Source organism: Metopolophium dirhodum, chromosome 1 (assembly GCF_019925205.1).
Source record: "Metopolophium dirhodum isolate CAU chromosome 1, ASM1992520v1, whole genome shotgun sequence".
NCBI classification, from domain to species: domain Eukaryota; kingdom Metazoa; phylum Arthropoda; class Insecta; order Hemiptera; family Aphididae; genus Metopolophium; species Metopolophium dirhodum.
The window spans coordinates 22,803,867-22,948,045 of record NC_083560.1 but is presented as its reverse complement, the minus strand read 5'-3'; the positions used below and the strand labels follow the sequence as shown (position 1 = coordinate 22,948,045).

The 144,179-nt window shown below is 28.6% G+C and overlaps 7 protein-coding genes and 2 pseudogenes across 9 annotated transcripts; 4 read left to right on the top strand and 5 right to left on the bottom strand.

The window, feature by feature from the left end:
- Positions 1-24,131: 24,131 nt before the first annotated feature.
- On the bottom strand, positions 24,132-26,200 carry LOC132934366 (uncharacterized). The gene is made up of 5 exons (XM_061000674.1): positions 26,076-26,200; positions 25,926-26,015; positions 25,628-25,725; positions 25,321-25,559; positions 24,132-24,187 (listed from the first exon to the last, which is right to left on the bottom strand). Exons 1-5 carry the CDS (start codon positions 26,127-26,129, stop codon positions 24,132-24,134), a joined length of 537 nt encoding a protein of 178 aa, XP_060856657.1. The 5' UTR covers positions 26,130-26,200.
- A 20,953-nt stretch (positions 26,201-47,153) lies between these two features.
- Positions 47,154-48,286, top strand: LOC132937282 (uncharacterized). Its single transcript, XM_061004121.1, has 4 exons — positions 47,154-47,865; positions 47,922-48,014; positions 48,075-48,131; positions 48,194-48,286. The coding sequence occupies exons 1-4, from the start codon at positions 47,179-47,181 to the stop codon at positions 48,284-48,286; spliced, it is 930 nt and encodes a 309-aa protein (XP_060860104.1). The 5' UTR covers positions 47,154-47,178.
- A 255-nt stretch (positions 48,287-48,541) lies between these two features.
- LOC132934449 (uncharacterized) lies at positions 48,542-49,291 on the top strand. Its single transcript, XM_061000747.1, has 2 exons — positions 48,542-49,147; positions 49,205-49,291. The coding sequence occupies exons 1-2, from the start codon at positions 48,542-48,544 to the stop codon at positions 49,289-49,291; spliced, it is 693 nt and encodes a 230-aa protein (XP_060856730.1).
- Positions 49,292-50,034: 743 nt separating this feature from the next.
- LOC132934354 (uncharacterized) lies at positions 50,035-50,730 on the bottom strand. Its single transcript, XM_061000665.1, has one exon. The coding sequence runs from the start codon at positions 50,728-50,730 to the stop codon at positions 50,035-50,037; it is 696 nt and encodes a 231-aa protein (XP_060856648.1).
- A 1,192-nt stretch (positions 50,731-51,922) lies between these two features.
- Positions 51,923-52,728, bottom strand: LOC132934343 (uncharacterized). The gene is made up of 3 exons (XM_061000655.1): positions 52,638-52,728; positions 52,264-52,584; positions 51,923-52,167 (listed from the first exon to the last, which is right to left on the bottom strand). The coding sequence occupies exons 1-3, from the start codon at positions 52,726-52,728 to the stop codon at positions 51,923-51,925; spliced, it is 657 nt and encodes a 218-aa protein (XP_060856638.1).
- Positions 52,729-72,908: 20,180 nt separating this feature from the next.
- LOC132936993 (ras guanine nucleotide exchange factor P-like) lies at positions 72,909-79,579 on the bottom strand (annotated as a pseudogene).
- Positions 79,580-80,050: 471 nt separating this feature from the next.
- Positions 80,051-87,248, top strand: LOC132934331 (lysine-specific demethylase 4A-like; annotated as a pseudogene).
- Positions 87,249-103,538: 16,290 nt separating this feature from the next.
- Positions 103,539-115,517, top strand: LOC132934803 (regulator of nonsense transcripts 1-like). Its single transcript, XM_061001164.1, has 17 exons — positions 103,539-103,917; positions 110,251-110,561; positions 110,662-110,778; positions 111,182-111,504; positions 111,574-112,161; positions 112,243-112,402; positions 112,479-112,673; positions 112,728-112,816; positions 112,884-113,142; positions 113,206-113,419; positions 113,484-113,710; positions 113,792-114,025; positions 114,082-114,340; positions 114,466-114,636; positions 114,750-114,907; positions 114,976-115,161; positions 115,255-115,517. The coding sequence occupies exons 2-16, from the start codon at positions 110,349-110,351 to the stop codon at positions 115,132-115,134; spliced, it is 3,366 nt and encodes a 1,121-aa protein (XP_060857147.1). The 5' UTR covers positions 103,539-103,917; positions 110,251-110,348; the 3' UTR covers positions 115,135-115,161; positions 115,255-115,517.
- A 16,728-nt stretch (positions 115,518-132,245) lies between these two features.
- On the bottom strand, positions 132,246-140,369 carry LOC132935857 (uncharacterized). 3 transcript variants are annotated; one of them, XM_061002496.1, is made up of 18 exons: positions 140,120-140,369; positions 137,045-137,238; positions 136,760-136,960; positions 136,569-136,694; positions 136,403-136,486; positions 135,977-136,075; positions 135,820-135,903; positions 135,394-135,492; positions 135,237-135,320; positions 134,811-134,909; positions 134,654-134,737; positions 134,228-134,326; positions 134,071-134,166; positions 133,917-133,976; positions 133,743-133,814; positions 133,423-133,673; positions 132,467-132,644; positions 132,246-132,391 (listed from the first exon to the last, which is right to left on the bottom strand). In XM_061002496.1, the coding sequence occupies exons 1-18, from the start codon at positions 140,131-140,133 to the stop codon at positions 132,261-132,263; spliced, it is 2,055 nt and encodes a 684-aa protein (XP_060858479.1). In that variant the 5' UTR covers positions 140,134-140,369; the 3' UTR covers positions 132,246-132,260. The 3 variants fall into 3 exon arrangements, with proteins under 3 accessions (XP_060858479.1, XP_060858477.1, XP_060858478.1); XM_061002494.1 differs by lacking the exon at positions 140,120-140,369 and adding an exon at positions 137,332-137,884; XM_061002495.1 differs by lacking the exon at positions 140,120-140,369 and adding an exon at positions 137,332-137,884 and having other exon boundaries at positions 134,071-134,154.
- Between the last annotated feature and the right edge of the window lie 3,810 nt (positions 140,370-144,179).

Below are 144,179 nucleotides of genomic sequence, written 5' to 3'. Positions count from 1 at the left end.
TAATTTCACTTGTTCCGTGTACCTAGTGGCTAGTTTACTACATACGTTTTACTTTTAACATGTTTATTGTTATTATTACATAAATGTTAGGACAATTTTTGAGAGTAGGTACCTATGTCCTATAATATAGGACCTATATTATATATTATATAATATAATAATTATACATAAATTACATTTTCATTAGCTTACCAAAATATTTGAAATAACGATTAAATTCTAATAATTTAATAGATGCCTAATATATTTTGTATTAACAAACATTATGTTCTCTATATTAAATGTATAAAATATATTAATTAATTATATTATAATAATAATATTATCATTTTCCCCATTATAATTCCTATAATATTTGTTTGATTGTAAAATACATAAATTAAATACTTTAAATACCAGTGTCCCCGGCTAGACATACAACAACAATAATATTATGATTTCCACGAGTTTGTAATAAACGTAATCAGTTTATCATAATAAGTACCTACCATAGTATTCACTTAATTTTATCACCAGGAAATCCTTATCAAAATGTAACTCAAATAACGTGTGAGATATTAAAAATTAGTTCAGATACTTTATAAATTGTATATTATTTATATATTATTTATATATTGTTTAAATAGTTTAAATGTTTTTTTTATTATTTGTTAAACTTATACCTGAAATTTAAAATCTCACATTAGGTACAATATCTACTAGTAAAAAATATATATCGTAAAATCCATAAGTTGGCATTAATTAGTTAAAAAGTTATATTTTTTTTTTAAAACTTTTAAGTCAACTAGTCTGCAGTAACTTATGAATATAACTAGTTTAATTGACAGTTTAAATAACTTAATTTTTCTAAGTTTATTTAAAAATAACCCATCAAGTTAAACAATTTTGAAATTTTGAATTTTGATGGTTTTATACGTAAATATTAATAAAAATAAAAATAAAAATAATCCAATACTATAATAATACAAACATTTCTGTTATTTTCTTGATAAAATAATTTTGTAAATATATATATTTTAGTAGATTTATTAGATAGACATAATATTATATGACCTTAAATTGTTATTTGATATAGAAAAATTAATATATGTTTAATTATTAATTGTGATGTGTTGGTATAGTTTAAATATTTAATAACCATATAAAGTAAAATAGATACATAGGTACACTGTACATTACGTTGAAAGTTTAATAAAATTGTTTATTATAGTAAAATTTAAGAAATTAGAAAGAACGCAGCCACTCTTTATGATGTGATCTGCATATTAATTAAAAAAAGTAGATTGATAAATAAACAAGTCTATACGCTAATAAACAACGCCAATCGTTCATTAGAAAAATAAATAATATTAAATAAATTAACATTATTATGTAAATAAATATAATAAATATTTTCGAGAACAATATTCATCATAACAATTTTTAATAGTTCAGTAAATTTATATTTTTAATGTAAAAATTATTATTTATTAGATATTTGGCTACTGGAGACTCCCTAAAAACTATTTCGTTCAGTTATCGTCTGGGTCATTCAACTGTTTACACGATTGTTATTGATACATGTAGAGCCATTATAAAAAAGTTGATATCTGAAGTTATGCCAGTGCCCACAGAAAACAAGTGGAGGGAAATTGCTGAAGATTTCTGGGCATATTGAAATTTTCCGAACTGTATTGGAGCCTTGGATGGCAAACACATAGTTATACAAGCCCCACCCAACAGTGGATCATTATATTTTAACTATAAGAAAACATTTTCCGTTGTGCTCTTGGCTCTCGTTGATGTCCACTAAAATATCTATTGCTATAATACATGTAGGTGCGTATGGAAAAAATAGCGATGGTGGAATACTTATAAATTCAAAATTAGGTAAAATGCTTGAAACAAACAATATGACTATACCATCCAGTTCTACACTTCCAGGAAAATCGTATACTGCACCATTTGTAATATTATAGGCGATGAAGCATTTCCTCATAAAAGCTGCTTACTCCGACCCTATCCCGGAAAACAATTGGATAGTGAAAAAAAGAGGATTTATAATTATCAACATTGCCGCACGAGAAGAGTTGTTAAAAATGCCTTTGGGATTTTAACTCAAAAATTTCGAATATTTAACACAAGCTAACCCAGAAAACACCGATCTTATTGTGCTAGCATCATGTGTTTTACATAACTTTATAAAAATATACGATGGTAAATCTTCGTATAGTCGGAACGCTACTGAAGATACACCGTTAAATGAAACTACGCTAAATACTATACAATTTCAAGGTGGAAATGCGAGTCAAGAAGCATTTCATGTGAGGGAGCTTTTTACAGATTTTTTCAATTCACCTAGTGGAACAGTTTCGTGGCAAAATGAGTTTATTTAATTTTAATTTTAATCTTAAATATAAATAAAGACGAGTAGTTATTATTATTATATATACAATATTTAATATAGGTAACTATAACTAGGTAGATACCTCATAAGTATATATTATTATATTATAAATTAAAAATCTATAGACTTAGAACTACAGTTTTTAATAATTTGTTTTAAAATTTAAAAATGTAATTTTGTAATATAATATACGTTATTTAAGCACATTATTGGTATTAAGTTATATGAAATAAATAGGTACTTAATTATTACTATATGACATAGGTACATATTATGTATACATTATAACTAGGGCCCGAATTTAAATGCACCTAAAATCATACAAATATGCTCTAAAAAATAGCCAAAAATGCCCTTAAAAAATACATTTTACCACAAAAATTACCTTGAAAATGCCATATGTTTTTTTAAACAAATTTTAATTTATAAATGAGATATAATTATTACTTATTAATTTATTATTTTATAAAAAAAAAATGAAAATTTGAAATATTGACTGCTATGATGTAACACAAACTGACTGATTATTTGTTATTTGACCGAATACGGGTGACGCTCCACAGTAATCATAATAAATTGACAATGTGTATGGAAAAACCCGATAAGCCTTCTTAAATATCAAGAAAATAATTTATTTTTAGATAATATTTTTAATAGGCTAAATTTCATATCTATATTGAACAAATATGCATTAAAAACCAACAAAATAACCCAATAATGCTTAAAATGCTCCAGAAATGAAAAAAAGTAAAAAAATGCGAAAAAAATGCTAAATAAAATTCGTAGCATTCAAACCCTCGTTACATAAAACGAATTATGTACTTAGAAAGCATTGTGTATGATCAACCAAAAAAATATGCACTTTGCATTGCAATCCGGGCCCTAATTATAACTATATATTATTTTTTTTTAAATATACTTGGTTGGTTTAATTCTTCTCCTATAATTTTCCGAGTACGATCTTTCCAAGTGCTATCGCTATATTTTCGTCACTGAGATCGTACAGCCCAGACTGTACTCGCACACATTCAATTAGTTTTTCCGCGTCCATTTTAAATTTTAAACTAGAGTGACAACTGATAGTAGGTAATACTGAAGTCTAAGTACTATACTCAGTAACTGAACTAATAATTATAGAAAAATGCGAAAACAAAATGTGATTCTATCCATATCTGGCCCGGCCGCTCATTCCCACTACAACGATACCCGTGAAAGAATGGTCGCGAAGAATATTTTTAGCGCCCGTCCACGGCCCGTAATCCCGTTCCGTCGTCGTTCCGGACTTATATGAACGTTTATATTTAAAAATACAGGAACAATATTTTTTCCAGGCACGGACGGGTTCCGGACGGATTCCAGTCCGTCTCCGTTCCGTTGTAGTGTGAATGGACTTTAACACCGACGACCAGACAGTCTCTGTCGTGGTTCAGAACCAGTAGTCCCGCTCTACCGATTGCAATACGACTAATAATTGGGGTGAATGTAAGTTCCCACACGAGATATAGCAGGTAAAAATTACCCCTGGATATCCAAACGAAAAAAATTACACTTGTACGTAAGTTCCCACACGAAAAAAAATTATACCAAACACCAAGGCTGAGCAAAGAAAAGAAACTTAATTTAAAGTTAAAATTTTCTTATTTTCAAAATAAAAAATTTCAGACACATAATAATGTTTATATAAATTGCTTATAATTTTAACTTTTAATTCGTTAATGCTCAGCCTTGCCAAACACAAACTTCCTTCCCACTTTATTCAGACTTAGGACTGACAACTTAAACGTAGTTGGTGTGGTTAAAATTTGTTTTGTTTTTGTATTCCATAAAAAAAAGTCCAATTCAATTTTGAATTGAATCTAGTCTGTATAATATATAATAAAAATGATTAATATAATGTGTATAATATTTGTATATGTATAAAATAAAAATAATAATAGAAAAAATCAAATTTTATTAGGTTTATTGCGATAGCTCAAACACTTCACATAGTCATACTGTGTATTTTTTTGTAAGTTATAATCTGAAATTGTATTATTTATATAGTTTTGTTTTTCTTCTCTTTTTTACTTTTTTTTTGAGGTCTATTTAATTCTGATGTCCTTATCTTTATATATGTATTTGTTTGAAACATTTTTAAAACTTCTATTATTTTGAATATATTAGGATGATGATGATAAAAATTTGAATTGAATTCAGAATGGAAACTTTCGCAAGCGTTTGTAGTAAGGCTTGTATCAGAACTAGCTCTAGCCTAAAAACTAGGGGGGAACGTACTGGTATCTTCGATGTAATGAGTTACTAAATAATCACAAAATTCATTTATTTTATTATTTTCTGGTTTTTCAGCCATGAAACTATCTACAAAACAATCTCCAACTTATATTGGCTTAAGAAATGGTAAACCAAATAAATGTCCCTCCGATCCCAAAGACTACCATAAAGCTTGAGAAAAGGCTGACGACCATCGCACTCTGGCAGGCCAAGTGGGCGTCATCTACCAAAGCAGACTGGACACGCACAGCCCTACCCAACGTCGCCAGGTGGCTAGGAAGGACGGTCCCGAAGGTTCCCCTGACATACCACATGACGCAGGAACTAACGGGGCACGGATGCTTCCAAAAGTACCTGTGCAAGATGGGCAGAGTCCCCAGTGCAAGATGCCATCACTGTGACTCCAACTCCGACTCCCACGGTCACACACTTTTTGACTCCGAGTACTGGAGCGGATACAGGTGAACTGTTAACTCACCTCGGCCTCCACACAGGTCCCGGGGATCTCCAGGAAATACTCTGCGGGCCGGCCTTCGAGTCCCTCCCGACCAAGCAGAAAAGGCTTCTATGCTGTGGGAAGTCGAAGAAACTTTCTCCCAGTACTGGATAGTAGAGAACATCTTGACCAACAAGGAACTTGAGGAAAGACTTCAGCAAGCTGCGGAGAGAGGTGATGGATGAACGTGATGCGGGCCAACCAGCCGGGCCGAGAGGTCACCAGGTTTAGGTAAATGACTGTCAAGCCGCGCAAGTAGAACGGGATCCAGGACTGGTGGGCTTCAAGCCGGGTTGTTAAGAGGATGCCATGCTGAAGACGTCTTTTATGCACCATTGCACAAACACACTCATACGTATATTTTGTTGTACTTTGTACATTTTTTGTTCATTTTTGTATATTCCTGTATATTTACTTTTTTGTTGTTATTGTTTGTAAGCCCTCCGAGCTTGGATAGTCTGCCAGATCACGAGGGCGTAATCAACGTTGACCATTGTTGTTAGTACCTACTACATGTAGTTATTACAATAATAACGATGGTGGCCGGAGGGGACGTAATGCTAACGTAGTCCCCCTCTGGTTCTCAATATCATGAAAAAAAAAAAAACACTAGTATTTATAATCAATGAACACACTAGGTGTAAAAACGGATAAGTAAAAAAAAAATCTTTAAGCACTTAAGTCTATAAAGATGTGATATCATTAATAAATGCTAAGTAAATTGATTTAAAGTACACTTATTTTGATTCAATAATTTATTTACTAGGCGAGATGTCCATTTTTGGAGATTTCTCGCCAAGTAAATAAATTATTGAAACAAAGTAAGTGTACCTTAAATATAAACTACTTTAAATAAACTTACTTAGCATATATTTATGATATTACATCTTTATAGACTATAGAGTTAATATTTGTTTTTAGAATCTGAGCCAAGCGATGAATGTATTAATTTTACAATGAAGTGTGTTTTAATTTTTTTAATTTTAGATTTTGAATGAAACGATGATTGTATTGAGTTTACAATGTTGTGTAATTTTTTTTTTGTTCCTACACGATAAGTAGTCAAAATAATTTTTCTGATTTTCAACTTCAGTATCTTGTTCGATGGGAAAGTTAATATTGTTGGTGCATTGGGAGGTCAAAATTTAAAATTCCCAATAAGTTTCAAAAGCCTCGGGAAAAAACAACATAAAAATTAAAAAAAAACGTTAATTTTTATGATTTTGGTTTTTGGTGTAACTCTGAAACAAATTAACGTATATACATGACATTTTCACTGGTCGTTTATATTATCATTATCTATACACCATACAATTCTGAATATAATTTGACTCTTTTTGAGCTTTTTACGGACCATTTAAAATTAAAATTTTTTTTTCTATGAATATCAATAAAATTTTATTTGTTGGGTAAAAAAGTTTGAAAATGTAATACAAGGCTCCTACTATAATGTTACAATGACATTTGAATAATATTAAAAATACATAGGCAACATTTTTTTTTATAAGCATTTAAAGTTTGAATTTTAAGAAAATTTAATAATTATTTTGTAGTTAAAAATTTATAAAATGTTCAACTTTTATAGTTAAGGATTTAAAATTTAAAAACAGGTATCACGTAAATAGGTTATATATAAATAACTTTATTCACAATAATATTATCATCAAATATATTAGTAATACCATAGGCTGACGGACCGTTTTTGCTCAGAATCGTTTTTCTTATACAATGGTATTATATCATTGAATTATAATTTAACACCATCCAGTAAAGTCCACTTCTAACCTACTGTACAGCAGAGCGACATCCACTTACCCACCTTTTTGTATTTGACACAACTAAGTATTAACATCGAAAATATAATAACGATAAAATTACCTACTGATATTCATTTAATTTAAAAATATATAGGTAGATTTTATGTGCATTCTTATTTCTCATTGAAATTCACAGCAATAACAATTAAATAATAAATAAAATGATTTGTTTAGCTATAGTTTTATATACTATAAATGAATTGATGGATATTTTGTTTTTAATTACCTATTTTATATGAGAATTATAACATAATACAATGATATTATATCATTGAATTCAAATTTAACACCATATATTGCAGTGACCCACTTGTAACTTACTGTACAGCAGAGTGACATCCTCTTACCCGCCTTTTTAATTTTTGTGTCTGTGTACACGATTAGTAGTCGAAATAATTCTTCGGTTTTCAACTTCAGTATCTTGTTCAACGGGAAAGTGAATTTAGTTGGTACTTTTGAGAGGTCAAAAATTAAGAAAAAAGGTTATTTTTACGCAAAATAAGTTTTTGACAAAATCGGTTTTGGGTTTTGGTGTTACTCTAAAAGAAATGATCTTAAATATATGAAATTTTCACTGAATGTTTAATTAGCCTTTTCTATAGATGAAAAATTTTCAAAATATTTTCATTTGTTTATTCTTGAAATAACACGGATTGGATCCGTATACGAACGGATCACCTGATATATTTCCATATACGAACAAAAAATCGTATTCTTTAATCGTTTTCATTCGTATACGGATTCGCGTTCCCCAAATTGTTCGTATGGGAATACTATCCTAATGGTACACAGCGGCAACGTCGCAAAGTATGTCGTTCGTCATGGAAAATAAAATAAATTCTATTAACATATCGTGAACGCTTATTCATCTTACCATAAGATATTATTATTTTCTATTCGTTTTCATAATATACCTTTGCCATTTTCTACTCGTTTTCTTTCACAAAATATGTCTGGCGAAAAAAGAAAAAAAAGTCATTCCATTACGAATGACCAAAAATCGACAATGGTTGACTTTTTAAACAGCCTTTCAGATTTACTAAAAGGAAAACATTCAACCACTTTTACGCAAAATTTTGACGCAAAACAATGGCAAGAATTAACAGATTTGTTGAACTCAATCCCAGAGCCAATAAAAGACTGGAAAGCCTGGAGTAGAGTACGTACAGTCAAATTAAAATTCATCTTAAAATTTATTTTTATGATCGATTATAAGATAGAAGGTGATATATATATATATTTAAGGACTTCAATATAGGTAATAAAAAGTAAATGGGTGCAAAATTTGCGATGTGCACTACGAGTAGTAAACCTTTAAATTTCATATTATGTGAATAATAACACAGTTTAAAATTGAAATACGATGTAATGAGATTAATTTTTTTGAACCATTTAAAACTCAGTTAACTATTAGTAGAATTAAGCACTAATAATATATATATATCATAATATTATTATATAATTAAAATATAATATTTATGTTAATATTAAAAATAACAAATTTCCATCCTAATATTTTGTAGAGATGTGTTTATTGACATAAAATATAAACAATATTAAGCATTTGAGATATTATATTTAATTAATACTACAGTATAATGACAAAATAAATATTAAATAATAATAATATGATATAATTAAATGTGTTTAAAATATAGGGACAATAGTTGGTTTATTTTAAAATGTTTTATTCAAAATCATTATAGTTACAAATAATATATCAATGTTATTAACATAATATGTATAAACCCAAAATATTTGAGAGGCCTAAGATGAACACAATATAATATATAACATAACAGATTATTATGGTTATAATAAAATATATATTATCTTGCAGAGATACTAATAAATAAGACTACTGTAAAACCAAATAGGCCTAATGGCCAATATACGGCTCACAGTCACACTGACATGATCAAGATTATTTAAAATTACGCACCTATTAAGTTTTAAATAATAATGATGAAATTATAATAAAATATGTGATTAAAATAAATATAAATCGAAGAATCAAAAGCCAATTAAAATTATACAATAAGTTTATAGGTAGTTAATATCGATGACTATGATACACTATAATTAATTATCGATGATATAAAGTTAATGTTTAAACAAAAGTGTACTTATTCATTTCATACATAAATATTGTTATAAAAGGTTATCTACACGCCATGCTCGTTTTATGAAATATACGTTTCATGTATTTTTGAATTATCATAAGAAGTGTTTATTTTGCATTTCTTGACAATTTTCAATTTAAGGTAATTTTTTTAAAAAAAATTGGAGTGCTTAAATATTTAAAATTCAGTTTTTAATTTAACTAAAAGATTTCAAATTATTTTTTGTTCAAAGCTTGTTCAAAAAAAAGTAATTGCATTTTTAACCGCATTAATTTGAATTTTAAAGCATAAAAGTAGTTTTTAGGGAATTTTTGAGTATTTTAAGGAAATGACATACCCATCCATAATTTATTATTATTAAAGGGTGTTACTTATCTAGTTACGTATGTTACATAGGTAAGTAGGTAACTCAATAACATATTATAATTATAATATTATAATAATTTTATAATATAGTATAGGTATACTCATTACTCAACAAATGAATTTAATAAACGTTCATGATGAAACATTGTGATAATTTGTTTATTCGTATACGGAAAAACGTTTCCGAATGCCACAACCCCACTCGAATGAATCGTACGGTTAGGTTATGACTAGGGCTCGGATTTATATATAAATACATATTTTCTCTGAGACATGATAAACTAATTTCGGCAAGTGATAAATTCGTTTTACAAGATTTTTGATAAAATGAGCTATATTTGATTTTATATATTTTTACATATTTTGCCATAAGTACATGTTTTTACATATTTCTCAATAATTCCATTTTTCCTACATATTTTGACAATTTTTTCATTTACGATTTATTATTTATTAATACAGACTTGCCCATGTTTCCAAAAGTACAAAATAGTAACAAAATAATACCAATTCTTAAACTTAATCTAATCTACTTTCGATATATGTTTGATATTTTTATGACCTCATAAAGATAACGATTTATTAAAACGTGTTGGCGTTTGAAGTTCTGACAGTTGACAGTGTACCTACAGTAACGAACGGGCCGTGTTTTAATTTCATGGGTTTAATCTGTGTATTAAACAACGTCTTAATTTACGTGTAACCAATAATGCCGAAAGTACGATCATCTAAGACTTGCAAAGCAACAAAATATGTTGCTGAATTTCCGGATGAACATTTACAAAGTGACGGTCAAATTTTGTATTGTGCTGCATGTGAAACTATAAGATTAAAATTTACAAAAGTTGACGAGTTAATATCTTCAGTCAAAAAGATATTTCTAAAAGCTCCTAGCCGTGTCGAAATATTTAAAAATATGTACCCAGATGGCCAGATCTAAGCCTTCCTCCACAACCAATTGTAACTAGATGGGGCACTTGGTTAAATTCCGCTAATTATTATTGCCAAAACTTCCAAGAAATCAAAAATGTTGTTGCCGAACTCGATGCGACTACTTCAATGTATATTGAAAAAGCAGAAATTCTTTTAGAAAATAATGATTTAAAAAATGAATTAATAAACATTTCTGTTAATTATTATTTTTTGGTTGATGTCATTACGAAATTAGAAACTCGAGACTTAACTTTAGTAGAAAGTTTAAGTGTAGTAGAGGAAGCGGTAAAAAGAATTGAAAAAGTTCAAGGACCAATTGGCGATATTGTAAACGCTAAAGTTAAAAATGTACTACAAAAAAATTCCGGTCTAGCAGAAATGAAAGCTATTAAAAGTATTCTGACTGGTATTTCGTCTGAAGCTTCATTGGATGTTGAACTTTCTCCTTCAGACATAGTCAACATGCAATATTGTCCTATAACATCAGTCGAAGTTGAGAGATCTTTCAGTCGATATAAATCAATTTTACGACATAATCGGCGATCTTTCGAATTCGAAAATTTAAAAATGCATGTCATTATTAATTGTAACCAAAATAATTAGATAGTTAGATAAATATTTTTTTTTATTAGTTTATTAAATTTCATTCTATTATTAATTATTATTATTATTATTTTTTTTTTGATAATACATATTATACATTTTTTAGCACATATTTATGTACATATTTTTGTTGTATAAATACATATTTTGGTTAAATAAATACATATAAATCCGAGCCCTAGTTATGACATTTATTATTATCTTATTTAAATGTCACGTCTTTGATAAATGTTCGTTTTCTTAAATGTAAATACTATATAATGATGAAATAAAATCCATATCTATATTATTATTTTATTTATTAAAATTATACTATTATACTAATGTCGGGTGGCAGTAACAATCACATTCATTGAATCAATAATGAGCTAATTGTTAATTTGTCCCTTAAACATGGTTTAGTGGCAAAATAAATTTAAATGAACCAATCAATTAATTAATTTTCATGTAACTCGGAATTATTATCTATAGTTATAATTATAATTGGTATTTAGTTTAATGAAGCAATGAATCACCAAGCAATTAATCATCGATAAGATGCATTATAAAAACCCATAACGAAAATGAAAAAGCGTTTAGTTTAAACTCAGTTCATAGTTGTTCAACATAAAAATTATTTTTGTGTTTTGTATTATTATTTTGTGTGCTCTCTTGTAAGTATAGTCTTCTGTATCGATTTAATGACAAGAATTGATTTTCACATCATTTTTAAAGCCGTAAGAAATATCGATTTTATTTAGGTAAGTTGACATTTTGATCTGTGTTTTCACTTAGAATATATTATGGTTGTTTTGTAAAAAAAAATAATTTTATTTAGAATTTCTTTTAATTATTTTCTTGATATCACAATAGTTTCTATGTGTTTATTTATAGGTACCTATATAATATAATAATATATATAGGTATTTTATACATCATGTTTGAATCACTGATTGATTAGTTTGAAACAATAAAATGTAATCTTACATCTACCATAAAAGTATAGTATGTTATACGTGTTTTTTTTAACTTTACAGTATCCGTGAAACTGAACATGTTGAAAATTATAGACGGATCGTATGAATACATTTGAAACCATCTCTGAATAAGATCATAAGGAAGTTGTAGTTGAGGACATACAAAACGTGTTAAATGAATATAATGTTTCAAATAAATAATAAAAAAAAAAAATTATCAATAGATGATGTACGGATTGAAGAGGCCTTACAAATATTTAAAAAAACAGCAGAAGAGCCAATAAAAGAAATGAACGAGACCGATTTATATTGTAATTACCTTTCTAGAAAATTTAAAAAATACACACAAAGAACAAGTATGCTTCTCAAAAATGATATAAATAAATTATTACATGATGCTGATCTTGGAAAATATGAAATAGATACTACTCAAAATTCACATTATATTAGCTCATATCATCCTTCATTCACTCGTGTTCCTTTATCAGCCGTACCTGGTCTGGTGATTCCTGCAAATTCTTCTCAAAATAACAACTTACATACTCGGTATACTTTTCCTCAGACTTCACCACCAGAACCGACATGTACATCTTTTTCAACTTTATCCTATCCCCAAGTTCAACATTTTTCAGACAATTTTAACCCTTCATATACTTTTCCACAAACAGCCACACCAGAATATACATCTGCAACTACATCTTTATTAACTACACCTGAATTGAACTATCAAAGCACTTCTGATATGTAGTTTATTAATCTATATACTTTTGCATACTATAGCATTAAAATAAGTAAGTTTTTGTACATTTTTTGATTGAATAACATATATTACTTAAGTTACAAGGATAGTAACAAGATATTTTTTTTTTTAACTATAAAGGTTTCTTTTTTTTATATATATTTTACTTACACATATTATATAAATTAAAATTTATTTTAAAGTGTGTACAATTAATTATCATGCACATTTAATGTTACAAAAATTAGAATATAATATATTAATATTATATGTACCTACCTAAATTGTCTTTGTTATTTTTTTTTTTTTTTTTTTTTATTGAACTTAAGCCCGGCGACTGGCCATTAGCTGTTGTAGGGGTTATGAACTATGGTAGGGGTAAGGTTGGTACGGAAGGTTGGATTTACGATTGTTTTTTTTTAACGGTTGTTACGGTAGGTAGCAAACACGTGTATGTGTGGCAAGGTTTTTAACTACTATGAACCCGGGTGGTCACCCATCCGGGAGCTAGTAGCTGTGGCCGTTACTTACTCCCAGTCGCATTCCGCGACTGGTAGCAGCCAACGCGCCCCGCCAAGCCTGTCTTTGTTATATACCCCTGTAAATGAAATCATATAGGTATATACATATTATATTAAATACCTAATATGTTTATACTACATTTTATACAATAAAAAACTAAAAATGTCTTACTTTTTAAATATTTTTTATTTTTTATTGACTGTAATTAATTTTAATTTTCTATACATGATAAAATTTCCTTTTTAAGTTAATTATTGACATTAGAATTTTTTCAGTTTTATTTTATAAATGTGAATACAATTTTATCGGTTGGTCATAAAGCTTGAAATTTTAATACAAGGTTCCTCATAAGTTTTTATAATAGCAGTTGATAAACATTAAAGATCCATATTCATCTAGGTCGCTAGTGTGTGGTCGAGGGCGCGGAACGCCCCCTCCATCACACACGAAGGCATGGTGTTGGGTGGTAAACATACGCGGGCGGTCATGTGAACTGTACGCGACACTTTGCAGCTCAAACGAAACGACGCCTAGAGCCGCTCACTCTGCTTCTTCCCACTTCTTGATAGATGGCGACTTCACGAGGTTCGCCGACTGGCGCTTTGTCCATCGCGCTAGGATGAACCTCGTACCGTTGAATGACTCCTCGTCTTGGCGAGCCGGTGACCGTAGGTGTAGACGATGTGGGTACATAAATGAAAGCCTATCCCACGTCGTCAACCACTGCATGCGGTACACTGTGCTCTACATGGCGAGGCATAATGCCATAGTCGCCAGAATCAAGAAAGCAGCGTCCACGATGTTTGAGGTCCTCTCCGAGGGTCAATTTCTGGGTAACCGGACTTGAGACCGGATTTTGTTCTGAAGAAGGGCCCAAACATCTTCATCGTGGACCTCACCGTGCCGTTTGGCAACCACTTATCCGCATTCGAGGCGGCAGCAACCGAGAAGAAGACGAAGTATGAGGAGCTCAGGTCGTAGCTGGCGGCGCAGCATAGGTGCCGTTCATAGTGGGTGCCCTTGGATCGTTCATTAGGTGTTTGTGCAGCCGTTCTTATGCTGCCCTCATGTGGAAGCTGTGTGTGAGCAACACTATTGTGGCATCCCGTGACATTTATATTGAGCACCTGTCCAGGGTGCAACAGGTTAGGGCCTAGGCCGAATCGCTGTGATACTTACTGTTTTTTTATATGTATATTTATGTCGTAGCTATTTTTTAGATTGATTTATGAAATACTTTATTATGTTTCCCTCCTCCTGTCTTGATTTTCTCTTTTTATTATGTGGGTTCCTTATTTTTGTGATATTTAAACATTGATATCTAATAAAATCTGTTCTTATCAGCTTAATGTATACAACAAGTCTTAAATCTTAAAAACGAAAATGAAAATTTGAATTTTGCATAAGTATTCATAGATGTAACTTAAGTATAAATTAAAAATTTCTTAGGCCGCAATAAATTTACATAATATAATTCAGGGCTTGCATTTGAAAAAAAAATATTGTTTTACGTTATTTACAATCAAAACGTTATACAAATTTTGAGTTTATCGTTATTCAAAATTTAAACGTTATTCAACTTTTGTGTTTATCGTTATTCAGAATTAAAACGTTATACAATTTTTGCATTTAACGTTATTCATAATTAAAACGTTATACAATTTTTGCGTTTATCGTTATTTAATATTTAAAAGTATTTAGATACCTGTTTTAAAAGTACACAGGCCGCAATTTAAAAGTATATGACTATGACCTTTTTTGGGGACATAATTTCCCTATTCTGAGTTTTAAGTAGGTATTGTGTAATTTTATTTATTTAATTAAATGGGTTAGATAACCCAATTACATATTATTTACAAAATATAGAGTACAGTGATACAGATTAAATTACAATATACATAGTTCGTAAAGAAATGGAAACAAAATAAATGATAAAACAGTATGATGATAATTAATCTTAAGTTATAAGTGATAATGTATTATTGAATTTAATAAATTGCCTAGGCTTTAAGGACTTTATTATAAAATAATAAATATTAAAAAAAAAAATCATGATCATTATTTTGAAATTTTGAACGTATTATTAGGTTTTTAAATGTTAAAATTATATAGTAAGTTTTACAATATTGTGCTTGAGAATATCATTTAAGCAGGAATCTATGTTTCAAACATATTTTACTCTGATTGTTTTGACATACTTTGTCAACATTTATTTTATACCTTCCTACAATTGACAAAATAATCAGAATCTATAATTTATGTTGTTAAAAGTTAAATAATATGTATTGGCAATATAAAAGTGTGTACATAGCTAATATACTATAGAGTGTAGACAACATAGTATAATTTATACTATCTAAATTATACTTATTACCATATTACCATTATTAAATAGAACATTCACAAATAACAAAATAAATACCAATGATCACCGAACACAATAGTTGAATAACTTGAATGGTATAAATTCCGACCGTAGTACAGATAGTACAGTACAATATTATCAGAGTATCACTATTATTAGCTATTGGTAATTAAATTATTCTATTAATACCTTCTTATTAAATTTTAAAATAAATCTAATACGGGATCTCCCGGATAGGCCGGATACGGGATAAAATTAATTCTTGGATCGAATAAATAATTGAATAATACTAAGTATTATTAAATAATTGGAAATTAATTATTTTGTTTAATGGAATACAATATATACCGTTTTGAGTTATGTTTTGTTTAATGATATAACATATATTTTGTTAAACGTTACGTTTTGTTTTGTGTTATTTATTTATTTATGTTTATCGTTTTTCGTTATAATTACGTTTACAAATTTCAATCGTTTTTTATCAAACATAACGTTATAATCATAACGTTATTATAACGTTTGCAAGCCCTGTAATATATACATTATTATACACCCGAACCGCCATTTATATAAAAAAATAAAAAAATTTAATATTGGACGCAACATTTACAGTAATAGATTTTACGATTGCATATATTATAATGAATAATTATGGATTATTAACAAATTTAAGCGTTTAAACCAAGCCTGGGCATAAACGAGTTAAAAAGTTAAAGTTAATTTTAACTTTTTAACTTAACTTTTTAAAAGTTAATTTTAATTAACTTAATTTTTAACTTAACTTATTTTAATTGATATAAACTTAATAAAAAACTAGTTACTTTTAATCAAATTCATATTCAGTTAATTTATAAATAATTAAATGATAAATATAATAAATTTAAATTATTATTGATGTTGCATATTACATAACCATTTACTAGAATAGGAAATTAGAAATATAGTTGAATTAATCTCTTGTTCCATTAACCAGAATTTTTCAAGAAAAGTAACTTCACTAAATAGTAAATACTTATTATAGCAACAGCCATTTAGGTATATATTATATTATAATACATGGGTGTATTGTATATATAAACATTAAATATATACTATACCATACTGCGGCATACGGGCATATTGTAATAATAATAATTAATAAATATTAAATAATAATACCTAACTAATAAGTAATATAATATTATCTTATTATATTGATATAGATACAAATCACAAATGTACAATTCTCAAGAACATAATATTATAAAATATTTTCGCTATAAATAAGTTATTTATTTATTTATTAATCAAAAGTTGTATTCATTTCGACATTTCCAATTTTGTATGCTTTTGGTACCTACTACATAATTCTATTTATTCAGTACCTAATAATTTTAATGTATAGAAAAGCTATTGGCTGTTTCCTATGCTCAATAATATTTATGATTTTTATTATTTTAAACCATATTAATGGGTATTTATATAGATATTAAAAAAAAAAATAATAACTTAACTTAAGTTAATAAGTTAATTGAAAATGTTCATATAAGTTTTAACTAAATTAAATTTTTTAAAAGTAAGGATTAAATACAATTAATTTTAGACAAGAGGGTTTCATTTTTAAGAAATGGTTAGTTTTTCGATAAAGGGTTAAAATTGTTGATATACATATCTGCTAGCTGATATGCCATATCACAATATCCGCGTAGTCGGAATGCTTACCGGGGTGGCTGAATTGCACTTACTGCTGAGAGTTATATCCAAAAGGATTTGAAGGATTCTGAGCAAAAATGGTCCGTCAGCCTATGGTATTACTAATATATTTGATGATAATATTATTGTGAATGAAGTAATTTATATATAACCTATTTACGTGGTACCTTGTTTTAAATTTTAAACCCTTAACTATAAAAGTTGAACATTTTATAAATTTTTAACTACAAAATAATTATTAAATTTTGTCAAAATTCGAACTTTAAATGCTTATAAAAAAAATTGTGCCTATGTATTTTTAATATTTTTCAACTTCTATTGTAACAATATATCAGGAGCCTTTCATTAAATTTTCACGGTTTTTTACCCAACAAATAAAATTTTATTGAATTAAAAGAAAAAAAAACTAAAAAATTGAAAACTGACAATGTCTGGTAAACAGCTCAAAAAGAATCAACATATTTTCAAAATTTTATCGTGTATAGAAAATGCTAATAAAAACATTCAGTGAAATTTTCAAGTATCTACAGTTATACGTTTTTTAATTAAAACAAAATAAGAAAATCGTTACATGAGAAATAACAATTTAATTTGAGTTTCTTGTAGACATTTTTTTTTTTTTTGATAAAGGTAGACAAACTTATAAGGAATCTTGTATTAAGTTTTCAAGCTTTTTTACCCAACAAAAAAAGTTTTATTGACATTCATAGAAAAAAGACTGATAAAATTAAAAACCAGAAAATATTTCTAAACAGTTCAAAACAAATAAAAATATTTTGAAAATTTTATCGTATATATAAAATGCAAATATTAACAACCAGTGAAAAATGCATGTATAAATGTTCATTTGTTATAAAGTTACACCAAAAACTCAAATTCGATTTTGTCAAAAACCGATTTTGCGTATAAATGTCGGTTTTTCATGGCGCTTTTGAAAACTATTGAAAATTTGAAAATTTGACCTCCTGAATGCACCAACTATATTCACTTTCTCATCGAACAAGATACTGTTGAAGAAAATCTGAGCAGTTTTACTGCCCCAATCCGTGATGACAGACATAAAAATAAAAAAAAATAAAAAAACATACATCATTGTAAAATCAACACATTCATCGCTCCGCTCAGAATCTAAAATACAGAACCTATAATTTAAAATAAAACTATTTTTTCAATATATTATATGCTTTGCTTATTAGTTGTAATTAGGCCCGGGTTTAAATGCCCTTAAAGCCATACAAATATTCTGTAAAAATTAGCCATAAATGCCCTTTAAAATATGAATTTTACAGAAAAATGACCTTAAAAATGCTATAATAAATTTTAATGATTTTATTTGGGCATTTTTTAACTCAATATTTAATTCTCTTAAAATTATACTAACATAAAATAAAAAAAGCAGGTAAATGGATGTCACTCTGCTGTTCAGTAGATTACAAGTGGGTCACTGTATAATGGATAGTATTAATTTTGAATTCAATAATATCATATAATTGTATACGAAAAACGATTCTGAGACGGTTTTTCAGTCTGGATATTATAAACTGTTATTATATTTTATTATAGCCTGCAAGTAAAATTAATATTACCTATAATATTATTATTTTTTATTCGTTTCTATAGTGATAGACAAAACGTTAGAAATTAAAATCCCATTTTTAGCGGTTTTTTGTAATTGGTCGGTGGTTTTTCGTGGCGTTAAATAAATATTGAGAAAATCAAAAAACGACCTTTCTAAAGGTCTTTCCCATCTTGATCCAATTTTATAAAAGAAAATATACAATATGTTGAAATCAAAGCACTCCTTCTTGTAGAAATATTGTATACAGGATAAAAAAAAAATAAACACTATTGTAAATTCCTTAAATCTTTTCCTCCGCTCAAAATCCAACACGAAATTCGACCGCAATCCAACACGAACAAACTAATTAATCCACAGTTAAAAATCAATATAAGAGTAAAATTGAGTCAAAATAAATCGAATGATTGGCAATATGTATGGAAGAACCCAATAAACCTATAAAAAGGAAAACAACTTGAATATCAAGAAAACAATTCGTCTTTAGATAATATTTTGAATAGGCTACATTAGTATAATATAATATTGAACAAATATGCATTTAAAACCAACAAAATAATTAAATAATGCTAAAACTACTCTAAAAATTAAAAAATGTCGAAATATGCAAAAAAATGCAAAATAAAATTTTTAGCTTTGAAGCACGTTATTTGAAATGAATTATGTACTTGGAAAGCATTGTCTGAGATCAAACAAAAAATATGTATTCTGCATTGAATTCCGGACCCTAGTTATAATAAACTAATTAACTACAAAATAATTTGCACATTTCCGAAATTTTGATGAATTTTGCCAAAACCGTAACTTTAAATGCTTATAAAAAAAAAAATTGTGCATAAGCATCTTTAATAATATTTTTCAACCACCATTATAATAACTTGTCTGGAACCTTGTATTAAATTTGATATACAATGATAAAATAAACATATTTTGATGAAAATGTCAAGTATATAATATTATTATAGTTATTCATTTTTGAATTACAAAAAAAAAATAAAAAAATTATTCGATCAGAGTTTGTTTACTAGCTGACCCGGCAATGCTCGCTATTGCAAGATTTCTCAGATATTAATTTCCTATTATATTATTTTCTGGATGTTAAATAATTATTTTTATTTTAGACCACCTTTAGTCACGTCTCCATGGTAATGTAACATATAATTTAGCGTCACCACCGCGGATTCTTCATAATGTTGAAAATAAATTATATCGCTTGTGTCAATAGAAAAATTGATGCTTATTGCAATTTTTTTTTATTTAATAGATTTAATGTAATGCTAAAATTATAGTTCGTGTATGTAAATTTTGTAGGTATAACTATGGATGGAAAAAAAGCTCTAGCTGTTCTAACCATGTACTTTAGAACCAAGTCAGTCCTTTTTATCTCTGGTGGTATTCACCAGCTATGTTATATATGCTTAAAATTGGGCTACTGCGGAATGTGGCTATAGCTAGTCTTAATCCGCTGTTGTTGATAACATCTATTGCTTTTAGGGTAGAGTATGAAGCAGATTTGAACATGGTAGATCTGTAGGTTAGTCTGGACTGTATAGTATATCTGTGGATCTTGATTAGTGTTTGGAAATCACCTCCCCAAGCTGTGTGGGATAATATTTTGAGTATGTTTAGTGCGTTGTTGATTGAAGTCTTTAGGTAATGTATGTGGGTTGCCCATGTGAGTTGGTAATCAAAAAAAAACCAAGGATTTTAACAGATTTTTTGTTGAGAGTTGGCATGCCGTCGAAAGTAATTTGAAGTTTGCCTATCATTCTTTTTTTTTGTGAATACTATACAGTTTGATTTTTTGGAGAGAAGTTAAAACCTGTCTTTCCTGCCCATTCCTCTAGATCAGGGGTCGGCAACCTTTTTACCTACACAGGCCATAATTTGTTTCAGTTTTTTATGGAGGGCCGCATACAAAATTAAAATATTAAAAAATATAATTTTAACATATAATACTAATATATTTACAGACAGCAACAAACATATTATGAGTTTAACATTGCGGTTGTCCTTATTAACTATTTTTTAATTAAATACATTAGTAGAGAAAATTTAAAAGTTTAAAAATAATTATTAATTAATTCTTGAATGCATTTTAGTATACAAATATTAAGTTACTAGTGTGATTTTTGAGGTTGAATTTTTCCCGCCAATGCGTTTATATTCGCTTTTATATTGAATGTTGATATCCTTAAAACAGCATTAAAGTGTTCATCGCTTAATCTTGAACAATATGTATTTTTTCGAAATTTAAGTATTGAGAAATTTAAACTTTACGTTGGAATGTTTCGAAACGAACTGCACTAAGGCCATAACCAGATACGTATTTGTCTTAATCGACGTTATATACATTATATACGATTAGATTACGTTCTCGATCATATAGCTTATCTCGCATTGTTATACAATAGTCATGATTAAATATTATTTATATATTTTATAACAATTTAAGGTACAAAATTAAAATTTTAAACACCATGAATTATATTTGGAGGGCCGCAACAAAAAGTTCAGAGGGCCGCATACGAAAACAGCGAACCATTTATAAACCAATGTTTTCTCATTAGTTAAACCAGAATGAATATTTTTTTTTGTTTCTACACAATCGTCAATCAGCATTTGGTTAAAATAAGTTGAAAATAGATATTCAACAAATTATTTACCAAAGGTTTGTTTTCGTATATTTAATTGGTAAATCCATGCTCTCATTTATGAGTAGAAACCAATAATAATATGTTGTTTTTAGATTTAATGAATTTTTTTATTACGAATAATATTGTAAATTTTTTTTTATATAATTTACGGGCTGAGCACCCGGCAATTTGTAATCTTGTTTTGTTTAACCATCTATGGTTTTTTTATTTAAAAATATTCTTAGTATATGTTTTGATTTTGTTGTAAAATGTTATATTCATGTCTTTAATGCCTCCCCAAACCACAGACCAGAAGACCACATTAGAAAATTGATTGATAAAAAAGCAAAATAAGAAGGTATACCTATTACGTAAAATTTGAATTGATTATAAGTCTCTTAGTTTAATGAATTTATATATTATTATTGTATTTATCTTACAAACTAAATTATTAGTATGTAGGTAGGTCCCATCTTAAATTATTATCAACAATTAGGCACCTATAACTAAATAGTGGATTTGGGATATTTCTTCTATTTGTTTGCAAGTTTATAGATTACATTTCGTATACCTAATTATTATTACAATAGTGTATAAATAACGGAGAATCGTAGTTATTATATTTATTTATTGAAAATTTCATATATACCTATTACCTACCAATATAGTTTTATCATAATTCATTGATAAGGGAAGCTGAATTAGATATAACCATATTGTTGATATTGTTCAAAATAATTTGAAAAATACAGCATGCACAACTACGTGAAATTTCCAATTAGTTGATTGTATGTTCAAATTGCATTATTTAACTATGAATTTGTTATGATTTCTCAAAAAAATTGTTTTCATGAGTCGTAATTTATTATACCCTGCAAGTTATCGCTTACCTATTGTATTGCCTATGTGTGCATTTGAAGGCGCTCTTTTTTTTATAATTTACAAGTATTATACGAGTCTTTGGATTATACACAATATTAAATGATTTAAATAATTAAGGGGATCGGTGGTGGAAAGTTTTTAAGGAGTTCCAAATAGGCAATTTTCAAATATGTGATTCGCTACAATAGCCTAACAAAATGTTTGTTATTAATTAAAAAAATCTTTCACGCACTAGTTGTAAAATAAATAAAAAACTATATTTTTATTAAATTGTAATGGACTTAGTACGATACATCTTCACTCCATATATTTTAAAAATATGCCTATTTAATTTTACAGACAAAAGAATTGAAATAATTTTTGTTGGCCTAAAGTTATAAAATAAAACAGTATGTATATTGTTATAAGTGTTATAAGTTATAACTCATGGATTTTGCCAAAATATAATACTAACAATTTAAACATGTTATTGTAAAATAATAATTAAAATTCTAATCAAAATTTCAATCATAAAACCAATTAATATAAACACCAACAATTATGTTAAAAGTTGTTTATCATAATATAAATCAAATATTTATAATTGGTTGTATGCAAATCTGAGACCTTACAATGGGATAAGCTTACTATTTGGTACACTGAATAACCAAATAGTACCTATGCCTGTCACATTGTAATTTATGGTTTAGTAATCCGTACATGTGAAAAACAATAAAAAGTCCTTTTTTTAAAATTATTTTAACAGTAGTATATTATGTATTTATGTATATGTAAACACACTCCACAGATGACTATAATATGTCTAATAAGCCTTATTTCTTACACCTTATTGTAAATAACCATAGGCATGCGCAGAACTCAATTTCGGTGGTGTCTACAATATTGTTGGGCCCTCTCTTAACAAGACATGTACATATAAATCAGTGGTAAATAATTACTATTACAAAGTTATATAATATTATATTCCCTTGGATCTAAAATATATTTCTATGATAATTGCAATTTTTATTTATTATATGTACTTCTGTAGTCAATAAAATGTATACATGTTATAATCATAATCAGTTATTCCACGTAAATTTAAAACATTTTACGTTTTTATATATTTTATATTACAAAACAAGATTTACTTTTTACTACATGTTTTAGAAAAAACGATATTCTATTCTAGCAACATCAGTTGGAATACAGGCTCCCTATGCTGTGGGACATATACATGCTGTGGGCCTTAATTACAAAATATCGAGGGAGCCCAGTGCGTATGCCTTTGTAAATAATATTTATGTTTATGCATTATAGTGTCACACATCTGTGATCTGTTACATACAAATTAGTAATTACATAATAATAATAATAATAATAATAATAATAATAATAATAATAATAATAATAATAATAATAATAATAATAATAATAATAATAATAATAATATTTATTCAAATATAAAAAACATAAGCAATACTAATTCTTAATATTTAATATAACAGTTTTTAATATTTAAATGATTTGAAGCTTGGATACAAATTTATATAAACTGTATTGATAACTTGGTTGCCACATTATATTTTGTTTCATACTTACTATATTATATATATATATATATATATATATTAGTGGATTGTTAAATTAAAAATTAAAACACCATTTTATTGGATGAATTCCCAAATATTTAGCTGTAACTTCCTACCTCCATTCAAAAATATTCAGAAATCTTTGCAAATACAATGAGAATTAAAATATTTTTTTTATTTTAAAAATGGGTTTAGGACTAGGTACTTCCCAAGTAATGTACACCATATCCATTTAGTATCATTGATAATTGATCTGTAATTAAACATCAGTGAATTATATTTTATTTATTTAACTTGCATATCTATATTATATGGTACATGTTTTAAGTTGAAAGTAATAACAATTATTTGGGTTGCCTATAATTACTTATATTTACTTTGAGACCTTTCCTAAGATTTGAGGAATAAAAATTAACCACCTAGAGGAATGGGAAAACTATGGGGACCGTGATAAAATAAAGTTAAAAAAAATGGACAAGTGGGTTCCACTCTGCTGTACAGTTGTTGTCAAACATGTCGTTGTAATGAATGTGTTATATTTGAATTCAATGACAAATCATTGTATACAAAAAATGATTCTAAGCGGATACGTTGTGTCATACTTGTATAAATAATCAAATTTAATAGTTAAACATTTTTTTATAAACATTTAAAATATCTCAAGACTATAAATAGTGTGACTTTCCAATAAATTTTTCTTTTTGATTGAAATACACAAACTTGTTGGGAACTTTCTATTAAAATTTTAAATATTAGCTATGAAAGGATAAGCTTTTATGTATTTCTAACAGAAAAATAGTTTGAAAATATTTGACATTTTGATTAATTTTAACAAAACTTGAACTTTAAATGTACTTTTGTATATTTTTATATTGACATTGGGAGAATTGGACGATTGGGAACACAAGTAACACGTTTAGGTACAGATTTTTCAGACACCAAAAATTAATTCATTTAGTTCAGTTAGGAAAAACGAATCAAACAGAGATACTGAGTATGAGTGATTGAATGAATAAAGAAATCTGTAGTCATATATATTATATTATTGATACAGGTGTAATAAAGCTAATATATTGTCTAATATTGTGTATGTATTATGTTTCCCCAAAACGTTCTCTGATTAGACTGATTTACCAGGTAAAATTATAAAATACTTTTTATTCTTTGTGTTTAAACGGTGTGTCTATTTGTACCAAAGGTGTTGGCTTTTAGGTCTGTGTGCGATGTGCCTAAACATTCATCACTCAAAATAATATGACCCATTGCCCCTCCCCTTGGCTATGCCACTGACCTAACCTAACTTAACCTTATGTAATTGTATGATTTTTTACTCATATAAAAGAAGGGTTTTCCGATCCTATTACGTTTATATATTTTACCACTTACCAGGATGTGCCATTTCTGATTTGATTTCATCCTCATAATTTTTAATAACTTTCATCAAACTTTCTTCCAAAGTACTTATATAGATACTATTAATAGTCCAGGATGTATTATAATCTTGGCCAACCATAAATAGAGATGAATTACGATAAAAATATTTTTGACAGTTATTTTGCATACAACTTAATGTTTCATAAATGGTTTTAATATATTTTCTTTTACAATAATAGGGAAACCAATATCTAAAAATAATACATGTATATTAAAATGTATAAGTATCAAAACAAAATTATTGAATAAAATAAAATACCTGATTTTACGTTCTATATCATAACAAGTTACATTCTCTGTAGCAGAATTTTTTATAGTTAAATATATTAAATGAATCAATTTTAATTGTGGACACACCTAAAATGTAATAACTATTTTTAATTAAAATTATTTACGAAATAGGTATACAATAATAAATAATAATTATATAATAAACAATTGTGCAATTCTATAATACAATAAATAAAATTGTTTAAAACCTATATTAATACATTGGGATGGTTTAAAATTGCTATAAGCCCTAGAATTTTATTTGACAAGTCATGTTTATGCATTACCTTAAAATTATGTTCTATCCATAATAATTGTTTATGTATTTGGTCCGTATCAAGTTGTAACAAATTATCTTTGCAGTTCTTATTTTTATGCTGCAAGTTAAATATAAGAATTAGTGGGATACATTAAAACATTATTAAATATAATCTTACCTTATGTAGTAAGTCTTTTTCAAGTTCTAATTTTAACATTTTAGAAAGAGACATATCTTTAGTATAATTTTCTTCATCACCTGAAATGTCGACCACACACCAATTTGGTATAGTGCCATATTCATTGTAATCATTTATTAATATTTCCGAATGATTCAAATATTTTTTTCCATTAGGCCGTTGACATTTTTGTTTATTTTTAAGATGGTAATTGTGGTCATGCACGACATAATTGTTCCTTGTATTTAACATAGTATTTTTGGTTTGCAGTATTTGTCTCATAAACTGTTCATTTAGGTTTTCTTGAAAAGGTTTTGTCATACTGTCTGTTATCTCTAAATAATTTATATTCCACATTAGTTTTTAATTTTTAATGTTAAATAACTATTTATTTATCATCAGATATTGCCAATATTGGCAAATTACAAAAATAACTAAATAAAAATATTTATTTTTATTTATGAATTATGATCTAGGTATGTCTGTTGATCAAACTTAGATAATTTTGAAAAATGTTTGAACAACTTGGACAACAATGATATACGTATGTATTTTTATAGGGAAAAAAATGCGCCATTTGTTACTTGTAAAAAAAATTACAACTAATGGAATTCTATTTCATATTAAAAAAATTGTTAGGTTTAAAGTTAAAAATAATGGTGGACAAATGGGAAATACTCTGATGAACTAATGGTGTAGAGTGGGTCACTATAACGGATGTGTTAAATTAAAATTCAATGATTTATCATTGTATGAAAAAAAAAACAAGTTTTAGCAGAGATAGTCTGTCAGCCTATATCATGGTAGATTATGGAGATGTAGGCATTACCATATATTCATAATGCGAACAACTGTGGATGTGTTTGGTTTAAGAGGTAACTGGTAGATTACGCTGCAGTCTAGAGGCTGTGTAAGTACAATAAACAAACAAAATATAGCATTAAAAATATAATTGTGAATAAATAAATAAGACGTGTAAATAGTTAAGGCTAAAATGTAGTAAGTTCGGCCCCTATCAACATTTACAAAACCTGCTGCCTATGAGTTTAGGCCTTTGTAATGAAATTTAAAATAAAAATCAAAGGACTCATTTCATTTATATCTCATAAATTCATAGACAAATACATTTGTTTTGATAAGTGGAACTACAAGAACTGATTTTAATAGTATTAAAAATTAATAATTACTAATAAATAAAAACTAATTCTGTTAATAAATTTGGATATTAAGAACATGTACAGAGATTTTTGATTCTCCAGCTACAGATGTCCAAACTCCAATCAAAGTACCTAATCTTTTTTTTAAAGTAATTTGAACATATCTAAGAATTTAACCTAAGTTCAATTTCTATTTTGGGAATAGCATTTCTTTAATCTTCAAATAAATTGCTTCATGGACTATTGCTTCATTGATATCTAAGACATACATACAATTTATTGTATGTATTGCAAAATCTAATACAAAATATCTTACATTTTCTTTATAAGAAAGGAAACTCAGATTTACTAAACACTACAAAAATTTGACCACGACTTAAAATGTAATATTTATAGTAAAACTATGACAGTTTAAACTGATTCTTCTAATTATATGGGTAGTCATCATTTATAAATTTTAAATTTTGAACTGTTAATACAATATTTAATATGTGTTGTATAATATTGTATTAATAATTAATGTATGTACCATGTTTCACATAAGGGGCCACTAGATTACAGCATGCTCTAGTGGCCAAACATTCCTAATATCACGTTTATGGAAACTGCATTTTGATAGCCCTGCGTATACCTCTATATAATATATCATGGCCTATACCAAGTATATTTCATGATTTGTTTTTGATATTGTTATTTTAGTAGGGAATTTATTTTTCTATTAGTATTAATGTAGGTCAATTTAATTTTTGCCAACAGCATTGCATTTATTAAATTAATTACCTAATATTTATTTACAATAATAGTGTGAATTACTATATCATATTATATTATTGTTATTATACTTTTGAGTCAATAGCACTTAACTGTTGACAATTAAAAATATGAATAGGTCTATGGCAGAGATTCCCAACCAGGGTGCCGCGAAATTTTTTTAGGGTGCCGGCGAAATTATTTGAAATATTTTTTTAGAAAAAACAATTTCATTAAAAATATAGCATTGTGAGTAATAAAACGGACTATAATAATATAAAACCTATCGTGTTTCATATATTTTGTAGAAATATTACGATGTTCGATCTATTTTAATGTTCATATACCAGTTTCATTGCTATCGCTTCGATGTCTTGTGCTTTTATCTTATCTTAATTTTTGTAAAACATGTATCGACAATAGTAATTTAATCATATAGGTATACTAACAATTTCAGTACAATGGGATTTACTTGGTATGGAAATGAAAATTGTCCTCAACCAGAATGCATTGTATGTGGAGTGAAATTATCCAATGCAGCTATGGTTCCAAGTAAATTGAAGCGTCATTTATTAAAAACGTCATCATTTAGCTAATAAAAATATTGACTACTTCAAACAACTATTAAGTTCACAAAATAAGGAATCAGTAATTTTTGAGAAAAAGGTTACTATTCCTAATAAAGCACTTGAAGCTAGTTATAAAGTGGCAGAATTAATAGTTGAAAATAAAAAACACATACAATAGGTGAATCTTTAATTCTTCCAGCCTGTTCAGAAATAGTGCGTATTATGTTTGGTAGTGAGGCTGAAGCCGAAATAAAAAAAATACCAAATGGTTTTTGTCTTCAAATTGACGAATCCACTGACACAAGTGGTAAATGTTATTTAATTGGGTTTATTCGTTTTATTAATAATGATAATATTATAGAACAATATTTTTGTTGCAAAGAAATGAAAGAAACGACAACTGGTCTTGATGCGTTTAATATTATTGATTCTTATCTTAAAATATTAAATTTATCTTGGGATTATTGTTATGGTATTTGCATTGATGGCGCTCCTAGTATGATTGGTTCTATAAAAGGTTTTGTTACATTGGCAAAAAAGTGTAATAAAACTATACTTGCAACTCACTGTTTCCTTCATAGAGAAGCTTTAGTAGCAAAGTAGTCCTTAGTAGTCCTCAGTTAAAAAATCTTCTTGAAGAAGTGATAAAAATGGTAAATTTTATTAAAATGAGACCGTTAAAAACACGACTTTTTTCTTTATTATGTGAAGCAATGGAATCACAATTTACTAAACTTATTTTACATACAGAAGTACGATGGCTATCGCGTGGTAAAGTTTTGTCCAGAGTACATGAGTTAAAAAATGAACTTATCGTGTTTTTTACTCTTGAAAATGTACCAGAATTTTGTGAAATATTAACAAACGAAAAATGGTTGGAAAAACTATCATACTTGGCAGATATATTTTCACACTTAAATCAAATAAATTCAAGTATGCAAGGACCAAATGAAAATATATTAATATCGTGTAGTAAGTTATTTACTCTTAAAGATAAATTAAAAATCTGGAAAAAACGTTTCCTTTATTATCTGTAACAGAAGAAAGTTCCGAAGTTATGACATTTATAATGGAGCATTTGACTGCCTTAGAAGAAAGTATAGAGAAGTATTTTCCACGAGTCAAAAAAGGTTGGGAACCTCTGGTCTATGGTATAAATAAGTAATAAATTAAAATTAATCTAAACATTTTGAAAATGTTACTATGCGTAAAGTAAAATTTAAGATATACGTAAAAGTTTTTAAGTCCCACATAATAATGATATTAATTAGAGCAAAAGAACTAATCGTTATTCTTTGTTTAAATATTTATAATTTCATCAACATTTGAACTTAAAATGCTAAAAAGTTGTATATTTAAATAGATATTATAACATCTTAGGAATCTTGTTTTATTTTCAAACTTTGTAACCAAGCAAAAATTTGGTATGGTTATTTATAGAAAAAAAACTAAAAATAAAATTACACATAAACAATAATTGTATAATACATGAGTCAGAAAAAAATTAAATATAAATAGCACTTAAAGACCAAAATATTTTGAAAATAGATGTATAAATGCTTATATTATATATATATATATATATATATATATATATATATATATTTATATATAATGTGAAATTAAGATGTTTAGTTAACACAAAAATTAATTATTAGTACACAGAATGTACCCACATATATAAGTAGAGGAATGTAATCACACAATTTAAAAATTAATATTTACATTAAAACATTGACATTGATATACTTTTTAAAAATTAAAAAAATATTTAAACATAAAATATTATTTCCTAAATGAATACAAATATCAACTTACACCAGCGTTGAATTAGTTTTCCCAAAGGTGGTATTACATTTATATTTTACTGTAAAATTAATATTATTTTGTCTTGTAGTCATATATAATATATAATGGATATGCCATCCCTATACTAATACCCATGGGGTAGCGTTCTCAAAGTTTTAGTACCATAGTATTCTACCATAATATTAATACTATTGTTACTAGTAGTAAACAATAGGTAAAAATTCTGACTTATCACTATGTACTAATAATTGTTATCAAATAAATATTATTTGCTGTTTTAATTTTGAATCATTCAATTATTTGAAATTTTTAAGTTTTAACAGAAGTATACTGATGTGCTGTTTCCGATTATAAAAGTACAATAATTATTAACTTTAAATAATTTATAATTTTTTTAAATTATAAAATAAAAAATGACTTGTTTATGGCATAAAAAATATATTACCCCATATCTTATCATTTAGGTTTCTAAACCTAGGGAAGTTTGATGGCCTATCCATTACCTATGTAGTATCAATAGCTGTAGTATAACTATTAATACAGTATCTAATTAAGTATATTATTTAAGCAGATAAAGTAGTACACATTTTTTATACATTCTGTTTAAACTTAAATTTTAAGGATATAATACATGTTAATTATGAGTGTAACTAATATGAGTATTGTAAGTACAATGCCAGAATTTAATAGCAAACATTAAAATAGATTGTACAAATTATATATAAATAATAAGTTAGGAGATTACAACATATATCTAAAACATTCTTTAAAATGTAAAAAAATTAATATTGTCTTGTAAGATAACTGGTAATATTCTAATTATTCAGCTTATTATCATATTATAAGCCAAGATATTTCATATGATTTACGTTTTCTATAAAACAATAAAAATGACAATTACTGATGCTGCAAAGTGGTGAATGTATATTATACAATATAATATATTTTATTTTGAATATTACTAAATGAATACTTTGTACTATAAAATACATAATATACTTGGTCATATTTAAATTTAATTCTATCAAATTATTGTCAAACAAGAATTTAACACTTTTTTCAACTAAATGGGTTTAATTTATTCGTTGTATGATTTACTTTAAATCAATAACAAAGTATCAGCTGCTAAAAATATAACTTTTAAATTTATTTCTAAATAATTAAGCAAACCAATTATGAATAAAATATAAAACAAATGCCCTAACCTTTTGGTACCTATGTCATGGTTTAAATGATTGCTGTAATTATTATTAATTCTAATACTTTGCATTCTATTTGATTAATAGGAGTGAATTAGTTTGTTAGCAGAACATACAAATGTAATTCAATCAAATTATGGCATAACATAACAATTATACAGATATTTAAATTAACAAAAATAGTTATTTATTAAAAGTTCCAAGCAAATTAAATCTAACAAAACCATCTATATTGAAGTTAAAATCCGTCAGAAACCAAGTTTCTATTATAATAATAATATCAAAAAACTCTTTATTAGGACCTAATTAAAGAAATTACTGATTCATCCAAATGCTTGTTAATATTACTTACGTTTAAAGAAAAAATAGATATATGTTTATTTTAAAACTTAAAATCAGTAATTATTAATTTATTTTGTAATGACAGAATTCTGCAAATTTGTCATCATATGTGAATAATGACAACCCACTAACAGAGGTTGAATTTGAATTAATTCAATGTTATAATGAATTAGTTCAAGATGTAAAGATGCCAAGATGTGTCAATTGATTAATGACTTCATCCTTGATAAATTGAGAGGTAAAATTATATGAATGTATACTTACCTATATATTTATTAACAAACATGAATAGGTAATTGCTTCTTGCAGTTTTAAGACGACAAATATTGAGCTTCAACACTATTCTCTATTAAACCAGTGATTTGTACTTTGAAGCACGACTATAACCACTGTTATCATTATTTATTACAATATTGTGACGTAACAATCACTCTTTAAGTTAACTATCTAGAATAGTGGTTGACTTGAATAGTCAAAACTCAAAATTGACTATTGGAAACTTTGATCACAACATGACAAAATATTTGAGCAGTAGCAACCTATGAACTAAGATAATAGGTTATCTTATAGCGTTTTCCATCTGACTGCACTCAGGGTGATGTAACTCTATGCGGTAGATCTGGTAATAAGTTCGAGACACGAGGCATACCAACATAACTAAACATCTAATATTCCTTTTACTCAGCGACACCTTATTACACGTAACCATAATCTAATAATTTTGTGTTTTTTTAATATGCGCGTTTGTCTGTCTTGTCATGTGGATAACACTGACTGAGCAATACGCATTTTTTTTTACTTTTTTCTGCTCCGTTCAATCATATACTCATATCGTTTCGCCTATTTATCTGTGTTACATTGATTAGGGTTGGGGGCAGTTGTCCGAAAAATGATAAGGCAGTTTATACCACAATACCATACCAGTATATACCAGCATATTACAGTGACACCAATTTGAAAAAACATCGTACAGTGATGCCATGCTAGCGGCACTCGTCGCTACGCTCCTCGGCGCCGTCGCTCCGCTCCGCAAATCGAAAATATCCCCCGACTTGCTGTGCAACACCACCTCAAGTTGGTCACAGGGTAACCACAGGTTAACCACCGTACAACCACTCTTATCGGTCTTTATCATTATTCGGACAACTGCCAGCCACCGCATTGATTAGTTAGTAAGTTAGTAAGTTCAGTCACACCTGTTTTCAAATCTGGGGACAAGTCTAATGTCCCCAACTATCGACCCATCTCCAAAATTTGTCATAATATTGCTAAGCTTTTCGAATCCCTTGTGCTGAAATTGATTCCAAGGTCTGTGAATATCATTCTTGTAGATGAACAGCATGGTTTCCGTCCTGGCCGCTATACTACAACATGAAAAACTATCTTAGATCAGCCATGTACTCGATGCCTTCAGCAACCGCTCTCAGGTTGACGTTATTTACACTGACTTCGCCAAGGCTTTTGATCATATAAATCATAAATCTATATTGCAAGTCCTCCGAGCAACCGGTTTTGGTAAACCGTTACTCACATAGCTTGAGTCTTATGTAACAGATAGGAAGCAATTCGTAAATTCCAATGGTGTGTGTTTGGGTAGGTATAGTTGATATTACGTTTGGCATGCCATAAGGTGGTTATCTATCTCCAGTACGGTTTGCCCTTTTCATTAATGGCATCAGTTCCGTATTAAAGAATTGCCAATTTCTCGTATTTGCTGATGATATACAATTATTCCTTAGCCTCCTGATTCCTCTCGTGACTGTGAACTGTGACAGAGCGAACTTAATGCCCCGGATCTTGGTCAAGACAGCTGGGCTTGGAGCTCTATTTCTAAGTTTCATTATATTTCATTCACGCGTTCCATAGTCTTATTTGGCATGATTATTTAGTTGATGGTATCAGATTAAGTTTTTCTGGTAGCAATGTTGTAAAACTAGGTGTCACATTTGATCGCACTCTAAGTTTTAATATCTATGTTGAAAAAATCACGTGCAAGGCTTTGAATTTGCTTTGTTTCATCAAAATAATTTTCTGAATTCAGTATGTGTAGTTCTATAAACGCGTAATCAGCGTACATTTTTTAAATATGCATCTTTTACTCTGTATATTGACTGCCTGCCGCACGATTATCTAGTGAAACCACAGCCTAGCTGTGAGGCCTCTGGCCTGTGAGTTTTGCTGGGAGTCGTGGAGTTGACAGACTGCGGCCCACGTCACCGACAAATGGATACTGGCTAAAAAGCTTGCTAACACCGTGCCAATGTCCTCCATACGCTTGCCCCTCGTCGCACGATCAATTGTAATCTAGTAACTGTCCGAATCACATGTAATTGGTTTTCGGCACTTCCATTTGTATATTTTAATATTTTGCTTTTGCGTAGTTGAGTTGGACCAAAAACATTTTTAAAATGCAAGAGGAAGGTACGTACGCTATTTGTAACAACAATTTATTGACTTACTGCTTTAACGAATTATATTAATGAAGTCTAATATGGGTGTTACTTTTAACCAAAAATTATAAGATAATAGTGTTTATGTTTATAAGTAGGAAATCGTCAAGTTATATCGTCCACTCACATCCACTATTTTGATTCTGAGGATATCAACAAAAAAAATTATAATCTTACTAATATTGTCAATTTTTTATATAAATTTCTGTAAACCACTCTTAATGTCAAAAATAGATTCTAGGTCCTGACAAATACTATTTTAATAACAAATAACGATAATCATTTTGTCAAAAACTAGATAAGTTAAGTTGGATATCTGTTAGCGTCCTAAATAGGTGATGCCCGAAAACAATTTCTTAATTTGATTATGGACAATGTCTCCACTAACGCCGACTATTGCACTGGGTAGGCAACCATATATGCCCTCACCTGATATTGTGACGGGTAGGCAATTCTACGCATGACGACAACAACGATGAGGAATGAGAATGGTGCAAGCTAGTTATGGGGAGGATGTCTCTGTGGTCGATTCGGTTTGGTGCAATGACCACAGAGCTTACAAAATCAGGGATAATATTTAAAACCTAATTTAATATTACTGAAGTCTTGAGATGACGATGGATTGAAGCAATAGGCAGACGTAGATCTAGATGACCTGGGCGGCCTCTCACACAACGTACGTTGCTGGTGGACTTACGCGGGGATTAATGATGGCACCGACGTTGACAATAACCAGCTGCCCAGTTTTACGGCGATAATAATAATAATAATAATAAAGACTTACGATTGAGCTGGGGAGATCGTATTTTTATTGAACATATCTCAGGTTTCATAGCAATACACAATATAATAATAAGAATAATAGTAACAGTCAGCAAACATGTGTACCATAAAATAATATAAATAATTTTTGTGCTCGCTTTATTAGCAGATCACACATATAAATAATACAGGGCGCTATATTAGCGGATCACTAAATATATAAAAGTATGGTCACTTTAATAGCGGAACAAAAAGAGAAACATAATAATAATAAAAATAAAAACTAATAGTAAATTAATAGGGCGTTGGCTGCAGAAAAAAAGCAATACAAGTTTTTAGAAAGATAATATACAATACTATCTGAGGCAACTGGCCGACCAAATAATAATAATAATTCATATGACAACAACACAAAGAGAATGAATAAATATAACAATTATAATAATTTACAATTAACAGAGTGAAAGGTGTTTGGATGAAAAGGGAGCTGATAGGGAAAGGTCGTCGTCGCCGCACAGAATTGCATAACGCGATGTGCTAATAGCTTGGCGCGAACAATATCTTCAAAACAAAAAACATACTCCCTAAGAGATTCAAAAAATAAAAACTTATATTGATTCAAAAAAGTGACAAACGTAGTATATAGTTTTATACATAAGAGAAACTATAATATAAACTAAATATTGCTGACACCCAAATTAATGTTTGCCTAGAGTTAAACAACGTAATATCTGGTTCCCCGTAAGAATTGCGTAAAGGCTGCTCCACCCTAACGGCACTAAACCAGCTCAAACAAATAATACATTTTGTGAGCTCACGCTCCATAAATCAGAAGCCTGGTTATAGTGGGAAGTGGAATTAAAAACACAACGAACATTAAGATAAGAGGAATGACTATCAAGTCCAGTATTAGTATATTAAGGTATCTAGGGATACAATTAAATATCAATGATTGTGCACAAATAGTATTAGACAAGGCTAGCCAAGTCGTGCAGATATTAGACATAATTATGCCAAATATCAGTGGCCCAAAACAAAACAAGAGACTCCTTATATGAAGCGTTGTAAACTTAGAGTTGGCACTCCCAGAAATTCCTGGGATCATTCCCAGGAAGGCATAGGTATTCCCGTTCCCAAGAATTCCGGACAAAAAATTACAATTTTTACGAGTAATTATTATTTGTGTTTCTTAAATTAAACAACTGGTTAATTATCTTAATTTTCAACTAATAAAGATAGTTCAGATAATGATACTATTATAGAAGGTGTAGACGGCAGAAATTCAAATCATTCAGATAATGTAAATTATGTACGTATAACAGAAAATTATATCAACATGGAAGAGTAGATTGATGGTATGACAATAAAATTGATACTAATTAATTTGTCTTAGTTAATTTCTTTGGGAATACTTATTTGTATAAAAAAAAGTTTTGAAATATGTGTGTTTAGATAAAAAGATTCTGAAAACAGTATTTAAAATTTAGGTTTTAAAAACTGTTGGTAGATCTAAAAAATATTTAAAAGTTATTGATTGAAATGAATCAATTGTAAAAATGCCAGGTATTATTTCCAAATTGGATTTTCCAAAGAAAATATATAATCACAAAAATAAATGTATAATGTGTATATTAAATATACACATTATACATTTATAATATACTATATTTTCTATAAATATTGATATGATATAAGCGAACAGTGAGCATTTAAAATAGTTTTTATGTATTTAACCTAATTGAACTACTAAAACTAAGATTTGATTTAATAATTATTACTTGGTAAATTGGTTTTTGATATGCTTAAATAATGTTGTTTAATCATTTTGTTTTAAGTATTATAATATAATATTACTACACATACTACATATTATGTAAAAAGGCTGTTTATAAATTGTATTAAATTGTTATTTCTTATTTCTTACAAGGATAAGTATGGTTAAATGCTTATTTAAACTAAAATTTACGAAAAATCATGATAATGTAAATATAATACATCATAATTTAGGCATATGGTTATTACACTTTCCCTAAGGGTTCGTTCCCTAAATTTATTAATAGTTCCTGTGAATTCTCACGTGTTCCTGGGAATTCCTGGCAATTTGTTTCCAGGAATTTCAGTCGAATACCGTTCCCAGGGATCCCTAGGCAAACTCCATCATATTCACAAAAAAAGACGAGAAACAGTTTTGAAAGACGCATTGAAGATACCGAATCTAACACAAATGAAATCATCACTTACGGTGACAATTGCCTACCAAACATCTTCAACGTGTGAGACCCAAGTTCTAGCAGGATTACCATCGATAGAGCTAATAGCTGAAGAACGGACTCGAATTTTCGTTTATTCCATATGTTTGTAAGTCCTTTGTAAAGGATTGTAAAGATATATTTTCGTTTGTAAAGAATTCCTTTTCCTATAAAGAACAAAAAATACCTTTGAGGGGGCTGGGGAAATGCCCCGAATTTTCAAAATTTCTGAAATTCCATTCATACCATTTAGATTTTTTCAATAGTTTTTTATATTGAAATACAAATTATGAAAAATCTTAATTTTATAAAAAATTGATACCTTTTCAATAAAAAAACCAAAAAATGTCTAATTCAAAAATTCAAAAAAACTACCTATTTAATACAATTTTCTATCAAGATTCGTATGATTTTTTTAATTCATCAATATTTTTTTGTTGAACATACTTTTTGATTAAATATAAATTTTTATTATACAAAGATTTTTTATTAAGATTTTTTTTTATTTCTATTTAGATTTGTTTTATTCAATTAAGGTATTTTTTTATTGAATATCAATTTTTTATTCAAATTTGATTTTTATTAAATATCGTTTTGTTATTAAATATAGATTTTTTTATTGAATATCAATTTTTTATTCAATTTTGATTTTTATTAAATATCGTTTTGTTATTAAATATAGATTTTTTTATTGAATATCAATTTTTTTGTTGAATATCGATTTTTATTTTTATTTTTATATTTATATTTATATATGTTTTATTCAATCAAGGTATATTCAACAAAAAAATCTTGATTTATAAGTCAAATAAATGTTGATGAACATTTTTTTATAAGAAAGTTTGTTTTTCAATATATAGATTTTTTATTAAATATGGAATATGATTATTTACTGAAATAGATATTGGATTTAATGAAACGATTTAATGACCTCAACTTACACTGGACACTACAAAGTACTGGCACACAACTTATATTTCATAAAATATCGATAAAAATATTGTTGCTGATTCAAAACCTAAGTTTTTTTAAGAGAATCATTTAACATTCTGACAACATTTATCAAAATTGTGAAAATTTGCATACTATTTTGTAGATATAAATAATTGATATAATACAGAATTAGATATTTATACGATGAGTAACAAATTTAGTTATTTTGTTGTATTATTCATGGGTACTTGAAACTTTTAAACTTTACAAGTATAATATTATATATTTTATACACGTAATGACATTTTAAAATGCAATGTTTACGGCCAAAGCTAATTCAACCTTTAAATATCTATAAAAAAAATGTTAAATAGCAAAAACCTGTTTCCTGTAAGTTGACCCACTTTTTTTATTTGCGTACGTGGAATATGGTGAAAACGTTGTGACAATACGCAGTTCACTACGTATAAACAGTGCTGTTTCGCAACGTGAAACTGTAGAACTACTGTCAACTGTATGGGGTCACATTATTTTCTCCATAACCTGCGTGCGCAAAAAAAAAGTTGTTCGACTTACAAGGAACAGAGTATAGTACCTACCTAAAATAAACTAATTTACTAACAATATAAATATATATCATATGTAATATATTTAGTAATATAAGCTGGCAAATTGTATTTGCTTCGTTTTTCATATACATTGATTATATATTATACATTTTCGATAATATAAAAAAAAATTAACAAATTTAATACATTAATTGCATTGAGCCACATAACATTTATTGTGGAACAAGTAGGTAGGTTAGGTACTTTTGGTACCTTCTCCTCTCCCCCCCCCCCCAACCATAATTATACCAAAAGAACATTGAATTTTTATTTATCACAGAGAATAAAGAAAAATATAAAAGAAATAATCCCTATCCTCGTAAAATCAATATACAAATTTATTATAGCGATCAAAACCTTGAAGTCTGTTCATTATTAAATGTGATATAAATGGATAGATGTGACGTTTGTTTTCGTAATAAAGATTTAAATATTAAGGTCTAAAGGTAGGCAAAATTCTACCAAGGTTATTTTTCATTAATAAATTGTAAAATGTAGTATATTCTAGTATAAAATCCCTTACCATTGCACCCTAGACATAAAAACAATAGCTGAATTAAATAAATATAATATCAAATAACACAGTTATTGATAATAAAACTTTATAATAAATCATAATTATTGTTCAAGTAACTAATTCTAAGTAAGTAAAATATAATACTTTGGTGTTCATAAAAACAACTAAGTACACATTAATGAGCATGTTTAAATTTTTTTATTTATGACTTGTGGTTGGATTGTTGCCAGTTTCAAGGAATAATGTAGAAAACACAATAATATAAAAACTGTGTGTGCGCACACCTGTTATTTATTTTGATTATAAAAAATAATAAATTGTGACTATGTATCTTTAATATTTTTTAACCGCAATCAAAACAATTTATTAGGAACCTTGCACACCAAGTGAAAAATGTTTTTATCAATATTTATTGAAAATTAACTAAAAAAAATTCAAAATTCAAAAATGTTATAAATTTATACAATTTATTCAAAATAGTCAAAATATTAAGATATTTTTCAATATGTAAGAAAATATAATATAAATATAACTTGAAAATGTCAAGCATCTACAGTTATTTGTTTATGAATTACAACAAAATAAAAATACCATGGTATTACGCGATCTACACACTGGTTTACGGTCAAATACACGACCTACATAAATACAAATTAATTTAACTAACCTGTAAATTAATTTCATAAATTCACCTCACCATTTGATGAGAAATCGTGATTTTATTGTGAATATACAGTTATTATATATTACATCTAAATTTAAACTTTCAGATGCAAATAAATTTTTTTGGGAAATTACGCTTAACTTTTCTTTATAATATTCTAACAATAGCAACTGATGAGGAATCTTGTATTCAATTTTGGAATATCAAATATGAATATTAAACAGGTGGGTACTAGGTTAGGTTAGTCTTCTGTACAAGTGTCAAGAGAGTTCGCTGTAACGAATGTCTTAAATTTGATTTTAATGATATAAAATCACTGTGTAAGAAAGGTGGATAAGTGGATGTTGCTCTGCTGTACAGTAGGTTACAAGTGGGTCACTGTAATGGATAATGTTAAATTTGAATTCAATGATATAATATCATTGTATAAGAAAAACGATTCTGAGCGAAAACGGTCAGTCAGCCTATGATTTTACCAAGTATATTTGATGATATTATTTGGAATAAAGTAATTTATATATAACTTATTTACGTGGAACCTTGTTTTAAATTTTCAATCCTTAGCCATAAAAGTTAAAAATTTATAAATATAATATATACATTTTTAACCACAAAATAATTAATAAATTATAAATTTGATAAATGTTGTCGAAATTTGAATTTTAAATGCTTATAAAAAAAAATTGTGCCTATGTATTTGTAATACTTTTCAACGACTATTAGAACGATATATCAAGAGCCTTATATTAAATTTTCACGCTTTTTTACCAAACAAATAAAAATTTATTGATATTTATAGAAAAAAAAACTAAAAAAATTGAAAACTCACAATGGCCGTAAACAGCTCAAAAAGAGTCAAAATATTTTCAACATTTTATGGTGTATAGAAAATGCTAATATAAACATTCAGTGAAATATTGTCAAGTATCTACAGTCATTCGTTTTTTAATTACAATAAAATAAAAAAATTGTAATGTGAGAAATCGATTAAATATCAAATGTTGTAAAAATATAAATTTCAGACGCACATAAAAATTTAATTCAAGTTTCTTCTAGACATTTTTTTTTTGATAGAGGTAGACAAACTTATGAGTAATCTTATATTACATTTTCAAATCTTAGATTTAAAAAGAAAAATTTTTATGAATTCTCAACTCAATATAATTTGCTATTTTTCGTGATTTTTCCGTATTTTGTCAAAATTTGAACTTTAAATGCTTATAAATAAAAACTGTGACTAAGGATTTTTAATTTTTTTCATCTGCCTTTGAAACAATAACCTAGGAGCCTTCTATTACATTTTTAAGCCTTTTTACTCAACAGATAAAATTTTATTGATATTTATAGAAAAAAAAACTAAAAAAATTGAAAACTGACAATGGCCGTATACAGCTCAAAAAAAGTCAAAATATTTTATGGTGTATAGAAAATTCTAATATAAACATTCAGTCAATATTTCATGTCCCTACGGTCATTTGTTTTAGAGTTACACCAAAAACCAAAATCGATTTTCTCGAAAACAGATTTTGCGTAAAAATTCCCGTTTTTCCTTAATTTTTCTTTTGTTTTTCACGTCGCTTGTGAAAACTACTGGGAAATTTTTACTTTTGACCCCCCAAAGTACTAACTAGATTCACTTTCCTATCAGAAAAGTTACTATTGAAGAAAATCGAAACACTTTTACTGTCCTAAAAGGTGATGACAGACACAAAAAAAAAAATTAAATAAAAAAAAATTAAAAAAATTAAAAAAAAAAAAACACACATCATTGTAAAATCAATATATTCATCGCTTCACTCAGAATCTAAAAAATGATTCTGAGTGAAAAAGATCTAATACCCTATAATATTACCTATGTATATGTACCTATGTATAATTTATGATATTAATATGCCTAATTTATTTTACTATTAGACATTAGTAACGCACTAACACAGTAGTATAAGTTAATTTTTGCCAAAAAAATTGCATTTGAAAATTTCATTGTGTGTATACATTATAATAATATACTTTGAAAAATTCAAGTAGGTACTGTAAGATACAAAATCCATTCATCATGTATATTATTATTATTTTCATTATCAATTTAAGTTAGTTGACGATCGAATGCCGAACAGTGCGTGTGGTCGTATCGGTCCTCCCGATGAAGTTTTATTAATTTTATTGTAAGAAAAATTTATTAGGAGTGTTTAATCAGAACATTTATATACTACTAGATTAATATTTCTATGTACAAAAAAAAAACTTAACTAAATAATTATTGCTCCTCCTTAAATTAAAACATAAATAAATTAACACTAAAAAAAAAACAATTAGTTAAACAAAAAATTCGTAAAATATAGATCGCATACATACAAAATATAACCATACGCCAATATTCACCTCGAGTGTGTAGAACACCAAAATCATGGACCCAATTGCTCGTAGTCTTCCCGCCGTGAAAGTTCAATCTGATAAAAAATGTCCAAAACGCGATATGTGTAAAACACACAAAATATACCTACTTGTAATTAAACAAATTAAAATACAAACAAACAAAAACACAAATGTTAAAAAGAAATTCGGGTAGTGGATTACGAATGATGTTGGTACACAGATCGATGGTACACAAAACAATAGATGACAATTCACACTATTGAATAACTTTATTAAACATAAACAAGCACAAAAATACGAGTCTCTATGGATCGCTTACAAACATACGGGCCTTGCTCGAGGACCACACTGTCCTACTACCGTGGTGCTTACGTCCTTAAATATTATTTTACAAAATGCTGCCTTAGCTCATTTGTTTTGTCGGCCTATTATTACAAATATTAAAATTTCTATTATTATTATCATTTAATTAGTTGGCACCTACAACAATTTCATTAGTACACACTATTATAACCGTATAATATGAATATGATAATAATTTGAATAACAAATAGATAATATGTACTTATACATTTTATATTTTATTTATTTTTATAATAAATCAACAAAAAAATTACCATTTTACTTAATTTTGTAAAAATGACAATCACTAGGTATTTATGAGTTACATCTATATAAGGTTGTAGAGCTTGTGTGTTTCACCCGCTAATCTCAGGAACTACTGGTTCGAATTGAAAAATTATGTTTTTGTTGGATAGTCCATTCATCGAGGAAGACTATATAACATCACGCTACGGTCAATTAATAGAAATGCTCAAACAGGGATTTTGAGATTAACGATAGAAATATTTGTTTATAAATGGTTACTATTGGTTATAGAAGAAATAATTAATAGAAATAGTATTTATTTATTATTGTTGCTATTGGTTAATCGGGCAGATCAGGTACAAGCATGGATCAAATCACGTACATTTCACCAGCCCCCCCAAATATAATTTTTGACATTTTTTTTTTGCAAAACATTAGTGTGCCATTAGTGTGAATTTGTGTGACTATTTTCAGAATTTGTGCGATACTGGTTTAACCGTAAATTCAAAAATATATATGGGGGGCTGTAGAAATGTTCCCCAGCCCCCCATCATAGAAAAAATTACAATTTTCAAAATTTTCTTTTGCCAAACATTAGTGCGCCATTAGTGTGAATTTGTGCGACAACAACCAGAATTCGTGCGACACCCGTTATACTCGGAAAAATCGTTTTTCCATTTTGAGCATTTCCCCAGCCCCCCCCTCATAGAAAAAATTACAATTTTCAAAATTTTCTTTTGCCAAACATTAGTGCGCCATTAGTGTGAATTTGTGCGACAACAACCAGAATTCGTACGACACCCGTTATACTCGGAAAAATCGTTTTTCCATTTTGAGCATTTCCCCAGCCCCCCCTCATGGAAAAAATTACAATTTTCAAATTTTTCTTTTGCCAAACATTAGTGCGTCATTAGTGTGAATTTGTGCGACAACAACCAGAATTCGTGCGACACCCGTTATACTCGGAAAAAATCGTTTTTCCATTTTGAGCATTTCCCCAGCCCCCCCTCATGGAAAAAATTACAATTTTCAAATTTTTCTTTTGCCAAACATTAGTGCGTCATTAGTGTGAATTTGTGCGACAACAACCAGAATTCGTGCGACACCCGTTATACTCGGAAAAAATCGTTTTTCCATTTTGAGCATTTCCCCAGCCCCCCCTCATGGAAAAAATTACAATTTTCAAAATTTTCTTTTGCCAAACATTAGTGCGTCATTAGTGTGAATTTGTGCGACAACAACCAGAATTCGTGCGACACCTGTTGTACTCGGAAAATTTTGAGCGTGGTAGTGTCCTATCGAATTTCTTAGCGAAGTCCGGCCTTTTTTAAAACTTACAACGCCTCTAAGTTCATATGTTCTTGAACCATATAACAAGAGTTGAGGGATATCTGCTAATTTTATGTTTACGTGCGCCGCAGCCTCAGATGAACGGTTCGATGAAATAACGGCTTCTTCTTGAATAATCAAACATTAAAAATAAGATTATTTTTAAAATCAAAAATTGTTGAGTTAAATACTTCATGATTAAAAACCTAATTTACCTTCCCAGTATAGAATATCAATTATTATATGCATTTCGGATGTATCTGAATTTATTTCTTTTATTCCCTCGCATATTTTTTCTGAATCATGTACTGTTCGACCACATATAGACGTCTCTGAGCGTTGACGGTTATCCAAAAGTCGTTGTATATCATTAATTTTACCATCTGTTGTTTCATACGTTAAATATACAAGAGAATGTGCGGATTTTTTGTTTAGCTCACAATTATTTGACGAGCATTGGACACTCTCCCTAACAGATGGAAAATCTTCTAACATCATATCCAAAACATGGCCAAAAGTGGAATCACATTTTGCTAATGTTATATTGTATTCTAAGGGTTGAAGTTTAGGGTTCATTTTCTCAATGATAAGATCAGCTCTTTCCGAGTATGTACTTGATGATATTCCATGTTTTACAATTTTTAAAATAAAATTGAAAAACTGATGTTCTCCAATAGAATCAACCTTTTCAGAATATTTTTGGCTGTCACAATATGATACCTAAAAAATGTATGGTTGAAAAAAACATATCGTACAAAAATTATATAGCCACGGGATTAAGATTAAAATGTTTACCATCAACACCGAAGCCAACGAGTCAAATGCACAAGTGTTAGTCAATGCAATTCTACCTTGTACTACATTAGACTTAACACTCTTAAGTTCTGTCGAACGAGATCCATTTTTCAGTATAGGGAGCGACGTTATTTTTTTTTGAGTTGTTAAGGTCCAGATGTCTTAAATGTGGGTTTGTGACAAGGTAAGACTTATTTTTTCTATGGCTTTTTCGATTCCACGATTCTACAGCTTTTCGTTCCTCGTTCAAGTTTTCATTTATTTTACAATAATTATTATTTACATACGTATCTTCCTCAAACATCCAACACGAGAAACAAACTCTTACATTATCTTGGCCTGATCTACTTCTGGAACAAGTAGATAGTGGGTGAACCGGTTTCTCACAAACAACACATTTATGAGCCCCACTTTCAGAAGGTAAGGAACCGGTAGAGCACAGAGGACAATCTAATTTGTCTGGAATTCGTAGATAATCATTTTCATCACCTGAACTCATCATCATATCTACTTGGAAAGTTGATTTTTTCTTCTTTAATTCATTTCGGTTATCTACTGTGGTATCTCCATCAATTTCACAAGTTTTTTCAAATCCGGTTTTCGTTGAATGGATGAGTGATACTCCACGTAGTGAACTTATATGTTGTTCCAAAAACTCTTCGATACCGACAGGTAATATTGTGGATTTAAATGTCAAGTTTTTAAGTTTTTTAAAACTTGATTCTACTGCTGCAGAACTAGCAGTCTCTGAACCATAGCCAAACACAGAAATCATAATCCCAGACCATAATGGTAAGAGTTTCATGCATTTTATTAAAATAGGAATCAGTGATGGTAAATACATTGCATTTATTCCATTTCCTTCCTGAACAAATTTCTTACTTTTTTCAAAAATGGTTTCAGCCCATTTCTGAAAGGGGTTATCTTCCGTTTGTTCATACACCAGTCCTTCTTCCATCCATGTTCTGTCACCATTCTCCGTTTCGTCATTAACTATAATTGATTCGAGTTGACTATCAATGGTACCTAAAATATAAAAATGTGTGAGTAAATTAAGTCATTGTTAGTTGAATAAATGTAATTTACCTGCTGACGTATACTCAATCAATTTTTTTTTTATGTTTTTCACACGGAGTTTCCATATTTGACCTTGTGTCATATCCATCTGTTTCGTTTGTTAAAACTACAAAAAGGGATAGTACAATGTTTTCCAAATCTTTAAAATGTTTGCATTTTATTATTTGTCCAATTAGTAGTAAGTGGGTCCATAGAGGCGACACTCCACTCCACACAAACTCCACCGCCACACATACTCCACCCGTACCGACCGTCACTCCACCCGTGGCGACCATCACCACCACTCCACCGTCACACACACTCCACCCGGACCGACCAACACCACCCCACCTGGCAGTTCACCACTCCACCCCGGCAGACCGCCACTCCACCCGGCAGACCACCACCACCACTCCACCCGTACCGACCGACACTCCACCCGTGGCGACCATCACCACCACTCCACCGTCACACACACTCCACCCGGACCGACCAACACCACCCCACCTGGCAGTTCACCACTCCACCCCGGCAGACCGCCACTCCACCCGGCAGACCACCACCACCACTCCACCCGGACCGACCGTCACTCCACCCGTGGCGACCATCACCACCACTCCACCGTCACACACACTCCACCCGGACCGACCACCACCACCCCACCTGGCAGTTCACCACTCCACCCAGGCAGACCACCACTCCACCCGCCATACCACACAGCACAACCCTATCACGCGTTATCACAATACAATTAATATGTGTACGTCAGAAAGTAATTATTTAAAAAATATTCGTGTATAATGTTCGGCTGTCCACCCCCCACTACCTCGGCAGACCACCACCGCCATCAACCTCCCTACCCCGTATAGCTGTAACCCCGACTGAACCACGCGCAATCTTCAGTCACAGTTTTCCTTTCATAGTGACAAGTTGTAACACAGTGTATAAAAATGGCTTCAAGCAGTGAACGGGTATACAAATATATTGCGCCTGCACCACCGGCCGAACTCATCGACTGTACCAACTACACAATCGATTTTGTAAATCGCAAGTTTTTACAAGTCGGCATCGATCCTACACATGAGTTCAATGTCTCTGTACGCATAATTACTCCGTCGCGTTTTGTAAACATTTCCGTGGACTTTTTGAAACGTATATATTCATTGATGGGGCATATTCTATCACATATACTGGATACTACAGTAAAATACAAAAGATTTATTTTTCTGGAGAACGAATTTGTTTTGCTTACGTCTATGATATATAGAGGGGAGTGTATGTTGGTGATAGAATCAAAAGTTGAACATGGATGTAGAATTTTATTAAGTCCGAAAGAACTAATGGCAATTCAAAACATGGAGTGGACTATTTTCGAAACCGTAAGCAGAAAAACGATGGTCGTACGGCCAATGATTCTATTACAACTTGATCAGATAACGGAATATTTTAAAAATGATTATAATATTGAAAAAGACGCGACATTCGAAGAATTTGTAGCAATAATCAAAGGAATTCAAATTGAATTAATATCTAAACATGTACCGAAGAACAAATATAGTTTTATAAATCAGATAAAACTGCTTGCAACTGACCAACTAGCAATTGGTTGGATGGAGAAACTTAATAAATCATTAAAAGTATGAATGCGTGATTTTTATTTATTTTAATTATATTAAAGTATCTATTTAATTAGGGTGTCGAAGAAAATTACGGTCCGGAAGATTTCTTCTCGCCTCCGTTTACTCAGAGTTGTATGTCTCGGCCAAGCAAACAGTCAAAGAAGACGGTAATCTTATAAATAATAATAATAATAATAATAATAATAATAAATATACTTTATAATCAGGTGAACGATGAATACGATGGACCCGCCCCCGCCAGAGACGAAACAAAAAATTTAAAAGTAAAGAAAGTATATTATAATCATTTGAAACCTTGAATATAATTGTATTAATTTTTTTTTAGGATTTTTTCGAGACATATGATTCAGCGATGACACCAATAGAAGCCGACAATATAGCAGACGAAAACAGTTGTTTTTCTCAATATTTGTTTTGATATATACAGTTTGTATAATATTTAAAAAATAAAAAAATCTTTTTTCTCTAAATCATATATGTTTTTACTCCCGCCCATAAAAGGGGCGGGACCACCTTGAGATTCACCTATCTAAATACACCCACCCCATTAATACTAGCGGTATTAGCGCCCCCGGTATCACACCACAAGACAGTCGTGAGTCTTCCGTCAAACGAGTCGCGTGTGCCTTATTACTAACTTCTTTCGAGACAGTCGTGAACGTACATAACAAAAATGGGTAATAATCTGATCGATTGTACTACATTTTTTGTTGATAGCAATATTTTTATAAATATAGGATTAGATCCTGATTTTTTGTTAAATTGCGTTATATGCGTCTCAAATAATTTGCAGTGTGTTAAAATGAGTGTTGAATTATATAAATCTCTAAATATAGCTCTTAACAACATAAATTTTTTACTACCATCTCATTTACTGTTGGAGGAGTTTAAATTGATATCAATAGAAGAATACAACGGTGACAACGTTCTCTCAATAAAGTGTTTGCAACAGGATCAAGATGTGCAATTAACTAAAGAGAATGTTTTAAGGATCTTGCAATTAAGTGATGCCATTGAAGAAGTCATTCAGATGAAAAATGTATACACACGGTCTACTGCATTAAATCAGGCCAGTAAAATTGCAATGTATCTTGGAAAGGAAATGCCGTTACCCAAAGATACAAAAATAAACGATGTTGAAGATTATTTGACCCGTATCGATGTCCAAGAATTGAAAGAACAACTTCCGTTCGCTGGTCTTTGTTTAATAGCAGATTTGAAGATTAAAGCAGTCAAACAATTGGCAAGGGGTTGGTTATTTTCTTCGATCGAAACTAAGGTAATACAATTTTATTTTTACATATTATTTTATACTAAAGAAAACAAATTTTTTTAGCCTGAAGTCAACAGGCTGACGACGACGAGGGCATTCCTAGCACGTAAAAGGGCAAAAGCAACCCGCAGATTAAGTTTTCATCTATAATATTTTATTATGTAATTTTCATATTGTTGTCAATAATTTATAAAACTTTATATTTACAATATTGTTTTTTTTTTTATTTTTTTTATGTCATTATTTTTGTATTAAAACATAATGTAATATTTTATTGTAATATGACATTTTATTATATAATAAAAAGAAAAAACATGAAATTTAAAAAAAAGTATTTTTATTTTACAAACTATTTACAATTTTCTTACATCACCATTAAATGGATTATAAGTTATAATTTGGTCGTGTAAGATGAGACAATAGGCTGCAGTCTTTTCAGGTATGGTAATATCAGTCTCAAATTCAATACGTAGGTCCACGGTTGACGACTTCACATTGTCGTTTTGATGCGATAGATCGACAACGACGATTGGTACATGGTTTTGATAAATATGTTTTGACAGTAACGGCTCGCAGTAGTCTCTTTCGTAGTAAGATTTTTGAAAATCTGTGTAAGCTTTATACAGTATCGAAGTTTGTTTGTTTTGGAAGTCTGCTCGGAAATCTTCGTACGGATACGCTTCAGAATTTAAGTAAACCTTAAGATTTTTCAACCTACAGTGGTCAAATCGACCGGCATCGAGTGTTATATTATTTTTTCGATCCGTTTGAAATCCTATCAATACAAATCTAGGTTTTTCGAGTAAATTTCTAGACTTTACAGTCCACGAATGTGAAGTATTTTTAGGTAGCACTGGATATTCGCAGAGATCCCAGGTTCTGAACGCACACGATTACGTTTTACGAGAATCCAATATTTTTAACAGTCTTAACTTTTCTTTATCACTAACTTTGATAATAGGCATCTTCCATAATATCTTAGTCAGTTCGACGGTAATTTTTTTATTTTTCTCAGAGTTATCAGTAACGTGTAATGTGTCGAAATCGGTTGACGAGCGATTCAAAATCAATTGTTGATTACAATTAAGTAATATTTTTTTGTAATCTTCAAAAAATCCAAATAGATGTTTCAGTGGAACGCAGCCGGTAAACACATTGTTGGCCATGAAATTTTTATTATTATCGTTACTACCCAACGACGACCCCCAAGCCGCATTCTCCAGCGCGTTCAAGTCGTTTGGAGTATATGAACAGTAACCTTTCAAACAAGACGAAATTCCGGGTGATTTTATTTTCTGTACTTCTACTCCGTTTATCTCGTATCGCATTTCGGAGAATAAAAACGCCAATCCATTATTCGAAAAACTAACGTCTCCAACAGCATCGGTAGGTTTATTTACTTTTCCCTCGATGTACAGATAACTCTCACACGGAAAAGTGTAAGAATCCATGTTTAAAACACTTATCCTAATTTCATCGTTATTAGAAAAAGACATGTTTGAATATGGGGTGAACGAATGATAATTCTTTTGTGTTATTTTACACTCGTCGACATAGCTGGCTGCTACGTCTAAATACGAGTCATCCATGATTAAATTTTCAAGGAACGAAGAAAATTCAAATTATTTTTCGTGAGTTTGGTTTCGGGTTTTTTCGGTTTGGATGTTGACTTCTTAACTGTAGATACAATACTGATGGGTGTTTTGATTGTAGCTCTTTTTATATTGATGTTAAATTTGAGTGCCATACCCACGCGTTATTTGCAAGCGAATCGTAATTGGTTCGCCGCGTAGATTTATTAGACAATCGTTCTGATCTTTTAATACGATATTTACTCTAGATATTGAAGTCGTGTTGAGACCATAAAAAACAGGATGTCTAGGTACCTCGACGATTTTATAGCCTGGTGGAACAGTTGGATAGAGTTCGTGTATGATCTGGCTCGGTGCTCCGTCACAAAATGAACCAGTAATCAAGTTGCACTCTACTTTTATACTATTGATTTTCATTATTTTGACCGTACTTTCAGATTCATGATTAAGACCCGTGGTGTATACAACATTTCTGAAACCCAACAATTTCGCTATGCTATTCTCGACGCCCAAGTCCACATCATGACTACACGAGAGCGTACACTTTAATGTGGTATTGTTTGCTTTTAATTCAAACCAATCGACATATTCGGGCACATTTTTTTGTATAAAAGACTCTAACTGATCCAACTCATACGTCCCCGTAGGTATGATAACGTAATCATTTTGACCGATGATATTTCGGAAGGCAATAGTATTGCAACCAGGTTCTATGTTTGGTATAGAATTATTTGTCTGTAAACTCAAAAGACATATCTGTGCAGTATTTTCTACTTCCAACGGTGGAAAGATCTCGCATGACAACTCACTAGAGTTTCCGTTTAACGTTAATGTGAACATGATAAAAACTTTAAACACAAGTGTCCACAGTTTGTAGTATTATATTTCTGCTCTCTGCTATAATTGAAATGTATGTTACATCCGTGAAAATATTGTTGTACTTCTAATGGTGGAGGTAAATTTCCAAAACTGTCGTAATAATAGACTTGATTTCCGATTTTTTTATACGCTACCCAGTGAGTGCCTGTACCGCTTTCCGAATCCAAGTTAACAATCGCTGATTCTATTCGTTTGGGACGTTCAGATAACCTGTCTCTAGTAAACACGCCGATGAAATGAGGTATTTTCATTAAGCGGGCTATTTTTATAAGTTCGTAATCGTACAGTGCTCTTCTGGGTAACGTAGATATTAGTTTTTTTTCGCTTTTTTGCCTCCACCTCTTTTATATGGGGTGAGATATAAACCCGAACCGATTTTGTACGAGTTGCCCTTATACGGAGCGAGATATAACCCCCCGCCCAAATGCGTCGGTGTGTTTCTTTTAAATTCATTAGCCAGCTTAACTACGTTGGAAACGCCGCCAGTTAGAGCTCCCAAGGCCGATAAACCAGCAAAAATCGGAATAAGTGGCAACACGCCGCCTTTTTTCGGAACTGTTATTATTCTAGGAACTTTTGTCTTTTTATTTTTGAATGTTTTTCGTGCGACGGCTACACATTTTTTACTTAATTTCATCAGGTTTTTTTCACCTATATTTTTCTTTATAGCGTTTTTAACTGCTTTGACGGCCGCTTTAAACCCACATCCAGCTCCGATTTTACGTTTTGCTTTCATGGCCGTTGTCACACCCCAAGCCACTGCTTTTTCTTTTAGACTAGAATCTTTTGCCTTGAACCTATCCCAGGCTCGGTGCTCTAATATATAGTCGGCCTCGTTACGATCTGTGATAGAGTTACTACGATCGTACGCAATATCGTGATCTCTACACGCCGAGTCCAAGGGGTTGATTCCTTTATTTCCGTGAGCTAAACGTTTTTTCAAATTTGTTCCCGGTCCACAATATTGATAACCTACACAGATACATCATAGTTTAAATGAATTAAAAATAATCACCAAAACTTACCGGGCACGTGAATCTCGAGTGGTAATTTGTTTATAAGCGTGTTGATGAGGCCGCCTCCCTTATTCTTGTTGTTTCTTCGTACGAGTGACATTGTGTACTGATTACATTCTCATTGCAACAAAGATATTTATATATAAAAATGAAATTAATTGAACAAAAACTAAAACTTGCAGTTGAAAACGTGGACCCGCCTACATCGATTCAGAACTATAGACATGGAACGCTTCTCCCCAATACAATACGAGCGCTTATTGTCGGTCCTTCGGGCTGCGGAAAAACCAATTTAATTTTCGCTTTACTAACCAATATAAACGGAATAAGATTTCATAACGTTTACATATATTCTAAAACATTGGATCAACTGAAATATAAAATGTTGAGTGATATTTTATCAGGAATTGATGGAGTACAATTATTTATGTTCTACGAAAACGAACAAGTTATTGAACCCGAGAAAGCCTTACCAAACTCTGTGTTTATTTTCGACGATATTATTTCAGAAAACCAAAAAATCGCTAGAACATACTTTTCCAGAGGTCGACATAATTTAGTGGATGTTTGCTACCTGGCTCAGAGCTATTCAAAAGTACCTAAACAACTTTTGCGTGACAACGCTAATTTTATTGTATTATTTAAACAAGATGAAACTAATTTAAAACATGTTTACATGGAGCATTGCTCTGGCGATATGACGTATACTGAGTTTAAAGACTTTTGCACGACATGTTGGCGTAAGGGGAGATTTGAGTTTATCGTAATTAATAAAGACTGCGAACGCGACGACGGTCGATATCGTCACGGGTTCGACACATTTGTCGTTATATAAACCAACGTTTTTATAAAACTTCGTCATTTGCAAACATGGCTGGTAATGGTGAAGTACTCGGAGAATTGATTAAAGCCAAAGAAAACATTAAACGCAAGTATACAGCATTAAAACACGGTAAAGCCGATATTCATTCATTGGTATCAGAAACATTATACCCGATTATCGAACCATTGAAAGAAATTAAGCGAAATAAACCACCAACATTTCAACCTCAAATCGCAGAACTCGATTCAAAAACTATAAACGAAACAGGAGACACTTTAGATTCTGAAATTTTATTAGACTTTTTAGATTCTTCCAATAGAGACAAAAATTATGGGCCTAAAACACAATCAAACGGCGCTATACATTTAGGTAAAAAAGAAATTAAACTTACTGACAAGACGTTGACTATCGAAGATACTTCATACCCGCTAACGCGAGGTCTTAGCAGTTTGATATTTTCGAAAATCCCGAAATCATACACCGCAGACGATTTGAACACATATAAAACTATATTAATTCAAACATCAGCACATTTAACATTAGACGAGAAAAAAATTAAAAAAGGTGGAAATAAATTCACTGATATAATCAAACCATTGTTCGCATCCGGTAGTGGTATATCTGTAAAACTGCAAAAGCATAATTTAGTTTATTGGAACGACCCTAACGAGTTGGTTAGTCGCTTACGGTTACTTTTGGCCTCTCAATCTGCTGGTAATACAGGCGTTTCCAACGAAATACTTTCAATTTACGAAGAATTGCTTGAAGCAGGCTTAATAAAACGTATTCCAAATGTCTAAACGCGATATAGCAATCGAACTACATAAACCTGCCAGAAAAAATTATACGAGGCGAAGAGTTAATGTGTATGGTAAAAACGATCTATGGCAGGCCGATTTGGTTGAAATGATACCATATTCGAAAATAAATAAAGGTTATAAATATTTTCTAACGGTCATAGATTGTTACACGAAGCTAGCATTTTCTAAACCTTTAAAGTGTAAATCGGCTAAAGAAGTTTCAAATGCAATGTCAAAAATACTACTCAAGCGCTCACCAAAACTATTACAGGTAGATAACGGCAAAGAATTTTACAATGCAACATTCGATGCGTTGATGAAGAAACATAATATACACAAATATTCTACGTATAGTACAACGAAAGGGTGTATCGTAGAACGCTTCAACAAAACTCTTAAGGGAAAAATGTATAGGGAATTCACTGCACGAGGCTCACACGAATGGGTTTCTATTTTACCAAAGTTGGTTGATGAATACAATAATTCAAAACACAGAACAATATCTATGACACCAATACAGGCCGATGCAAATCCTTCATCAGTGGAATTAAAACAGCGCAAAATTATTAACGTAAAAATTAAATTCAACGTTGGCGATTATGTTCGCGTTAGTACATATAAAGGCGTATTTACAAAAGGATATTTACCGAACTGGTCCACGGAAATATTTAAAATTATAAAAATTAATAAAACGTTACCCGTTACATATCAATTACAAGATTATAATGGAAAACCGATCGCTGGTTGTTTTTACTCTGAAGAAATATTAAAAACAAAATATCCAAACGATTTTTTAATAGAGAAAATAATTCGTAGGAAGGGGAAACAGATATTGGTAAAATGGGTGGGGTTTGACAATACGCACAATAGCTGGATTTATACCCGTGATGTTAAAAAATAATTTCAGTCGCTCTACAGACATGAACGTGTTTGGTAGTTCTCGGGATAGTGAAACAAAAAAATTTATTTCAAATCTCGAACATTCGCTCAAAACGTATTCGTCCAAATTGGTTAAATTTGAGCGTTTACTCGAAGAAAATCAAAAATCCATTCAAATACAAGAAGAACAAACGGAAACGTTACAAATAACGTGTTCAGATATAGCTGAGCGTATAAGTAAACTTGAAAAACCATTACAAGATATCACAGAACAGTTGAAAAAAATAATCAAGGCTGTCGATATTATAAACAAACTATAATGTCTTCGGCCATTTTGGATATTCATTGTCTTCGCGGAGTCGACATCAAATACGTGATTAAAGAGATGTCTATTTTAGACACGGAAACTTTCGCAACTCAACACTGGATCTTTAAACACACTTCTTTGACACAAGACGCAAAAAGTAGGAGTGTAAACAGTTGGTTACAACGTTTGTATCACGGTTTATCATTGGAATACGGAGATGTAGAGTATACAGAGATACAAAAAATATTTGATTCGTTCAAATTCAGTAGAATTTACGTCAAAGGTTTGCACAAACAACGGATTATCAACGAGTTTATGCCGCACGCCACCGTCTTTGACATGGAAAACTGGGAAAATTGTCCTCGGCTTCGTGAATTGAACGAAGAAACACTACCATGTTGTATTTTTCATATGGAGTTTAATCCAAAACAATGTACATCGTATAAAGTATTTGCATTAAAAAAATGGTATCTTGATAATGTTTAAGATTATAACAATATTTTTTTATTTAATAAACAATAATAATAATATTTGAACATTGGTTTATTTATTTTTTCCTATGTTTAAGAAGGTTTAATTTAAAAAAAAATCACAGATAATATAATATATACAATAATATTTGAACATTGGTTTATTTATAAGGTATAATTTAAAAAAAAAATCACAGATATATACAATAATATTTAAACATTGGTTAATTTATAAGGTATAATTTAAAAAATCACAGATATATTACACAATAATATTTAGTTTTACAAGTACCCCCAAGGTAACGTTTCTATTACGTCACCGGTCGAATACATAACCATACGTTTATCGTATTCCATTTTAAACGTCTTTGATGTTATTATTGTCGCTAATTCCTTAGTTTTTGAATTTCGTATTATTTGTTGAAATCGCAGTTCTATGTCCCTTATTTCATCGTTCATTATTTTTTTCATACTGTCCATATTTAATTTTTGAATATTTTCGAAACTAAGTGTGAATCCTTTTATTTTTGTCGTTGTTCGATTTTCAATATCTGTGTGCGCTATACTTTTAGGGCCTGTAGATACCCAGTCGGTTATATGTATACCTGGTCCTAATTCATCCGTCCACTCGCCTAGCATACACCCCGTCTTCACTTCGACATCATCGTAAATATAAAACACACTATCTGTATCGTAATATACGACTTTCTCGCCGAGATTATCTAACATAGTATATATTCTTAATCTAGCATTCGATGTTGTGAATGCAGCTACGTATATACTAGTATTATATTCGTGCCCGACGTATTCGTTAATTTTTTTATACGACACTTCCACTAAATCGTCAGTCAAAAAAACTATGTTTTCAGTTTCCAATTTACTGTCCAACAATACTTGGTACCACCTGTCCGGTTTTGATATTATTTCGGTTTTCGTCTGATTAGGCCTTTGTCCAAACTTACCCCAAAACGAATTTAGACATATTTTAGCAAGTGCTCTTAATCCAGGATTTTCTTTTATATTTTCAATGTCCATATCGATTCCTACTGCATTTTTTACTGCTGAAATATAATCATTAACCGTCCGATAGTCATTTTTCCACGAGCTTGTTTCTAACTTAATTTTTAAAAATCGCTTAATATACTCCTTAAATAATGTGTTGGATTTTTTTTCAAAATGTTGCACTTCATAAATTTTCATGATTTTATATCCTTTTTCTAAAGCTTTTTGTACTTCGTCCGTTGTCCAAGTTCCTATAAGTGCTTTCTGCTCATCGTTGTGTGTACATTGTCTAATTTTATCTAGCTGGCACTATTTACAAAGTGTAAATATTAATTTATTAGTTTTCACCGGAAGTACGGGATGATATAAATCGGTCGGCGGTAGTATTTTGCATTTGATGAAACCATACCAATTTGATTCCGAGTATTTTTTTATTGATGGATTAAAAAATTGTTTAGGATGACCTACGGGGTAATTGTCATAGTACATTACTGTTGGGTATAAACTACACACATCAATGTATTTAATTTTTTTATTTTTAACCATTAATTTTGTGGCATTGGTCCTTCCTCCGAAAATGCATCTCTAGGGTTTAGTGGTTCAATTACATCATTTTGATACTGCATAATTTGTTTGTAATTTTTGTGCTTTTTCCATTTACAACTCCACATCTCTTCAACTTGGTACCCTTTTTGTTTCAAATTAATTGTCCGTCTTATCGTATCATTGTATAAATCAGTCATAGTGTTATTATTAACGGGGTTAATATCGTTAGGATTAAAACACTCCGGACAACCATGCCAGAAACAGCCATGATATTGGTATACTTTTTTCTCTGTCTCGTCGTAACCGTCTACTCTAGCACCGCATATAGTAACTTCTCCACCGTTTAACGCGTGTTTTATATTTTTATTTTCGTTCAATATTTTGCTTTTCAGCCACTTTATCGAATCGTCAGAAAAATTGTCTTTTTTAACATTTTGAACGACTGCTATAGTACCACCGGACAAGTCGCTCTGTCGATAAATGGCCATACAAACACTAGCGATCGTTATATATTTAAAAGGATCAATATTACACACGTCCAAAAATTGTTTTCTCAGCTCCAAACACCCTCTTCGTAATATGTCGACATCCGAATTGCAATATTCTTCCAACTCCAATTGGAAATCGAATACATAATTCTTATTTATCAATTCGTCGTGCCAATTTATAAATGCTGAACGGTGTTTCGTCGTCATAGAATTATAACCGTAATGCGTTTTGTCCGGCAAAGGTCCTACATATCTTTGATTTTCCGGCGTATTAAAAAAATGTGGAAAGTACCCTTTTTTTGCTTCTTTAAGTCCAAACGTTTTTGGAAATTCAGATAATTTTGACTGTATAAAATTATGACTATCTATGAATTTAATGTTTAAGCCCCCATATTTTATTTCGAGCATCATAATTTTGGTCCCGTTACGAATTACTTCGTACTTGACGGTCGGCATATTTTTTAAAATGTACTGTATAATGAAATAGGTGTCGTACGCTTTCGAATTATGTGCTATGTAAGTTGTTCCTTTCATTACTTTGCTCAGCGCCCATTTACAAAATTTATCATTGGCCGAACCAGCGTCGTCTGTAGAAAATACATATTTTTGGCCTTCAAAATCGTGAGCAATAACCATATTTGGTATGTGCGTACCGGTATTTTGCTGAGCTTCATAGTAGTTATTATTATAAAAAAGACTCTTTTACCCTGGAAGGGGTAAACATCCCTGGTAGGGGTTGACACATGTAATCAAATGACCGTATCGTCCTTGGTCTGCACTGAGTATTACAAAAGACTCAGGGTAGAGGGTGTTTACCGATTCTACTCACTTGTCTGATGCGATCATTTTTTAAGACGAACAATATTATGTAGGTCAGTACGACTGTAACACGTTATACGCTTGTGTGTTAAAATGTTTGATTTAACAATAGTCATTCAGCGGTGATCTTGTAGGTTAGGGTACAGTCGTCGGACAAAAGTATGTGTGTGTTTACGTTATATTAAACATTATACAAAAACAGGGTGAAGACTGAAAGGAGTGGTCATTTAGCGGCGACCTTGCAGGTAAACAGTCGGTGGACAAATTTTTGCGTTATATTATCATATACGTACAACATTATACACGAATATTTTTTAAATAATTACTTTCTGACGTACACATATTAATAGATTAATTGTATAATTGTATTGTGATAACGCAGGATAGGGTTGTGCTGTGTGGTGTGGTGGTCTGCCGGGGTGGAGTGGCGGTCTGCCGTGGTGGAGTGGTGAACTGCCAGGTGGGGTGGTGGTGGTCGGTCCGGGTGGAGTTTGTGTGACGGTGGAGTGGTGGTGATTGTCGCCACGGGTGGAGTGGCGGTCGTTACGGGTGGAGTGGCGGTGGCGGTGGTATGGGTGGAGTTTGTGTGGCGGTCCGGGTGGAGTATGTGTGGCGGTGGAGTTTGTGTGGAGTGGAGTGTCGCCTCTATGGACCCACTTACTACTCCAATTGTTCTTAAAATAACTTCTTTAGCACGCCTGGATATTGTTTTTAGAGGTATCCACTGTGCAGCTAATTTAATAAAATGCGCAACATCCACTCTGATGAAGCATCTAAACGTATAAAAAGAAATTTAAATCTTAAATTATTATTTTTACCTATTATAATTTGTTTTTCTTTATATATTTGGTGAGAGGCTTCAACTACATAGGTATTTAGACTTCATTAACTTAATGTTTAAATAAAACTGGTATTAATACACATAACAACTTAATACAATTATATTGACACGATTTTTACAATTTACGGCTTAGGTTTGTATTGCGGAAAAATGCAAAATTATTTTGTTATATTTTTAAATAATAATTGTTACAAACAATAGTATGCACATTAGTTTATTGTTAAGTGTTTAATATATTATACTGTTAACAAAAAAATATTTCATAACTGGATAAGTAATTTAGAATAAATTACATCACAGATATCTTTATTCCATAGATATTAAGCCATATTAAAGAGTTTTAAATTAGATTCTGTGATTCGGAGCAGAAACTGTCCGTCAGCATGTATTGTTAAGTATTTGAATACTTGTATTTAAATTTTAAATACTATTATTTTAATACTTTTTTGGCTTTTCAAATACTTCTCAAATGCTTTTAATAAATATATTTTAAATAATATAAAATAATTTTTCTTTGACGTTTTACCGTCGTATTTTAACAATCAATATTTTCATATTTTACTAATTGACTATTTTAAATTTTATTCCTAAAATAAAATTGTGTAATAGGTAATTTAAAGAATCTCATAAGAATCTGATTATCAAATACGCTGACATAATAGTTAACATTTATATTTACCTAGTTGAAGTTTAAATTTACCTAATAAACGTAAAAAGTAATAAAATATTTAAAAAATAGTTAAGTACCTATCTGTTTGTGATTAACGAACAAATATTTTAAACAACAATTTATTCAACTAAAAAAAAGTTTTTGCAAAGTATTTGTAACCAAGGTTAAACAAATGTTATTGTACTTTTTTTGGAAAACTCAATACTATAATACCAATCGCTCCGCTCTTAATCTAAAAGTATAAAATATATATACGAAGTATATACGATATGTATAATGAAGTAGATACGTACCTAGGTATGTAGTTTGAACCGTGAAAAGGTACTTCTTTTATAACGATATCAGCACAAACTTGGATATATGTTCTAAGTGAAGAGTATTGTGTGAAACACTGTGTAATCGCCGATAAAAGCGCTAATGACATATCAGAAACTGTCTTTTTCGGAGGCTGAACGTTACAATTTAACCATTCTGACAGCCAAAAAAAAAAATCGATGTACTATTGTGCCTTTTGCTCAACATGTTGGATACAGTAAATCCGTATTTCTTATCATCATCATAGGCAAGAGCTTCATATAAGAAAACGCGTTTTGTTTTTTCTCGTCCAAATTTCGTAAAATTTTTAACGACTGATCCCGTAGCATCAATAATCAACTTTGGATAACTAACATTTCTACAGTAGTTCCGATAAATATGAATTTGTTCGTTACAATAGTAATGTAAAAAAAATGGATGTACTCCCATACAATGAAGAACATCCTTAAACTCATCTTCTTCTCTCATAAATGACAGAGCGGTTAATACATCTTTATGCCTTTTTTTGTTTTCAATGGAACGATATTTTAAAATTCGTAACGCATTTCCCGAAGGTAAAATCGCAGGTTCTGGTGCTCCTAAATATTTAACAAATTAATTATTACATTTATGAATGTATGATTTTAATTGTATTTACACAGAGTTAAAATATTAATAAATATTAATATTTATTAAATATAATAGAATGTTCTTAAAGAATTTGTAATTTGAAAATTTTTGTAATATCTACCTACCTATTTTTACAATACGATTAGCTTCTAATTCTCTATATGATTGACAAGAAATTCCATTTTCACAAAGAAGTTTGGCTGCTTTCTCTTTCGCTGGGCCAACCATTCGTCTTTTTTTATTATTGTGTATTTCGTGAAAATTGCCTCTGTACGTACATTCCATAAGTACTCTAAGATATATATGTTTATTTAAATATTTTGTGTATTTAATCAGTGAATTAAATTGTTCATTTTGAAATAGTAAGAATATGACTATTACTTTGTGTTTTCCGCTGGTTTGTGTAATACCGATCCTTCAAAATTTGATCCGCATACTGAGCATCGTCCTATAACTTTTACATACACTTGTCCAATTGGATAAACCTTAGCCCTTTTGAAAGTCAAAGTACAAGGCAATTCTCTATGTATCCACAAATGTTCGGCGAGTACTGGTGTCCAATTTCCTTTTTGTAAAGCTAAGTATGATCGTGAACTCTGGTGACTTTTTGTTGATTTATAAACAACTTCTTTTGGTTGGATTTTTTGCCATTCGTCAGCCGATAAAGTAAATATGAAATTTTTTGATGGCATATCAATATCATTTTCACTACTAAATTCTTCGTATTCATCTAAAGACAAATGTTCTTAACTATTTTATTTTAAATCGTATTTTTAACTAATTTGTAATAATTTGTATATTGTAACTTCAAATTAAACACAATTGAACGTAGGTACTCAAAAAAAAATTGGAAGTATACAAACTAATATAAGTTAACAATTTAATTAAAATTTGGTGAAATGTTATAACTTCTTATTTTTTTTTTTTTTTAATTTAATAAAGTATAATTATTAATTTGAGTATATCAAGGTATTATATTATAATGACTCCTTCGTGAAAACGAGTTTTTTATGAAAAAATAATCAAGTATTCCATGAAATACGAAAATATGTGTACTGAAATCCGTCAACTCTGCCTTGAACAATAAATTAGTGGTTTAAAATAAAAATAATATTCTGAGTATCAATCAGTCTAGATCAGCGGTTCTCAACCTTTTTATAACCAAGTACTACCTACACATTTTGAAAATGTTCATGTACCACTTGACCAAATAACATTTTTTACGAATCAAAAATGTAAGTATACGTTATTTTACATATTGTATAGGATTTCATTTTATAGAGAACTACAACATTATGATAATACAAGCATTCAATGCACAAAAAGAAAATTAAATATTTATGCATTATTAATTTTAAAATGTTCGTTATTTTTTAAAATGTTGTTTATTGAAGTTTAAAAGCTCTTAAAAAAGTGGTGACTAATGTATTTAATTTTTAATTGGGTTAAGTACAACTTGCCTAACTATCTAACGTTATAGTCAATTTTCAAAAGCCAGCTTAATTTTTTTTGTATACCTAGTTGATGAAAAATATTTTGATTATGTTTAACAATGTACCTACAGATAATGCTAATATAAAAATGTTGAATTACATAAAAAGTTGATTTTGATGAAAACTGATTAGCTTTTGACCAAAGTCCAACAAGATTTTTTTTACCAACAGAAATCAACATCATATAAACTATGATATAACTTTCAATTAGTAAAAAATTGTCTATTGTCTGGTGTCTTCTGGTGACAAAAAAACAATAAAAAAAAAGCACATGCCACTGTCAAATCATACATTCATTGCTCCGTTTAGAATGTAATAGGAAATGCATATAATCTAACAATAGATTTTATTTTTAACAAAACTTTACAGTAAGTAAAATAATTACTAGAGGTAATAAAAAATTACAGAATATTTAAAAAAACAATAAATTATTCTTGATTTTAAATTTAAAATTACTTACCACTCTTAGTGTAATCTTCAAATTCTGTGATAGGGGCGATTATAGGTACAGATTTTTTTGTATAAACACCAAGTTTTTCCAAAATTCCATGTCGTCCTAATTGTACGAATGTATGGATTGCATTAGGAGACATTTTATAATTCAAGTGTTGACTTATATCATTCCATATTTTATTTGTAGCCACTACAATTTCTAATCAAAACAAAAATAGCATATTATATTGAAGAGGCTTTAAAAAATTAATATAAAAAAAAAAGGAAAGTGAATACAGTTCTGCAGTATAGGTTACAAATGAGTCATTGTAATGGATAGTGTTATATTTTAAGTCAATGACAATGATTGTAAAATCAATACATTCATCGCTTCACTCAGAATCTAAACTATCTATAGAACAATTTTAGTTGTATATGAAATCTCGATTAAATAAAACGAATCTATATATAAATAAAAAATATTAATAAAAAAATTATTAAAATCCAAAAAGAAATCTAAAAATATTAATAATAAATCCAATTTTTAATAAAAAAAATTATATTTTATAAAAAAATGTATATATTGAAAAAAAAATTTATTGTAAATAAATAAAATCTATTAATTAAAAATATTAATTATTAATAAAAAATAATAATAAAAAATCTATATTTTCCAAAAAAAATTTTGTTTGCATGAAACAAATTAAATATAAATCAAATAAAAAAATCTATATTTTATAAAAAAATTATATTTAATACAAATATATCTAAATTTGATAAAAAAATTATATTCAAAAAAATAAAAATCTATATATGATAAAAAATTTATATTTAAAAAAAATATATCTATATTTATTCAATTATGCTTTTATATCAAATAAAGATATATTTTTATGAAATATAAGTCTTTTATCACAGATTTTAGATTCTGAGTGAAACGATGAATGTATTGATTTTACAATGATGTGTGTTTTTTTTTTTTATTTTTTTTTATTTTTTTATTTTTGTGTCTGTGTACACGATAAGTAGTCAAAATAATGCTTCGATTTTCGACTTCAGTATCTTGTTCGATGGGAAAGTGAATATCGTTGGTGCATTGGGGAGGTCAAAATTTTAATTTCCCAGTAGTTTTCAAAAGCGATGTGAAAAACAAAAGAAAAATTAAGGAAAAACGGGAATTTTTACGCAAAATCGATTTTTAACAAAATCGATTTTGGTTATTGGTGTAACTCTAAAACAAATGACCGTAGATGCATGAAATTTTCACTGGTTGTTTATATTTGCATTTTCTATACACAATACAATTTTGAAAATAATTTGACTTTTTTTGAACTGTTTACGGACATTGTCAGTTTCAGTTTTTTTAAATTTTTTTTCTATAAATATCAATAAAATTTTATTTGTTGGGTAAAAAAGCTTGAAAATTTAATAGAAGGCTCCTAGGTTATTGTTTCAAAGGCAGATGAAAAAAATTAAAAATCCTTAGTCACAGTTTTTTTTTATACACGTTTAAAGTTCAAATCTTGAAAAAATACGGAAAAATCACGAAAATTTGCAAATTATTTTGAGTTAGAAATTCATAAAAAATTTTCTTTTTAAATCTAAGATTTTAAAATCTAATACAAGATTCCTCATAAGTTTGTCTAACTTTATCAAAAAAAAAATTTCTACAAGAAAGTCAAATTAAATTTTTATGAGCGTTTTAAATTCATATTTTTACAACATTAGATATTAATAATATATTAGTAATACCATAGATAAGTGTATAATATGTCTTATACCTAGACTGACATATCGTCTCCACTCAGAATCGTTTTTCTTATACAATGATATATCATTGAATTCAAATTAAATACCATCCATTATACAGTGACCCACTTGTAACCTACAGTACAGCAGAGCGACATCCACTTGCCCACCTTTTTTATTTATATTTTTATTATATTTTTCGATTTATATTTATTTTATTTTTTTTTAGATTTGTTTTATCCATTGGTGATTTTTTAATTTATGTTATATTTTTTTACTAAAGATTTTTATTCACCTAAGCTTTATTGAATATAGATTTATAGATCACCAGTTTTCAGAATTATAATTGGACAGTACGTTTCCAAACCCCGCTCATGGTTTTTTGATTTTTGCGGGGGCGGTAATTAAGCAGGAATTCTGGAAGTGGTGGCAGCAATTGGCAGGAATGAAGTACTATATAATATTAGCGTTGAAAAAAGTTGAAAAAGGAAACGGGTGGGGTTGGGGACATGTACGTCTTGTACAATCGTTTTGATTCCTTGGAACGATTTTGATCCACGGATATTAAAAGAAAATCTCATAATTTACAACTAAAAATAATTTGCAAATTTATTGTAGTGATTATTAAAAATGTTGTCAAAATTCAAAGTTTAGACGAAGAGAGCAAGGCGCGCATAGCCGATATAAGAGGTCGCAGTGGATCGGGCACACATTACCTTACTCTGGCACAGGCCATATAATTATTTTTACTAAGTATCAAGAAAGTATTTATGAATTCATTATTTTAATTGTAAATAACAAAATTAATTTAGCTTAAATTAAAAAGATAAATTACATAGGTATATAATTTTAGAAACCTTATTTTGATTCATTGATATAATATTGTGTTGTCTATAGTTTGTACATTTACATATTATTTAAATTTAATAAGACCTACCACAACGATTTGTTAAAAATAAAATTTAAAAAAATCGTATTTAAAATCATACTGAAAGTACAATAATGTGATATTATTTTCTAAACAAGCATGCAATATATAAAAGGTCTTATTTTATATCTGAATACATTAAGTAATATTGGTGATGACTGAATATGAAAATTTTTGATTTAGATCCAATGTTAAAATTTAATATTTCGACTTACCTGGAAGACAGCGCAAAAATTTATGGTGGCAAAAGAAAAATTTGCAAATTGTAATTTTTTCCATAATGGGTGGAGAGGGGGGGGCTGGGGAAATGCTCAAAATTTTCCGAGTACAACAGGTGTCGCACGAATTCTGGTTGTTGTCGCACAAATTCACACTAATGACGCACTAATGTTTGGCAAAAGAAAATTTTGAAAATTGTAATTTTTTCCATGAGGGGGGGCTGGGGAAATGCTCAAAATGGAAAAACGATTTTTTCCGAGTATAACGGGTGTCGCACGAATTCTGGTTGTTGTCGCACAAATTCACACTAATGACGCACTAATGTTTGGCAAAAGAAAAATTTGAAAATTGTAATTTTTTCCATGAGGGGGGGCTGGGGAAATGCTCAAAATGGAAAAACGATTTTTTCCGAGTATAACGGGTGTCGCACGAATTCTGGTTGTTGTCGCACAAATTCACACTAATGACGCACTAATGTTTGGCAAAAGAAAAATTTGAAAATTGTAATTTTTTCCATGAGGGGGGGCTGGGGAAATGCTCAAAATGGAAAAACGATTTTTCCGAGTATAACGGGTGTCGTACGAATTCTGGTTGTTGTCGCACAAATTCACACTAATGGCGCACTAATGTTTGGCAAAAGAAAATTTTGAAAATTGTAATTTTTTCTATGAGGGGGGGGCTGGGGAAATGCTCAAAATGGAAAAACGATTTTTCCGAGTATAACGGGTGTCGCACGAATTCTGGTTGTTGTCGCACAAATTCACACTAATGGCGCACTAATGTTTGGCAAAAGAAAATTTTGAAAATTGTAATTTTTTCTATGATGGGGGGCTGGGGAACATTTCTACAGCCCCCCATATATATTTTTGAATTTACGGTTAAACCAGTATCGCACAAATTCTGAAAATAGTCACACAAATTCACACTAATGGCACACTAATGTTTTGCAAAAAAAAAATGTCAAAAATTATATTTGGGGGGGCTGGTGAAATGTACGTGATTTGATCCATGCTTGTACCTGATCTGCCCGATTAACCAATAGCAACAATAATAAATAAATACTATTTCTATTAATTATTTCTTCTATAACCAATAGTAACCATTTATAAACAAATATTTCTATCGTTAATCTCAAAATCCCTGTTTGAGCATTTCTATTAATTGACCGTAGCGTGATGTTATATAGTCTTCCTCGATGAATGGACTATCCAACAAAAACATAATTTTTCAATTCGAACCAGTAGTTCCTGAGATTAGCGGGTGAAACACACAAGCTCTACAACCTTATATAGATGTAACTCATAAATACCTAGTGATTGTCATTTTTACAAAATTAAGTAAAATGGTAATTTTTTTGTTGATTTATTATAAAAATAAATAAAATATAAAATGTATAAGTACATATTATCTATTTGTTATTCAAATTATTATCATATTCATATTATACGGTTATAATAGTGTGTACTAATGAAATTGTTGTAGGTGCCAACTAATTAAATGATAATAATAATAGAAATTTTAATATTTGTAATAATAGGCCGACAAAACAAATGAGCTAAGGCAGCATTTTGTAAAATAATATTTAAGGACGTAAGCACCACGGTAGTAGGACAGTGTGGTCCTCGAGCAAGGCCCGTATGTTTGTAAGCGATCCATAGAGACTCGTATTTTTGTGCTTGTTTATGTTTAATAAAGTTATTCAATAGTGTGAATTGTCATCTATTGTTTTGTGTACCATCGATCTGTGTACCAACATCATTCGTAATCCACTACCCGAATTTCTTTTTAACATTTGTGTTTTTGTTTGTTTGTATTTTAATTTGTTTAATTACAAGTAGGTATATTTTGTGTGTTTTACACATATCGCGTTTTGGACATTTTTTATCAGATTGAACTTTCACGGCGGGAAGACTACGAGCAATTGGGTCCATGATTTTGGTGTTCTACACACTCGAGGTGAATATTGGCGTATGGTTATATTTTGTATGTATGCGATCTATATTTTACGAATTTTTTGTTTAACTAATTGTTTTTTTTTTTAGTGTTAATTTATTTATGTTTTAATTTAAGGAGGAGCAATAATTATTTAGTTAAGTTTTTTTTTTGTACATAGAAATATTAATCTAGTAGTATATAAATGTTCTGATTAAACACTCCTAATAAATTTTTCTTACAATAAAATTAATAAAACTTCATCGGGAGGACCGATACGACCACACGCACTGTTCGGCATTCGATCGTCAACTAACTTAAATTGATAATGAAAATAATAATAATATACATGATGAATGGATTTTGTATCTTACAGTACCTACTTGAATTTTTCAAAGTATATTATTATAATGTATACACACAATGAAATTTTCAAATGCAATTTTTTTGGCAAAAATTAACTTATACTACTGTGTTAGTGCGTTACTAATGTCTAATAGTAAAATAAATTAGGCATATTAATATCATAAATTATACATAGGTACATATACATAGGTAATATTATAGGGTATTAGATCTTTTTCACTCAGAATCATTTTTTAGATTCTGAGTGAAGCGATGAATATATTGATTTTACAATGATGTGTGTTTTTTTTTTTTTTAATTTTTTTAATTTTTTTTTTATTTAATTTTTTTTTTTGTGTCTGTCATCACCTTTTAGGACAGTAAAAGTGTTTCGATTTTCTTCAATAGTAACTTTTCTGATAGGAAAGTGAATCTAGTTAGTACTTTGGGGGGTCAAAAGTAAAAATTTCCCAGTAGTTTTCACAAGCGACGTGAAAAACAAAAGAAAAATTAAGGAAAAACGGGAATTTTTACGCAAAATCTGTTTTCGAGAAAATCGATTTTGGTTTTTGGTGTAACTCTAAAACAAATGACCGTAGGGACATGAAATATTGACTGAATGTTTATATTAGAATTTTCTATACACCATAAAATATTTTGACTTTTTTTGAGCTGTATACGGCCATTGTCAGTTTTCAATTTTTTTAGTTTTTTTTTCTATAAATATCAATAAAATTTTATCTGTTGAGTAAAAAGGCTTAAAAATGTAATAGAAGGCTCCTAGGTTATTGTTTCAAAGGCAGATGAAAAAAATTAAAAATCCTTAGTCACAGTTTTTATTTATAAGCATTTAAAGTTCAAATTTTGACAAAATACGGAAAAATCACGAAAAATAGCAAATTATATTGAGTTGAGAATTCATAAAAATTTTTCTTTTTAAATCTAAGATTTGAAAATGTAATATAAGATTACTCATAAGTTTGTCTACCTCTATCAAAAAAAAAATGTCTAGAAGAAACTTGAATTAAATTTTTATGTGCGTCTGAAATTTATATTTTTACAACATTTGATATTTAATCGATTTCTCACATTACAATTTTTTTATTTTATTGTAATTAAAAAACGAATGACTGTAGATACTTGACAATATTTCACTGAATATTTATATTAGCATTTTCTATACACCATAAAATGTTGAAAATATTTTGACTCTTTTTGAGCTGTTTACGGCCATTGTGAGTTTTCAATTTTTTTAGTTTTTTTTTCTATAAATATCAATAAATTTTTATTTGTTTGGTAAAAAAGCGTGAAAATTTAATATAAGGCTCTTGATATATCGTTCTAATAGTCGTTGAAAAGTATTACAAATACATAGGCACAATTTTTTTTTATAAGCATTTAAAATTCAAATTTCGACAACATTTATCAAATTTATAATTTATTAATTATTTTGTGGTTAAAAATGTATATATTATATTTATACATTTTTAACTTTTATGGCTAAGGATTGAAAATTTAAAACAAGGTTCCACGTAAATAAGTTATATATAAATTACTTTATTCCAAATAATATCATCAAATATACTTGGTAAAATCATAGGCTGACTGACCGTTTTCGCTCAGAATCGTTTTTCTTATACAATGATATTATATCATTGAATTCAAATTTAACATTATCCATTACAGTGACCCACTTGTAACCTACTGTACAGCAGAGCAACATCCACTTATCCACCTTTCTTACACAGTGATTTTATATCATTAAAATCAAATTTAAGACATTCGTTACAGCGAACTCTCTTGACACTTGTACAGAAGACTAACCTAACCTAGTACCCACCTGTTTAATATTCATATTTGATATTCCAAAATTGAATACAAGATTCCTCATCAGTTGCTATTGTTAGAATATTATAAAGAAAAGTTAAGCGTAATTTCCCAAAAAAATTTATTTGCATCTGAAAGTTTAAATTTAGATGTAATATATAATAACTGTATATTCACAATAAAATCACGATTTCTCATCAAATGGTGAGGTGAATTTATGAAATTAATTTACAGGTTAGTTAAATTAATTTGTATTTATGTAGGTCGTGTATTTGACCGTAAACCAGTGTGTAGATCGCGTAATACCATGGTATTTTTATTTTGTTGTAATTCATAAACAAATAACTGTAGATGCTTGACATTTTCAAGTTATATTTATATTATATTTTCTTACATATTGAAAAATATCTTAATATTTTGACTATTTTGAATAAATTGTATAAATTTATAACATTTTTGAATTTTGAATTTTTTTTAGTTAATTTTCAATAAATATTGATAAAAACATTTTTCACTTGGTGTGCAAGGTTCCTAATAAATTGTTTTGATTGCGGTTAAAAAATATTAAAGATACATAGTCACAATTTATTATTTTTTATAATCAAAATAAATAACAGGTGTGCGCACACACAGTTTTTATATTATTGTGTTTTCTACATTATTCCTTGAAACTGGCAACAATCCAACCACAAGTCATAAATAAAAAAATTTAAACATGCTCATTAATGTGTACTTAGTTGTTTTTATGAACACCAAAGTATTATATTTTACTTACTTAGAATTAGTTACTTGAACAATAATTATGATTTATTATAAAGTTTTATTATCAATAACTGTGTTATTTGATATTATATTTATTTAATTCAGCTATTGTTTTTATGTCTAGGGTGCAATGGTAAGGGATTTTATACTAGAATATACTACATTTTACAATTTATTAATGAAAAATAACCTTGGTAGAATTTTGCCTACCTTTAGACCTTAATATTTAAATCTTTATTACGAAAACAAACGTCACATCTATCCATTTATATCACATTTAATAATGAACAGACTTCAAGGTTTTGATCGCTATAATAAATTTGTATATTGATTTTACGAGGATAGGGATTATTTCTTTTATATTTTTCTTTATTCTCTGTGATAAATAAAAATTCAATGTTCTTTTGGTATAATTATGGTTGGGGGGGGGGGGGAGAGGAGAAGGTACCAAAAGTACCTAATCTACCTACTTGTTCCACAATAAATGTTATGTGGCTCAATGCAATTAATGTATTAAATTTGTTAATTTTTTTTTATATTATCAAAAATGTATAATATATAATCAATGTATATGAAAAACGAAGCAAATACAATTTGCCAGCTTATATTACTAAATATATTACATATGATATATATTTATATTGTTAGTAAATTAGTTTATTTTAGGTAGGTACTATACTCTGTTCCTTGTAAGTTGAACAACTTTTTTTTTGCGCACGCAGGTTATGGAGAAAATAATGTGACCCCATACAGTTGACAGTAGTTCTACAGTTTCACGTTGCGAAACAGCACTGTTTATACGTAGTGAACTGCGTATTGTCACAACGTTTTCACCATATTCCACGTACGCAAATAAAAAAAGTGGGTCAACTTACAGGAAACAGGTTTTTGCTATTTAACATTTTTTTTATAGATATTTAAAGGTTGAATTAGCTTTGGCCGTAAACATTGCATTTTAAAATGTCATTACGTGTATAAAATATATAATATTATACTTGTAAAGTTTAAAAGTTTCAAGTACCCATGAATAATACAACAAAATAACTAAATTTGTTACTCATCGTATAAATATCTAATTCTGTATTATATCAATTATTTATATCTACAAAATAGTATGCAAATTTTCACAATTTTGATAAATGTTGTCAGAATGTTAAATGATTCTCTTAAAAAAACTTAGGTTTTGAATCAGCAACAATATTTTTATCGATATTTTATGAAATATAAGTTGTGTGCCAGTACTTTGTAGTGTCCAGTGTAAGTTGAGGTCATTAAATCGTTTCATTAAATCCAATATCTATTTCAGTAAATAATCATATTCCATATTTAATAAAAAATCTATATATTGAAAAACAAACTTTCTTATAAAAAAATGTTCATCAACATTTATTTGACTTATAAATCAAGATTTTTTTGTTGAATATACCTTGATTGAATAAAACATATATAAATATAAATATAAAAATAAAAATAAAAATCGATATTCAACAAAAAAATTGATATTCAATAAAAAAATCTATATTTAATAACAAAACGATATTTAATAAAAATCAAAATTGAATAAAAAATTGATATTCAATAAAAAAATCTATATTTAATAACAAAACGATATATTTAAAATAATGAACAAAAATAATTAATTACTAACAAATAAATTTAATATTTTTTTTTTTTTATTATTACTACGTATTAAGTTTTTAGTACTTTAGAACTGTACACTAAAGTTATTTAATTTTATCTAATACAATTATTGATTAAGCTAAGATTATTATAACTATGACAAAGATTCACGCATATTTTATGCCTTTGAAATTCTCTTAATAAGTAATAGAATGAACATGTATACAACCTTCATAGTTCATGTAGTTTTTTACATTAAGCTAAGATTAATTAAACTATGACAAAGATTCATGCATATATTATGCCTTTTTATATATTATGAACTTATTTTTTTTCATTCAATTCAATTATTTCTACTCATAACCATAATATAATTAATAATTTTAAATTTTAACTAAAAATAAATCAATTAATACTTTTAAAAACTGAGAAACAAAAATGAATAATCTAGCCACTGTTATTACATATATTTTTATATAATTTTTATACATTTTATTAGTTATAATATGTAATTTTATTTTTTATAAACATTACATTTTTGAAGTTTGCAATTTTAGTTCTCTGAATTTTGATTTAACAAAAACTTTAAAACCATGACAACAATGTATGCATATTTAGATATTAGTCTGTAAATTACCTTTAACAGGATTATGATTGTAAAATGAATATTAGTATTACTTAGGTAAGTACATGGTTGAAATATATTATAAGATCTCGAATATAAAACAATTAACTTTTATGTAAGTAGAAACGAATAACTGTTTGGCAATTCATTTTAATATTATGTTAATTTGATTTAAATTTTACCATCAGTTAATGTATAATTTAAGTAATTCATTAAATAGAATTGTTTATTGTATTCCAAAATCTATCAAATTTTTTTAATGCAGTTTGTAAATGTACTCCTTATGTTAATAATTTAAAAAAAAAAAATAATGGTTTAATTTATAATATTTTAATAAATAATACAGTCTCCTATTTTATGCCACTTAATTGTTATAAAAAGAAAATATTAAAAAAAGACCTTGATGGAAAAATAATTTTTAAATTATAAAACTAGAGCTTATAAAATTGATTACTAACTTTTAAATAAGTTGTATAAATCTTAATCTTTGTTATGTGTATCCCCATTGTTAGTATTATCATTATAGATTGCGGCCAACATTGATTCTATGTCCAAGTTTTCCGTTTTGTTTTCTACATTTGTATTGTCTTCATTAACTTCTTTGTCAACACTGTCTGGAGTTACTTGATGAGCTTCTTCCTGTTCAGGCACAACTGTATCTTCTTCATTTTCTTCTTCTTGTGCAGGCTCAGGTTTTTTTTTTTTCGATTTGACTTCTTTTACAGTCATATCTTCCTGTGAGTTTTCAGTTTCTTCTCCTTTGCCGGCATTTTCAGTTCCTTCTTCTTGTTCAACATTAGCAGATCCTTCAATGGGGACATTGTCATTCAATATCATATCTGTGTTGACAGTGCCTTTGTTGTTCTCCTGTTGATTTTCGTCTATGTCCATAAGAGACTCCGCTTGCTGATTATTTTCTTGAGTCTAGGATGGTTCCGGTTTCATAACTTTGGTTGTAACCAGACAAGAATCTTCCGTTTCTATTTCCTAAAAATAAAGTAAAATAATCAGCACATGAAGATTTGTTAAAATATTTAATTTTTCATTTACTCCATTTAAGGTTGATTGAGTTGGCTGATAATGGTCTTTCTGAATGTGATCAAGGCAATTAATTCGACTATCAAATGATTTAGAACATACTCGACATCTATAATGCCGTTTCTTCTGTTGCGGTACCTAAATTAAGAGATCAAATCAAAATTGTGTCTCATATTATTAACTGCATTTTAAATGATAGTAAATGAGTTACATAAAATTAATATTGAAAGAAATTCTTTTTCAATTATATGGATGTCAGGGCATTTTTTTTCTCCCTCACCCACATGCAAAATAGCAAATTTTACGTTTACAATTATGATCATTATCATATTAATTTCTAAAATTAGAGTGAAATTAACACATAAAAATTTGAAGGTAAGATTATTATTTAGGAAACCTCTTAGGCTTTTTATAATATTTTATTTTTAAAGCAAGTTATGAATATTTAAGTTGTACAATTTACAAAGCTCGTTTTAAAATAAAATATAATAAAAAGACTATGAGATGGCATAGATAGTAATCTTACCTTCAAATATTATAAGAGGTAATTTTGCTCTAATTTTATAAATTAATATGATTATGATTATTATTTTGCAGATACAATTTGTTATATTGAGGGTGGGTCGGTCAGGGAGAAAAAAAATATGCTGGCACTCTCTTAAAAGTCAATAAATAAAAACAGTAGTATAAAATATATTTTTAAATTATGATCTTATCGAGGATCTTATGGAACAAAATAGGATATTTATAATTAAATAGTCTTAGTAACACAGTAACATGGTTCAATGATGCAAAATACAATTTAGTGTAGTTAACATATTATATTATAATTGAAAATTGTTAAGTGAAAAAGTAGTAATGAAAGTGCCAACTAAATTAAAATATGTACAGCAAAAATATTAATTGGTCTTATACTAAATTAATATAGTAATGGGTCATATTTTTTTTATTCTTACCGGAGTTAATGCTTTAGCCGCTTGATTAATAACTGGTTTTTTAGGCTCCTATTTGTTCATATTTTTGCGCATCAGGAATCTAAAATTAAAGCTTAAATAATAATTTTTAAAATAATATTGAATAATGTACATACCGAACATTACCAAGCTCTTTCGATTGGAATGTACATTATAATTTTGTTAGCGCTTTCTTGTTATGTTGTTGGTGGTGGTTGTTGTTGTTGTTGTTGTTCTGGCTGCTGATGTGAATTTAACAATTTTAATGGAGTTTGGACGGGAGTAACTACGGCAGCAGTAGTTACAGTAGGAAACAGTAGTTGTTCCTCTGCCTTTAAGTGTTCTATTACAATCTAAGAAAAAGTACAAAGTAATATTTTTATATAACTACCTAAAATTATTATGTATCTTGTTTCTAATTAGGTTATATACTTACCCGAACACTGACAGGGTGATCTTGGTTTTAATATGTTCTATTTCATTTTCCAACTTGTTCATATGATGAAAAGTTGAGGTACAATTCTTGCATAAGCAATCATCAGGGGTCACATCAATTGTTAATTCATTATCCATAAGCTCATTAATTTTACTCACGTATGTTACATTACTATGCGGAGTAATTTTAGAACACACCCGTGTACCTTCACCGTACAATTCTGCATCACAAAGAAAACAGACACCCATCATATCTAGGAAAAAAATAATGTCATTTTCTAAGTTACAAATGATAATTAACTAAGCAATTATAATTAATAGAATATTAAGAATATTATTAAAAATATAATATACATTAAACATTTTACTTTATAATACTATAATAGTTATTTACCGTAAATGTAATACCATCAAAATCAATCATTATAGTAAAGTACAGACCAAAATGATATAGTCTAGCAAAAATCAATTAGATACTTACTTTAGTATAAGAAAGGTTGTCTTACAAATAGAAAATCGTAATCTAAATATGATCAAAATATTAACCCAAGATAGTATCCACCAAAAATATTCACAAGAATACACAAACGCAGTGTTTCTGACCGTCTATTGAACCGTACGGTTCACCGGTATCAAACAATAATTTCATCAGTCACCACTTACAATGCTAAGTTAAAAAATAACTTATAATTGAGATATCATAAAATTAATAGATTAGATATAAATTAGTTTATAAATGTCACAGTTAGCTTGACAGTCTTTTTAACTGTATTTTAGTGGGAATGCACTTAGAGCATTTCTAATACAGTCTAATACCTATACAATTGGGAGCTGTATCTAATTTTAGTTTATTACTTATATAGAAGATACAAATATTTTCAACTACTAATACTTAATACTTTTTGAATTTGTGAAACTTAAGAGGACGTCGTACTTGCATGTGTTGTGTCCATTTTACACACCTACGACAGCAAATTTTCGTTCACTAATTTCAAAAGTGTGCTATTAGTTTTGATATTAGAGTGAATAGACATATTATTAAATGTTTAGGTAGGGACATTATCTGTGTTAGATCACTCTCGTTAGTTTTTTACGATATTTTAATTTATAAGCAGATGTGTCATTTGTTGTCTTTGTCTCACAAGTGCTGAACATAGCAAATTATATACTCTATTCGTTTAGCTCAATTTGTTTCAAAATTAGAGTGAATTTAATTGGCTGTTATAAAATTTAAAGGTAATATTATTACCTAGGCAATCTCATCGGCTTTTTATTATATTTTAATTTAAAGAGAGTTATTTAAGATGCACAAACAATTTACAATTTTAAAATACTCATAACTTTCTTTAAAATTAAAATATTATAAAAAGCCCATATGTATGTACGATGGAGACAACATATGCGGGTACAATGTCCTCTTAATCAAACAAAATTACCAGGAAGCATGCATTCTAGAGTAAAAATTTAGTAGTGATAAATTATTGAAAATTGTCACATGCCTTTGAATTTTGAGAAATTCCAGTTCAAATTTAGATGGAAAAAAATAACTAGGTGTAATATGCAAATCGTGAAAATATGAGGAAAAAAAAGTACAGAATTACCTACATAGCTTATTTTATAAGTATTAATTTATGTAAATTTACATAATAAATAATAATATTAACACGTGAGGCGGGAAGTAATCAAGTGATGAAACACTTCAGAAGAATAGGTCTATTAAATCAATTAGTTTAGTAGGTCACTGCTTTTTGTGTCTGCGTGGTGAGTTTTCAGGAGAAGTATGTGATGATAGCTGGTAGGCTAAAAGGTAAGAGGATGGTGTGAGATTCTGGAGTGTAACATATTATGATTGATTATGGTTAGTTGGTTCAATGATTCTATATTTAAGGCTTTGTGTACATTATGATGTACCAGGGGACTCGAGGCTAAATAAGTTATAAATATAAAATGTACGACAACATTTAGGAGGCTAGGATATTTGAAAATAGAATTCAAATTCAATTAAGTATTTCAATTATTTTGAATTTTGATTTCAAAAGTTTTAAAAGAGGTTTTAAATAGGTAATTGATAATTAGTAATTTAATTATTACCTGCTGTACCACAAGTAGAATATATATTACACCAAGGGTTGGCAACACACGGCCCCCATGTGGCCCTCATTATAAATAGTATGGCCTGGAAACTGCGGATTAAAACTTTATTTACATTTCTTGTATCATTTAAATAATTTTAAACCATTATCAACATAACATAATAACTAACCAATTATTATTAATGTTGATAAAAATATGGGTAGTTCAATATAATTTATAACTATATAATACCTAAGATAGTTTATTAACCTCAATGCTCACGTTAAATCAACTTAGTATGTGATTCACGATTGAAAGTGATAAGCTGTAACAGGCATGCCATCATTTATATGTTATTTTTCCAGTGGCTCGTTACAGATCCATCTACACCGGTCAAAATATTGTGTTTAATTATATTTTTAAATAAACCACCTGATACTACCTCCCCGTGATAAACAAAAGTTTAAAATTCTCTTGCAAAGACTGTACCTATGTACTATCTATAGATTTTAATAATGGACAAAAAGTTATAAACAAATTGTCTCTCAGCTGTGTAACGTCAAAAATTATTTTAAACAATCTTGTTTTTACGTTGCTTTCTGTGAAGCTGTCAGCGTTGTAACCAACTAATTATATTCTTATAATGCATTTGATTATTCTAATATATTTTATTATATTGAACCATTATGTCAACAAAACACATATAAATAATTTAATTATTTTGTTGGATTTTATCATTTATAAAAGTATATATGTACCTACAGTTATTCACTTGAATACAATCATTTAATTTAAAATTATAAGACATTTATCAAATTACTATATGTTATGTTTTAAAAAAGGTAGGAATAATTTTTAATTTTATAAGAAAAAAAAGTAACTAATTTTAACTAAATTAAGTTAGGTACTTATATTCTATTTAACTTGTAACTTTTAGAGATAGAAGAAAAAAATAAAGGTAACTTTTAACTTCAAACTTGTAAAATAGGTAACTTGGATATTATACATAAAATTATAAAATATTAAACCTACATAATTATATTATTTAAAACTAGGTATGAACTTGTATTACCATTTACCCATTTTAATATTATACTATAAAACATAGTATAGGAAATCTAAAACACACATAAATTTAAATAAAACATTTTTAATTTTATTTTAGTATAAAATATGTTGAAAGTATAAGCATTGTCCTATATTTATTGATTATTTATTTTTTGGATTATTTCCACCATTGTAGATTAATTAGGTACCTACTTTCTGTAATACCTACTTTCTATTGTAACTAGTTTCAACTAAGAGACGAGACCATAAATCACAACTATTTATAATTGATTAATTTGTTTTATTTATCATGTAGGTAGGTACCTGCCTATACAATTGAATTTTAGTTCATATACACAGTCGCTTAAATCCTAAAAAATAACAGCGTCGAGCGTCGTTGAAGGATGTTTTCGATTTTATTTGTCTGAGAGAGCGCGGAAAGCAAGTGATCACGCCATGTGTACATGGAAAAACTAATAACTATACATACTTGTACAAATTACTTTTCCGTCAGTTTTATAATCGATGATGTTTCAGTATTGGAAGTAAGTACAGCTATCTTATCGGGTGGCCCATAGGATGTGCACCAATTAAACTGGTTATTTCGTTTGGAAGCCGTCGGACACAGTCGTCAGTCGTGTTTACGATGAGTTTAGGAAACGTTCGTTGGAAAACTACCCAGAAGTTCTGAGACCGACTACACGTCACAGATTATAGCGACATTACAATATAGCCACTCGAACCTAAAAATATATTAAACGCAACGAAATCACATACGAGGTCAGCGCTACCGAGTGAATTAAATCCGCGCAAGATGCAAACAGAATAGAAAAACGTGAAAAAAATATATTGTTATTCGAGATTATTGAGTAAGAATGTACAACTCAGTAATAACTTACTATAATATATTGTATAACCTATTCTAACAATATTACAATGTTTATCATGAGTAATTAATAAACAGGCTCGATAACATACTGCGCATGATAAAGAAAATCTTTATCATGATACCGCGCATAAAACTGTGATAAAAATTATATTATACGATTACAATAATTTAGGCGCGAAGATACTATCTTAAATCGTGAGCGCGAACGAACGAAAAACGACGACAAAACACGACGCCATGAAAAAGACGGTGGCCAGTGGGGCCATCCTTACCGTATAATTTTCTATCAAACGTCGTAACGTTCATGACAAAATAGATAGGTAGGTATGTCAGCAACAATACAAGACGGTGAGCGCCTCCAACCATTCTCAATCATGGTCGTAGTTCGCCTCATTTCGTTGGCCGTTAAGTTACCCGTACAACATGATAGTACAGCGGCGAACGAACCAGTGCTGCTAGTTGGAGGGGTGTAGAGTGGTCTGCGAACTCGATGCGTATCAACAAGTCGCTGACACAGGTACCCATCTATTTCGTCGTGATACGTATTTTGGCATGTGGGTACCGTTATCGTCTCATCGTATTGAGTTGGAAACTTGGAAGTTTGACGTTAAATTCGAAATTATCGACAGTGGCAAGACGTACAACGGTCTCCCGAGTTCGGTGTTATCTTCGCTAGTCCGTTGGTAAATGGTTTAAGTTTTGTTGAAACCGCGATCGATCCATCGTTACCTAAACGTTCGTTTTTAACCAATCTACCAAACGACCGACACTACTATCAGGTATTGCGTTTGACCGCAGATGAGTGAGTCCGTCGGACGAATTGAAAGAAAAATATAGAATACAGTTGTTGATGATGGCGCGTAAATTGTAATTCTCTACATATTTCCTATATCTCCGCCAAATTGTAAGTTTTCAAATGTGTTTGATTGTTAAAATCTGATAGTTGGATAGTTACTAGTTAGCTAAGGTGTTACTTAATATTAATAAAATAAACAAATAGAAATTAAATACTAATGTATATATTATATAAAAATGAATGAATGACTGTCTATCCTTTAAACATTCATACAGTTTTTATAAATTATATTATTATACCATTATTTGAAATAAAATTGGAAATTGGAGTTTAATGCGGCATGTAGGAAGTCTTCTTATTTCAGATAAAAAAATAGTTATCAAAATCTAACAACTCCACAAGAACTAAGAATTATTCCTGTGAAGGCATTTTTTTTTTTTGTTTTATATTAAGGTGGCAACTAAAATATAAAATATATCAATTTTTAAATCTATATATATAAAAAAAGTGTACATTTTGAATAAATTTTATAACTCAAGATCCACCAAACCGATTTTGATAACAATTTCAGGACATAGTAAGATTGATATGTAGATGGTTTCTTTGAAGTTTGTACGCTGTGGGTTAAGTGGTTCCGGTGTTATAGCCACATAAGTGCACACCTGGTGACATGGCCAAAAACAACAACAACGTCTATACATTTATTTTTATCTATATATATATAACCCATAGCAACCATTAAAAAACAAAAAATTCTATCGTAAATCTCAAAATTCCTATTTGAGCACATACCGGGGGTGATCACTTCCCTTTTTAAATTAGCCTATGACACTCACGATCTACTGCAGGGAGATTGCCTACCTCATAATATACTGCTGCGAATAAGAATTTTAATTCCGGGCAACAGAAAAGTTAAGATAAATTTTGAACACCATACATCATACACCAAATATTAAATAACGAATTGAACAAAGTTTGAGTCATATAGAATTGGTACATTTAACAGGCAACAAAGTGCCAGCGGGATCAGCTAGTTTTATTTAATTTCGGAAAGGGCCCCTTAACACAGATTTTTTTAATCTTCTACTGATTTAAAAAGATGCCACACTAAATTTTCCGGTTTTCATCAATTGATAATAAATATAGTCATAAATCTATATATATTCCTAGGTAATTTGGTAAGAAATTATGTTCTAAGTGTTTTTTTAAAAAAAGAAATAAAACAAGATGCTCTATTAGTATTATAAGTACTATTAGTATTTAGCATCAGATATTCAAAACAACATTATATTCATTGCAATCATTAAAACATTTTGGATTAAAAATGTGGTTATTGTAATATGATTTATAAATTCAAACTAACAGTCGTACTTAAAACATTAAAACATTGATATTAATAATTATTTCTTTATTATTTTAGATAAGATGTGTTCTGATAAAGATACATATAAAATCATGGTTTTCAGACCAACTTGGACAGAATTTAAAAATTTCAGTAGCTATATTGAGCTGATGGAGAAGAAAGGTGTTCACAGAGCTGGATTGGCGAAAGTAATAAATTATAAAATTGTTGCATTTTAATATCAATTTCAGATTTTATTGTTTCAATTCTACATTATTTTTCTTCTAAATATGTAATATTAATCTTGTAGGTCGCCCACCACCCGAATGGATAGCAAGAAGAAAGTGTTATGATAAAGATGATATTATGAGTTTGAAAATTCCAGCTCCAATCAGTCAAGTACTACGTTTAAGTACTCAGTTTTTAATAAACCAAGTCCATAAATTATTATCTTGATTTAGGTTGCACGAGGTCATTGAGGACTTTTTTAACTACTTAATGTAGAAAAGAAACCTATGACAGTATCCGATTATAAAATAATAGCAGAATCTGATGAATTTAATAGGAAAAATATTGTGTACAAACCCCCCATTGTATAGTGCAGATGTATCTGGATCTATTACGGATAAAGATGTTGGTGTAAGTATTACATTTAAACATTTATAAATTATAATTTATTTGATTTCAAATGTATATGTAAATGAAGTAAATATTGTTTTAAATTAAAATAAGGTTTGGAATATTAACAAATTGGGTACAATATTAGATTATTTAAATGAAGATTATGGTGTTAGAATTGAAGGTGTTAATACAGCTTATTTATATTTTGGTATGTGGAAATCATTGTTTGCTTGGCACACTGAAGACATGGACTTGTATAGTATTAACTATATACATGAAGGATATCCAAAGACATGGTAAGATTATTCTAACATTTTATTATTATACTTTGTAATTATATATTATATATCTCATGTTACTTAAGGTATACAATACCTCCAGAACATGGCTACTACTTTGAAAGATTGGCTAATCGCTGTTTTTCAACTGAAACTTCAAACTGCCCTGCTTTTCTCAGACATACAACGAAGATTATATCTTCTAATATTTTGAAACAAAATTCTATACCATTTAATAAAGTAAATAATTAAGAATTAATATTTTTAAACTTGGTTATCATTAGGTAATTATGATTTTTTTATGATCAATATTATTATTTGTTATAGATCACACAAGAGCGAGGTGAATTTATGATAACATTCCCCTTTGGATATCATTCGGGTTTTAACCACGGATTCAATATGGCGGAATCCACTAATTTTACATCTCCACGTTGGGTGGAATATGGGAAAAAAGCTTCACTGTGTCATTGCAGTGAAGATTCAGTGAAGATTTGTATGGATACATTGGTTAAACGTATACAACCCGAAAACTATGAATTATGGCTTCAAAAAAATAATATTGGTACTCATCCAAAAGATACTTCTGGTACTTTAGAAGCTCCTTTGACTAGTAAATCTAACATATTATGTAACAAGAAGTAAGTTAGTTTTCATTATCCAACAATAAGTTTTTTAATTTGGTTTTTTTATGCTACAGCAATATAGGTATTCCAAAACATAATATTAAAGCTGGTAGAAAACGTCGTCATGTAGCACTTTTATCAGATTCTGAATTGCCTAATGATACAACATATTCAAATAAAGCTGTAAATGTGAATAAATGTCTCAATAAGAGTATTAAATATTCAACAGTAAAATGTGACACTGTTAAAGATAACGCGCATTTAAATATAGTTGTAATTAAACCATTACCACTATTTAATTTGGAAAAGCCACGTAATTCATCTTTCACCAGTTCAAAACCCCATATGAATTCAAAAAGTCAACCATCTTATAAGACTCAAACTAAAAAAAAAATAAATTTGGAATCCACACGGAATTTTATTCAACCAACTCATGTATCTATGCCGATTAAGGAAGAAAAACATGAAATTGATGGTATGTTTCAGTTAATTTATTTTCTTCTTATATTATAACAATCATAAAATATTAAATTTCAACTTTTTAATATAAGTTAGCATTTAAAAACATAGTAGGACTAGCTGATCCCGCGCACTTCGTTGCCCGTTAAATGTATCAATTCTATATGATTTAAACTTTGTTCAATTGGTTATTTATTATTCGGTGTATGGTGTTCAAAATTTTATCTTAACTTTTCCGTTTCCCCGATTAAAAATTCTGGTTCGCAGCAGTACATTATCAAGTGGGCAATCTACCTGCGGTAGATCGCGGACCCCGTGCTGTTTTTAAGTAAGTGTATGATTTAACTCTAAAGTATCAAAATTATACTAAGTTTGTCGTATTCCACCTATGATGGATTAATACAATCAATTAAGAGGATGTGATACTCGCATGTGTTGTCTCCGTCTTACAAGTGCATAACATAGCAAATTTTACACTCAACAAAAAACGTGTAGCTCCGTTAATTTAAAAATTAGAGTAAATTGAACTCTCATATAGTTTAAAGGGAAGATTATCATCTAGACAACTTCATGAGCTTTTTATTATATTTTAATTTTTAAGCAAGTTATGAGTACTTTTAAATGTACAAACAATTTACAATTTTAAAATACTCATAGTTCGCTTTAAAATTAAAATATAATAAAAATCCCACGAGGTTGTCTAGATAATAATCTTACCTTTAGATTTTACATGAGGTCAATTCTATATAAATACACAGACTATAACTATACAGACTAAACTCTGGGACGACTTATCTGGTCTTTTTGTATATTTTATATATATTTATATTGACAAAAGATAATTATACAAATCAACAAACATGATTAACCATTAGCAACCAATATATTACACACCGGTGGATTGGATTTTCCTAAAATTTTCTTTCATATAAACCTTCTCTATAAAATACTCTTTTGTTTAAAAAAAAAATCAAGAACATGTGATTAGTAGTTCCAGAGATTTTCATTTCACATTTTTATAGTTAGATATTATATTATAATTTATATTTAAAAAGTAAAGCAAATATTTTTTTTTTTATTATTATTATTTTATAGCTTAAAAACCCACTATTGCTTATAGATGCATAATAATAATACTGATTGAGTATGTTTATGTACAGTAACAAATCGTCGATGTATATAATAAATGGTTTGTTTGTTCTCGTGGCAATAAATTGAAACGATTCACTATAATGGATTGAAATTTCTAGAACGAATCATTTTATACGACGTCACTCATGGCAACCATTTATAAACAAAAATTTCTATCTGAAATCTCAAAATTCCTATTTGAGCACCTCCCGGGGTTGGTCCTCCCCTTTTTAAATTAGCCTATCTTTTAAGTTGGACCAAATTACCCACGGTGTAAAAATTTCATCAAAATCGGTCCAGTATTTTCTGAGTTTATCCCGGACAAACACGTGACATAAGATTTTTATATATATAAGATATGCTTATAATGATCTTAAATGGCCTAATTGAAGCAGATTGTTTAATATCAACTTTGTTTATTTCCGGACGACAAAAACATACTGCACTTGAGACATAAAACCAACCAAGTACATGGCTAGGAATCGTAGTATCCGATATTGTTGTATACAGCATCATAATAAGTGGTTCTACTGTACAATATAATATTATGTATAATTCTAGTAATATTGGTTACAATATAAATACTAATTATGATAGTATTATTTTTATTTTTGTTTATAAATAATTTAATTTTATGTTCATTATATGTTTTTATCATACTCTATTCAACATAAAACCTAACCTCGGTGACGACCAGTTTTTGTCGGGTGACAGTCAGGTGAAAACTAATTTGTCACTCATACGAGTCAAACATCTGTATGCCTGCTGTGGTTAAAAACCACACCTATGTGCACAAATCGGCCACTAAGGTTACTTGTTATGTTGAATAGAATATAAGTATCTATTTAAAAAGAAATTTTTATTCACAGGTATACAAAATAATATAAGTGATATGGTTAAGAATTGTTGCTCATTTAAGATTGAGCGACTGTATAATATTTATAGAAGTATGGATGATCCACATTGTTCAATATGTATGATGTTAAATCGTAAAAAGGTAATAAATAATACATTTTTCCAGTAAATCACTTGTACCTACTTATAATAATTTAGATTCGGCATTATGATAAAAATATGATTTAAGAATATGATTTGAAAAAGCTATATTTAAAAATCATAATATATTTTTTATGTTTGAATAGTTAACTTTCAACTTGAATTGGCAAATCATACCAAATCGTCCGTGTTACCTACCTTGAAGAAAACCCACCAAAGCATTATTTAAACATGCACTTTCTGGCAGTGACAAGGTTTTTAAAGAAAAACTCATAAGATGTGAAAAATTTTATTTGACCGTTCATAAAATGTGTTATGGCATAACTATAGCCACAAGTATTCATTGGTTGTGTGATCGATGCATGACAAATCCTAGGCTTGCTGTAAGTGTATTATAAATTAATAAATTATGTATGATTGCTCAAACTTAAAAAATAATTCTCAAGTCAAATGAATACTCTGATTCAAGAATTTATTATTTTTTATTTTTGTTATTAAATTTAAGTTTTTTTTTTTTTCATTGCCATAGTTTCATGGATTAATCTGTATACAGAAAAAATATTTAATTTATCAAAAAAAGTTTATAATATAATATTAATAAGTATTTAAATGTATGTTCCTATAGGCTTCTATATATTGTCCATTGAAAGGTGGTGCTCTAAAAGAATTTAAAATCAATGGATGGTCACATGTTGAATGTCATCTTTTTGTGCACGGCAGAAGTCCGTTATTACCCACCAATACTTTTTCAACAGACTTTATAACTAACCAAAAGGTATATTATGGGTTCATTTCTAAGTTGTATTTTTTTATACCTAAATTATGCAACATTTTAAATGTATTAAATATTTTACAGTGTTTAATATGCAATTTAACATCCGGTAATTTTTGTTGCTCTGCAAGCGGTTGCTGTGCACGGTTCCATATTTCTTGTGGAATATTTGCTGGATATGATTATCAAATTAACCAAAAGAGCAAGCATATTATTTTAATCCATTGCAATAATCATTCATTTGTTCCAGATAAAGTAAGTTATTCTTCATATTGCTTAATATGTTAGTTATTTTATGGTGGATGTTTGTATTTTTAGAACCGGTTAATCCACATATATCAAAAAGTATGGGCTAGGCACTTGAAACGTAAAAGGATCTCTGAATGTCGAATTGTAAAAATTGATAGAACTCCTTTAGGTATTGTGAAATTCAGTGATGGTACAATATCAGACAGTATTACACTAAAATAAATTAAGGTAGTCTTGTTTGTTATACTTTTTGTATATTATTATCTTCAGGTAAAGCCCCTTATGTTAAATCACAAATTTACAAAGATACCTAAAAAATAAATTTTTTTGCCATCAAAATACAACATATAATTTTTCAAACATCTATATTCTTTTCATAATAAAATAGCACCAGGCGGCCACGGGCAAAACTGATTTTGTCACGTAAATCTGGTACGTTCTTATTCTCAAAAGATTATAGGTTTAATTTTTAAATCATTTAATCTATAAACTTAAACCTGAAACTAACTGAATAACAATAATCTTTTTAGACATAATATACATTTTCATGTTTTGATATATTTAATTACTGATATTGATTATATGTTTCTTATGTTATTCAATTATTTGGAAATACTTCAGAATCATAACAAAAGATTTTGGTTGTACCTTTGATATAAATAATAGAAATCACAAGTTGTACTAATAAATATGTTATTTAGTTGATAGTTTAATTGATTTTGTATTGTATGGTAAAGATTAAATTAAAGCAAAAAATATTAAAATACTAATATATTATACTAAATTAATCGACCTGATTCTTAGGTACTTAATTCTTTTAAAATGCATTTTATGACTGTTCTATACCAAAACTTTCCAAAAAAGTCTGATATTCTTCTCCCATAAATGAGTTTATATCATCACTAACAAGAACTCTGGGTTGACCAAACATAGATTTTCTGAGTGTAACACTTGAAAATTCAAAATTGTAAATTTCTGTAAAAAGAAATAAAAGAGTCGTATACACTAAGAAAAAAAAGTAGATAATTATTGTTGTGTTCACCAACCAAATTACCAAAATGATTCAGTGTCGGTAAATATTAAATAGTGTAAATAATAAACTTACTAAGTACCATATAAATTATCTTTGTGGCTTCTCGTCGTTTTTCGTACTACAGTTATTTTTATATTAAAATCACGATTAAAAATTATATAATATAAGTAGGTACTAGGTACATTACATTATAACAAATGATATATTGATATGACTAGCCTGTTCAAAATATCTGTAATAGGAAAATAATATGTTTAAACAAATCAAAAGATTTATTAATTTCTATAAGTATCAATACAACTAATAAAATCTTACCAGAATGTTGGTCAGATGAATTGGTGCCTCTTGGTGTGATGGCTAAATTACTCTGCGGTGAAACTTCATCCATCCTTTTGTTATCTTTAATAATATAATTATTGAATTTTGTAGATGAATATGGCTTAGGCATCATGTTTTTGATTTCTAAATCATCATTACAATTGTGTTTAGTTGATGTAGATGGCCTATGCCTAAGATTTGATAACTGTTTGGTATTATAATCTAGGAAAAACAATGAATATATTGTAATAATATAATATACTCAGTCATAAGTCATGACCATTAAATAGTTCAAGAAGTAATGTATTTACCTGACAAGACTATTTCTTCATGCACACCATGAATTAATGATTGGTAGTTGTCTTATGATGTGACCTTAAATGGAGAATATGATGTATATACGATGGCTGATATTTCATGATTACTTTCTGGAGTTGTTGATGAAGAATTATTTTCTGTTAATAATATATACATTTAACATGTAATATAATATAATAAAATAGAATTTTTAACCATATTAAAGTATGAAATATAAATAATAAAATACCTTGAATTGATGTACTTATTGGTTTAAAAAGAGTTATTTTTACTTTTGAAGGAGAGCAATCTGACATCTGATGATTAGTATGACCTTAAAAAGACATAATTAGAGATTAATAAATAAAATCTTTAAATGTGTGCAACAATAATTATAATATAATATACTTTCATTTGAAAATCTAGAACCAGGCATATTTAGTTTGGATTTTAATGATTGTGTCTTACAATCCTCTATTGTACTGATCTCATTATAGTTATAATCTAAATCTTGGTTAAAATCTGCAAATTAATTAAAAAATTAAAACTTAATAGTTATAAGCAATTTATTAAAACAAAAAAGGTAAACATACCATCACTTGTAACTGTTTTCTGCTTTTCGGGTAAAGTCTCCAATTGACCTATCAAAATCTACCTCCTTCGAAACTAAAACATCTAAAAAAAGACAATGAACCAGTTATTAAAATAAATATAATAATACATAATTAAGTACTTGTATAAATTCAATAATATTACATGGTATACAAATGTTAATAGTACATACATATTATGTTTGTATATAATATAGCTTATTACCATTATTATTTCTAATTGGAGTAATTTAATTTTGGATGATAACTTTCCCCATAGTACACATTAATTAATTGCAGATGTCTTCTAATTTTTATAATTTGTTGTTAGTTAATATTTTTAAAACTTAATTACTATTGTTTGAACTTTGAAGTTCAAGTGATTAAACAAAAAAATTTAATTTAATAAAAATACATTTTTAAATGTAAATTAATGATTTGAGAATCTATTTTATTGTATAAGATTTATATTGTCCAATTTATTAAATGAAGTTTTACTTTAACGATTGGTAAAAAGTTATACTAATATCATTTGCAAAATATCATACATAATTATACAAGTTAACATAAAAAAAATAAAATATGAATTTTATAATTATAATACTGTGTGTAGTAAAGGAATAGCTATAAGGTTGCTGTTTCTCGGAAATATCATAACCTTGTTTTTAATATCACTTATGTGCCAGTAATCAAAATCATCCGATAATTGTTGTACTTCGTATATATTTAGGAGCGATGACCGAATTGGTTGGTTGTAAAAATCTTTTTTTTGAATAAATTTCTTTCCTATTAAAACAGTTTCTCCAGTTTCTTTTAAATGAGCAATATTGACTAACTTGATAATATCATTATTATTGGTACAACAATATGACTCTGCATCAATTTTACTTTTAATCTTGAAATTGTCTTTTACTAAAGTACTATATTGTAGATTAATTGTTATATTATCTACCAAAGGCCCTCTATTATGAGACCCTAAAATAATATAGGTTTTTGGTTTTGTTTTAGTAGGTTGGATAACTAAATTACTTCCTTCATGATATCTGTTTACAGTTTGTTGTAATGACTTGTCTGGCTTCCTCAGCATTGTCTTTAGAACCTTCATGTAGTTTTCAAATGGAAATGCACTGCATAAATCTAATGGTCCGTATCTTTGATAATCGTCAACTAAATGGATTAAGCCATGAATATTACTGGATACCAAATGTCGTCCATAAATTTATTCAAACGATTTTAAAAAATATTCCAAAAGATCTCGTGCATATTGGACAAATTCACTAAGACCTGGTGTTAAAAGTATGGTCATAGCTACACTTAAAGCTTGAAAGTTTTTAAAACAGTAATCACTCAACACTTTATCCAATACAATTGGTCCAATATATAATAAAAAAGACCTAAACTCAGTTGCTTTCCAACAAGCTACTTCAATTAATGTTCTCGGTTTTCTGTAAAACTCGCATACAAACTGGTTTTAAATTTACTATTAAATCTGATGATTGATTAATTTTCCATGATGGCAAACGAACACTTAAGGGGCCTTTCATCCATAATATTAGAAGTTTTTTTACTACACCCAAACATACCAAGTGCATATAATCTAACAAAAAACCTTTAACAATATCAAATCTGGGTATTTCTACCAAACATGAATTATTAGAAACCACATGATGACTAATTTGAGCTCGTTGAACATAATCATGATGTGTCCTTTTAGATGGTTCAGAATAAGGATAGCACAAACGGTTTTCAATATATTCCCCTTCAATTTTGCAACGTGTACACGAATAAAATCCATTATGTCCTTTAATTTTTAAAACAAATGATTTTGCTGGAACATTACAACAAATAACATCCAGCACAACTTTGTAAAACTTTCCATTGATGAAAATACCATTTAAAATTAATTGTTCAGCTTCAATGACAAAGTCTTTTAGATAATCATTATGGTCATTAGGTTTTTGTGTTCCTCAATAAACTCCAATAGGAAAAACATGATTGGAAGTTGAACGTATGTATGCCAATATAGGCCAAAATTGAGTGGAACTTCTCTTAGAAATAGGTAATCCATCAATACCTACTACTAATTTAATTTCTTTATTTGAAATACTACCAAGAGAATAGCGTATAATACCGTTTTCAATACCAAAATGATAGTATGTACCCGGATTGACTTTTTTAATACTATTGCATTCGACAGACTTTGTTTTTAACAATGTTCTAGCGTCTTTGGGTAAACAAGAAAAATGAATGTTTTTTTAAAATGGTTAAAATTCCATTGAGTGAACTGTGCGTTATCTTGTAATGTAAAGCCCACTGTGCTAATTCTGACTCAAATAAATAACTATTTATCTCATCATTTGATATATTTGAATACTGTCGTTGTTCATCAAGTATCTCAAGCCTAATAGGATTTTGTTCAATATTTGAACTAAAAGTGTGTTGTCTTTTTTTTCCACATTCGACTTCATGATTATAACTGTTTGTTATTGGCATGTCTCTAACCAAACTACTACCTACTGGCTGAGATTCTAAAGATGATGATGAAATATATAAGTAAAAATAGTGAAAAATAATTAAAAATGAATCCAAAAATACCGACATATTGTTATTATTATAATATGATAACCTAAATAATATACTTAAACAACTGTAGGGCTCTTGAGCATTATCTGGAATAAAAGCTTCTACCTCCTTTAAGCCATTTAGCTATCACGATTAACCAATATTAATAAAACAACCTATTATAATTAAATTCACAATATCTTAGTATTAAAAAAAGTACATTCCGATACCGTTACTAGATAATAATATAGGTAGGTATCCGTTGATTAAAAATAATGTTTGAAAAATATCAAAGAAATATTTCTTACATAGTACGCATTATATAAATTACATAATAGTTCTATTATTTATCTTATTCCTTTATATCGTGATCAAGAATTAATAATTGATAATAAATTGATAATCAATGTGACATTTTATAAAACGTACCAAAAACAAAAGTTTAAAAAAAAATTTTAAATTATATTTTTCAATATTTCATACTCATAACCCTAAATGAAATAATAAAAAATAATTATATGAATAACAATAACATTATTGTATTGAAAATCTGTATATACTATACATATAGACATCCGTGAAGTTGGCACCCATAAGAATATATATAAAAGAAAATAATATATTAAAAAGATAATAACAGATACTTATTTAAAAATATAAATATAGATTTTTTTATAAATAAAATTTCAATAAAAAAAAGCATCAAATTAAAAAAACAAATAAGAATAAAAAAACATTGTAGTCACCAAACTATAAATCTAATAATAAAAAGTCAGTTATATTATTCATTTTTATTAGTTAATTTTATTAACTATTTTACATTCTGAGCGGAGTGAAGGATCTAGTGGTTATACAATGGTGTTTATTTTTTTTTTTTTTATCCTGTATACAAAATTTCTACCAGAAGGAGTGTTTCGATTTCAACATATAGTACCTAATCTTTTAGCAAATTGGATCAAGATGGTACTTTAAATAGGTCATTTTTCGATTTTCTCAATAGTTATTTAATACCACGAGAAAAACTACCAACAAATTACGAAAAACCGCTAAAAATGGGATTTTAATTTCTAACGCTTTGTTTATCACTTTAACAACCAATAAAAAATTATAATATTATAATATTAATTCAACTTAAAGGCTATAATAAATAATAACGTAAAAAATCCAGACTGACAAACCGTCAGAATCGTTTTTCTTATACAATGATATTATATTATTGAATTCATGTTGAATACAATCCATTTTACATTGACCCACTTGTAACCAACTGTACAGCAGAGCAACATCCACTTACCCGCTTTTTTTTTTTAGTTTATTCTGTCATTCTGCATATAGATTTTTGTACAATTTTTTTTCGTTATGTACCCAGTGTATTTTGCTCTACTTTTGATTCGTCATTTGCCACCTCCGAATGGATTATTGTTATTAATATAATAATACCCATATAGAGGGATGGTCGATGGAAATGGCCCAGGCACACTAACTTTGAGAATCGATGACTATCTAACCCTACATTTGGTTATTGGTTTGATCACCATAATTTAATGTAATATTATGAATATTCCAAATGTGAAGTGGATACATTGGTAACGGTAAGTATTATAGAAATATTTCAAAATTGGTGAAGCATTTTCAGGCATCATGCTTTTCAAGTGAATTATTGCTTCAGCTACATTACACACGGGTAAAAATTCTAACGCGTCCAAATGTTGACAAAATAAAGATAGGTACCTACATAATTATATAACAGACAATGAATAATTTTATTTAGCCCCTCTCCCTAAAAATTCCTGGGCACGTCCTTCGAATATATAGCCATACGACGGCAGTTATTTGGTAACAACCTGTAATTAGCCACTATAATATTTGTTATTTTTAAGCAAAAGCGTTTGACGTTTTTTACCTTGTCGTTTTTTTTACCGGTTACCCCGATGTCCGAGTAAACTATTAGGCCAAAATTGGCCGTCTCCTATAATGTTGCGGCTCTAGGCCCACGTCTATAAGGTCTGTGCCTAAATCGCTAAATACGTTCATGATTGGAGCAACTAATAATCGCAGTCGACGCCCCAAGCCCGGAATAAGAAAACTTTTAGACCCGGAGCCAATCAAAATATTGGTTACCACAAATAAATATATTCCAGGGATAAAAAAAAATATTTACTTTATAGGTACCTAGCTATATTATATTCGAACATTTAAATACTTTTTTATAAAATGTAAGTGTTTGAACATTGAACATAATATACATAATAAATTATAAATATAATTGTATGAATGTGTTTTGAATAGATACCTAAATACCTAATATTCAAAAGTTAACATAAAAAAACCAGTTTTACAGCTATATATAGAATACTTACCTATAATAATAATGTTTCAGTCATGGTAAGTTATTCGTAATCGACAGTATTCACCGTATTCGAGTATTCTTATAAATCCCATTTCATTATCATTATCATCCTGCTAAAAGCTTAGATCATATACAATGGATAGATCCGTGACCAATAGATTAGGTACATATTACATCGATGATGTACATGATATTATGTTAGAAGATTCGCCGCAACTCGCGGGTTACGTCCCGGGTAGAAATATTGGTTTTCAGTTAGTGTCAGTAGTTATATTTATTGGTCCTGGACTGGTGCCAGACACCAGTCCAACACTAACATTAGAATATGACAAGATCATTGAAAGTGTCATAAAAATGTCCTTAAAATAAATATGGATTCTTACGTTTAAACATTTGTCTCAGAAGAAATCTCAGATTTTCATATACCGGCTACTTGCTACATTCATAATGATCATCATTAATTATATTATATTAGGTAAAATTTACCGAAAACCAACGCGAAAAATATTAAAACGTATAACATATGAAAACGTTAAACGGCATTTTTTTTAAATATAAATAATTGTTTTCTATACATCACTATTTTATCTATACTAATATATAAAGCTGTAGAGTTTGTTTGTTTGAACGCGCTAATCTCAAGTACTATAATGGTTCGAATTGAAAAATTATTTTTTTGTTGGATAGTCCATTAGTCCATTCATCGAGGAAGGCTATACAACCTCACGCTACGATCAATTAATAGAAGTGCTCAAACAGGGATTTTGAGATTTACGATGGAAATATTTGTTTATGAATAGTTGCTATTGGTTATAGAAAAAATAATGATAGAAATAGTATTTATTTATTATTGGTTGCTATTGGTGAATCGGGCATATCAGGTACAAGCATGCATCAAATCAAATTTTCGCACATTGCCTACCAGGGTGGCCGAGTTTCACTTACTGCAGTGAGTTACACTAAAAAAGAGTTGAACAATCACGATTTTTTTAAGAGTAGTCATTTTTTACAAGCCACGAAGTGCACAGGATCAGCTATATTATATATAAATTATTGTTTGTGTACAGATCTCTGAGAAGATAATAGGCTAATTTAAAAAGGGTTAAATTTGGTTTTTTTTATTCATCGGATTTTAAAACGGTTAGGCTAGGTTAGGATTATGTATTAATTGATTAATCCAACGTATTATATCAAAATGAACTTGGTAAAACGTTGATACTATAGAGTTAAATCATACACTTACGTACAAACAGCACTAGGTCCGCGATCTACCTGATAATATATTGCTCCGAATCAGAATTTTTATTCCAGGCAACAGAAAATATAAGATAAATTTTGAACACCATACACCGTATATTAAATAACGAATTGAACAAAATTTGAGCCATATAGAGTTGGTAAATTTAACGGGCAACGAAGTGCACAGGATCAGCTAGTATTATAATAATAGTGTAACTATATAAGTCCTCTTTGGAATTTTCTGATTGGCCGGGAATACAAAAGTCGTGTATCCATGAGGAAGAAATCGAAACCTAACCTATAAGTTATAAAAGATTTGTGTTTACAGGCATACGACGTAGACCAGAAACAATTTTCCAGCGTATATTTTGTCGAAACACCTAAAAACCGTGTAGGTATATCGTTTGTTAGTACACATTACGGACATTTTTTAAGAGGACCTATACGCACTTACACGCCCACCGCGAATACATGAAGGTTTTGAATCGAATTTCGTAGAACGGCTAAATATTAAGTAAGTTTAAAACATATAGAAGCAATTTTTATAAAACGTACTATGTACTCATATCGCTACTACATTGTTCTACAAATCCTTGGTGTTTGGAAGTTCAGGGACAAAAAATCCGTTCTGAATTAAATTAGACAAAAAGTAATGTTTCATTTTTTGATTGTCTTACGAAAAATCCTAACACATTTTTACTTTTGAACAAAAAGTCTAAAAATTAATTAATTACGTTTTGATTTATAATTATATCATATTATATAGGTAAAAGGTAGGTTACATATTATAATATAATAGGTATTTCATATATAATTAATATTTATTTAATATATTTTGATAATTAATTGTTAATTTTAATTTAGCATAGTTGTTATCAAAGTTCAAAAATACATAAGAAAAAATATAAATTATTTGGCTTTTACAAATATTATAAAACAATTAATAAAAATAAAATCGGGTAAGTGGGTGTCACTCTGATGTTCAGTAGGTTACAAGTGGGTAACTATAATGGATGGTGTTAAATTTAAATTCAATGATGTAAAATCATTCCGTACAAAAAATGATTCTGAGTATCGACAGAGTAACATAATTGAATATTCTGTATTTCACACCATTTTGTATATATTACAGGGTATGTTTGTATGATTCAAGTTAATTTTTTTGTTATTACAAATTTACTCTTTATTCACAACTAATAATTTTGTATTTAATACTAAAATTAGTATTTGTTGGTATACAATTTTCAGTTACCATTCTAGTATTTATTTTGTTAACACTACTCCATTAACTGATTACATGTACAGAATATCTAGTTAGTTAAAATTAACTTCTGTCTGTTATAGATACAAAACTTTAAGGTAATATACCAATAATGAAAATGCAGATGAAAAATATATTTAACTAATTCATTACAGTTTGCATATTAGATAGGTTACATAATATTTATAAATTATTTTAATTTAATTTTATATTTTAAATATCCATTTATGTATAAAAAATAAACAAATACTTCAAAATATGCATGTAAAAAATATCTGAGTACTGCAATGTTTATTAGTATATATTATACAATATGTTATATGCTTGAAAATAAAAAACAAATTAATTAACCAAATTATATAAGACAAATGTACATATTTTACAATTATAATAAAATTATACTGACTCCTATGTGAAAACTATATTATATCTAGATACTAAGAATTAAGATATGTTATATTAAGAAGTTCTATCTTAAATGTTTCCAAAAACCTACTTATACCGTATTTATATGTATTTTTCAGTATCAAAACATAATGGAGAAACATATAGATATACAATATACAAATATTTTAATTGAGACTGATAACAATCAACAATTAGTAAGTCATGATGTTTCTATTAAATATGAAATGGAAGAGAACATTGAACATATACAAGAAGAATTTACTGATTTTGGAAACAATATTGACAAATATAAACATAACAACAGTAAATTTTGGTAAATTATTTATTAATTATTATTTATATAGTTTATTTGTTAAAATTATTTTATTTCCAGGATTGTTAATAGAGAAACAAAAAGTATAAATGAATTTGATACAACAGTTAAAACTGAAAAAGATAAGACGGTATTTAACGATTGTGTGTTTAAAACCGAAATGGAAATTTACACGCCAAGACGTATAAATGAAAAAGAGGCTCATAGTATCAATCTTATAGAAAATTTTAATAATCTTCATATCACTGCAGGTGGACAGGTACACAACTCTGAAAAGGAATACCAGTTCAAAATAAGTAAGAAGTGTCTTAATGACAAATACAAATTTGAAGTCAAAAAACCGTACAAGTGCAGACTTTGTTACAAGCCTTTTATGAATGCTGGTCGTATGGTAGATCATAGAAGAAGTCATACCGGTGAAATGTCAAGATGTATAAATGAAAAAAAGGCTCATAGTAACCATCTTATAGAAAATTTTAATAATCTTCATATCACTGCAGGTGGACAGATACACAACTGTGAAAAGGAATACCAGTGCAAAATAAGTAAGAAGTGTCTTCATGACAAATACAATTTAGAAGTCGAAAAAACCGTACAAGTGCAATCTTTGTCATGAGTGCTGTTCGCATGCTAGTACATAGAAGAAGTCATAGTGGTGAAAGGCCATAAAAAATGCAATTTATGTGATAAGACATATATCCAAATTAGTTCACTAACCCAACACATAGTCATTATATACAATTAATAATTGTCCATATATTTATAAAGTTATAATAATTAAAAAATACAATATACATTAAGTTACGGCATGGGTATGATTCTTAGTACCTAAACATTAGAATAAAAACATTAATAAATGTATACGTATGTATTGTTACAATATGAATAATTAAGTTTAGTCTGTAAGTTTTAGTAGACTAAAATCAATTGTAAAGCAACACAGGAAATTGGGTTAAGCTTTAATATAATACAGAGAGAAAAGGGTGTTTTTCTGTAGAAGAAATATGTATTAATGTTAACATTTTAATATTGTATATATGTCAGAAGTAGTCATGGTATATACAAATTGGCTAATGTCTTCTGTGACTTAACTACCTACCTTTCAAGTTAGCATTTATTTAGAATTAGATTACATCAAATTTGTATTTTTACAGATATTACTTTAGTACCTAAAATAAATCAAATGTTGTGTATTTTGTTTCAATATGACTGAATACAATGCTAAATTAAAATAAAAAAATATTTTTACAATTGGATGAACAGAGCTGATTTATTTTCCCGTTTCTTATATATTAAAATAATTGATATTTTTATTATTAATGTAATTTAAAACATAGTAAATACTTAAATACAAATCTTAATACCAAAGTATTTTTTTACACAATCATTTTTTTTTATTATTAACTGATAGACACTAGTTTAACACTACCTTGACGAATATTTAGCACTTGGCTAAATAAAAACTAATCATTATCTTCATAACGTTCTATAATAGCATCATCCAAGTGAATTGTAATTAGAGACATGTCAGGGATATTAAAGTAACACTCATTACTGTTGTGAATGAACAATAGAACGTCCATTAATAATATTCATCTAAAACTAAAAACAGTGCACGGTAATTAAAACAATTTTGCATATTAATTTAAAGTAAATATTGTGTTATGTAAAATAAATCCTAAATATTAGATCTTAAAAGTTCTATGTACAATAATGCGGCCTCAATGAGTTGATTACCCACAGCAAGTTAAAGAAATCGTATATTTTTTCCTAAAAATATTATATGGTTAGGTAGAAAATAGAAAAAATATAAATCATCTATTTATCTACTATTATAATAATTATTCTAATACAAAAAAATTTTTAATTAAATTATCTTGAATTAGTTATATTTTTAAACAATCCTTAGCTGGGCAGTAATATTTTTTTCATGAAAAACTATCTTACAAATATTTAAAAAGGGCAATCGTTTCTCTATAATAAATTACTGTTGTATTTCAAATACTTTGATGCTCTCAAAAATATTTACTATGATTATGAATTATCAATTTACACCTATTGGGTTCAAATGGTTTATTTTATAAATTAATAACATTGATTTAGAGAAAATCGTTCAACAGTAACTCATTTAGCTTATATAGGTACTTTCTAGTTTTCTTATAGTAGATAAAACTATATTATACTAAATGTACTTCACATTAATATATATTATACACTCCATAAAAAATAATATTTATTGATGACATAACATTGTCATAGTACCTACATGTTATGGAGGTAAGTACAAAATATTATATTTTTGGATTTTTTAACTTTATAACTGATAACTATACTGTAGCACAACAACAAATAGACATATTTGATTTCGGTTTTAGGTAACCTACTTGTTAACTTGTCTGTGCTAATTGGTATATGCACAAATTGTTAAGTACAGTCAACAAAGAAGATCATACTTTGGGAAACATGATCAGGAAGTGTGTACTACTTTGTAATTGTCATAGTTACCCATTATCATCATTGTGTTTATAATCTATTATTTTATTAATTTAGCCGACTACTTAAAGACCCTAATGTACTTTTTGCCGGATATAAACAACCACATCCATTTGAACATAAATTTGAACTTTGCATACAAACAACACCTGATTATAAACCTCAAGATACTTTAACTAATTCTATAACTAATCTCTTGGCTGAACTTTCTTTGTTTGAAGAAAGTTTCAAGGTATTTTCTTTTAATTTTTTACTACGTAAATAGTTTTGGTATACAATACCTATGTAATTTAAAGGTCCAAAAAAACTATTTGGTAGGTAAATAAAAGTTTTATTATTTGATAGAACTAGTTAGGTTAGTTTGTAATTTAAAATGCCCATACATGACATACATCTGTCATAACTAACATTATCTACCCCGTGCCTCTTTTATTTCTGTGGTTAGCACACTAATATTTCCCTACAACATTAACTTTAGATGATGTAAGTGATTCGAGTAACAGGAAAAAGTTAGGACAAATTGTACTGTAGAAAAGTATTTAAAAAAATACGTAAAACCAATCTCGTTCACTAATTTGCGTACTTATAGTAAATATTCGTTGTCACATAGTTTTAACTTTACGAGCAACATCTACTTCGGAGTTATAGGTTAGAACCAAGTAAGGTCAGGTGGGGTAAGAGCCTAACGGAGCTGTGCCTAATAAGGATTATAAAAAATACAATCTTTCAATTTTAAAGTTGATTTCTTGAAAATTACGAAGTTTAATAGTAATCGAATGTTGTAAAATGTTGGTTACACTTTAGAATATCAAACACAGCAGTTATCACTATTTAAAAACTTAATCAGTTATTTAATCGTATTTTTTTAATTCGACGATAATTCAGCGGTCTAGTTAACCCGCCTAAATTGCTCAAAATAATTTCAAATTAGTTAAATAAATGTCATTTTATATTTACCTATAATACTATTTCATTTATGAATTATGCTAATTGTATGATCATGATGCAAATGAGTATTAGCCGATTATGCATTTCCCCCGTGTAAATAAGTTCCACACGGGGAATGTGGTGCGACATGCCTTATTTTGTTAAATAGTTAAAAAGATTTTATAAACATTGTTTGTGACTAAAATATTTATGAGTTACAAATATTAATTTTTAAATATGTAAATAGTTGACAATTAAATTTTGAATATGTGTTAACATTATATCAACCAAAACTTAAAAAAAAACTAATATGTATATTAACTATAAATTAAAAAAACTGATGGTCTATCAAATCTTGATAAAATCAAAATAATTGAATTTCTTTCTACGGAATTCCTTTGAAGATTTTCATTAGTTTATGCGGCACTTGGCCCGGTAGCAGGGAAGGTGCGACACTTTTTTTTTTACCTAAAAAATTATCAAAACACTTTTTTATATACAAATTTGAATTCCTGATACGTTCATTAATGGATGATAAAAAAACTAAGTTCCACGTAAGAATACAGTAAGATAAGAATACAATATAACAAAATAATTTAATACAAACAGTTAAAATAATAGAAATTATGTTATGAGTTAAAAATATTAGCAATAAAATATATATATTATTTTAAATTGGGCCATATATAACATAAAGAAAAAATAGTGGACTAATATAATAAGTAGGTATAACTGGAATTTAAAAATGAATGTATGATCATAATTTTTATCTGAAACCTAACAAAAGTTTGTAAACGTCTTTATTATTGACTATCAAAGTTTTACCTACATGCAATAGTTGCAACGAATTGATCTCATAATAAAAGCCAAAAGGCATAAATATTTTGTAATATAAAAACTATTAATCAACTACAACTACATAATATTAATAGGTATGATATGACAAAGGATGAAATAACATTATGTTCTAATCAATATTTAAAATTATTTTTTTTTATATGCTTATATAATTTATAGACGATAATGACGTTGCAAGTAAATTATAACAATTTTTATTTTTATTTTTAATACTGGAATGAAATATATTGAAAGGTATTAAATTGATTTTGGAAAAGTTAAAAAAAACTATTTTATAAATCCAATGTAATAACCTAATTTTTAATATTCTATTTGGGAATTTTAAGACATAAGTAAATCTAAAAATATTTAATATCCATATCATTTTCATAATGTTTTGTATACGTTAAACTAGTATCAATTGTTTATTTTTAATCTGCAGGTATTTCCGTTAGATCCTGTATAATATATAATATATTACAATATGTAATATCCATCCAATGATCACACATTATGTTTCAATGACATTATATTCTTACTCTCCATATTTATTTGTTACACTTATAATGTACCTATATCCATTAAATTACTAACCTGTAACACCTAGTTAGCCCGTTTTTATTCATTTTACTATCTATTTGAATAAAAAATAGTATTATATTTATTTAATTCAGTTATTTTTTTTATGTCTAGGGTGCAATGGTAAGGGACTTTATATTAGAATACCTATACTACATTTTACAATTTATTAATGAAAAATAACCTTGGTAGAATTTTGCCTACCTTTAGACTTTAATATTTAAATCTTTATTACGAAAACAAACGTCACATCTATCCATTTATATCACATTTAATAATAAACAGACTTCAAGGTTTTGATCGCTATAATAAATTTGTATATTGATTTTACGAGGATAGGGATTATTTCTTTTATATTTTTCTTTATTCTCTGTGATAAATAAAAATTCAATGTTCTTTTGGTATAATTATGGTTGGGGGGGGGGGGGGGGGGGGAGACGAGAAGGTACCAAAAGTACCTAACCTACCTACTTGTTCCACAATATAATATATTATATTATATTATATATTATTATGTTATGTGGCTCAATGCAATTAATGTATTAAATTTGTTAATTTTTTTTATATCATCGAAAATGTATAATATAATCAATGTATATGAAAAACGAAGCAAATACAATTTGCCAGCGTATATTACTAAATATATTACATATGATATATAATATTTATATTGTTAGTAAATTAGTTTATTTTAGGTAGGTACTATACTCTGTTCCTCGTAAGTCGAACAACTTTTTTTTTGCGCACGCAGGTTATAATCAAACATGACGTGTGCAATGAATGTTGTATTCCACTACCTACACAAAGTGAACGACCAGATTGTGAAAAATATTACCACTTCATGAAAAAGTGACCATTTTGGGCATTTTGTGAAATATTTTCGAATTTCACGAATTGTGAAATATCCGTTTCCATTTCATGAAATGGTCATCTTTTCATGAAAAGTTCGATTTCACGAAGTGGTTACGACATATAGATATAATTTTATATTGGTTATTTTACTTTTTATAATAAATTAATTTTGTTATCGAAACTTTATACGCTTTTATAGCTAACTGTATACGTTGGTAAGTAAAATTTCTACTAATATTATCAAATGCATTTAAATACACTTCACTTAAGACAAAATGTATGCGAAATGTCGGTAAAATTAATACAATCTCCCGACTCGAGTCCCGACTCTACGTAGGGGGGAACCCGTCTAACCATCAGTACGATAGTCGTCGACAGCGATCCCAGTGTTAATTTGTTTTGCCAATAGTTGAAATATTTTTTATAATGATCATAATTATTCATAAGCACGATTTAAGATGTATTAATATCTTAAATCGTGCTTGCTATGCAAGTCAACCTCAAGTAGTTGTCACAGGGTAACCGCAGTATAACCCCTCTTATCATTTTTTGGACAAATGCTTATCACTCTCCCGATGTGCAACCTGTATTTTTTAAATCGTTACCACGGACAATATTATCTTATCTTGTCCGTGATCGAGACACCTGTCGGCTGTCACCCACTTACGTACGTTGTTGAGTATCCACTATATCCGCGTGTACCGTGTTTTCGTTCGATTCTATCACAAATTCACAACTCTCTAGACTCTTTCCAGAGAGCGGCTGTGATCGTCGATATTTTCGTTTCTCCGTAGTGTCACGTGCGTTCGGCTTTTAATTGTGTTCTTAAATATTGCGCTATTGATCGCCGTTTTGCTGCTACGCCGTCACGAATTGCGAGTGTATCGTCCCGTGCTGTTCTCGCGTTCCACACGACGTCAGTGGAATTGTGAAGTGCTGACTCTCGGCCGTTGGAACTACGACTACCACTCAGCCAGTAGTAAAACGGGATAGTCCTCATCGCGGCATCGTACACTATTTTATTGTAGGTGTATCATCATTAGTATTACTGCTAACACAGTAACCTATAATTGCGGTCCTAATTCAATGGCACTCATAGAGTAAATTTCGGGGGAGGGACGAATAGTTGAACTAGGTTCCTAATCTTATTTATACCATTATAATATGTAGGTACTGAGTTGGTATTTCTTGAAAAAGAACAAGGAATAAATATGGCATTTAATTATGTAAACATTAACTTCAAAAAACCTGAATGCAATATATTATAATAGGTATTCTGTGGTAATTAAAATAGGTACTAATACATCGAGCCTTGCATCACTCGTAGTAGTTGTCTTAACTCTTCTGCGCAAAGTACCTAGATATTAAATGTATTTTCTACAGTACAAATTGTTAGGTATCTTATAATGTATATTAATATACAATGTTTGACTTCAGGAAAAAATTCACATTATTTTAATACCTAATTTTAAGTAGATAGTCTTGTGTTGTGTTATGAATATTAGTTTTTATTTTAATTGCCTATAATCATACCAAATCAAATTGTTCGTTTTGAAATTTTGTAGGTATTTTGAAATGATTTTCAATATCTTCAAATACCTACCTGTTTCAAGATATTTATTTTTTTCCAATTTAACTAGCTAGTTCACTAGAAAACAACCAACATAATTTGAAATGTGTCGCTTTGTTTTGATTAAATCTAGTAGAACTACTAGAACTTTATATAATGAGGTTATTTTATTAAGTATAGAGTTTAAATATGGTAAAAATATGGACACTGTAATAATCTTCAATAGGTAGATGAAGAATTATAATTTGAACTTTAACTTTGATGATTGACATTTAGAAATCTCTTCAAAAATATTTTTTTTAAATACTCTTTGCTGTTTTCTCAATATCCTTAATAGTTTAGTTTTAACCAAGGCTGGGCATTAACGAGTTAAAAAGTTAAAGTTAAGTTAAAAAGTTAATTTAATTTTAACTTTTTAACTTAACTAGTTACTTTTGGCTTTCCATTACCTTAACTGCTAACTTACTAAATTTCTTTCTTAATTAACGTGAAATTAACGAGTTAATTTTTCATTTTTAGAAGTAAGTTCAGTTCATTTATTTTATTTTTAATTTTATAATATTTCACTATTTCAGTCTATTTTGTTTTCATGTCAAAAAATATGTATCGTAAATTGTTTAAAGTTAAAAATGTATATCATTTGATTCTAACTTATATGGAAATACTGTATGAAGTATTAACACTATATACTATAATTTAGTTTTGTGCTGGAAAAAAATTAAGTTCGCAAACGTTGTATAAACAAATTAACTTTTTTTTAACTTAACAAAAAGTTAACAAAAAGTGTGTATTAACTTTTAACTAAACTGAGTTAACCTAAAGTTAAATTAACTTTTAACTTTTAACTTTTTGTTATTGGTGCATATTAACTTAACTTAACTGAGTTAAAAAAAATTATTAACTTGCCCAACCTTGGTTTTAACAAAGTTGTGCACAGTATGGAGATTTATATTTATACCTTGTAATTTATCAACAATTGGTTCTAATAGGTATAGTAGAATAATGAACAATTATTTTTAAACTAATTATTAGAAAACAACACCCAGAATTATTGTTAAATAAACTCATACATTTGCGTTAATTTATTCTTTTCAAACCAACATGTCTCACAGAATAATAGTATATTGGGAATCAGCCGTGTTCTCAAAATACTTTTTCTAAATAATTCCTTTGATAGTACCAGTAGGTAGTACCTACCTTTTTATGATTTTGGATATTGAGTTTTCATAATTTATTACTAAATAAAGTTTATGTAAAGCAGCGTTTCCCAACCTTTTTGCAATGGCGACCCTTAAATTTAATCTTTATTAGGTACGCGACCCCCCCCCCCCCCCAAAAAAAAATGGGTGTTTGGTATCAAGATGCCTTTTTAATTTGGAGGGTTTTAAACTTTCATTGGCTAAAATTTCTCCACATACAACGCATTGTGGTTGAACCATTTTATTATTTTCATAACGTCGAAATCCAAATTTAATAAAACCTGTACTAAAACTAAGGTTACCTGATGTTTTCTTGTTTTGTACTGAACTGCCTGATGGAACTGATTGGCTAGTACCACTGGCTGTAGTATTACGAATTATAAATTTATCCATTAAGTAAAAATTTGTTAAAATAGTTAAAAATGTGTTTTTAATCGTAAACTTAAAATTTGCGTAGTCTCGATGTACCGCTCGTTGCTCAACTGCACATTATGGATTATGGACAAACGACCGAGACTGATCGCATCGACTAGTCACTAGTCATTAGCACATTTACCGATAAGATAAAAAAAATTCCATAATCGTAATAACTTTACGTCATTTATTCTACAATACTAGTTATTTATACTATTTATCAATTTACGACTAAAATAACTAATCGTAACTGCGAGTCGCGACCCATCAAAAAAATTTCACGACCCATGGTTTGGGAAACGCTGATGTAAAGCATAGTGAAAAAATCATACACTACCGTACTTTTTTTTTTCGTTTTTCATTATAGCATGTACACCATTCTCTTTACCACTTATAGTTGAGCCACCATTAAATTACAGACTTATGAATTTAGACATATCTAAACCAGATTATTCAGTCATTTCCAAGATACTTGATGCTATTTCTAAAAAAAAAAAATTTGTTTTTGTTTAATCCTTGAAATATGCATATAGATATTCTTAAACCTAAAATATGTAAATTTGTACAAAAAATAACAAATTATGCTAAATTATGAAACAAAAATTTTTGTATATGAGATATACCTACTATAGATCAAATTTTACATCAAATCAGGATTCCAATATGCTTTCTAAACAAATATGCAAATGCTTAAAGTTCCGAGCCATGATAATAATAACAATGTCAGAATATACAATATTTGTCAATGAAAAATGTTATACATAATAATCAAATTTTAAGGTTAAATTATAATATAAATGGATATGTTACATAAGTTAGTGCTTATGTAACATATACTTAGGTACTTTAAATTCTTTTTTATTGTCTCTTGAGTTTGTTTACATGAACAGTTTTGTTCCCATTGATATTATCTCATTCTCATACGAATATAATAGTGTAAGAAATTTTCTATACCTAACACTACTTTTATGGTCATTGTATGGAATTTTTAAGTTCATATTTATAATAATGTCTATGTTTTTTTTATAATATTTTGAATATGATATAACTTTTTTTTAAAAAAAATTGTCAGTATTTAAAAAAATGTCATATAAATAAAGATTGGAATTCAATAAATAACCCGGTAGATAACCTTTTTTTCATAGGTATTTCAAAATTCTGCCACAGCTAAATTAAATGTGTTTAGGTTGGTTAGAAAGGAATTAAGACAAGTCTTGCACTTTGTAAACTTAAGTTGACGACGACACAAATATTAAGATGCATAATAAATTACAGTTTCCACACGATCTGGTAATTTATAATTATTGTCAATTAAATCTTCTTTGTCTCAATCATCATATTCTGAAATTAAATCTAAATAATTTTTCAGTTTTTGGAGGGTAGTACATCAGTATTACTTCCAAAAATGTTTTTATAAACATCACAACTAATAGTACCCACCAATAGCTTATCATTATTGACTGAACCATTACCAAATTTCGGAAATTTCGGATGTTTACATTGTTAGAAGAAAATATAATTGTTGAAATGTTCCAAGGAATATAGAAATTACAGGATGGCTATTTTGACAACCAGGTTGATGTATTGTACCAAAATTGTTTTAAAAAATTGTATACATTCATAACATTTTCAAGGTTTAGAACTAAATATTATATACATCAGTAATTAAAAAGGTAACTTCAATTATATTTATATTATATAATAATACTAAGTGTAATATTATATATTTATGGAGCATAATGTAACTATCAAATATTAGAAATTGACAAATGCATTTTTAACTAACTAATTTCAAGTAAATTAAATATAAAACAGTTTTTTTTTATATTCTTTACCACAAAATATAAGATATAATTTATATTTTTTTAAATCACGGCACATTATAAGTTAATTTACCATGGTTTGATTTTTATTAAACTCTATAATTTATTGAAAATAATCTTTGCAAGTCTTTGTGTCATATGACATAAATTCATCTTTGTTTATAAATTGATATAATTTCAAAATATAATAAACTGTTTATGTATATAAATATGCTGTAAAATAAATTAAAATAATAACTAAAAGTATTCAGTTAAATATACAGAAAATAATATTGTGGGCAAGTTAAATAATAATCAAACACAAAATAATAATGTGTGTAGTTAGTAATAACTAATAATTAATATGTATTAGTTTTGTTTCAAAAATATATTAATATAGGTACAATTAAAATTATGGTAGATGAGATTGTAACCACCATTCTTAAAATTAAAAAAAATTAATCACACTTAAAAATGCGTGTATTTGGTATTTAGTCAATTTTATTTGTTGGTGTTTTGAAGACACGACAAAATAAAATAACCATAAATGTAACTTAATTCGATTTTATCTTTATTAGCTTTTGAAATCAAAACAAACACTCAAAGACTCTCTGCTGTTTTCTTAATTAAAAATTGTTCAGGGTAAATAATTTTATTTTAAACCTCAAATTCCCATTAATATTAAGGCAAATTATCTTTTATAGTCAATAACCGCTTTTTTTTTCAAATGACGGAAGACTTACTATTTATAAGATTTTCGCAAAACAGAACCTTAAAATAAAACAATATTTATACTCGTTTTTATATTTTATAATATACAATTCTATATTCAAGTTCAGAGTACACCGGTTTGCGCATATGCTACTGACGGCCATATTTTGACTTATAAATAAATATTTATAAGGTTTCTTCAACGATATCGGTATATCGATTCAATATCTAGGTATGTCGCGAACTTTTTTTCGGAAATTTAGATATTGATAATATTAATATATCGATAATCGAAATTAATTTCTGGTTACAGGAAACCAACTGATTTTAATGCCAAAGATCTTTTATAATATATTATTTTAAAAACAATTTGTTTAGTAGTCAGAGATATCAATAAATCAAACAAATCACACAACTACGAAAGATGTATAACTTCATCCACGCGTACTTTCAACACAATATTTATTTATTTTTACTTTGCCTATGTATACGAATGTTAGGAAGTAGTACTTCTGTAGAACACAATTATCGGCAAATTACCTATAAATTAACTATTTTCTTTTTTTGTAATTCAAAAATGAATAACTGAAAAACTTTCGCAGGGTCAAAAAGAATGATATTTAATACAAGGTTCCTTTAAGTTGTTTTAATAGCAGTTAAAAAAAAAACAAAAAAAAGTACATAAGCAACAACTTTTTATAAGCATTTAAAATTCATATTTTGACAAGACTCGTCAAAATCACGAAAATTTGCAGATTATTTAATAGTTAAATATTTATAAAATGTTAAATCTTTATAGTGAAAGATTGAGAATTTAAAACAAAGTTTCTCGTTTCATACATAAACCAAACAACTAGAAATTATATAAACACAATTTTTTAAAATATATACCTAGATATTTTAAGTTCAAATTTGATATTTATACAGAGAATAACGATTTTAGTTAGTTTTTGTAATTAAAAAATATTATTCGTGGTATTCGTACATTTTTGTAGAGTTGGCAAATTAATGAATCAAGCACGCACCCTCCCCACCATGATTTGTCTCTGTATTTCGGGACGTCCTCGTGTGTTATCTACTTACGTCCCACGTTATCGGCTTTCGATATATACTAGTAAAATGATAGAATGTTTTATGTAAGCTGCAAAGTACCTGCTAACCTAACCCACTTCAACATGTGATAACGTGCCGTGCTCCAACCTTAATAGATAACCGTGGACACAATGTCAACGTGGCGTTTTTATCAGTAGTAAAGTCCTTGAGTGCGCGTGTACAGTGTTTTCACGTCGACACTATTATATCCTGTCTCAAAACCACAATTGGCAAACTGATTTTCGTCAACGACCTGGTGTTAGTGTGATCACGTGATTCTTGAGTCTTGACGTGCTAATCACGAAAAATGATTGTTCTCTTTTGAGACAGAGTATATTATATATCTAACCTACAAGTATATAACTTATTGTTGTGGATTTCGTGACGTGTTTTCATTTTTTTTAGTTCCATTGTATTTTTACAGTGCCCCCCTCGAATAGGTTTGGCACTGCTGTCTGGTTCGTTTCCAATGACCGGGATTGACGGTGCTTGCAGTTTCCGATCAGTTATAGCCCTGAAAACTACCTTGTGAGACGTATGTGTTTGACATTCCTATTTATTAATTCTAGATTCACATAGCTCCGGGGCTTTACTCCCCCAACCGAGACGTATGGTCACCGCTCGCCTAAACCTAAATTGAAACTGCCCAAGGACCGCAAAATTTACAATGAGCATCGACATATACGAACCGAGTTCACAGGACTTGGTATTCTTGGAGACCGATGAGGTCGACATAATTGGCGAAGATACCCAGAGCGATGAGGCTGATACCATTTGCGCAGATACCCAGGGCAGCGAGTTTGAGTTTACCGACTTCACATTGCCATCCCAAAGCCAACCGCCAATGTCTCAATTGGAATCGCCATCATTGGCACATAGAGTATGAACAATAATCACCCCATTTATGACAAAATTAAAATCTTGTTACAATTTGTTGTTTTTCTATTTATTTATTTTTTACATCTATTTCGCATTTACAGATGCAATTTCTGAGTGATGAAATTGATAAAAATGACACTAATGTCATTACAGTCACTAAGACAATTGGCGAATTGAAGTTCAAGGATAAAGAAGAAGAAGATTCATTTTTTAACGAGGTAATATTTTTGTGTATAATTACCACCCAGGAAAAATTAATTTTAGTGTTATAAAAAATTTAAAATATTGATATCCCTAGTTTTATTTATGTTTTTTATAATTATTGTAGTATAATGTATACATGGTTTACATATTATTTAAATCAACTTATAAGCTTTGTATTGAGCATTTATTTTTTACTTATTTAAAAGTATTGTTGAGTTTTTTAACTTTATCAGTGCATATTACAAGTTAAAATGTTAAATTTAAGTAAACATTTATTTTAGGAATTCATTAAATTTAGAAATAATATCAAATAAATAACTAATGCACCTCATTACCATTCATACCAACATCTTATTTGTATAAAATTATATAATACCTAATCTAGTAATGTATTAATATAATTCTAATACTATTTAGGAATTGCCATATTATGCATGCAAATATTGTGGTATTCATGATCCTGGATGTATAGTCATGTGTAATATTTGCAAAAAATGGTTTTGTAATGGTCGCGGAAATACTTCTGGATCACATATTATTAATCATTTGGTTCGGGCCAATCATAAGGAGGTTACATTCCATAAAGATGGCCCATTGGGTGAAACTGCATTAGAGTGCTATTCGTGTGGTGTAAAAAATGTGTTTGTGCTTGGATTCGTAACCGCCAAAGGAGACTCAGTGATCATTGTGCTATGCAGACAACCATGTTCTACACAAAATACTTTAAAAGATCTGAACTGGTAATACTAATTATTATAAGTTATTAACATAAACTAATATTTAAAATGTATTTATTATCAATTTATTAGGGATCAAGAACAATGGAAACCATTGATTGCTGAACGATGTTTTTTGACTTGGCTTGTTAAAGTACCAAATGAAACTGATCAATTGCGTTCTCGAAATGTCAGTGCTACTCAAATCTCTCAGCTTGAAGAACTATGGAGACACAATAACGAGGCAACAATTAATGATATTGACAAATCAGGTATAGATGAAGAGCAACAAATTGTTTTACTCAGATACAAAGATGGATGTCACTATAGAAACGTATTTGGATCATTGGTGAAATTAGTAGCAGACAATGATAAACATCTAAAAGAATCTCGGACTCAAGAAAACATTACTGTACGCTGGGATGTTGGATTAAATAAAAAAGTTGTTGCCCATTTCCATCTAGCCAAGACTGATGGTGATATGCGCTTGATGTATGATGACGAACTGCGTTTGAGATTGACAGGTGAAAATCCTTGGGGTGGAATTGGTCATGTTATTAAAATACCTGACAATTATGGAGAAGGCGTTGGCTTAGAACTAAAAAGTAACAAAGGTGTACCAACTGAAATAACATCAAATTATAAGGTAGATTATATATGGAAATCTACATCTTTTGACAGGTAAGTTTAGAAGAAGTTAAATACTAAAATATACCGGTTACTGTTTATATAGTAATAAATATTTTATTTTTCATTACTTAGAATGCAGTGTTCATTGAATAGATTTGCTACAGATGAATCATCAATGTCGTCATATATATACCACAAACTGCTGGGGCACGAGTTTGATGATCTAATTTTTAGGTCAAATATGCCAAAACATTTCTCGGCACCAAACTTACCAGATTTAAACAGATCACAAGTAATTACCCAATAGTCAATTCTTGAAAATGTGAATTTTTGCTCTGACGTACCTATGTTATATTTGCTAATCATAGGTAAAAGCAGTTAAGCATGCTGTACAACGGCCTCTGTCTTTAATCCAAGGACCCCCAGGAACTGGTAAAACAGTGACTTCTGCTACGATTATTTACCAATTAGTGACAATTAATGGTGGACCAGTATTGGTATGTGCTCCTTCAAATATCGCAGTGGATCAACTAACAGAAAAAATTCATAGAACTGGCTTAAAAGTATGATGTTTTGATATAAGTTATATTGGTTTTTATTAATATAATTGATTTTAGGTTGTCCGATTGTGTGCTAAATCTCGTGAATCTATTGATTCTCCAGTTTCGTTTTTAGCTCTTCATAACCAGATCCGAAAGGTGCCATGGTAATTGATTTTATTATATTTTTAGTGCTGTGAATTTGTATGTACTAATTGTATCTTCTTTAATAAGCAATGATGTGCTTCAAAAGCTACAACAGTTGAAAGATGAGACTGGTGAATTGTCAATGGCCGATGAAAAGAGGTATAGTGTTCTGAAAAAAGTAGCTGAACAAGAATTACTTAAAGCCGCAGATGTAATTTGTACTACATGTGTTGGAGCCGGTGATCCACGTTTAATGCAATTTAAATTTCATTCAATCTTAATAGATGAAAGTGTGCAAGCTACAGAACCTGAATGTATGGTGCCAGTTGTGCATGGAGTACAACAGGTAATTAAAATAATTATTTATTTTATAGTTTTTATTATTTTATTAATTTATTTCTTTTTTAAGTTAATTCTGGTTGGAGACCATTGTCAACTTGGGCCTGTGGTAACATGTAAAAAAGCTGCTAATGCTGGGTTGACTCAATCTCTTTTTGAGCGTCTTATAGTTTTGGGTATTCGTCCATTCAGGTTGGAAGTTCAGTATAGAATGCATCCAGAACTATCACGATTTTCTTCAAATTTCTTTTATGAAGGTTCATTGCAAAATGGAGTTTGTGCTGGTAATAACAATATCATATTAACAGTACTATGGTATATTAATTTATTATTATTATATGAATGTAGATGATAGGAAGTTAAGAAAAATTGAGTTTCCGTGGCCGGTGGCAGATGAACCTATGTTATTTTATGCGACACTAGGCCATGAAGAAATAGCAGGTTCAGGAACATCATATTTAAATAGAACAGAAGCTGCTAATGTTGAACAAATTGCCACTAGGTTTTTGAGATGTGGTGTGAGACCTGATCAAATAGGAATTATCACACCATATGAAGGACAACGTGCATACTTGGTAAGTCAAATTCATATGGTATGTTTATTAATGATCTATTAATAATTTATATTATGTAATAATGTTGTAATGCTCATTTAGGTACAATACATGCAATATCAAGCCCCTCTTCCATCTAAATTATATCAAGAAATCGAAATAGCTAGTGTTGACGCATTTCAGGGTCGGGAAAAAGATTTTATTATTATGTCATGTGTGCGTTCCAACGAAAATCAGGGAATTGGTTTTCTCAGCGATCCCAGGCGATTAAATGTTGCACTGACTAGAGCTAAATATGGGTTATTAATTGTTGGAAATCCAAAAGTTTTATCAAAAGTATATTGAGTAGAACTCATTATTTATCCTTTTAACTGATTGGAATTTTATTTTAGAAACAATTATGGAATCATCTGTTGAACTACTATAAAGCAAAAAATGTATTGGTAGAAGGACCATTGAATAATTTGAAAGAATCTCTTATTCAACTGCCTAAACCCAAACAGTTGGGGAGTACAACTAATCCAGGATCATATTTCATGTCAACTCAAATGTATGATGCTCGTGAAACTTTGATCCCTGGTTGTGTTTATTACCGTAGAAATCAAGGAAATGTTCCAATTCATGGTACACCTCAATATTTTCCAAGACCAGGTACTATAAATTATCTTTCAGTTCATTGTATGTTTACAATAAATTCAGAACGTTAAAACTAAAAAGAATGATTTTCTTTTAAAAAAGTTAATATTTATAATCTTTAAAAAATACTGTGTTTATAGGTCCTGCTGTTGAAATGGGTTTGGATTTTAATACTCGTAATGATGATCCATCAACGTTTATTATGCCACATTTCAGATCTGAACTACAAATTGGCGGGATACCTGTTGGCATGATGATGAATATGAATCCAATGGCTCCCACCAGATTCTTTAATCAACAATCTGTTAAAAGTAAGTTCATATATTTAGTATTTTCTAAATGCTTTCAATCCTACAATATTTTTGTAAATATTGGTACCTTTATAATTGTAAGATCTAGTTAAGTAAATAAAAAATGTGTATAGATCGCCAGGATATACATACTAACCATCTGCCAATGACTAATGGTCGTCTGAAGACTAAAGCAAATCAGAAAAATCAAAAATCAAATGAAATCTGTGCTTCGCCACTGGCCTCAATTACTCAAGATGTTCTTCAGCCATACAGTCAGAACATGTCACAGGTATTTAATTTGCACTCACTAATATCAACAAATTCTATTGTGCTTTTACTTACACGTGCATTTTTTAGAGTATGTCTCAGTCTGGATTCAGTCTTTCGCAACCTGGATTATCTCAGCCTGATTTATCCCAGGACAGTTACATAATGAATGAGTTTCATTCGCAGGTGGATGGATTACTCTCACAAGATTCAACATATGAAGGTGACCGTACTGTCACACCGTTTTAATATCCACCAAATACATTGTACTCTCAGGTAAATGAACTTACTTTGTAAGTGATAATTGTATCATTATAATAAAGATCGTAATAATATTATATCATATTTTATTCTACTTTTATTATGTAGCAACTATATTTAAGACATTTACAATAGAAAATTACAACAAATCTGCATATGGAAATGTATTGATGGTGCTGATATATCCACAGAAAAAATAATATTTTTATTACTGAGCGTCGTCTGTAGATTTCGTAATAACAAATGTTAATACATTAGAAGTTTAACATATTTTTTATTTGTTTTTTTTTGTTTATTCACTTTTTTATAATCACATGTTTTTACATTCTTTCTATCATAGAATTTTATACTAATTTTAATTATATTGATTTTACAATGATGTGTTTTTTTTATTTTGAGTGTATTATCACTAGAACTAGGGGTTATATGAGTTATATTTATCATGCTCTATAAATTGTACTTATGGGAGTTTACATATTTTCAATAACCATTTATTTTGAGTGGAAATTTAAAAAAAAGTTGAGTTTAAATCCACAATATTTTTTATGAGCGTCTAAAGTTAGAATTTTGATATTTGTAAATTATTTTGAGTTAGAAATTCATAAGAATTGTTCTGTTTATATATCTAAGATTTGAAAATTGAATACAAGATTCTACATAAGTTTTCCTACCTTTGAAAAACAAATTGTACTGACAAATCAAATTCTATGTTTGTTCATGTGTTAAAGCGATCCGCTCTTTATTTATATGCTAGTCACACACACTTGGACAGTTTCTATGATAAGGGATACAAGTCATATTTTGACATTTTTTTTTCACATTTATTTTGTGGGAAATTTTACGCTCAATTGAATGGTATCGCTTTTGTGGTCGAACAAGGGTTTGTTTTCACAGTAATAGTATGTTATGCAAAAAGGCATAAGTCGTTTATAAATATTTTATTTTTATTATTGCATTAAACTAATATATTTATGTTATTTGTATTTTATACCTGCATATTATAACAGTTTACAATTCTATACTTATTTACATACCAAAAAATGTTAACAATTATAAATAAAACAAAAATTAAAATACAATTTACTAAAAAAATAATGTTTTTAAGGCTATTTGTGTCTACTGAAAACCAACAAAAATTAATTTATGCCTCTTTTTATAAAAACCGTACACTTATGATCACTTACCACTGTGTACACATAAATACACCTTGGTTTTAGTTATGTTGACTAAAACAATTCTTATACATTTTATAAAATGCATATTATTATAATTATATTTAAAAAATACACTATGTGATAATATAAACAATTGTATTTGTTATATACATCTTGGGCTAAGCTCTGCCTGGGACCCAGGCCTCCTATAATTTTGCTTATTGTTACAACTTATAGACATATACATAACACAACACCTTATAGTATAAAATATATTTTTAAATATTTAATTTAATTTAAATTAATAGAAAATTAGGAAAATAATTGAAAACAAAATATTATTAATACCAGATAAATTAGTATTATATGAATATTGAAATAACAATTTATTAGGTAACTATATTAATACCAACGTCACCCGTAAAGTGCAATGCTAAAGATATAAATTTATAAAAAAAAAAATTAATTGTCAATCGGTCATTGAAATTCCTAGTACCAATTGAACAAGTTTTCCATCGAACAAGCTTTGTGATTTATTTAAATTGTTTTATTTTACAAAGAAAATTGTGTTTATTATGGTTTTTTATAAAATGTTATACCAAGGTATGGTGTATTGTGAACAAATTAACAGATCTAAATAAATTTCAAATAACTATAGGTAAATGAGAAAATACCAAGGGATTGTTTATTTATAAGAATATACTGTTAATCCATATCTAGCTGGGAGTCTACTACTCAGCAAGACATAGGAAAAGAACCTATATTTGAGTTAAAATAATATACTCCTGTAGAGACACTGTTGATAAAAAAAAATCTATAATTTTTATTATCAATTTCAATATCAAACACAACAAAATTTCACAGAAAGGAACTTCTGGTAGATATTTTGAAGTGTTGACACTGGACTCCAAAAAGTAATAGTTGGTATATGATAATTTTATACGTAGAATCTTATAATTTATAATTTTATTTATATGTTCGAATTAAAAATTATGTACCTACGTTTTTGAGTTGTACAGAAGATAAAATATCAAAATATTAAGACTTCTAAAAATTGAACCATTTGTTACAAATTTTTGCATGCATTCTTTACTGACTGAAAACAAGATAGTTAATTGAGAATTGAGGACTAGATACCAATGAGATTTGGTATATCAGAAAAGAAGCTTTAATTAATTGTTGTCAATTGATAAATACTTGCTAAGTCGGGATCAGCATGGACACTTTATTGATTTTTAACTCTAGGAGAATTATTAACTATATGAAGTGTATTGTGTAACTTCATTGTAATATGATTAAAGGATTAAACCAAATCAAAGTTTGCCTAAAAAGCAGTGCTTGAAAATAAAAATTTTCTAAACCAGAATGCTTTTTTTTAAGTACCTATACAGAATTGTAGTAGTTTGTTTCAAAAATGTTTATTCTTTATTAATACTTAAGTTGTAATATTATTATATGAATCTCACCTTGTACTCTTAACCTCACTTAAAATTTTAAATTAATTTGCAGATGAAACACTGAAGTTTTTCTGGTTTCAAATCATTATACCGCTTAGTCATGATTTTTTTGTTTGGCTTTTTTTATATTTTGTAGAGTCAAGTAGGTAGTATGAAGCAATACCACTAAAATAATATATTTATTGTTAATTTTTACATAGATAACATAGATAGAGATAGATAGATTGAGACAGATATTAATTAGGTAAGTAAAATGTGCATAGGTACGTCATAATTTTTTTATTGTCCCAGCAATGAGGTATAATGATTTATTTTTTATTTTATTGGAGAGTTATATATTTTCATTAACTACAATATTATGCATCAGTATACCTTGGTTATATTCGTACCTATATAATTGCAGTGTATTTATTTTGATCTTGTAGTAAGGCTGTAAAAATTCACTCAGTTGAGGCATGTAATATAAGTTTTATAGGTAAGTACGTTTGTCGTTTTATAGTTAGGAAGTATTGTGAATATTGTAATATCAATCACAGTGTTTTGTATTATTATTATGTATACAGGATTAATACCTACCTCGCTTATAGCAGAAAACTATATTAATAAAATATAAATATACAATGTTAGTAGGTAGGGCACATATAAGTGTGTAAAGCAGTCAAACTCTTAGACCATAGATAAGTATATTTCTATAGTTTTATAGATGATGAACTCTATGCAAAATTTAAGGTCTGCATAAGTTCTACCCGTGTTAAATGTCGCAATTATCGGGTAAGTTGACGTACAATTGACAGGGACCTCGAGATCTCATAATATACGATATTCCTACTATAATCTGTAATAGCCAATAGGCACATCATATTAAATTGTTTGTTTTGGTATAATAACAATGAATAACGTCTTTACCCTTTTCAGCTTAGGAAATTCGAATTACGAGTAGGTTAGGTTAGGTAACCTATGCGAGAAACCTGTCTAAAATTAGGTACCTAAAATATATAACTAATAATTATTAACTATGAATATAATATGAGAAAACAAAATTCTTTAGAGTGGATAGGTAATAAGGTATAACATATAATAAGGTATAACATCTATATAATCTTATAGCAGTGTTTTTTTGCTGTCTGGGCGTATGACTGTTTTTAATTTTTATTATCAGTTAAGGGTCCCAGTCTAGAAATGTTCATATGGGCCCCTTATTATCACGTTGCATCAATTTCTAGGCGAGTTATGTGTTTTGAGTAAAAATTTGGGTAAAATTGTAAGGAAATTTCGTGTCCGAAACCGGGTACCGTAATGTTTTGCGGGTTACCCGTTATTACTCCCTGAATTTATAACATTGGTGTGACGTGGCTGGGGGGACTTGGGACTTGGGAGTAATGAATTATCTAACTTATATACCACTGCTTAAGTATATAAATTAAAATAATTTGTGTATAATAATAATAGTTTTAAATTATTTAAAGGATGATATCCCCCGAATACTTTAATTCAACACTGTCCTAATATTATAACTACCTATAATCATATTATTGTTAGGTATTACCTATATTTATCATATTTGTATTATATTATGTCCCACCCGGCGTTGTCCGGGCAAATGTTACCTCGGGTGAAACCAATTGGAAATATTATAACTTATAAGTATAAGTTCCAGGACTAAAAAACGCATAAATTGTACATATTACATTATAGCTGATCCTGTTCACTCGTTAAAATATGTACCAACTCTATATGGTTTTATCTTTGTTTAATTCGATTGTTCAATATTCGGTGTACAATATTCAAAACTTAAAAATTTGCATCGATCACCTTGAATATATTACCTGAGGGATACGCTTGTATGTTTTGTATGCGTGAGACACGCAGTATGTTTTCAGGTAGGTAGGCAATCCTGCGGTGGATTGCAGACCCCTCGAAGCGCGTACGTAGTTACGAATGTTTTATTAACACGTTGATAATACGATGTGCATGTGTCGAAAAATTAGTCTTGAGAATACCATTTTTACTAAGCTACAGGTCTAAAATTATATTCATTATTCAATCATGACAAATACTTATACTTTACATTTCACTTGAAGGTATCCCTTAGGTCACAACTAAATAATAATGATAAATACGTCTTACCGAACTTCGCCTTTTACACCTTTGATGATCGAAATTTCTAGAACGAAGCATAGCTATCATTTTATACAATGTCACTCCCTATTCTCGAACATTGTGGATTTTTCTAGATAATTCTATAACTTTCTTTTTCATAATTATTGCAATGAAAAAATATTGATGGTCTTAATCGAGATAAAAAAACTATCCTATATTTTAAATAGGACCAAATTCCACACAGTGCAAACAATTTCATCAAGATCGGTTCAGTAGTTTTGGAGTCCATCCCGGACAAAGATTGTGTCACGGGATTTTTAAATATAAGATATATATTTTATTTATTTTTATTTAGAGATCAGCAAAGTCCTATATCTAAAAGTCTCCAATTACTCACTATTCCTATTGGACCCCTCTACCTGTCTTACATGTCGTGAAACTCATTCGTAAACATTTTTTTACGGTCTTGGAACAGTGTTTATTTTCTGCGTGCTACGACGGCAATGACTTTCTCCAATATTAATATTACAATATTGCTGCTAGGTAGCTTTAATGAGCTTTAACAATATTTCATGTACCTACCGCTGCACTATACGGTAAATCAGTATAAATAAACCTCTTTGACTCAAAGTACGTATGCCTCGACGCTGTTCTATTCAAAAGGTTAGAACGTAACACGACGGTAGGTAATAAAACTTTTAGTGAAAAATCTCTTAAGTCTTTAAAATTGTTTTAAAAAATTAGTCTATCCGAATCTGTTACAAATGTTACAATAGAAAAGTTAAATTACTACTCTATTTTTTTTTTTAATTGTATTAATATTTATCATACCTGCATACCTGATACTTCTAGGTACATGAAATGAATGTAAAGTTTGGTCTGTTATAAATAGAATAATAAGGACATTTTGTTATCTACATTACAGGACACTATTTTTTTTCAACTTATGTAGATACTAGATACCTATACTGATAACGATGTTGATGTCAGAATTTGGCAGTCGGACTTAATTTCATAGTTTGTCGTTTTTACGGTAGTGCATACAGAAAAAATAGCTATTTTCGTGTTTTTGATTAGCAAAAAGTCATGGCACAATGCATAGGCGCAACTAGGGTTAAAATTCTGGGGGGACTACACCCCACCTAATAAGACTATTTATTTAACAAAACCCAATTAATTTTTGTTTAAATGACATAAGCTGATTATTAACTGCTATGAATAAATTAGTTTAATTATTATAAATTATTAACTTAATATTTTATTATAATTATTATGCAGTTTATTATACAATCGACGATGAAATTAACCGTAAAACAAAAGCCATAATTTAAAAGCATTTATTATCGGATGTGTGCAGTGGCGGACTGTGAGAAAAAAACAGCCCGGGAAAATCATAATTTTATAGGCCCTCAGTATACTAACGGCCCTTTTTATAATATAAATATATTTTTTTTGTAAACACATTTAAGCTTTTAAATTTTTAAATATTTTAATTAATTGATATAAAACAAAATAAAATAACTATTGTAAATTTGTTAGTTAGAGTACATCTCAAGTAATTGTTATGTATGTAATTTAAACTACAGTCAATTTGATTTTAATAAGAAAGTTTATCATTTAATGAATCACTTTTAGTTTTTAACATATTAATAATATTATCAATAATATCATCATTATCAATACTAAATAAAATATTTTTTTTCGACTGCCATCATTATAAATGCGTCCAATTATCTTCACCCATTGAATTTCTCAGACGAGTTTTAATTATTTTTAATATAGAGAAAATGATCTTTTGCATGCTACCTATATTAATAATTTTAATAGAAATTTAGTTAGATATTTAAAATAAAATACATACAAATTATTGGAACATTCTAACTGTATACTTACTTCATACTTGAGTACATGGTAATGTCAATAAGTATTGATAAGCCACGGTCAATCAATTATATGCATTACTATATAAATTATATTTTAAAAGAACATCTGGGTTTTAGATTCTGAGCGAAGCGATTAATGTATTGATTTTATAATAATGTGTGTTTTTTTTTATTTTTTCATTTTTGTGTCAGTCATTCCTTTTTAGGACAGTAAAAATGCTTGGATTTTCTACAACAGTAACTTTTCTGATAGGAAAGTGAATCTAGTTGGTACTTTGGAGGGTCAAAAGTAAAAATGTCCCAGTATTTTTCAAAAGTGACGTATAAAACAAAAGAAACATGGAAAACCGGGAATTTTTACGCAAAATCTGTTTTCGAGAAAATCGAATTTGGTTTTTGGTGCAACTCTAAAACAAATGACCGTAGGTACATGAAATTTTGATTGAATGTTTATATTATTTTTTTCTATACACCATAACATTTTACAAATATTTTGACATATTTTGAGCTGTTTGTGGACATTTTCAGTTTACATTTTTTTTAGTTTTTTTTTTTCTATATATATCAATACAAATTTTTTGTTGGTTAAAAAAGCTTGACCCTCAAGCCATATTAAGTACTACTGTTGGGTAGTTCCTTAAAATCATGTTAACTCACGTTAAAATCACATAAACACCGCATATATGCCTATTGTAAAAAACCTTACAGATTGTATATTTTCTAAATAAATGTTAAAAAAAAAAATAGCTTGAAAATTTAATAGAAGGCTCCTAGGTTATTGTTTCAAAAGCAGATGAAAAAAATTTAAAATCCAGTCAAAATTTTTTTTTATAAGCATTTAAAGTTTAAATATTGACAAAATACGTAAAAATGACGAAAATTTGTAAATTATTACAAACATATGTTTGTCTACTTTTATCAAAAAGAAAATGTCTACAAGAAAATCAAATTAAATTTTTATGAGCGTTTAAAATTCATATTTTTACAACATTTGATATTTACCTACTCGATTTCTCATGTAACGATATTCTTATTTTGTAGTAATTAAAAGACGTATGACTGTAGATACTTGAAAATTTCACTGAATGTTTATATTAGCATTTTCTATATACGATAAAATGTTGAAAGTAATTTGACTCTTTTTGAGCTGTTTACAACATTGTCAGTTTTCAATTTTTTTAGTTTTTTTTTCTATAAATATTAATAAAATTTTATTTGTTGGGTAAAAAGCGTGAAAATTTAATATAAGGCTCCTGATACATTGTTCTAATAGCAATTGAAAAAAATTTTTTTATAAGCATTTAAATTTCAAATTCCGACAACATTTATCACATTTAAAATTTAATAACTATTTTGTAGTTGAAAATTTATAAAATGTTCAACTTTTATAGCTAAGGATTGAAAATTTAAAACAAGATTTCACGTAAATAGGTTATATAGAAATTACTTTATTCACAATAATATCATCAAATATACTTGGTAATATCATAGGCTGTATGTTATGATGTATTGTTACAATATTAGCTAAAAAATATTAAAAATACGTATGCACAATTTTTTTTACGAGCATTTAAAGTTAGAATTCTTATAAAATTGATCAAATTTAAAATTAAAAAAATGATTTTTTACAATATTGTTGGATTATTATTATTTTTTTCATCATATATAAAATGTAGATTCTACACCAAATAATTGTATTATTAATATTTATTAAGTTATCAGTTGTTCATGCGTACAGCACTGTAGTATCGGCAATCCTATATTTACTGCCACAAAGCGCAGTTGATCGATCGTACTCAATTTTAGTTTTATATTACATTTTTATAAAAATTAATTGTAATGAAAATAATTATAAATGTGTATGTTTTGTTATGTCTACTTATGTAATTTGTAATATAAAACAATTATTATAATTTTGGTTATGATGACATAAGATATTTTGTAAAAAAAAAAGGTATTCGAAAAATATTTGGTAAGGAGGTCCGTGATTTCTAAAAATCTTTCATCAGGGGTCCGTGATCTACAAAAGGTTAAGAACCGCTGTTCTAAAGTCTTTTCCTATATTTATAAGGAATTCTTTTTGATCAAAAATAATTTTGTCTTTGAAATTTATTCTAATAAATTATTCTTAAATTATAATCTAATCGCGTCCCACAAGTCACAACTAAGACGCTATGTCCTGACAATATTAACAATTCGCTGGTTGCAAAATGGAGGCTGATCATGTATAGATACCGGCCTTATATAGGATTCTCAAATAAGGAAACACAAAATCATATTTATAAAAAGTTATTTTATGAACCAATACATAGTTATAATACTAGTATCCTGAAGTACATAATACATTGATGCATTTAAAACGGAAATGGTGTAGTAATTTCAGTTTTATTACCCAATATTCATTGTGCCTATAGGTACCTACTGTGGTATTATGAAATTATACAGCTGAATACCTGACACTTCTTCGAGGAACACAATATGCTGTTAGGATGATGACAACTAAATTAGACATATTAATATGGTCTTTACTCACACTTAGTTATCCCCAAGGCTGGGCAAGTTAATGATTTTTTTTAACTCAGTTAAGTTAAGTTAATATGCACCAATAACAAAAAGTTAAAAGTTAAAAGTTAATTTAACTATGGGTTAACTCAGTTAAGTTAAAAGTTAATACACATTTTTTGTTAACTTTTTATTAAGTTAAAAAAAAGTTAATTTGTTTATACAACGCTAACGTACTTAATTTTTTTCCAACCCAAAACTAAATTATAGGATATAATGTTAATACATAATACAGATTTCCATATAAGTAAGATTTGAATGATATAAATTTTTAACTTTAAACAATTTACAATACATATTTTTTGGACATGAAAACGAAATAAATTGAAATAGTGAAATATTATAAAATTAAAAACAAAATAAATTAACTTAACTTACTTCTTAAAATGAAAAATTAACTCGTTAATTTCACGTTAATTAAGAAAGAAATTTAATAAGTTAATAGTTGAGTTAATGAAAAGCCAAAAGTAACTAGTTAAGTTAAAAAGTTAAAATAAAATTAACTTTTTAACTTAACTTTAACTTTTTAACTCGTTAATGCCCAGCCTTGGTTATCCCTATCCAATTTTAAATCAAAAATACTAATGGAGTCTTTAGCTTTGAAAATCAGCAATATTTTTGACAAATCGAATGAAGTTATACGATGTATATGGACTCCGGGATATTGTAACGTATGTATTAATAAAAACGTGATGGCAGATATTTCAGCCTAAAATTAAATAAATAACCCTAACAGCATGACCAAAACTGAAAATTTTTTTTTTTTATAATGATACTGGACACATCATTTTTACGTTAAAAATGTTCTACTTTTAAGTGGAAATGGCCCAAATAAATTAATTTAAATCAAAGAGGTAGGTAATTTTCAGCCAACTGTGGATTGGTCGAACTAAATTCTCATGCACATGGAAAATACGAAACCGCCCGTATGCTTAGCACGCGTACAAAACATCTCAACATCAAAACGTCTCAACCAATCACATCTTCGTGACATCGTCCACTGTCCAAATTTCACCGAGATAGTAATTAAATTAACATTCTGGACAATCTATATACGACGCAATTGGCAAACTATCAAATAATAATAACATAATTTCCCAACTAATATAAATTTAAATGTAATTAACTACATAAGCGCAACGTAAATATTTACGTTGCTGCCACCGCTAACACGGTGGAGACCTTTTTCACATTTTTTAGACTAGTTTGCTCAATTGTTTATGGATACACAAATACACTTGTTTTGTTTTTTACTTATTGAAGGACGCCCTTCACATACTATCATAGCTAGAAAACTATGTATACTAGTATTAAACTGTTCTTATATTCAACGCTGTAAATATTATTAATTTTTTTGTAGCTACAAACATGGTCAAAAGTATTAATATGTTAGCTATATTTTTTATGTTAAATTTTATTAGTTGTATATATTCTGGACGTGAGTACCTATACATAATTTTTTTTATCTTACATGATACATCACAAATTAATATTTATGGGTAACCGTAGAAAGAAAATACATAAATATAAATAAAATCCATAGACTGACTGTTATTCCAAAGAAATAATAATCAAATAATATTATATTTTAAGAGCATACGATTTCCAACGAAATTACATTTTTAACCCAATAATCATTTTGAATCCAAGCCTAAACCTAGTCATGCACAGTATATTATTATGATTATTTCTATTCTTGGTGAATTAAGTTATATAATATGTTACGTCCCAACAGACGTCGATATATACATAAACGCAGAAATGAAATACGTGATGTACTAGGTATGATGAATGTTTATTAACGTAGTATAAAATTACAATGTTATAATATATGGTGTAAAAGAGTGGTGTTACGACTCTTTAAGATAGAATTTAAACTGTGAGTGGTGTTACGACCTGACTCTGAATGTCCCTCCTAACCGTCTGAAGAGCTCTTGTCCTGGGCTTCTATATATATGATTGTGTCCTTTGGAGTGGGTGGTTGTAGTAGTGGCTAAGGTCAGTCATGAGACAGAGTTCGGGTCTCGTATTTGGTATGCTGGTCGACTCGTATCCTGCGTATGGGTGTTGGCTTTCCAGGAAAAATACGTGTGACGACACCTTCTATAGTTTAATTGTTTTCTCTACGCTTTTGCAACGACCTCCGCATGTTATACTATACTAATTGCCTTATTAGTTATAGTGTCAAATATTATTAGAGACGTGCGGCGCGCTGTACATAATTAATATATGACTACTTAATACGTGGGTACGTAACATATATCAGCTAACTATAAGCTAATTTGTACAGTTGTTATTTACATTGGATTTTTATAGAAACACAATAAGAGGTGGACTGGCTAGGGTAATAAGGTGGCGGGTAAGCAATCCTGGCCTGGGATTTTGAGCTGATTGAAAACATTTGGCCCGAATGGCTGATAACTTATAAATATTATAATATTCTTCAATAAGAACGAATAAGTTAATCTTTGCACTAATATTATATTCAAATTAGATAATATAGACCATAGGCTTCACGATCTAAATATTTGATCTAAATAACATCACAAAATTGGTTTTGCTGAACACAAATTTAAGATGTTATACCTAATACGCTTGTAAGTGAGTCCGACGTCCTCTCCTATAAGTCAATTATTTTAAAACCTCACGACTTTTGAAGTATAACGTATTTTTTACTAACCATTATAAATTATTTTGGATCAAGCTCTAACGCCTCAAACTGATTGTTACAGTAAGTATTATTAAATTAACACTTTTATTCTATATAATTATTATTTACTATTTAATAATAAATAACAAGCCGTGTTCTATATAAAAAATTATTTAACTAATTAATTAAATCAAGTTAGATACCCATGTATTTTAATTTAATGCAAATATGAACAATAAATTGCGTTTAAATTTTAATCGAATAAGTTGGCATTACCTAATAGTTTAAATTGTTGTTATACGTTTTTTTTTATTAATATGAAACCTAGGTACAGTATTTTATTTGTATTAAATTTGAAGGTATAATAATGAATCATTATAAACAAAGGTTGAAAGTAGGAAACCGTTCTCAAAAATAAGAACACATTTGTTTTAATATCGTTGTTAAATCAATAAATTGTTGCCAACTTGGAATTTAATATAATATGATTTGTGGATACAATCAGATAGTGCACCTGATAATATTTATGATTCGTACAATTTTATTTGAACTCACTGTATAATATTGTTATTTGTACAGAGCTAAACATTTCTTAAAAATGACGGATATTAGTCAAATCTTGAATTCAATCATTCGTTTAGTATATCTGTATATTATATAGTATTATAATATATTAATATATTATATACTGAACTATTAAAGTATGAGTATAGTTTATTATGGCATACTTTAAAAGTTTAAAGTACCTCCCAAATATTTTTAAACAATAATACAATTAATTAAATAATTTTTTCCTGTTTAAATATCTAATTTTAGTCCAAATTTAAAAACAGAAAATCTACGTAAAAACACTATATTATATTATACACAATATATTTTTAGGATTATATAGTTCCAATATGAAATTCGTGTTTAATGAAGTTGCGTGTAACTTTCTAGTACATTTTCAAGCTTAAGCTATAAATATTATGATAATATATTAATACTAGCCGACCCGTCACAGCATCGCCCGTGATTGGTTGTTTATTTTGCCTTCGGACGATGATATGTATAATTTTTTATTCAAATTTTATCGTTTAATGTGATCGGCAAGTAAATATAAAAAAACTGTTAATTAAAACGTATTGAAATGTTTCTAGTGGTATTAATGGTAAATATATTTTTATAGCAGAACCCGTGCACTTCATTACCTGTAAAAAATCGAAAATCTTAAAAAAATTATGATTATTTATCTACTTTTTGGTAACTTGTTGCAGTTAGTGCAACTCAGCGACCCTGGTAAGCAATCCGACTACGTCGGATAAAAATAAAAATAAAATTTCCAATGTGAACCTCAATGTCCCTGTTTGAGCACCTCTTTAAAATGTGAATTTTTGCAAATCCTTTCTTATTGCACTGTGAAAGTATTAGAAGAAATACTATTCCAAATTTCAAGTTCGTCAGTGGTATTTGGATCTTAGTTATATAGATTCCCTTCTCTCCCCCTTCCGATAGAAAAAAATGAAAAATCGGGCGTCGTGGTAACACTCAGGAATGTATTTGAAACAACTCTGAGAAAAAAATTGGAAAAATATTGAATAGTGTAGTCACGAAATTGGAGCATAAAAAAGACCTGTTCTTTTATATAATATATATATAAGGATTAGATTAGCTTTGTTTTCAATTTTTCAAGAACTTAATACTTATTTTTTATTAACAAAAGTTACATTAAAACCTTTAACAGACTGTCAGGTATATCAGAAAAAAATTTCAGCTAAATCGGTACAGTAGTTTTCTTGGTTAGCGCGGTCATAGAAAACCCCTTACAAGTTTATATAGTAGTTTAGACAATAATTATATTATATTATAATAACATAATATTGTTGTGAACCCCTGTCTGTATGCTATACACAGTATGATATATAGTAATAGTATAATATAGAATAGTGTGTAAGCATATTAATATGTGAACAGGCAGAGTCACACGGGCTAAGGGAATTCGCTGTGTGGACAGTTTTGAGCCCGAGCGAGCCCCTACCGTGTCTCGCCGTCTGTATAAGAGTTAGTGTAGTACTGTCAGACCATCGAGCAGAACCTCTGTTAATCTTTTAAGTCTAATTATTTAAATCTAAGTATTCTGTACAACTGATTATATTAATAAAGTATTAGTGATAACTCCTACACCACGTATTTCTTATTAGCGAACAAACTCGGTTTTGGAGACGTCCATAACATTTTTGGTGGCAGCGGTGGGATCCGTAGATTCCAGTTCGTTAAACAATAAGTTAGTAAATTTCGTGTGATTTCGAGTTAAAGTAAATCTATGCTTTTAATATAATTAAGTGAAGAAGAAAATCTGAAGAAGAAAATCCGAAGTGTCCAGAAAATCCAAAACATCGAGGTGTACCTACAGGAACTCAGTGTACAAGACAAGGAGAGGGAACACGCAGTAGCGCCGCCCGAACGAATGGTTAGTAGCGCACGCACGCACGCGAACGCGAACCCGTAATACGAGCATCAACGCCGCCGCGTCCGTTGTACGTGTTACCGCTGAAACCGAAGGTCAATTATTTATTGACACACACAAAAACGACTTATAATATATTATCATAATACACGCGCCGCCGCCGCCGTGTCGATAGTGCCGCCGAATCAGACGACACTCACTTACGCACGCACGCATCCGCCGTGCGTACTAACGAAACCGAACGTCTGTGCCGCCGCCGTGTGTATAAATACATATATATTATAATATAGTGCCGGCAGAATATAGTCGCCGTAACGTCGTGTTTGTAAACAAATACTGCCGTCTAGTAGTATCAAGCAGTGTGGGCCGCCGCCGTCGTATTACGTATATATAATATATATATATATCGTATTAACATATACGTTAATATTACGCGCGCTCTCAGTTTTCGTAAATATTTCGCACGGGTCGTCGCTATAGTAGTATATATTATTTATATAAATATACTACACGAGTGCGCCGTGTTCATTGACACGTGAAATAAAATTATACTATACTAGTATTATCATAGAAACCCACTACAGGGTGTAGTGGTCCCCGCGCCAGCAGTTTCGGGGCTAGCGAACTTCGATTCCACAAGCGCAGTCGAAGAGGAAAGTCGTCGTTAACAGTCAAGGAATTCGATTCAAGCCAAGCCGAACACCCGTGCAGACCATCCAGAGCATCCCGTAGAAGAAGAAAAAAAAAAAATCAGTAAATATAAAAAAAAAAAAAACCATGGCAAGGATCATTGTAACTGCGATACTGTGAGCAAAATATAAACAAATACAACTGACATTACCGTCTACACTAGAGCTACCTATAACTGAATCTCATTTATCAATTCCTGAATTATTCAGAACATCCAAGTTAAGCGTAGTGTACATCCAACAGAATCTCGTATTTGTGACCCGTATACCCTTATTGTCAAACCTTTGGTTTAACCTGTTTCATAATATTCCACTTCCGATACCTACAAATAAAGGTAATATAGTAATCATTGAACCACAAGCTCAGTACTTGGCAATAAGCGATACTAATGAATATCATTTTAGTCTAACCGAAAATCAGTATGAAAAATGTGAAACATTGTTCTCTTTTAAGTTATGTGTAAATCCTGAGGCAATCAGTAAATTTATACACCAGGAAAATTGTGAGGTATCTTTGTACAATTCCCCGTATCAAACGATAGGAGCGTGTAATTTCAAATATCTAAGCCTAAATACTACTATCTGGCATAAGCTTTATCTGCAAAACGCGTGGTTATATTATTGAATTTCGCAGGCAGTGACAGTAACATGCTCACAAAACTCTAGCAGAATTCTACTAACAGGTACAGGAAAAATTCAAATTTCCGATAATTGCGTTATATATACAGAAAATCTGATCTTAACACCATCGAGAACCCTATCATCAGAAATTCATAAAGATTTCGTTCCAGAAAATCCAAATCTGCACGCAATGTTAAAAATACCAAAATTAATTAACAGTCATGTCCCCGAGCAAATAGATACAAATAAATATTTTAAAAATTTTAATCAGTTAGCTGAAGATGCCGAAAAACTGAAAGAATTATCTAAAATGTACAACGATACCAAAATATTTGTAAATCCAGACCATCATTTTATTATAGTATATATTATTGTCATTTTAATAATAGCAGTAAGCCTGTACATGTTGATTAAATATAAGTGTAATCTACCCCGACTCTACAGACCGGAAGTAGCAGAGTGTGTGCAACCCATACACTCCTCTACAAATTCTAAAAGCTTCAGAGCATCGGAACTCACGGATGAAGTGAAACATGGTGATCATTAGACCCCCATGTTTCATGTAGTCCGGGGGGTGTTGTGAACCCCTGTCTGTATGCTATACACAGTATGATATATAGTAATAGTATAATATAGAATAGTGTGTAAGCATATTAATATGTGAACAGGCAGAGTCACACGGGCTAAGGGAATTCGCTGTGTGGACAGTTTTGAGCCCGAGCGAGCCCCTACCGTGTCTCGCCGTCTGTATAAGAGTTAGTGTAGTACTGTCAGACCATCGAGCAGAACCTCTGTTAATCTTTTAAGTCTAATTATTTAAATCTAAGTATTCTGTACAACTGATTATATTAATAAAGTATTAGTGATAACTCCTACAACACGTATTTCTTATTAGCGAACAAACTCGGTTTTGGAGACGTCCATAACAACCCTAACAGCACCGGAACTCTTAAGGAAATCCCAAGGAACTTCTGACGGAACTTTAGGGAATATAGAAGGAACTCCTATTTTATTCCTTATGTATTCCTAATGTCCGCACCTACGGAATTCCATTTGGAATAATCTAAGGAATTCCATAAGGAAGTACTTTATGAATTCCGTAATGAAGTACCTAAGGAAATCCATAAGGAATTACCTAAGGAATTCCTACTTAACATTGTGTATTACATTAAATGAATTCCGATGGAAAGTTCCCACAGAGCTCCAAACCACAAGACTTCACCTTCTCCATCCTCCAAATTTTTCACAATAATAATATAATATATAAAAAACAACTTCAAGAACCAATAATTATACAAAATACAAAATTTAAAGAATGGTATTAGTAATTTTTAAATTGAAACCATAAACATTTCATATAATATTATGGTTGACCAGTTTACCACTAAACTCTATAACACAGTAACACACACACACACACACACACACACACACTCTTAGTAATTTCAATTATGTAAGAGTTTGACAGTTTGAGATGAATTTTTATATTTATTATTAAATACTATATACAATATAATATGGGTATAACATTCTTATATTTAAAAGTAAATTTTTAATCCATATTATTTTCTAATTGTTTTTGAATCAGACTTTGTAGTCTATCGGTTGAGTGACGTAACCAACCAGTTACAGATTTTTGAACAATATCATCTGTATAATTTGGGTAACAGGTTCTTCCAACATCTAAAAAATTTAACATATTATCAATCAAAAAGTTATTTAAGATAGAGTACACACTGATTTAATAACAATACATACCACATATTATTTGAAACAGTTTAAGTTTGATTAAAGCCAACTTCGGAGAGGAACATTTTTTAAATGCTTTCCCAGTAAATGATATTTGTGTAGATAACTCGGTCGAAAATAATTTTTGTAAGCAGCTCTTTATAAAATGTGATATGTCTACTCCTCCAAATGTTTTAATTCGTTTTATCTATAAAATAAATTACATTAATTATAGGACAAGGAAAGACAAAATACATAATTTTTAATTAAAAAACATTTAATTTTTATTTATGATTGTTCTGTTTGCCCATGTATGTACTTGATACTACAAATAAACAATTTACTATGCCAAGAGCTCTTCAAATAAGTTTAAAATTACAATTATATGTGTAGATAGGTAAATAAACACACCACTATAGAAAAAAAAATAAGTAGGTACCTATTATTGTGAATAAAAAAAGGATTAGAAAATAATATTTAAATTACTTCAATTAATTATAATAGTAAGTTTATAACTCTATATCACAGATTTAAGAATTTATTATTAAAAAGTAAGATTAGAAGCAGTGGTGGTCACATGGTGTGGTGAGGAGAGGGGGATATATTCCCCACATGGCTTTTTTTCAATGTCTATTAGCTGATAAAGTGGTAACCATAAATTATATTTTTAATAATTAAATAGTGAATATTAAAAATCAGCCATACGGGCCCCCCCTTTTGACAAAACCACTGATTAGAAGTATATTACTAAATATAAAATATAATTATACAGTAACACCTCTCAATTACAGATCCTCTATAATACAGAATCCTCTTTATAACGGAAATGTCAAGAGTGACGGTTCAAATATATAAAATATCAGATATTTCTATAGCAGAACATTCTTTTCACTGGAAAAATTTGTTTGACCCAAGTGATTCTGTAATATAGAGATTTTACTGTATCTCAAAAAGTTTGTGTCCATGTTAAAATATTAAATACGTACAAAATTCATTTTAAAATCATTATTAAGTAATTTTTCTTCAACTTCCATAACTTTTTCTTTATTAGGCAATGGAAAGTATTCAGAAAACTGCATGGAAAACTGTTCAGGTATTGGTTCAAATAAATCTGTTGATTTAATACTCGTTAGATGAGCTATAATTTCTTTCTGATTTTCTAATATCATACAATTTTGCATTTTTAAATGAGCATTTGAACGCAGAATATGGTTTAATGATTTAGACATCCAACATTCTATATGATAAAAAAAGTTATTATATTGTATTTGGGATATAAATTAATAAAATATGTAAAAATAATTACCAAAATTCATTTCAGTTTGCGAAGATCTGAACATCTCATTTGAGTAAGATGGAGTTGAATTATTCTTGCGCTCTATAATTATAGAACAAATAATTAATCAATTTAGAAATAATCTAGATTATTAGTTACTTAGTTTTAACTAGCTAGTTAAAACTATGTATGATTTATAATTACTTTGAGAAGAGCTGTTAATTTTATTTTCAAATTTTGAATTTGGATGAAATTCATTTTGGACTAAAATATGAATAAATATCACAAAAAAAAAAAAATTAATTAATTAATTAGTTGTATATGAATAACAATAATACTTTTATAAAATTAAAATTACCTTGTAGTTCATTTGGAGAATTTACTATAGCTTCTAAAAACATCTCAGCATTGTCCTTCTGTGAAGATTTGTTTAAAGAGGTGCCTGGAAATAAAACTATTAATAATATCACAAGAGAACTGAATAAACATATTTATAATATCTTAAATGTAACTACCTTGATTTTTAAAAGATCCATGTACAGTATCATGAATCAATTTTGAATGTTCTTTAGAATAAGATCTTTGTATTGATTTTGTAGGAGTTGAAAACATGTCTAAAAAATAGGAATATCTTATTTTTAGAGATTTTCTCTTAAAAGAAATCATGAATTATGTGTATTATTGTGTATAATTAATGTATATAATTCAGTTGATTATATTTGACCCTTAATATACACCAAATATAAATTAATAATTCAAGAAATTGTATTGTTATTAATACACATCATTCATAATTACATTTAAGATAAAAGCTGCTTATTATATTTTTATAATTTAAATTTGACTAAGGTCTATTTTGGACTAAAAAAATTAATAAATATTAATAATAAAAAAAATAATGAGCTGAACTTTACTATTATATGAATCAATAAATTATTTACTTTGTAGTTTATTTGGAGTTTGGACTATAGCTTCCGAAAACATATCAGGATCATCCTCATGCAAAGATTTGTTTAAAGAGGTACCTGGAAATAAAACTATTAATAATATCACAGGAGAACTGAATAAACATATTTATAATATCTTAAATGTAACTACCTTGATTTTTAAAAGATCCATGTACAGTATCATGAATCAATTTTGAATTTTCTTTAGAATAAGATCTTTGTATTGATTTTGTAGGAGTTGAAAACATGTCTAAAAAATAGGAATATCTTATTTTTAGAGATTTTCTCTTAAAAGAAATCATGAATTATGTGTATTATTGTGTATAATTAATGTATATAATTCAGTTGATTATATTTGACCCTTAATATACACCAAATATAAATTAATAATTCAAGAAATTGTATTGTTATTAATACACATCATTCATAATTACATTTAAGATAAAAGCTGCTTATTATATTTTTATAATTTAAATTTGACTAAGGTCTATTTTGGACTAAAAAAATTAATAAATATTAATAATAAAAAAAATAATGAGCTGAACTTTACTATTATATGAATCAATAAATTATTTACTTTGTAGTTTATTTGGAGTTTGGACTATAGCTTCCGAAAACATATCAGGATCATCCTCATGCAAAGATTTGTTTAAAGAGGTACCTGGAAATAAAACTATTAATAATATCACAGGAGAACTGAATAAACATATTTATAATATCTTAAATGTAACTACCTTGATTTTTAAAAGATCCACATACAGTATCATGAATCAATTTTGAATTTTCTTTAGAATAAGATCTTTGAATTGATTTTGTAGGAGTTGAAAACATGTCTAAAAAATAGGAATATCTTATTTTAAGAGATTTTCTCTTAAAAGAAATCATGAATTATGTGTATTATTGTGTATAATTAATGTATATAATTCAGTTGATTATATTTGACCCTTAATATACACCAAATATAAATTAATAATTCAAGAAATTGTATTGTTATTAATACACATCATTCATAATTACATTTAAGATAAAAGCTGCTTATTATATTTTTATAATTTAAATTTGACTAAGGTCTATTTTGGACTAAAAAAATTAATAAATATTAATAATAAAAAAAATAATGAGCTGAACTTTACTATTATATGAATCAATAAATTATTTACTTTGTAGTTTATTTGGAGTTTGGACTATAGCTTCCGAAAACATATCAGGATCATCCTCATGCAAAGATTTGTTTAAAGAGGTACCTGGAAATAAAACTATTAATAATATCACAGGAGAACTGAATAAACATATTTATAATATCTTAAATGTAACTACCTTGATTTTTAAAAGATCCACATACAGTATCATGAATCAATTTTGAATTTTCTTTAGAATAAGATCTTTGAATTGATTTTGTAGGAGTTGAAAACATGTCTAAAAAATAGGAATATCTTATTTTAAGAGATTTTCTCTTAAAAGAAATCATGAATTATGTGTATTATTGTGTATAATTAATGTATATAATTCAGTTGATTATATTTGACCCTTAATATACACCAAATATAAATTAATAATTCAAGAAATTGTATTGTTATTAATACACATCATTCATAATTACATTTAAGATAAAAGCTGCTTATTATATTTTTATAATTTAAATTTGACTAAGGTCTATTTTGGACTAAAAAAATTAATAAATATTAATAATAAAAAAAATAATGAGCTGAACTTTACTATTATATGAATCAATAAATTATTTACTTTGTAGTTTATTTGGAGTTTGGACTATAGCTTCTGAAAACATATCAGGATCATCCTCATGCGAAGATTTGTTTAAAAAGGTGCCTGGAAATAAAACTATTAATAATATCACAGGAGAACTGAATAAACATATTTATAAATTATATAATATCTTAAATGTAACTACCATAATTTTTAAAAGATCTATATACAGTGTCCTGAATCAATTTTGATTTTTGAATTTGGACCAGATTGCTGGAAATCTCAGATGTTTCACTATGTTTCAATTTTTTTGACCGTAATTTTTTGCCGACTAAGTTAAAAAAAAACCCATTTTGAAATTAATCAAGTTAACTAATTTTATATTGATTGTCATACTTTGTTGTATCATTGGAGGAGTTGGATAGTCATCAATCAATGTGTTGTTACAATTTGTTTCATCCTCACTACTAGAAGATATTTTTTTTCTGGCTCTAGATTTTCGTTGGGTTTTTTGAGTATCTTCATATTCGGTATTTACTTCAGATAAATTATATTGTACAGCATCACTCATTTTTTTATTAGCTTTTTCAAAATTATCTGAGGAAATAAAAATATTTATTAAACTAGGTATTATATTATGATATAAAATAATATTAAAATTATATAATATAACAGTCTCACCACTTGACCCAATAACTTTTAGTACATCCCAGCTTTGCCAAGACTCTTTAGGTGAACTCATTGTAGCCACCATTTTATTATACTGATTTTGGTTATTTACATGAACAGGGAATACACATTTTTTTTTATCTTCTGACAGCCATCTAATTGGAACTACTTGGACACCATCAAGGAATTCAACTACTTGAAATTTACTATAAGTAAATAATAGCATTAGATACAGTATAATATTGTTATTATTACAATTAAGAAATACCTTATACCAATTACAATTTACTTTAACTTACTTAATACAGAAATGTATAACGTAATATGATTTATTATCCATCTTTCTTTTACAACTGTATATTATTGAATAAGGAGTAAGGAATAAAGAATAAAGAAATATTTAGATTATAGAGGTTTTTACAAAGTGTTGGATAAAATAAAGTTAGGTAATATGTATAAAATGAATGTAAGTAGATATTAATGTGTACAATGACAAATTATTAAATATTTTATTAATGTTCAGTTTTGTCGGTGTGGAGTATAGGAAACGCAGCTGTTGAATTAGTATCAGGTATGTTGTAAGAAAAATATTTACACATTACTGAGCTTACTGGCCACATTTTATAATTATTAGACAAATTATTTACTTCAAATATATTCAAAAGTGAGGATCGACATGGTACAGTATATAAGTCTCGTTTTTCCAAATACTCTTTTCCAATTAAAAAATATTGTTTAGTTTTATTATTGTACACTATGTTTTTCACTAAAGCAATTATATTTTCTTTAATACCAACACAATTATTATTTATATCATCAACTTTCAAAGTAAAACTATAAAAATATGCTTCTTTAAATTGAGTACAAAAAAAAAAACCATCAAATAGAGGTCCATCACTGTGCTCTTTTTTATACTTAATTTCATTATTATTTATTATTTTTAAACAATCAATTTTCAAATTATTTTCTATCTCTGTATAGCGTCTAGCTATTTGTTGTAATGGCTTATCGTCTTTACGAATTTTTTTTTTCAATTTTCCTAAGTAGTTTTCAAATCTATATGCACTAAAATTATCTAAAGGTCCAAATTGTTCTACATCATCAACTAAATGTAACAACCCATGTACATTATAACTAATATTATGACTTCCATAAAGAGACTTAAATGATGTTACAAAATGTGATAATAATTTCCTAGCATAATTAATGAATTGTGCATTTTCGCAATACATTTTAGAACTTAAAATTGTCATAACGATGTTAAGAGTTAAAAAATTGTTATAGACATCTGAACGCAGTACATTTTTAAATACTACAGGTCCAGTATAGTTAAGCAAAAGTCGAAATTCTGTGCCTTTCCACTGCCTAAAATACAACAATGATCTTGGTTTTCTTTGGAATTCTAAGGGAACATTATGTCTGATGTTTTCAAGAGTGTCAGATATTAGTTTAATACTTTGGGATGATAATAGAACATTCAGTTCACCAGTATGCCATAAATTTATCATTTTTTTAAACACACCCAAATTAACTAAATGCAAATAATCATATGGAACATTGCATACAAGTCCAAAACCCTGTAACTTTTCAAGTGGACTTGTACCTTGATGATAATCAGTGTCTTTATGTTCTAAGAAATCTATGTCAGTCCTTTTATTACCAATAAAATCAGGAAAACACACTCTATTTCTTATATATTCACCCTCAACATCACATTTAGAGCAGCTAGAATAACCACTGTGATGTTTGACATTCATAATGTAAGCTTTTGCAGGTGCGTCAGCACAAAAAATTTTTACACAAACATTATATTGTTGTCCTTTATAAGTTAAGCCACTACCGATTAATTGATTAGTTTCACTAATAAAGTCATCCAAATATTGATGAATGTCAGATGGCTTTTTATTGTAACCATGATATAAGCCAATTAGAAAGACATAATTTGTTTTAAATATACTACCTAAAATTGGCCAAAATTGACTATTTGATGATTTACTTATAGGTAATCCATCTATATTTATAATTAGATCAAGTTGGTTGGACTCATTTTCCTGTTGGTTAATTACAGTCAAATACTTTAAAAGACATTTTTTTAAGCCATTATGCCAATATAAACCTGGATGAACAATTCTTATTTCAGTCGACCGTGGAGTTTGAAGTAAACTTCTAGCATCAAGAGGAAGACTTTTAAAATCATTACTATTATGGTAATGCAGTATTTTAAGTAAACTAGAGATAGATTTCAAAGGAATTTTTTCGTTAATAGCCCAAGCACTAAGTTTTTCATGTATAGATGATAATGAATCAGAATCATTTAAATTGCGCATTTCCGGTTCAATAGATACATTAGAAGCACTTGAAGTAAATGAAAAGTTATTACTTGAAAATTCATAAAAATAATTGGGTGTATAATTATATGAAGAAGTGTTGTGAACATTAATGTCGTTATCAATACCATTTGAAACAGAAAACACATCTAAAGATTCAGTATTTTTAGGTTTATTTGAATTTTGAATATTATACGAAACAGGACTTATTGAAGGAGTTGATACAGTTTCAATATTATAATTTGAAATGTTTAAATCATGATCAATATTCAATAATTCGTGAGCTATCCTTCGTCTACATTGACGTTTTGAAATATCATTGTAATTTTTCAATGATCTGAAATAAAGTCATTTGATAAGTAGACTTATAATTACAAACTGAGAATATATAAATATAAAAGTATAAATAAAATTAAAGAGTTCATGGCTTTTTTTATGTTTTACTCACATTCAAACAGAAAAATAAATACTATTATCTAATATTATATTATATTTAAATAATTAAGTTAATAGCTAAGTTAGGGTAATATAGGTACAAAATATATTGTACCTAAGTACCTAATAAGTTGTATTCCATAATATTTTTTATTTATTAAAATATTGCTATTGGATAAGCTGGTCACATGAAAAATGTTTATAGCAGATCCATATGTTAACGAGTACCTAGGTAGTAGGTATAAGTAGTAATATTAGTTATACCTACTATTTAATATTCTAAGATACAATAATATATTTAATTAACACATTTTATACATCTTACCGATTTCCAGACATGGTACTATAACAAAATATATATAAATATATATAATAAAATTACACTGTCACACTGATCACAATCGCACTGCAGTATACCGTAGTACCGTACTACAGACCACTAGACCAGACTTTTGAAATCGTGATCTGCTTACTGCTATAGTGCTCACGCCTCACACGATAGTACATTATTAGTACGACACTCGGCAGCTATAGCGACGGCCGTTGGCCGGTCGATTATCGTTATCATAATATGATCGTAATATATAGATACCGGGAATCCCTGTACACAATTCCATGTAGGTTTTTAAATATAGACACTGTGTGAATTTGCCGAATCGGCTGATTGTGGTCTTGAACACGGTCACCAATGGTGGGGGGGGGGGGCATACTTGAAATAGGAATGGTAAACAAGCCTTCCCCATTCCCCGCGCCGTGTATCCCGTATACCGTGACAGTAAACGTTTTCATAATATTATCGTAATACCTACGGATAAACAAGGAGTAGTTCGTGGGTCCAAACATAATATATAGGATGTCGACGCACAAATGCACAATTTGTTTTCTCTCTCCAACCGGTCCGAGTGAATAGTGTTATGAATATGTCTGATCAAATTACTAGTTTAACACCTAAGAAAATATCTAAATTCTAGGTGCGCACACGTTGGCGTATTATCCGTATAGGTTAAAATATTTCGTAATTTTAACTAATTACGATAACTTTTTTTTCGAAATCTTCAGTTAGTCAGCTGATTGCTGATAGGTATTATTATTCTTTAATATTTATTAGTATTATTACGTATTATAGTTATTACACCTTAAATGTATACGAGCACAAATTTGGCCAATTATGCAGTGTCGGTCTGGTACTATTAAAGAACCCCAAACGTATTTATCTATATTCCATACATATGTTTTACTTGGAGTTCGAAAAAAAGTCCGAACACAATAATAATTATTGTAATACTTAATTACCTAACTAAACAGAAAAAAAGTCCTTGTTAATATTTTTTTTCAAAAAAAATATCTTGATTTATTAATATTATAAATAATATAGGCAATTTAAAATTAATTATAATACTTAAAAATAATGGGTTATTAATTATATAAAAAAATGATTGATACCTATAAGAATAATGACGTAATATATAATTAAAAACTAATAATTAGTTATAACGTAGTTTAGGAAGTCTTTCAGATTTCCCAAGGATTTCCTACAGGAATTCCGAAACCGGAATAAAACGGGAAAGTCTTAAATTTATAGAGGGTAGTTTAGGAAGTCCTTCAGATTTCCCAAGTATTTCCTACAGGAACTCTGAAACCGGAATAAAACGGGAAAGTCTTAAATTTATAGAAGGTAGTTTAGGAAGTCCTTCAGATTTCCCAAGGATTTCCTACTGGAACTCCGAAACCGGAATAAAACGGGAAAGTCTTAAATTTATATAACGTAGTTTAGGAAGTCCTTCAGATTTCCCAAGGATTTCCTACTGGAATTCCGAAACTGGAATTGAACGGGAAAGTCTTAAATTTATATAACGTAGTTTAGGAAGTCCTTCAGATTTCCCAAGGATTTCCTACTGGAATTCCGAAACTGGAATTGAACGGGAAAATCCCGAGGAGTTCCGGTGCTGTTAGGGAATATCATTAAATAATTTGCAAATTTTCGAAATTTTTGACAAAATTTAAACTTAAAATGCTTAAAAAAATATTGTAGCGATGTATCTTTAATATTTTTGAATTTCTATTAAAACAACTAATAAAAACCTTGCAAAACAAAAAACATTTTTTTCTATATAAAAAAAATAAAAACAAAAAAAATTTAATATTGAAAAGTCTAAATAAATTTATAAATTTATAAATAGCTCAAACCCAGTCAAAATATGATAATACCTACATTGGTGAACGTTTTAAGTATCTACAATCATTGTTTTTTTTAAATTACAACAAAACCAGAAAATCCTTCGATATGAATTTGTTTATTTATGGATGAAATATCCATTATTAAATTAATTTGAACTTCAACACTCAAAAAAATTATAAAACTTGGATATAAATAGAAAATTTTTATTAATTTCTAACTCAACATAATATTTGAAGATTTTCGGGATTTTGATGAATTATGTCAAAATTTTAAACTCAGGCACTCATAAAGTTAATTTTGATTTATGCTCAATTTTTTTTTTTTATTTCTACTACACAACAAACTATAAGAAACATAAGATATTATAAAATATTAAATTTTCAAGTTTTTCTTACGAAACCAAAAACTATTCATCGAAAATCATTTTGAAAAAAGGTGAGCAAGTAGGTGTCGCTCTGCTGAACAGTAGGTAGTCATGAAAATGTTTAAAAAGTTGAAGTTTTTGAAAATTTCATTGTTAATGGCTGCCAAGTAAGTTTACAACATTAAGCCTAACATTTTATATTAGATACCTCAGTACCTCTGTAGGCTTTAGACAACTGAAGTGTAAGTCAGTGTAGTCAGTGTAACCAACTCTTATAAAATTATTACAAAATAAATTATTTTTAAAAATAAACATAGAAATCAAAATTTGAAAATTTTAGTGAAAAAAAATTTTTTTTATGAACATATTCAAGCTTACATCCCTAACAGTAGGTCATTGTAATGGATGAAGTTCAATTTTAATTTAAAGATATAATATCATTGTATAAGAAAAACGATTCCGAGCGAAGACGGTCAGTCAGCCTACGATATTACCAAGCATATTTGATGATAATATTGTGAATTAAGTAATTTATATAATATAAACGATTTACTTGGAACCTTAATTTTCAATCCTGCTATAAAAGATCAATATTTTATAAATTTAACTAAATCATTTTTTAATTTTAAATTTGATCAATTTTATAAGAATTCTAACTTTAAATGCTCGTAAAAAAAATTGTGCATACCTACGTATTTTTAATATTTTATAGCTAATATTGTAACAATACATCAGGAGCCTTCTATTAAATTTTCACGCTTTTTGACCTATCAAATAAAATGTCATTAACTATAATTTATAAAATAAGCATATATTGTAAATGTCAAGTAACTACAGTTATTTGTTTTTAAATTACAAGAAAATTAGAAAATCGATACTTGAGAAATCGAGTGAATATCCGATGTTGTAAAAATTTGACATCAAACGCTCATAAAAATTTAATTTGAATTGCTTGTAGACATTTTTTTTGATAAAAGTAGACAAACTTATGAGCAATTTTGTATTACATTTTCAAATTTTATATTTAAAAAGAAAAATATTTGTGAATTTTACTTATTTTATCAATATTTGAAGTTTAAATCCCTATAAAAAAAAATTGTCTCTACGGATTTTTAATATTTATTATCTGTCTTTGAAACAATATATTAGGAGCCTTCTATTACATTTCTAAGCTTTTTTTCCCAACAAATAAAATTTTATTGATATTTATAGAATAAAAACTAAAAAAATTGGAAACTGAAAATGACTCTAAACCGTTCAAAATAAGTCAAAATATTTTGAAAATGGCATGGTACATAGAAAAGGCTTATATAAACATTCAGTAAAAATTTCATGTATCTACAGTTGTTTTAGAGTTACACCAAAAACCAAAATCGATTTAGTCAAAAATCAATTTTGCGTAAAAATTCCCGTTTTCCATAATTTTTCTTTGTTTACACGGCACTTTTGATACGGATATTTACTGGTGACCCCCCAAAAGTACCAACTAGATTCAATTTGCTATCAGAGAAGATACTGTTGAATCTGAGTAAAATTAATACATCAATATACCTAATAAAAATAAAACGCTGTTCGTTGGTGACCACATCATATGAGAATGGTAGTTGGTGTGATTTGGCTAATTCAAACGTAAAATGGTGGGTAAGTGGATGTCTCTCTGCTGTACAGTAGGTTACAAGTGGGTCACTGTAATAGATGGTGTTAAATTTGAATTCAATGTTATAATATCATTGTATAAGAAAACTGTCAGTCAGCCTATGATATTACTAAGTATATTTGATGATATTATTGTGAATAAAGTAATTTATATATTTACTTATTTACGTGGAACCTCATTTCAAA

Bases quoted from the DNA above. Each gene is read 5' to 3' on its own strand.
- LOC132934366 (XM_061000674.1), bottom strand. From the start codon at position 26,129: ATGTCTCTTTCTAAAATGTTAAAATTAGAACTTGAAAAAGACTTACTA. The intron at 26,016-26,075 runs GTAAGATTATAT...TTTAACTTGCAG, and splicing joins AAAAAGACTTACTACATAAG to CATAAAAATAAGAACTGCAA. The intron at 25,560-25,627 runs GTATTTTATTTT...TATTATTTTTAG, and splicing joins GATATAGAACGTAAAATCAG to ATATTGGTTTCCCTATTATT.
- LOC132937282 (XM_061004121.1), top strand. From the start codon at position 47,179: ATGGCTTCAAGCAGTGAACGGGTATACAAATATATTGCGCCTGCACCA. The intron at 47,866-47,921 runs GTATGAATGCGT...CTATTTAATTAG, and splicing joins AACTTAATAAATCATTAAAA to GGTGTCGAAGAAAATTACGG. The intron at 48,132-48,193 runs GTAAAGAAAGTA...ATTTTTTTTTAG, and splicing joins ACGAAACAAAAAATTTAAAA to GATTTTTTCGAGACATATGA.
- LOC132934449 (XM_061000747.1), top strand. From the start codon at position 48,542: ATGGGTAATAATCTGATCGATTGTACTACATTTTTTGTTGATAGCAAT. The intron at 49,148-49,204 runs GTAATACAATTT...AAATTTTTTTAG, and splicing joins TTTCTTCGATCGAAACTAAG to CCTGAAGTCAACAGGCTGAC.
- LOC132934354 (XM_061000665.1), bottom strand. From the start codon at position 50,730: ATGGATGACTCGTATTTAGACGTAGCAGCCAGCTATGTCGACGAGTGT.
- LOC132934343 (XM_061000655.1), bottom strand. From the start codon at position 52,728: ATGTCACTCGTACGAAGAAACAACAAGAATAAGGGAGGCGGCCTCATC. The intron at 52,585-52,637 runs GTAAGTTTTGGT...GTATCTGTGTAG, and splicing joins ACTCGAGATTCACGTGCCCG to GTTATCAATATTGTGGACCG. The intron at 52,168-52,263 runs GTGAAAAAAACC...GAATAATAACAG, and splicing joins CGCTATAAAGAAAAATATAG to TTCCGAAAAAAGGCGGCGTG.
- LOC132934803 (XM_061001164.1), top strand. From the start codon at position 110,349: ATGAGCATCGACATATACGAACCGAGTTCACAGGACTTGGTATTCTTG. The intron at 112,817-112,883 runs GTAATTGATTTT...TTCTTTAATAAG, and splicing joins CAGATCCGAAAGGTGCCATG to CAATGATGTGCTTCAAAAGC. The intron at 114,908-114,975 runs GTATTTAATTTG...TGCATTTTTTAG, and splicing joins ACAGTCAGAACATGTCACAG to AGTATGTCTCAGTCTGGATT.
- LOC132935857 (XM_061002494.1), bottom strand. From the start codon at position 137,372: ATGGATAATAAATCATATTACGTTATACATTTCTGTATTAA. The intron at 136,487-136,568 runs GTAGTTACATTT...TTTTATTTCCAG, and splicing joins TAGATCTTTTAAAAATTATG to GCACCTTTTTAAACAAATCT. The intron at 132,645-133,422 runs GTACGTATTTAA...TTTATTTTATAG, and splicing joins ATGATTTTAAAATGAATTTT to ATAAAACGAATTAAAACATT.